This window comes from Dicentrarchus labrax, unplaced genomic scaffold (genome assembly GCF_905237075.1).
Source record: "Dicentrarchus labrax unplaced genomic scaffold, dlabrax2021, whole genome shotgun sequence".
Classification (NCBI taxonomy): domain Eukaryota; kingdom Metazoa; phylum Chordata; class Actinopteri; family Moronidae; genus Dicentrarchus; species Dicentrarchus labrax.
Window position 1 is genome coordinate 6,340,979 of NW_026136723.1, and position 121,086 is coordinate 6,462,064.

General features: G+C 40.9%; 3 protein-coding genes and 1 non-coding gene across 4 annotated transcripts; 2 read left to right on the forward strand and 2 right to left on the reverse strand.

The window, feature by feature from the left end:
- Positions 1-363: 363 nt before the first annotated feature.
- Positions 364-71,273, reverse strand: LOC127358087 (ubiquitin-conjugating enzyme E2 E2-like). Its single transcript, XM_051390991.1, has 6 exons — positions 71,107-71,273; positions 65,487-65,684; positions 57,295-57,345; positions 14,964-15,096; positions 6,721-6,868; positions 364-1,117 (listed from the first exon to the last, which is right to left on the reverse strand). The coding sequence occupies exons 2-6, from the start codon at positions 65,675-65,677 to the stop codon at positions 1,020-1,022; spliced, it is 621 nt and encodes a 206-aa protein (XP_051246951.1). The 5' UTR covers positions 65,678-65,684; positions 71,107-71,273; the 3' UTR covers positions 364-1,019.
- Positions 71,274-72,728: 1,455 nt separating this feature from the next.
- Positions 72,729-81,466, forward strand: sf3a3 (splicing factor 3a, subunit 3). Its single transcript, XM_051390410.1, has 17 exons — positions 72,729-72,960; positions 73,078-73,125; positions 74,120-74,172; positions 74,418-74,523; positions 74,618-74,690; positions 75,926-76,017; positions 76,103-76,185; positions 76,303-76,441; positions 76,549-76,617; positions 76,710-76,777; positions 78,033-78,140; positions 78,238-78,307; positions 78,456-78,620; positions 80,266-80,376; positions 80,578-80,668; positions 80,764-80,819; positions 81,186-81,466. The coding sequence occupies exons 1-17, from the start codon at positions 72,865-72,867 to the stop codon at positions 81,261-81,263; spliced, it is 1,506 nt and encodes a 501-aa protein (XP_051246370.1). The 5' UTR covers positions 72,729-72,864; the 3' UTR covers positions 81,264-81,466.
- A 9,391-nt stretch (positions 81,467-90,857) lies between these two features.
- trnav-cac (transfer RNA valine (anticodon CAC)) lies at positions 90,858-90,930 on the forward strand. The gene has a single exon. It is a non-coding gene; the product is annotated as a tRNA-Val (tRNA).
- A 10,081-nt stretch (positions 90,931-101,011) lies between these two features.
- Positions 101,012-112,481, reverse strand: maneal (mannosidase endo-alpha like). Its single transcript, XM_051390534.1, has 5 exons — positions 112,260-112,481; positions 111,361-112,145; positions 110,573-110,682; positions 104,134-104,210; positions 101,012-102,458 (listed from the first exon to the last, which is right to left on the reverse strand). The coding sequence occupies exons 2-5, from the start codon at positions 111,866-111,868 to the stop codon at positions 101,822-101,824; spliced, it is 1,332 nt and encodes a 443-aa protein (XP_051246494.1). The 5' UTR covers positions 111,869-112,145; positions 112,260-112,481; the 3' UTR covers positions 101,012-101,821.
- Positions 112,482-121,086: the final 8,605 nt, after the last annotated feature.

A 121,086-nucleotide genomic window follows, 5' to 3' on the forward strand; every position in this document is an offset into this window, starting at 1 on the left:
TGGAAAGGAGTCACAACGCAACACATTACTAGATAAATGTATTGGAACTGAAAAATCAATTATCACTCATTTATAAAAGGTATATAAGATATTTGTAGTGTATGTCTAACTAGCACTAAATCAAGTTACCAGAAACTGAATATGAACTAAACCTAATAAAAGTCACAATAACATCATCTTTTTTTGTGTGAATTCACATGCAAGCTTTCACTATCTAATCACTCTACTCTCTGTGGTGAGCCTGTGAAGACTCATTTCTAACAGGAAGTGGTCAGAGAGATGAGCCTGCATGTACACACACTGTAATCACACACACACACACACACACAGTCATATTAAAGCACGAGACTGGGACACAGTCTGTCACATTACAGCCAGTGTTTAATTGAGTATTCAATGAGTATGTATTCTCACAAGGCATTTAAATGTACAGCAAACTAACCACTATCGTCATACATGGTGATGGGCTCACTCCATGCCAGAACTCTGCCGGGACAGAAATAATACCATGACTACATGTCCACTGCATGAACACATATCCTGATGCCATGCACTAATATTGACCTCGAGCTGTAAAACCACTGAAAGAAAACAAACAGAATGCACTCACTCAGTGTGATCATTTTTACATGAAACCATCACATGAAAACGGGAATAATACACGCACACTTTTAGATAAAGAAGATGACGAGGGTGGCGACAATGTTATAAACAATGCAATAACAATAAGAACAACATCGACAAGAACAATAACAGTATTAAAGCTTTTCATGACCATATCAACATTCAGTGTATTGGAAAATACAATCCCAATAGACTCTTTGTATAAAAAAGAAGCTTTTCAAGTCAGCATGGAACAAATAACAGTTCATTTCTCTGGGGTGGGGGGGCAGGGTGGATGACAGGAGCGGGTGTGCTTCCATAGATTTCAGAGGAGGGGAGGTGTGTGTGTGTGTGTGTGTGTGTCTGTGTGTGTGTGTGTTGGGTAGGGTGAGGGATCCTGGAGGAGTCGTGCTGGTCTATGTGGCGTAGCGTTTGGTCCACTGTTTGGCTATCCTGTCGTGCTCGGCTCTGTTGGTCAGGTACTGTGTGGCGATGCTTCCAACCAGAGGGTCGGCTGTAACACAAGAGGAAGAAACTCAGTGAGACTCCATACAGCAAACAAAGTATTTATTGATGATTGAGTATTAAAGCTTCTCCTTCTTTAAAGACCCTCTCCAGACATGTATTAATACACATATACAAATAGTCTGCTTGGAACAATAATGTGTGTCTGATGTGTATTTTTCCACAAAAAAGTATAATTTCGACATAAAAAACTTTTAAAAAGTAATCTCCTCCTTCTACCTCATTAAAACTTCCAGAATCTCTGAATATTCAAATGTTGTTCATTTCTAAAGTTTTCCTGCTGGACACAAGATGTCTCCTCCTTCACTGTGAAGTCCATTCTCAGTGGATGTGCACTGGTGGCTTCAAGTTTCTACATCACACTGTACAAGTTGCATACTGGACCAGGACTGACTTCATAACTATTTGTGATGTCACAAATCCTGCTGGTAGGCCCCGCCCTTTATGCTTTCTTGTAGACCAGCAGAAGTTTTGGCCTGATGACCAAAAACATCCACAGTAAATTCAATGCAAATCCAGCCAATAGTTGTAGTGACTGAACCTTGCCATGGGTGTGTTATAATGTAAACAGCTCGTAACAGATTTCCTGAGGGGAAAATGTGATATCAGCAACAGCCTTCAAAAACCCACATCTGTGGGAGTGATATTTTATTTATTAGGACATACAGCATGTTTGCACAAACAACCGCACCGTGCTGTTTGACATCCAATTACCTGACGCAGTGTATCAAACTCTAAAATGGTGTCGAAACCTGCGGTCGACCACCTCGGCTCATCAGCATGCATGGGAATTTTATTACAACCAGTGAAAACCACAGAAAAGCCGTAAGTCAAACAAATGGAGCTCCATCATTCCTGCGGTCTGAATTGAAGCTTGTATCGTATGACGTACAGCGCGGCCGACACTTTTATCGACAGCATGGTGAAATGTGCATGCTGCTGTAAATCAGAGGTGATCATAGTGGGCTCCAGCAGCAGCTGTGCCGTCCGGTCTGTTGATACACCACACACGTCCGGTCAGTCAACATCCACCATTACGAATTCCCACTGGCTCCTCTATTGATTGTGCTGATGCTCAACTCGTTGTGCCGCTGGTCAATTTCTCAGTGAGGTGACAGAGACAGAAACAAATTCCCCGAGCCTCACACACACTCTGCTTGGCTGTGGACTGTCTCCTGCGGGGCTCGGCCTGCTGACGGAGCAGTGTGATGAGCTTGGCTGAGCAAGCAGCACAAACACCCCTCTGCACTAATCCCTGCTAGGGTTTCAATGATGGGGGTTTTTACAGGCTTATACCCATATTTCTGGATGAATGGATCCTTACACATCATGGCATTGTAGCTGAAAGCTGGAAGCATCTGACTTCTTAAGTGACAGCTTGAGCCGGAGACAGAAGTCCTGTTGGAATTGTTTGTTGGTGAAAGCTTGTAAATGATTTAATGCCTGAATCATCAATGACTGCATTATTTATTCTTTCCTTGTTTGTGCTTTAAGGGCCAAAACTAAGATTGTCCTTTGTAGATTTGGGCTCCCGAGGGTTGGTGTTGTGGATGAAGCAGCAGCTACGCTCTGTTCACACATACATATGAACTCAAGGTGTCATTGTATTCAAACAAAGTACTTGGTGGATTGTTGAACAGCATCTGAAACACAAAAACTGACACTCCAACAAGCACGCCTCACACAGGAATTGTCCGGGTGTGTGAAGGTGAGGAAGCATGCAGGGTTTGAACTCTCTCAAGCTCTCTTTTTTTATTCTTCACACAGCTTCTTCCATAGTTCAGCACCCAGTGAGATCAGCACCACGAATGTCTTTGAGGAGAAATCAGCATTCGAATGGTCGTGTCAGCTGTCATTCAGAACAACTACAAAAACTTTCGACCTTGGTCGGATGACACTTTGTACAAGCTAGTCAGTTTCAAGCAAACCCTGGAGATGAAACAGGATGCCATTCTTTGACTTCTAAAAGCATCTGAAACCTTAGAATCAAGGAGGGGTCACGTTTGACAATCTTTGTAACTTTCTGAAAAAGACAATAGCTGAAATTTCCAGTAAATCAGCAAAAGACGATGCAAATGAATGCTTGTTTCCATCCACTACCGTTATGTGGTAATTGGGAGATGGTTCATGAGATTAGCAGTAGGTGTCAAACTGTCAAACTGTGAAAACCAGTGCAGAAAGGGTGGGGAATGGAAATATGACATTTGTATGCAGCGTCTGTAGATATAAAAACGAAACCACAAAAATTCCTATATTCAGGTGATTATACACTAATGAAAACATACCTATGAATATTATATTCCATTTCTACCAATGGATCCTCCTAAATGTTACACACTGGACCTTAACTCTTAAGCATTAACTCTTTTTTGAAAAAGGCAAAACCCACCTCAGAACGTATAAAAACGTTTTGGCTTTTTTTTAATTTAGCCATTTCCATCATTCCAATCATTCCTTTCTAAAACAATACTAAGTTTATGTAAAGACGCCTAATATCTCCAGCCATTTTCCATTTTTTAGAACTACCTCTAACACTTTTCACATGTACAACCAAGTGCAACACCATGAATGCCTGTGAGGAGAGACTGAAAGCATTGTTATTGTTGTCTTCACAAAGACACGCAAAAGAGAGAATTCAGGAAGAGAGATGGTGGAGGCCGTGGGATGCAGCCAGGACGAGGCTGTGATGGAAGGCTTTTGCCTTTAGACGTAGCTGGATGACATGTTGTAAAAAAAAGTTTGTTTGAGGCAAGGCGCCTCCTCCAGATGGCTTCAAGATGACCAGAGTTTAGTAAACTGGGAAAATCCAGAAGATAATGAGGCAAATATTGGAGCTGTTGGACCAACAGTGCAATCAGGAGAACAGATTACACAGTTGTTCAGAGCAATTTTATGATAATCTCAGCCACTTCAGTTGTCATACAAAAGGCAGCTGCACTAGCTGAGGACAGAAACAGTTTTTATCTCACATATTCTGATATCAATCCAGATAGCAAAGCCCTCCTTTAAGGCAGGGAGGGCGAGGCATGTGTTATTACAGGTTTGACAAACTGACACCCCTGAAGCTACTGAGGGAAAAAAAAGCAGACACCTTTATTATAAAAGACTGGCCGGATATCAGCACATATCAGCCGGATAGACGATCTAGCCCAGACAGCAGTAGCAGAAATCACTGAGGAGAAATCCCTCTGGCTTTGTTAAAAAATTTAAGATTACTTTTTGGACATCCCGCAGAGGTTGAGACAGGAAAAGACGGGGAGGAAAAGGGATGACATTCGACAGAGGCCCTGGGCTGGATTTGAGCCCTAGATACGTTCTGACATGGCATGTGGCTTCGCCCCAATGAGCCACCAGGACGCCCCAGGTAGAAATGTGCTTGTGGGGCGTGATACAGGGCTCAATGTGGCATGACAGCAGCGACGGCAGCCCTGGGAGGGTTGATTAACTGTCATTCCATCCTCTTCCCCCGCTTTAATGAGCCACATGCCAATGATCTCCGCCTGCATGGGAAAGAAAATCTTCAGACGGAAGGCGGTGGAGAGGGAAGGAGAGATATTTTTAGGGTATTTCAGATCCTGGGCCCACAGTCAGCACTTGAGGCTGGGTTTAAGAAACTTAAGCAAGTGGTGAGAAGTGTAGCGAGCGGACTGATTTTGATGAGGCAAGAGGCAGAAAGAGGGATGGAGTATGCGTGGGTAACGGGGGGGGGGGTGTGACAGGGTGTTTTTGGTGGGGACGGGGTGTCGATCAAGTCTCTTTTGTATCACACTTTAAAGGAATCATCCATTTCATCTCGTCAACATCTGAAAATGTCGAGGAGGAGGAGGCGGAGGAGGAGAGGAAAAGCTATTCTCATTTTCGCCCAAGGAGGGAGAATCTCCGCTGCTAGGTTTATCAAAGAGCAATCCCCGCAGAGAGGACACAAGCTATCATCAGAGGTGTTCACAATCATCACTATCGCTCCCACCCCACCCCCCTTTTCTTTTCTGTTGCCATCTCATTCCCCACTATTCACATCTGAAATCACCTGTCATTCTTCTGCCCTTTTAAGTCCCCTCCTTCCACCTTTTCTTGCTCTGGCACATTCCTCCCAGTTCTTCCTCTCTGAACCTCACTGCTGTGATATTGGACACATTTTGTTTTTGTAGCTGTTTTTACCACCTCTGCTTGCTCAATTCAATACTTCGCACCAACAGACATTAACTGTATTGGTAGCTGAGGACCAGTCGAACGACTGGTTTAACTGGTCCATAAAAGATAGATTTAATTCCCCTCTCCTCCCATTTCTTTGCCCTGCTAGTAAACTGGGCCATAATGGATCTAATTAGCTTTAAAAATGTTGACGTCTTCTCCTTGAATGGTGTCAGCTGTTTATAGGGGTTGCGTTTAGCCAGCCAGTCCTGGTTAAATATTGATTGAGCTGCAATGAAGGGAGCAGGAATACCCAGGCTCGCTGTTTACGACACAATATTGTGAGAGGGTAAATGCAAATGAGATGAAAATGCTGCCTCTAATGCCCACAATTGGCAAAGTCCTTACATTTTCAACTGTCCTTCATGCCGACTGCTTACAGATGAAATATCCAGAAAACGAACTGCACACAGGGTTGTGAATAAATGTGTGCTCGGGTGCTAATGCATACTGCATGAAAATAGGCAGCAACATGTTCATTAGATCTAATAAATGATAAAAGTGATAAATATATTCATTCAACATTTTCATCTCTTTCTTTAACAATCCTTTATTCATGTTGAATAAAGCCACATCATGGAACATTTAAGGAATGAGACCCTTTAACGTTAACTGATAGATGAAGCGAGCAATAGCGTGCAGCTGAGTCCTAAAACACAGAACAGCTTTTTAGCATTTCCTGCTCTATCGTCTGAAAGTCAATGGGTTTTGACTGGGTTTTTGGTTAGATGCTTGAAATAAGGTCTGTGGTTAACACAAGCTTTTAAAGAGATTTTCATTTTCGTTTTGTTCTACGACATGTAATACGTCAGTATATAGCCCACCTGTGAATTTTGAAGCTTTTACATGTCTTATAAAAGGCAGATGCTAACAAATGGCTAAATGTACTACAGAGGTTGTCGGTGACATTTAAACACAGACTGATCTTCTTGTCTAGTCCACCTTTACAGCCTCGTTGTGCAACATTTACAGTTATCATTTACAATCAAAAAGGCGGTGTTCATTTGTGAGGATTATCTAGCTGAACAAAACGTCTGATTATCATAAACCTTTGTTCATTAGAGAGCTTATTTTCTGCAATAATCCAAAATCCCATAGAAAAATGGGATCGTCATCCCTGCAGCACTCTATGTTACAGATCCTGTTTGGAAAGGCTTCAGATTTTAAGCAGCATTGCTTCCATCACAGCAACCTGCCCGTCTCTCCTCTTAGACTACTGCTGCTGTTGTGCTACAAAGAACACGACTCAAGCCTCTAAGTGACACACTTCTGTGTACATTATCCACACAGAATGGACGTGTCAGTCATCCTGTCACAGCTAGAATATGACAAGGAGTGTGTGTGTGTGTGTGTGTGTGTGTGTGTGTGTGTGTGTGTGTGTGTGTGTGCTGCAGCTCTCACCAGGGTTGCAGTCAGTGAGCAGGGAGCAGATGGACAGTAGGACCTTGGAGATGGTGAGGGCAGGACTCCAGTTGTCCTTCAGGATGTCCAGACAGATCACCCCCTGACTGTTGATGTTACAGTGGTAGATCCTCGTACGGAACGTCACCTGCACACGGACAGTCAGAGGGTTACATCAGCATCGCTTTCTACAAGACAACCAGGATCATTTTGGCTTATGTTGCATGAAGGCAACATGTTGTGCAAACTATCTGAATATAAGATTATTATAATTAACTTTTTATTCTAGCATTACAATATTCATTTATAAAATTAAATCCATGAAGTGTTTCACCCATACAATCTTAGAAAATAGTATAAACTAGAATTTTTCCCTGGCTGACATCTTCTAATATCTTGTCCGTCTGACCAACACTTCAACCTACAATGATATAAAAACACTAAGCAGGCTGCCTGCACAAAGACGATCTTAACAGTAAGCTCTACAAATAATACCACACACATTCTGATTAATTGATTCTGACTGATTGAGCCCAAACAGGCCTATAAAGGAGGTCTGCCAATATAGTAATGCATTAATAAACATCTGCCTTATTTCAATCTAAGGGGCTATTCTACAGTAAATGCACAGGACAATACAGAGGAAGAAGCTCATAGAAAGCGGTTGCTGTATCTGACAGTCCCTGTGGATCCAGTCAACAGTGAAGTGAGGACAGTCCTGTAGAACTCAGCAGAGCCTAACATCAGCACAACAACATCATTAAGGAGTGACCTTTGACCTTCCTTAAAACGAAGGCTGCTGACCGGGACAGGCAGTCCAGGCGCGCCTTTTCTGCTTGCTTTGTGACTGCAGCTTGCCCTCGTTTATATCCTCCCTCTTTTATCCTCTCATTAAGCCTCCATTCCTCCCTTCACATCTCCTTCTTATGAGAAATAAACAACCCTTGTGTTGTTTGTGAGCTCAGCCCTCCCTTCCTCACATTCCATGCTGGCTTCACTGAGACAGAGCCATAAACAGGACGCTTTCCATCACCTGAAAGGATTTCAGGAGATGTGGCAAGAAAAGGCAGAGACGAGGGGATTGATGGTGACTGGTCGAGGGCAGGCCTCGCCTCTGAGTCTTACACCACTGAGATGGCCAGTGGTGGCATGCTAATGCTGGCAGCCCTGCAGCAGCCATGAAAAAAGATCCTTGGCCAGCCTGTGTGGTCTCATTAACAGCCTGTAATCCCATCGTGGCTGATGCTAATAGATTATGATGCTGCCTCCGCATAACAAAAGCTATGGGTCTAATCCTACATCCCCTCTGTATTATGGATTCATCCCTCGGCTTCTAAACACAACCTCTCTCATTTTGTATCCCAACAACTCTGATAAACACGCTTATGGAATCGTTTCGCTATTTTGATAATCGACTCATTGTTTTGAGTCATTTGTTACGAAAATAATGTCCAAATTCTCTGATTCCAGCTTCTCAAATGTGAGTATTTTCAGCTTTCTTCAGTTCTCTCTGACAGTAAACTGAATATCTTTGGGTTGTGGACAAAAGACGACATTTGAAGACGTCACCTTTTGGAAGCTTTGGAAGCAATGACCAACATTTTGCACCATTTTCTGACATTTTATGGACCAAATCAACAGTGACAATAATCATTACAGCCCTAGTGTGTAATTAAAGTAAATGCAGCTTCCAAACACTTCCACACCTCAGTAAAAATATGTAAAGCAAATGTCATGACAGTCCATTTGAACACCTTTTGACGCACTAGAGGTGAGCAGTTCTTCCTCTGAGAAACAGTGTATGCTCAGTAAATGTAATGGCCTGACGGAGGTAGAGGAGTCATGGGGTGGCCAAAGTCATTAGAAATCATCTTTTTGTGAATATCCACTACATGCCATAGCAATCACAAAACATCCACAACAACAGTCCATCAAAGTTTTAGATGGACCGGCAAACATCTCATAACGTAAAAATGACATGCAAGGTGAAATGACTGTTTTGTCTATGGTTGTGAGCGATTTTACAGCTGTTTCTGGTTAAACAAAAGGTCTATCTCTGTAGGGATTCTTTCCAGAATGTTGTCAGACTATTAGAATAACAATTCGAGCCTGTCAATGGTAAAAACAAGCACATTTAGTGGACGTTCTAATGGGCACATTTGTCCCCAAGGAAAAGTTAGTTTTTCAGTGAGTTTCTTATCTAACTTGACGAATTAAGGGTTTATTTTGACCAAACCAGCGTTTGTGATTGTTGGAAAGAGTAACAAAGTTAGTTTTGGTGAGTTTTATTCTGTTTCTGTCCAGTTTAAAGTGTGTTTTATGATTACCTGTGAAGTAGAATTACTTGTTTTGTCTATGGAGTCTGGTAGGCCATAGTGCCTGCTGTTTTGATCTGAGATGCTCAGGCTCTAGTGCAATATATATAACCTTTAAAGCTGCTTTGATCAGTTTTTGTTTACTTAGAAAAAAAAATCCCATTTAACACATTCAGTACTTCAGTTGTTAAAGACTATTGCCTATTTAGACATCCAGTAGACACAGATCAGCACAAACATTCCTTTATTATCTCGCCCAACCCATTCAAGTAAATATTGGAGCCTTTTTATGGTTTCACAGGCCGCAGAAGTTCCCTACACATGTGAAAGGGCCACATTTGGCTTAGCTGTGCTGGAGCATGTTCATCTATCATTACCTCAGTTCTGTTCATAATGTCCACATTTAATAGTCATTTTGGGCATACGGAATGAAAAGCAATTTGAACTGATTCATAGTTTTATGAGAAGGCAGTCATCATGACTGATTTTAAATGAGACAGAATAGAAAGGTTCGGTTTAAATGAGGGAATGGCTGATCTTCCGTGAGTCTAAACTTGACTTTATGGCGCTTTACGGCACGTTAAACAGCCTATTTCACAAGTTTGAAAATGAGTGATATAATGCAGAGGAAGATAAAGTGTGCAGCGGAACTGAGCTCAAAGCCATGAGAAAATTAGAGCTGATAGTGGGGGATAATGTTAGTTAGAGGAGTCTAATCTCTCAGCCTGTCACTGGGTGGCTCTGCTGAACAGGTCCTGGAATGGACTAAATGTTGGAGCAAAATACTAAAGCTGAAGCAATGTCCTTGCCACCCTCGACCTCTATCTGAGAGTATCAGTGTCAGCCTTAACTGGCATTATCATCCTAACATTAGTGAGTGAGCCAGTGTAGCGAGCAGCTGCAGCTGTCGGATTGGTGGCTGTGAGCCGGTGAGCTGCTGGATGGCACAGCTCACAGCCAGGCTGGAAAAACCAGGCAGCAGGAGGCCAAGAGTTTAGACAGAGCTCTGTTTCACCCTCAGCGTGGACTGCCAGGAAGGAGGCAGTTTTAGTGTTTCAGTGTTTCGCACCAGACTGCAGATTAAATACCAAAGGCTGTGACAAAATTCTTCTCCATCCAAACTGTGCAACTGTAGTCCCCTTTTGTACCGAATCTCTGGTTTGCATTCTGTTAATCAAAGCTGGGAATCATTTAAAAGTTGTCGATGCTGGTTCCAATACAATACCTGAATTCCAGTACTGATACCAGTATTTTTCTGCAAACCCATTTTTTCTGTTTAAAGCAGTTACAAGAAACATTGTATTGATTCTGGCGGTAGTTCCTACCGCCTCGTGTTATTGGATTTAAGGGGAATTTGACCCAGTGGCAGGCATTAAAGCTGCAGTAGGTAACTTCTATAAAAATAACTTTTGAATAACTTTGAAACTTTCACTACATCCTGACAGTAGTACATGAGGTTCCTCTGGCTCCTCCTAGTGCTCCTAATGGCATTTGCAAGAATCCACCTGACTGGACGAAAACAACCAATCAGAGCGGAGAAACTGTCTCATGTACTTCTGTCAGGATAAAGTGTAAGTTTCAGAAAATATGACAAAAAGTGCAGCATTAAGAATTACTATATATAAATAGCCAATCTTCTTGCTGATTTGTTTGTTTATGTAGGTCATAACTGAGACAGTTTCATAACCAGTTAAAAACTCCTTGTAATACGTTTCACAAGATAAACCCAACTTCTTAAATGTGTCAGTGTTATCATCAACAGTATCTGAATATGTGAGAAATTACTTGCATCCAGCTGTATAATTTCCTTAAATAACCACTATTCAATTCAATTCAATTCAATTTTATTTGTATAGCGCCAATTCATAACAGAAGTTATCTTAGGACACTTTTCAAATAGAGCAGGTCTAGACCGAACTCTTTATAACATTAATTACAGAGACCTTTTAACAGGAAAAACTGCCTGTTAAAAGGCAGAAACCTAGGACAGATCCTTTGGCTCTAGGTGGGTACTATGGATGCAATGTAATAGGCTGCAAGGGATCCATCCAGCCAGTTATTAAGAAAGCATATATCATGAAGCCATTCACACAATCTACAGCTTGATGTCGTTTTTTTTTTTTTTTTAAAGCAAAGCTGTGAAATATGTGTCAAAGCTTTTTGTGGTTTTATACACAGGCCAATTTTATGCTTTCTATGACATAATTTATTTGACAGATGTAGTGGTAAATGGTAAATGGACCTGTACTTGTATAGCACCTTTCTAGTCTTCCGACCACTCAAAGCGCTTTTCCACTACGTGCCACATTCACCCTTTCACACACATTCACTCAGTGATGGCATTCATAAACACTCACACACCGATGCACGGCATCAGGAGCAATTTGGGGTTCAGTATCTTGCTCAAGGAAACTTTGACATGTGGCACCAGGAGCCGGAGATCGAACCCACAACCTTCCGATTAAGGAACTGCCTCTGAGCCACAGCTGCCCTGTGCTGGGTATATGTTTTAGACTGTACTTTATGTAAGCAAAACTCTTGTATGGCTGCTCTTGTTGAGGTGACACTTAAAACCTAAACAAAAGATTATAATTTTGGTGGCAATTAGGGATGTTCGTAGCCCTCATCTGAAGTGGGGGCAGTTCGTTACATTATTGGCATTTTAATGTCAGTAAATGCGTTGGGGTGAAGTATAGACATATGGACAATATTTTCCTTCCAGACAACGCCGTGAATAAGATGGCGTTGATGTTATCAGACAAAGAGAGGTTACTCTCATTGCTGCTCGACTGTTGTGCAATGACTTGATAACATTCGACTTTTCATTCTATATTTTTTACACTGCTGGCTGGTTTAACTTTGTGATGCGGACTACAAAACGTAGATGACATGGCGTCGGCGATGATGTGAAGTTACAGAGGATAATGTTACAGTTTTCAGGGAGCATGTAAGCAAACTCTATGTTAACTAACTAAACATTGCCTAAACACAAAGTAGCTGTTTAAAAAATGTTTAAATTTAAAATAGTCTAAAATTATGATTTATACAAGGAATATGAATGAGTTGACATGACTAAGGATCAGTCAGCAACCAAAGATTTATAGATAGATTTGATAGCCAGTAAGAAGGTAGTGTAAAAAATGTTTTCTGTCTCTGGTGCTATTCGAGTATCAGTTTTCTGTTTAAATCACTTACTGCAAACAAAACTGCAACACTGGTCCACAGCTAAATATCTCCACAACTACTGGACAGTGTGCCCTGAAATTCGCTGTGGATATTCAGACTCCCTACGCGGTGGTTCCTAAAGACATTTGTGCCACTAATATGACCTTTTCTTGAACACCAACTTCACATCAACATTGCCCTATAATCAGAACTTTGGGCATAGATATCTTATAGCTATTTTCATTCAATTTGCTGTGGATATACTGATATTTGTGGTGACCACCTGACTTTTCTTCAAGCATCAACCTCAGGACAAGCTTTGCATACAAGGTATCTCATAATCTAATAGGCAAATTCTGTGCTATTGCTGCTGTCAACAGTCTCCTCCACAACTCTCCTTCACTTCTCAACCACAATCCAAAGCAAGCCAAATACCTCTCCACACTGAATGGCCCATATTAAAACAGGATAAATATAACACATATCCTAAATTATTTTCCTGTTTACTTTTATATTTTTACAACAAGTGTCTCTAAATAGCTGATAGAAGTTAGCCAGTGAGTGTCTCTAGACATGAAACCCAAACCCAGGGCAAATCAGAGGCACGAGTCAAACCGAGGGGGGGTGGCAACCGCAGTCAGCCAGTCTACTGTGTAAATACTGACACACAGTTGCATCAGCAGAACACACGCAAATACCCACAAACCCACAGCCTCACTGGAGGGAAGCCAAAATGCTAGCAGCATGCATGTCAGAGGGGGACACAATAACAAGAAACAGTTAAAGGATAAGTCTGGTGATATTCTCCATTTTTCTCATTGTCAACAAATCCCATGTGCAGTCCAAAACCAGCAGTGAATGTATCCTACTAACAAGTACTGAGTGTATCAAGGGCTGATATATCTTCTTCCTCTGTGCCATAGAGCTCCATTGTTGTACAGAAACTATTAAAAACACATCAGTAAACCACACTGTTGCGCTGTTACACACACACACACACACAAGTTTATTTTGTGTCAATCCCACATACACTGTCCTGCTGCCCAAGATCCTCACTAGAGCACCAAATGTGGATTAATGCAGCTGAGAATAGTCCCCAACAAATGCACTTTATCCTCTTGTTTAAGTAATATTTTGATAAAAACTACAGTGACCAGCTGTTTTAGGAAATGACTAAGCCTTTTTTATTTTATTTATTAAACTACGTATTTGTGACTCTTTCTCAAAGAGTTACCTCACCCGTAGTAGAGTGCTGATGTATTTTTTGTCTTAGCCTTTTGACCAAAATGTTTTCGTTTTAGTCACTTTTTAGTCAACTGAACTAAAAACATCATGCATTTTTCATTTAATGTCTAATTTTAAGGTTAGTGGTAAATGCCTTGTTTATCTGTTTATAGCAATCTATACAGAATACAAAAGAAACTCTGCAGTAAAAGCTGGCTGTTTGAACAGAGCTGCCCATTTACTGTTCATACTCACTTGACATTATTAAAAGCTACTTTTGCTCTCGGCTGCAGAGCAGTGATACCCTTTTAATGTTGGACTCAGTCCCTTGTTCACTGAAATATAGTTCTCTGTCTGGGTTTAACCTGAGACAAGCAGCTAAAACATTTTATTACACTGAAGTGATGTTCCTTAGCGAACATTTGGGGGAAGATTTAGACAGGAACTTCCGTCTGTGGATGAATTTAAATCCGAAAATGTTTCTTTCTAAGAACTGGTTAGGTTGGCCAACATTACTGGCAGAAACGTTACTAAAATGCTGCTTATTAGTGCAAGCAGCTAAATAAGAGATACCTTTGGCCATGTTTTACAAATCTGGAACATATAATGTGTGATTCCACAGATGCATAGATTGGTGTTAATGCAAGGCTTTGCATGAAAAAAGGACAGCATGATATGGTAAAAACGTCACATTGTGATTATTTTGACAGATATTAGGTAATTATGATTAGTTTGGGAATTATCATATTTGCATCATAAATGTAATTTTCAAGGATAAAGCTGTTAAAATCATGATGATGTGACATTTGTCGGGGTCTGTACCAAACAAATATGTTTTTCTACATCTGTAGAAAATCATTTGTAGACCAGTGCATCTCTGCAGCACTACAGTACTTCATTATAATGCTGTTTGTCACACATTTTACCTTTATCACAAAGTTGCAGCTTCTGCAATTTGCATATTGCATATTTCAGTAATTAGCTAATGTGCCCATTTGTCCGTCTTGACAATAAAAGCAGATTCGTAATTAACGTGCTTTTATACTGCATTTCTTCAAAGTTTTCCTTTTCTAAGCTATTCTTGGTCATCAAAAAGCATTTTTCATCATAGTTTTTGTTAATGAAATTAATACTGCTTTTGTAGGAACCAATGTACTTTAGTCTTAGTCTTAGTCTTACTTTAGTGTTTCAGTAAGTACTGAAAGACAGACTAACATATTGTTGGTTTTGGTCTTTCTATGGGATTTGTTAACCTTAATAAAACATATAGCACACCTGCTTTATCCTTTAATTGTATAGTGTATGTATTTATAAAAAAATATAGGCTCATCATTTGTCTTCAGACCACCTTCAGTTCTCTCTGCTGCTGTCACCCATTATTTTGTCAACACGCTGTAGGTGAACAAGCCTTAAACATGTCATTGTTGTTGGACAACAGCGTGAAAAGCTGACAGCCTGCTGGGACAATGGTGACATTGTTCAAAGCTCTGGGTGAAGGAGCGGGGGGGCTGTGCTGCATGCCTGCAGGGCACCACTCACCTTGGGTGGTTTGAAAGGGTAGTCTGGTGTGAAGGCGATGTCCAGGAAAAACACTCCTCCCTCGTACACGGAGCCTGGAGGGCCCAGGATGGTCGACCTCCACTCATAGATGTTGTCTCCTTTAGGACCAGCGCTGCATTTATGAAAATAAAGAGCAGAAGGAAGAAAAGGGGAGAAATTTAATCTACCAGCAGGCGTTTAGAGAGGAAAAGACGCTCTAATCGTGTAACTCAATTCTCTTTGCAGCAGCAAGGGAGTGAATAAATAAAGTTAGTGATTATTAGCTGTTAAATCAGCCACACAATGCTGCCGATTGAAGTCCTTATGCATTAGAAGATTATGCTACATGGCTACAGTGTATATAACAAAGACTGCATCTGTAAGCCAGGAAAGATGAGTGTGATCAATGTCATGTGTATGACTGATCTGTCTGGGATGTGCAGGCAAGCATGAAACACACACAAGCCAACCCACACACAAACTCTCACAAACAGGAAGGTGTTGAGCAGCAGCAGCGGCTGTTTCCTCACTGTTCATCAGTGCTTCACCGCTGGGCAGCTGGCTGCTGCCGAGCTCCTTTGTTGCCTTGATTTTTGCCACACACACATACACTCATATGTACAAACTCACACGCAAAAACACACACACACACACACACACACACACACACAGCTGTGAGAAGAGAGGCACTAATCCAATTCCATTTTCTATTGGAATTAGGCCAGATGCCCCTGTTGGTTTCTTGTATTACTTTTACTTTCATCATTTACACACACAGAGAGAAAGCCAGGGAGAGAGAGAGAAAGCCACAGAGTGAGAGCGAGCGAGAGCACGTGTAAGGCACATAAATGTAAGATGAGAGTGTGAGTGGAGTTGTTCATGTGAAACAGCAGCCTGTTGTAAAGCATCAGGCCTCTGCAGACCTATTTCTTGTCAGCGTGTGTTTGGACACAGAGAGGAATTATGGGAGCGGGCCGGGGGAAAGGATGCCGACATGTTCTCCCGGATGGATAAAAATAGTCCGGGAGAGCGATAGTGTGCTTGGGCCGACGGGGGACAAGAGGGCCAATAAATCGCTCTGCTCGGCATGAGGAGATGGCCTGATGTGACTTGGTGGAGAAATCTATGTTTGTGTGTCAAATATTATTTTTTCAAATGCCAATGGTACCACAATATGGTGCAGATATTGATCTTTTATTATTATAACAGCTCTGTTCATGCTGGCACTAAACCGGAGTACTAAAAACATTCACGTTTATTAAACAAGCCAAACTTCGATCTAGATCTGGGCTGTGGCTCCTAAGTAGCTATATGAAGTCTTGCAATGAAGCAATGCATTTGGAAAATTTCAATCTGGCTTCTGTCAATTATCACTACACTGAGACTGCTGAAACTGTAGACCATAATAAACTAATTTACATGCTGAAATAGTAGTTGTCAGTGGTTCTGCTCTCAAATGGATGTCTTACACCACAATCTGAAAGTTTTTTTGTCACAAATGTAAACAATTTCTCATCTGTTTATTGGTGTGCCCCAAGGCTCCGTACTTGGTTTTCTACCATTTATAAGCTACTCTTGAATAACAGTAGTAAGCTACCATTTTATGCAGATGATACCCAGCAGTACCTTTCTATCACTCCCGATAATTTAGTTTTGAGACAATGTGCTCTTTCACTGTCTTCAAAGTGCAAATGTAACCACACCCAACAGTGATGTTATAATGTACTGGAGTATACCTGTACATTCCTCCTTTATCAAAGAAATATTGCAAAAAATAAATCCATCTTTTTATCTCATGATAACAAGATTTTCTGGATTTTCACTGTATTTAATTAATCAGCTTCTGCTTGTTCAAACATCTGCTGCCAAACTTCTAACGAACACTAAACGCCCCGCTCACATTACTCCAATTTTAGCTTCATTACACTGGCTCCCAGTTTGTTTTAGAATTGATTTTAAAATGTGTTTAATATAATCAATAAGCCATCACATGGCAAAGCCTCAGAGTAAGTTGCTGAAGTGTACAGACCATTGTATCCTTTACAATGTATCGGGTCTTCGACACCTTCTACTTGTACTGAACTAAAATCAAAAAGGAACAAATCTTTTAAACATCATATTGCGATTGCGGTTTTGCATGATAAATACAATTTTACTACTTTATTGTTTGTTTATGGTTTTATCTTTACTGTGTGCCTAGCCATCAGTATTGATTATTCCCTTTTGTTTGTTAAGCATTTTATAAACTTCTTTCTTTGAACAGTGCTAGGCTATATGAATAAAGAATATTATTATTATTATTATTATAAAAAGAGGTTTCATTAATAATAAGTAAGTGTCTTACAATGGTCTACCAGAGCTTTTAAAGGTTTTTTTATACAGAAAAGAATAAAACACACAGCTTTTATTAAAATGATTACTGCTTTTATGATTTCCTCTATAATGTTTAATGTACCCTATGCGACAACCCACCAAGTCAAGTTGGTTACACAAGCCTGGTTTATTTTAATGAATATCAGCATATAAGAGCAACTGTTGGTAAACTCAATCCACAAACTACCACTGTTTGCCTTGAAAACCCTGTTATTAGTCAAATCCTATTGCGAGGTAGACTTTTAAAATCACCCTCTAGGCCTCTTCAGGTTGGCGAACCACTGATTTTTCTCTCCACTGAGTTCCCACAGTGCAGTCTGCAGCATCTGGAAATGTTTAAAGGTCTGCCAGCACAATCTCTTTTTTTCTGTTCCTGCAGCCTGGTACAATCCACTCTAACAGGACAGATCTGGGATCCAGTAGAAGGATCTATATTTCTACGACCTGCCTAGGCCTGTTAGAAAGATGGGGGACACAGACCTGCAAGATTAACCTCTGTGTATGCTCTCTTATTTATCCAAGGCAATTGGGCTGTCTTTATGTTCAATAGCTGGGGTATTATATTTTATTTAGAACCTGGGATCTGCTTCAAGTATACCAAAACTCGAGCTGAAGGAAAAAGAGTGCTGTTCATAATGAAGGCTGAATGACGATGATGGACCCGGCTATTTCCCACGGTGTCAATTTCCACACTGTAAGCCATTAATAATGAGCCTGGAGCAATAGGAGCACTAAGAGCACACAGCCAGAGGAGCACTATAATTAAGATGAGGCTGTTTCTGTATCCTTTAGCTCCCTTGCAACTGTGAACTCTTTATACTGCCTGGAACTGACCACTGGAAAATAAAATGTAGAGGCCACAACTGACCACATTAATGACAAAAGATAGACTGTCCTTTCTGCATTGATGTTTATTTTAAAAACCCTACTGAGGAAGGTTGAATAAAAAATATGTGAACATTTCCTAAATGGCCAGAAGCATTCTGAGCATGCTCCACTTCATCACACACAAAGAAGGAAACATTAAAATTGTGCTTGCAGTAACAGTCAGATGCATCTCTTTATTGAAATCAGTTTACTATTTTCTGCATGTATAGTTGAATCTTTCACTATATCCTGACAGTAGAACATGAGACAGATAATCTGTGAAACAATCAGGTTCCTCTGGCTCCTCCTAGTGCTCCTAATGGGATTTACAAGAATCCACCGGGCCTGAACAAAAACAACCAATCAGAGCCAAGAAAGATAGTTGATTATTGAGTCTCATTCCCAGGTCATAATATCGAGCTGGGAATGAAACTCAACAATCAACTACCTTCAAGCCTTCAACCCACGGTGTCTTCCATCTTTCTCAGCTCTGATTGGTTGTTTTCATTCAGGCCTGGTGTATTCTTGCAAATGCCAGGATATAGTGAAAATATGAACAATATATCAAAAATGAACTACTGCAGCTTTAATGCCCTGAGAACTCAACTGAGTTATTTTCCACCTGTAAAATGTCCCGCTCCTATTCATAAGGGGTTCCTATTAAAAATGTTGCTGTTAAAAAAGGTGCTCATATATGGTTGGATTGGTACTGTTGGGTCCTGTAATTAATGTTAAAAAGTTCGGTTAGACCTGCTTATTTGAAAAAAGTCCTGAGATAACGGAATTGGCGCTTACAATAAAATTGAATGGAATTGAATTAATTGATTTCAAGGGTGAGTAAATTCGTGCAAATAGTTTGTACCAAGTTCAACTTTGATGCCATTGGTGACACAAATTTTCACCCATGACTATTCGCAAACCATTTTGGCAGTGCTTACTTTCAATGGAACAGAGAGTCCAAATCAGAACACGCTATCGTAGCTTATTAGCTGTGTTGCACCATCCACGTTTATTTAACCTCCTCTGCCAGATTATAGACTGGTCCACAAGAAAGGTATGGATTGTAGACTATAAGGCAGGAGTCAATAGTACAAATACATGTCTTGACTAAATCATCAGAACTTATTGTCCAGTTATTGACTGAACAACTAGCTAACTGGAATTTAGCAAACAAGCTAGCTCGGAGTGCCATGGTGACAGACTATTGCTTTTGTGTTTCCACCTGGCTAGTGTGTTAGCCAGGATGTTCAGGTGAACTTTGCTTTGACACTTTTTTGTTTTTTGACTGGGGTTTTAGACGACATCCTAAAGTGTTTATTTTGCAGTCAAATTTGAATCTGTTCATAATGCAGCTTAGTTTCACACATCTACTGCTGGATAACCACAATCCAGACTACAATAAAATGCTCAAGATGAATGAAATACAGGTACTAAACAGTAGAGTCATGACATGTTTTTGTAGACCAAAAACAGACATTAACTGCAATCAAGAATCTTGGGATTTGATTAAATTAACAAATCTAATTTAGTAGTGAAGGAATGTGACATGTGATATACAGACACATTTAGTTTATTAAATTCTTCACAAATGAACATAATTCAACTGCAAATGTATTGATTAGGGCTGTAACGGTTCTGAAACCGAGACCGAAATCGCGACACAAAGTCCACGGTCTCGTATCGCGGATCCGAGAGACAGAACCGCGACACACTCGCTCCCTGGACTGTTGAGCTCTCGTTAAGACAGTGTAACAGCGGCGGCCCATGGGGTGGTAGCGGTGTACGCCTATATCGTATTTGTATTGACAGTAGGTTATTCTAGGTCATTTTCCACCTGATTTTAGTGTTTATTTACTACTTTAATCTGCTAAATCTACAAACTGTGCTGGCCTTTCGTTGCTGGCATTTGTGTGGTGATGGAACCCTTAAAGCATTATGCAATATAATGTCGGTCTAATTAAAGATAAAATAAACAGTACTAGGATTGGACAGAGATTTATTAATTAATCAGGTTTTGCTCAAAGTATTAAAACGCTGGTTAAAACAAAGATGTTATCATTGGTCAGAAACAAATTCAGGCAAATTTAGACTAATGGACTATCCAGTTTTATATATTCAGACTGAAGGGATGTTATGGCCTTTTGAAATGATTTAATACTGAGAGGAACATATACATAACTGCTTGTGGCTGCACATTTTTATCAGAGAGTTGTTCCAGAAACTCAAGCATACAGTAGATCTTATATACATATTGTGCTACTTTTGAAATTCAATATTATCTTTCTCTCTCTATTGACTGCTGTGCCAGCCAAACGCCTTTATAGCACTGCTTGGAACACCGACCTCACCATCTCAGACGATCTTTCACCCGTTCCTCCCTCACACCTCTTCTGTAGCTCTTCCTGAAAACTATTTTTACTCAGGCAGCGCACACACATATGCACACACTCACTTACTCGTGGAAACATAAAATACAGGAACTTTCACTGGTGGCTACAGAGGTTTGAGACTGCTGCGTTGCTTTGCCCAAGGCCATAGGGAAGAGCGCAGCTAACAGAAAAACTTGGAGAAGCTCTGCAGTCTTGCCTCAGCACAGAAATGCTGAATGGGACAAATGTTTAAACTGAGTGGGTGTTTGTCAGTTGTGGCTGAGACAGTAGCCATAATCTCCTGTGACAGCTTGTTAGGACATCACAGAAAAACAGCAGAATACTAAGTCACCTAGGGTTGTGAATATGTCAGACTGCCTTTTTAAACCTCTATTTAGCAAGGAAACGTCTACTGAGCTCTTTCACAGCAACTCCCTGCTGTTCATTCAGACAGACACAATCACAGCCTTGTACAGCAGCAGCAGCAGCAGCAGCAGCAGCAGGAGCCAGGGGCTCATGTCGCACTCAAGGGCACCTCCACAGTGGTTGTTTCTCATTCACTTTCCTTCACACACACTATTCCAGCCAGTTTGGGGGTTTTATGAAATGTTAACCTCAAGGCTACTGCTGATTCCAGACTATTGACTTAGTGATTATAACACAAAAGCTCAAAAGTATGTTTAAGGCAGTGGTTCTCAAACTTCTTCTGGCATGATCGCCTTCAAGCTGGGAAAAAGTTAACAATCCACCAGCCCACAATTTTTATCAGTCATTTACAATGATAGGGAAGGACGCAACTAACAAGTGAAATAAAGGTCAGCATAGCAGTTTGTTTATTTTCTCTACAAAAATAATCAATTTCATTCAATTTTGTTTGATTCCATATTTTTCCCCATCAAGTGTATTTGCAGGCCATCCAACCACCACATGCTTGGATGACCTGCAAATAGGGGTGGGCGATATATATCGTTTGCGATAATATTGTCATTGTTGTTTTGACGATGTGCAAAGTTCCATTATCCAGTATTTCAATTACTTCGCCAAACATATTGAAACGCACGCGGAAACTCCTCACATCCACTTAATACACGGTGCAGCAACACTCTCTACAGCATGGCAGGATTCAGTCACACGACTAATGGGCCTACGTGATCACATGACGTGATCACATGACCTCTCGCTAGCATCCCCCTTGCAACAGTTTAGCAGCGCGTTGTGATGGTAGAGACAAAATACAAGCACCTCCAGTCCCTGAAGCTACCGGTACTTCAGATGATTTAGTGCCGATACAAATCCTATGAGCTTCAGCGTTCAGAGCGCTAAGCGCTTTCAGCGGTAAAAAGCTGTCAGCGGAGACGGTTTTTTAGCGCAGCGCTCAGAGCGCTTCAAGTTCATCTGTTCAACTTTTAACACCGCTGGGCGCTCGGAAAATGAGTTTTTGAGCGCTCTCAGCTCAAGCGCGTTTGGTGGACACAAACCCTTACTCAGACAATTCCAATCACATTCTAAAGGATATTGACTGATTATCGTTATCGCCAAAATCCCAAAAAGTATCGAGATATTATTACTCAGTCAGTGGAGCTGGCGACCCATGTGCTGAGTTGCTGCAGCGGCCCGGGTTCGGATCCAACCTGCGGCCCTTTGCTGCGTGTCATCCCCTCTCTCTACCCACCTTTCCTTTCAATCTACAGCTGTCACTATCTAATAAAGCCAATAAAAGGCCAAAAAAATAACAAAAAAAAAAAAAAGAAGAAGCAGGGTTGACGGGTGATTAACAGAATATTCATTTGAATCACCCTTACATCAACCACTGTTTGGAGACTCACAACTTCAAAATTTCACAATAAAAACAAAAGGTACAATATACATTCCTGACAATTAGAAGTTAATTACTAAGAAGAAACTTTTCCAATTTAAAATTATATTACAATGCAAAATTACAATCACAACCATACCTTTTTGTTGCAAATTCTGTCTAATCAAGAGTAATTCATTTCTCATACTGCCTGGCTGTGTTTCCTTAAGAGGTCAAAAGAGAATAGGCAACACCTTGAAGCAAAGTAGTGTAGTAGTAGTAGTAGTAGTAGTAGTAGTTTTACTTTCTAGTTCCAACTTGTAAAACAAGCCTTTTGGGAATCATACATTTATGCTCAAAAGGCATGTGAGATGACAGAGGTGAATCCACCTGGCTCTGGTTCACTCCACACTGACATCACGAACGTTGGGCGTTCTCAATGTGTTTATTTATCTAACCTGATCTCACAGAGAAAACCTAGTGCGTGGACCAACACTTTCAATTCAGGTACAATTTCCAACACAGCATGAGCAATGGTCAGCATCAGCTGGTAGTCAAACACAATCACAGTTTGCACATCAACATGACAATTCATTAAAGAGATTTGCAGTTTTTCACTGATTCAGTCTTTCATTATAACATTTAGTTTGTAGTTTAATTAGTATGAAATCTCTTTTCATTTTTGTTGCAAAATTTAAAGAATTACACTGACATTCACACACACAGTCATTGTGCTGTGCAAAAAGAGTGAGAGAAAATGAGGGAGAAAGAATGAAAGCAGCCTGCTCTGTCCTGCTCTGGGACAGACCTCTGGGACAGACTCTACCTCTTTGAAGCCACAATAATAAACACTCTTTTAAAATCTCTGTGCCATGTCAAGACCAGCGGAGCCACATTCCTCTGCCACACACACACCCACCCACACACACACACAGAGTGATGCTTACATGGAGAAGGGGGGCAGCACAAACAAGACAGTTTGCAGTTTAAACAGTGCTCAAACACACAGGAGCTAAAGGAGCAAACTGATCAGCAAGCCCTCCTTCATCATCCCCTATTCCTCTCATCATCAGCCCTGACAGACAGACAGACAACAGGCCCATGGACCAGGACTGAAGAGAATACATAAGGAGATCTCTTTAAGGACACACTGCTTCCTCCTAAATGTCATCTCTAGTCTGCGACTCAACACTTTGGCCGATAATGATTATAAGATGGATACAACCTAGTTTGAATAACTGCAATGTCAATGTTTTTTTTTAGCCAGACTAGCATCATGCATTCCAGGGATGGTGTTGTCGGTCAAACGGCCCCTTCATTTTGGTCCACACTCAAACATGGATTGGTATGACATTTGTGGTTCCTAAACAATGCATCTTAATGACACTGGTGACACGTCTTGACGAATATTCGATGGATAGCCATAAAATATGGCAGAGATGGATTGGTACAAAATTTGGTACAGATGTTCATGGTCCCAAGTGGTTGAATTCTAATGACTTTGGGGATTTAGTGCCACCAACAGCAACATTTCAATCTGTACTTTGGTTAATGACCATATATCTTCAAAACGAATTACCATTCCCATAAGCTTCGGCTTTACTTTGTGTTTTGCGCTAATTAGCAAATGTTAATACGCCAATACACTCGGCTAAGATGGTAAACACGGTAAACATTATACTTGCTAAAACATCAATAAGTTAGTATTGTCATTGTGAGCATGTTAGCATGCTTATGTTAGCATTTAGCGCAAAGGACTGCTGCGCCCTCCTGGTACAGTACTATGTAGACTCCTTGTCCTTTAGCTCCGGAAAAATATAGTACGTGGATTTTTTGTAAGATGCTTGTATTATACAAAAAAACATATTTTTAAAGTCCAGTTGCCATCTTTGTTTGGGGTCAAGGATTTTTTTTTGTGATAGTCTTTGAGGATTATGGAAATGAAAAAGTCTTATAATTAAAAACAATTATTTCCATAAACGGAATAAACTGTGGCAAGAAATTGGTCAAAGTGAAAGCTACCACCTGTTCTAACTATATCCTAAGTCTAACTGGCTCATAAAACAACAGCTTTAGCTGCTTTGCTCCAAAATCAGTTGCACCCTTCAAAGACCTCTAACTACAGAGCCTTGTCAATCTCTAACATGTGCGCACAAGTCATTATCTTGTGCACACAAGATCCATATCTTGTGTGCACAAGATATTAAACTGTGCACCATACATATTATCTCTCTGGACTTTGGGGGCTCTGTACACAACAGTCAAACCCATACTGCAGGAAAGGATACCTAAAAGGCATGCAGACATCTCACATCAAACCAGTGATTCATCATACTGATTACTTGTAATTCTTTGGTATGAAATCAGCTAAAACATCAGCTACAAGCAGCTCCACAAAGCTTACAAACCAGTGAAACCTTTGGTAAAACAGCTGTGGTTTCAACAGTTCAACTTGATTTCAGCAGCCTCATGAATAAGCAGTGGCTGTGTGACCTCTGCGCTCAAAGTGGCATCATTTATCATTTTCCCATGTGGGTGTATCAATGATTGCGTTAGCTAATCAATTCAGCTAATGAGGCTGAGTGACACAGTGGAGCCCAGACTGTCCATCTATGTCAAGTCACATACACCAACAGTTTTAAACCTGGGGGGGTTGTGAGGGATTTGGGGATGGCTGCACAAAGATACATCTGCAAAACCTTTTCCCTTTTCTTATAATGGTTTTATCATCATTCCTGGTGGTGGGTTGTGAGAAGGAACTTCTTCCCTGCCAGCTCCCTTTTCTGTAACCTAATAAAGTGCCCCCTACCTGTTGCTTTTGCTTTTTTATTGTTTTAATTTGGATAAAGTGCCAAAAGGAAAAAGGTTTTTGGCATGACAGGAATTTGACATCCACTATGCCTACTGACTACACACATGTTTTGCCTGATACTGGACATACCAGGGCCGGAATAACCTGCTTGTGGACCCCTGGGCCCTAACTGAGCCCTCCTATACGCAAGTTGCCCCAACCCACATCACCCTGCAATACCCTGCCTTAGGTTGGTATTGTAGGATAAAACTGGTGTGTCAATTTGTTTGTGATCATCCCTTAACATCCAGTTTTCAACTTTTATTTTCCCTCAGGAAGCTTTAATTTGTTACGCTCATTTTATTCCACACTGTCTGACAGTGTAACATCTGTACTGTCTACTTGCTTGTTCCAACTTTTCGCTGAATCTATACGATGATTATTTAAGTATAAAGAAGAAAAGTACAATAGCAAAATAGGACGTCCTTAAGTCAATTTTTCCAGAAAAGGGTACGTACATGGTGCTGTATAAATATTCAGAATAAAATAACACTTTACTAGTAAATATTATAACAAACACATTTGTTTATTTTGGTTAAATGCAATTAAAACAAATAAAGTCCCTATGTTTCTTCAAGGTGTTCCATTGTCAAGTGTTTAAACTAGAACTTCCAAAGAACCTTTGTTCTTCTTGGTGTGAATAATATCTAACAGAGCTCTCAGTATGTTTGCTTACAGTGTCTGTGAGGCCTTTGACACCTCAGCATCGAGTCCACCAACACACTGTTATTATTGTAGAAGCACCTCAGCTGTGTTTCTGCACTCAAGGGCACTGCGCAAATGTCAGTGACTCACCGGGGAGTGTGCAGAGAGGCCACACCACACAAATCTATTACAAACAGGTAAATAAAGGGATATGGCACACAGGCAGAAAGACAGTCAATAGAAGGCCAGAATCACTGACAGAAAGGAGGGAATGTAGACACTGTTCATATGGGTCAGGAGTCGTTTATTTGAAGTGTATATTCCCTTAGTGGGTGTATTTGACCATGTGTGAACAAGTCCATTTGAACTTTAAAGTCGACCGACACAGGTCCTATTCAAAGTGTTTGTTAGCAAAGGCAAATAGATTACCCCTAATGAGGAAATGAAAAGTGGAAATTTGCTGCTCAAACAACCCCCAAACAGTTTTACCCTCTAACAATGATTATATTGTGATAGCATAGCACTCTTTAAAAAGCAGGGCAGAGGTGATTCATAAAGAGATAGATACCCATGTACGGTGAGATTCAAGAAGACAAGCCAGCAGGACGCTGTCAGTCTTAGCTTCTGTTTGCTGCAGTATGAGACAGGACCAAAGAGGAGAGGACTGCAGAGGATGAAACCCGACTGGCAGCATTACCATCTACTTACATTCCAGCCTGGATGGTTAATCCCCCCTCCCTTCCAGATTACAAACTAACTGGATTAAAACCTGACGACGGATGATACAGCACTGCATTGACTCAAATACATCTCCACTACACTCTTCAAGGGCTTTCAATGGCTTCAAAATCACAATCTCTCCCGAAGGTCCATTAGTAGCTGTCCTGGAGCTTTGTATCACAGAATCTTCCTCAGCAGGTGGAGTTTGCTCAGTTGTCATGGAATTGTAGACCCTCAAATTTCTGTGGATTTTAAAAGGACTTCTCGTCCATGTTGGCTTAAAAAATGAATAAGATCCTTGGATACGTTGTGATACAACTGAAAGCTGTAGAACAGTTACTACTGGACTTGTTGGTGAGAGATTGTTTTGTCAGATTCTGTTTCGGACTAAACAATAGCATGAACTTTGAAGGCACAACTTGGCACAGAGCCTTGCAGCAATGCTACCTTAGACCTTGTTTGTTTGCACAAGCAACTTGGTTAGGGTTAGGAAAAGGTTTGGATGGTTTGGATTAAAATGACCTAACAACGTCACCTGACTTCCTACTTTGCTCCCAGTGGACATGAGTTATAATTACTACAGCTGCTAGAGGGCTTTGTCGCTTGAAACATATGTTAAAATGTTGTTTTGGGGCATTTGTTCAAAAGAATGGTTCTGTTGTTTTTCTTGGCACAGTCACGTTGGTGACATACCCTGAAAACAGAGGGTGATGAATGAGGATAATTGCCAGTGTCTTCTTTTGTGTAAAACTGAAAGACATGAATGTCTTTGCCAGGCTTGCCTGGCATTTGTTTGTGAGGTTAACCTATGCTAGGCTTGCACTGTACTCCCCATCTTGCATCAAGCACAACTCATATTACGGTTTTTTGTTTTTCATTTAGATGTGTGTGTTTGGTAACACTTTGTACAACCCATGACTGCACCCCAACCTACATTGGGAAACTGGGTGCAGTACATCTTAAAAGATGCATTTATTTTATTAAAACTACAAAGCACTTACTCAGTTACTCAACGCTCTAAGAATATCTGACAAATGTCATTAAGGAAAACACAGCAGGTTGCAGGTATTGACTGACAACCATCAACTAGTTATAGCAGGTATTATTAAGCCATAAATCTCTAGAGTGGAGGCTGTTCCTTGCGGGTTAGAAGGATTTCAAAGCCTCATTAGCGAACACTAACCAGCATCATCACGTCAGTTCTTTTAATGAAGGGCAGGCTCAAGGTCTCTGGGAATGGTCCATTGTAAAAAGGTTCCAGAAAGAGGTGAAATGCTTAAATCCCCTTGAGATAAAAGCTCTTTTGATTCCTTTGTTGCTTTGGTTAAAAGGACTAAGTGCTGGCTTTGCAGGCCTTTGTCCCTCTTCACTTGGTTGAGCTATATGTTCACAATGCACAAGTTCACTGGGAGACGAGGTGACACGAGCAGGCGACGGAAGGGCTGATTGGAGGAAGGTCGACTCTGGAGTAACAAACACCCTTTAACCTTTGAGTCAGCACTAAACCAATTGCACTTCCCCATTGTCTTGAACATGTTGCCTAGCAACATTACATCCCTGCAGTGACTCGGTGCATGTGCGTGTGTGCATTTTGTGCTGCAAGAGGAATTTCCATGGAAACAAAAACAGCAGTATAGACAGACAAAACAGTGCCGGTCCACTCACCTGAAAACTGTTTGGTCAATGGATAAAGCATAAAGGCCAATAAAAGAACAAACTGTCTCACTCATTCATCATTGCTCATTGATAGTCTCCCAACAGGTCCTCCAGGGACAAATCAACAAACATTAAGCTATTAAATTAGCCAACAAGATCATATGAAAGGAATCAAGGCACAGATTACTTTCTAAATGTTAGTGACAGCTCATGGGCAGCCATCAAATCTAATACACTCCATGCATGCTCATTCTAATGATGCCTCAAATAAGAAGTGAGATTTGCATCAATATAGAGCAGTTGGAAATGAATTAGGCCATTCAGGCTTCGTGCATGATTTGCTTTGATGGCAAGCACTGACAGTGCAGTCATGGGAAAAGCTCATCATCCCCAACTCAGTTACCTCACGTCTTATCTTTATGGAACACACTGACATCTTGATGGGTCTTTCACAGAGGATGTACTTTGGTTAGTGCTTACTTGGTACACACACTTGACTTAGTAAGTAAGTAGGTTTATGTGGCATACTGCCCTCCTAAACTGTCTGGATTGGGTCTGAAACATTACAACATTGGTTGGTAATATTGAGTATTGAAAACTGTCTGAAAGTACTGAAAGCTAGCATCAAATGTCCAGACCAAGTGGTAACCTCCGGGGCTAAAAAATGAAGCCAATGCGAAAGTGCTAAAAACTGCAGTTCCTCAAACGGCCACTTGATGCTTGCTTCAAAAACGAGTCAGTCTCCATAAGGCCCCATATTAAAATCCCCTACAGTAGATATAAACATATACAGAGGTGAAATTTTTATACAACTCAAGCTTAATGATTTGCTAAATTAAGCATATGGTCGCTTTGTGTGACAGGTGGGTGCCGTCACAGGTGGCTGTTTTCATACATACATTCATTCATTCAGCCTGCCTCAGTGCTACCTCTTTGCCCACTAATGATTTAGCTGACTAGATGGCGACGGCCAGAGCTGACCACACTGAGCTTCACAACGGCGCTTCAGAAACCTATGGGTGAGCTCACGGAGGCTACGTCCATGTTTAATACTAATCTATGGTCCAGACTTGAAATCTTGCTTCCCTATTCTTTGATCAGTTTTCTTGGACAAAGTTCTTATTCTGTTGTTAATATCTAGACCTCATTTAACATTTGGGAAGTTTTCATTAAGGTATTGGATACGGTATTGTTTTGTATAGGTGCCAAAACGCTATTCACTGTACTGTATTGGCAGTATAATTGTTTAGTCAATGACAGAAACCTTATTTTCATTAGTAAAGGGAAAACAAAGAGCAGCCACACTGCTGACTCTGAGGAAGGAGGGGGATTCTTCAGCTCTGTGTGTACATTTTCTAGTCGTTTTGTTCGCTCGGGTATTTGCTTTAGCTCCAACCCCTCCCTTTCTGCTCTCAGCCTATATGTGTCTGTTGCTTTGCTGTACCACACTCTTCTGCAAACACACAGATGGGTTTTCTCTATTTCTCTTCCAATAAATCAGCTGGAATAGGAGAGGGAAAGAATTTAGTCTTGCTTTTCGATAAATAAGTAATAATAAGTATATTGTACAATCAGTTTTTCTATTTTCAATCTTGAAATTGTTACTGTGGAATAAAAACACATCATTCATTACTAGTAGCTGTGTACACTGACAGTTGACAATATACCATCGAAAGAAACTTTATTAAACATTTCTTACAAATAAGGACTCGACCAATCAGAGATTTTGTACAGAAGCTGTCAAAAACTCATTAGATTTTGTTGCTTACATCTATCCATCAGTCAGATCTGGGATCTCAAATTTTGGGGTTCTGACAGAAACTGTCTGAACGTGGGGTTGAATGCCTTGTCTAATTCTTAGTCTTGTTTTTTTGCTTTATTTTTTTCACTGATTTCTATTTAGGTAAAATTCTCATACTACTGCATTGTGTTAAAAAAATAATGTCTTGAAATGGGTTTTTTTAATTTTGTTAAATAGAAAAATTGGGTTTGTAGAAAAGTATTTCTTAAGGTATAAAAGGTATAAAAAGGAATTATTTTGGAATCTGGTTGGCTATCATTTCAAATAATTAGATACTAATGGTAATACAAGACCTGAGTTTCGGTACCAATAACAGATTTTTTTTTTCTTTTCTGAGCTTGAAAGTTTATTCTTGACCTTGGAAACAGTCATTTGCCAAAAACCAAGGTCCACTTCGGAAGCTTTTAAACACATTAAAAGCTTGCGAACGCACTCATCGGGTGGTAACCTACTTTAAGGAACATAAACATGTTTTTCTATAAAAATGTCTCAGATGTTAAAACTGCAGTAGATAACTTTTATAAAAAATAACCTTTGTCATATTTGCTGAAGCTTTCACTGTATCCTGACAGTAGTATATGAGACAGATAATGTGTGAAACAATCAGGTTCCTCTGGCTCCTCCTAGTGCTCCTAATGGTATTTGCAAGAATCCACCGGGCCTGAACGATAACAACCAAAGCGTTGATATCTTTCTTGGCTCTGAGTTGTTGTTTTTGTTCAGGCCCAGTAGATTCTTGCAAATACCATTAGGAGCACTAGGAAGAGCCAGATAATTATCTGTCATGTACTACTTTCAGAATATATTGAATGTTTCAGCAAATATGACAAAAAATATTTTAATAAAAAATTACCTACTGCAGCTTTAATTTACTTTAAAGAGTCTAAAAATTTTTTCAGAATCTTTATTTAAATCAGGAATTATATGATCAAAAACAAAGTCAACAAAATGACTAATCTGGTTCAAAGCCAACTTTTAGTACTTTGTGCTATAGACACATTCCAAAAAAATTGTATCTTGTTATAGAAAACATAAACTTAATCTGTGTAAAAAAAAAAAAAAAAAATATCAGAAATCCTTTCATAATCCCTTGGTTTTGTCTTAAAAATGACATCACTGTGTTGACTTAATGAATGACTTCCTGATGCTTTTTCAGTAACTACTTGGCATATGTCTCCCTTGCAGCCTATTACGCTGCATCCACAGTGATAATTTAAGCAAATGATAAGGTTGGATGTGAGTCATTTCTCCCTCATCTTTTCACACATTCAGACACTAAAGGGAGGCAAATGTGTTTATGATAACCTTTACCGTTGCAGACGCCATTAATGGTTCCCATTACAGTGCAGAAATGGTAATTCATTAACCCTCCTCCACTAGCTGCGAGGGACTACAGCCAATAAAAGAAGCACTGAGAGAAATGAGAAAATAAAGGTGAAAAAAAAAGAAGGTGATGTTTTGCTTGGTGAACACCCAAAACTAAAGGGGGAAAAAAAAAATCACACAAAAGACAGATGAATGTAAAAAATAAGATTTAAATCAGTATATCCGGAATATGGGCATGAATCACCTAATTAACTCAAGTGCTAAATCACATACTGAGTATTTTCCTTATAAAAGGATGCAAGAGAGAAATTACATTCTCATAATTCATGACCTAAAAAAACCCTGAACCCTGTTGCCCTAAAACCTTTTGTTCTCAAAGAGCAAATGTTAAGATTTAACTGGATTACAATCTATTTTCATTCCAACTAATAACCTTTAGTTCAGAGTGAATCCTGTGTTTTGAACCAGCTGTCTGTCAGTTGACTCTGAATGCTGAAGCGGAGATCAATAGGACTGAATCCTTTTCTCTGAGTGTCGAGTCATCTCTGTCATAGTGCACACCAATCTTATCGAGTCACTGCGCTGAGAGATGAAAAGACTGGAGGAAATCTGAAACGGTTTTAAAGGTTTTCACATGTATGCTTGGCCTTGGACTGAAAAAGCAGCAGATAAATGGTGCAGATGCAAAAAGAGCTTTCACACCGCTTTCAAAGGAAAGGAAAATCTTACTATGTAGACACTAGCATTTCTCAAAGTAGAACATCTGTCCTAATTGGCCCAAATTCTCAGAGTGATGCATATTTGGTCCTTCTTTTAGTCTTTGGAGAAAAACGTTTAATACATTTTCCTAACTGAATAAGCTAATATTTAGGAGAGCTCCAGGTGTATCCTGAGCAGTTGCCAGGAGATGGAGGTTAGGCAGTGACAAATGTGCACTTTCCATGAGAGGAAAGATGTTTTGGGAACACTTCATAACAATGAGCTTATTTAGGGCTTTTTTAAAAATCTGATCATTTTTGTGATCTGTGCGGGATGCAGCCGCTCTGTCAACAAGGAGAACATGTGATATCTCTGCAGAAACCCACATCCTGCCAAGATTACGCTTCTTGGCAACAAATGCAGCTTTACAATACTATCTGGCAATGGTAAAGCACATTTTGATAGTCCTTACAGCACTTCAGATAATGTGCTGATTCATTCATTTCCCTAGTGAGCGTGCAGTGGAAAAACAAGCCGCAAATTCAAATTACACATGGTGGGGCTGTAATATTTTAGAGATGTGTTCACTTTGTTATGAGGCTATGGGGAACTTCACATGCCTGGGTGACATTACAGAAACCTTCTTACCTCACTTGTATAGCTGAATGAGTGCAGTTAGGGCACCCCCGTAGCTGAGGGGCTGAGACACTGACCGTAAACTGCAGTGTCCCTGTTTCGAGTCTCCCTTGTTTCCGGTCATCTCTCTACTGTCTGTAATAAAAGCTTAAAAAATGCCCAAAATAAGCATTGAGTAGTTAGGAATAAGGTGGACAGTGGAATAAAAAATTGCTCTGCTCATTACTGTATGGGAAACACTGCACAATATATGGAAGATGCCCCACTGCCTCAATGATAATGACAATAATTATATATATTATGTAACAATATTATCATTATGAGACTAACCCTAACCTTATATATTAGTTTTGGCATTCTTGCATAACCTGGACTTATTTAGGATCATCAAAAGGGGTGCTATTTTCTACATTTGAACAATTTCCACTAATAGTCCAAACATCTCTCTCTCCCCTCCTTTTCAGTCATGGCTCTTCTCTTGACTAATAATAAAAAAAAACTTGCATTTCAAGTCTCCAGAAAAGCCTCAGCTTGATCACATTCTCTTCCAGACCAGCACATCCTGCATCCTATACCTTGACTCAGCTATAAGACTGATCAACTGCTCTCTCATAAACATAGGAAACTTTGCCTGTGTCGTACAGGATCCTGAACAACTTACACTAAGTTTCCTTATTCAGGAGAGTCAGACAGCAGTGTAGAGGGTTAGAGAACTGGACAAAATCTCACTTTTCATGGACTTGCAGCAGTGCCCTTTCTGACTTTTGAATTCTGATGATACAGTGATACTGTAGCACTGTTTACCCTGTGCAAACTTTTACTGAGTCTGGTTCTAATGAAAACTTCCAAAGTAACAAGTTATGAAAGTCAGCCCAGAGAGAATTCCGGGTCACTCCTTGTGGCCTCAGTTGTGGTCCTCAGAATCTGATCTGTGCCAGTGTGATGTTCCTTTCCCAGAAAAACACTCTTTTATCTAAAAATCCTCTTTCATCTTTTGTAAAATGTCTTAAGTCAAAGTTCTTTCATCCTTTTCATAAAAAAAAAACTGGGGGCATAAAATTCCACACCAGCAAGCGGATGGAGATTTACTGGTGGTGTGTGTGGCTGTGTGTGTGTGTGTGTGCAGTCGGTACTGTCTCATCTTGTTGAAAGGTAACTAAATCCAGCAGCAGCATCACAACAGAGAGCTCTGCGGAGAGGTGAAGCTTCTGTTTTAGAATTAATTCAGCGCAGCCTCCAGTGCCACCTCCACCTTTAAGGCTCCGAGCAATAATAACACTGAAAGTGCCGAGACGGTTCTCCAGGTGAGGACGCTTGTACATTAAATGATACTGGAGAAGTCGAATAGTGACAGGAAACCCACCCAACACAAATGCAGCTTGTTCTTTATCTTCAGACAAAACGACATCTGACACTGTGCTGTCAGACGGATTGGATCATGACTGCCACAGCCACTTCTGTCCAAAGTATGTCCCAATCCAAGCCATGGCTGTGAGCTTGATCACACAGATAGGACCAAAACAAAACTATTTTCTTAAAAAATACAACAATAAATAACGATGTTCTGTTAAATGTTACGCCATTAACTAGATTTCTGCCCCATAAAGCACAAGCTCTACTAGTATCTGGTGTGTTAGTCCAGAGATTTAGTAGTGCACTTCCATAAGGTTAGATGGCTTAAAGATTGTGGCCTTTAGACAACCTCCAAAAATTCCCATACTTCCTATAATGCAACTGGATAGTGCCCATCCCTCCCCTTCCCTGGTAAATGGCCACGTCTTTCAAACTTCATGCCTCAAGTTGGTAACGCAGGCTGTCTGTAAAAAATGTGTAGCCTCAAGCCCAATCTAAGATAAAACTCATGGCATCACCATGACATCATCAGGATTATTTTCTCAGAAAGCTCCCTCCAGAGCCCTAGGGAGACAGCGGTTTTCACAGGCTGACTGCTACTCCTTGTGACAAACTGACTGATTTTCAAAAGACAAATTGCCAGAGTGCCCCTTAAAAATGTCCACATGTTCTCAGACCCTCACACACACAAACAGTGGGACAGATTGAAACCAAGAACAGGGTGGGCTTTGTAATCTCATTAGGTCGGTCTCAACATGAGCCTGATTCTATACTGAGTTCTTGAACCTGGAATTCCCCCTTGAATTCCCCCATAAAGTAATGCTAAAGTTAGAGAACCCACAATGCTGTACAACACTGTTAAATAGCTATTCTCTCTGAAGACAATGTGATACAGCTAAAAGCACCAGAACAAGCTAGTAAGGTGTATTTGAGTAGAGACTGTTCAGTCAAATTCAAAACTGTGATCTTTATAGTACGAACAATTGTCTTGTGGATTTTATACAATTTCTACTGCAGATGAACCTGACATATATGAAACTTTGGGATCTTGACTAGAATTTCAGGCACGACGGTGCATTAGGGCCACTGTAGGTAGCAAAAAAGGATAATGGAGCCGGTAGAGGGGGGTAATATTATGAGATCACACATTAATAAGAAAATAATTGGAAAATTAGGGTTTTTGTCATCGAGGAACAAAGTCAGTCAAAGTTGAGGGTGGTAAGAAAAAGTCTGTTGACCATAAATGTCACACAACATTTAGTATGACATCATTATTTAGACTGAGTATTCATTTAATAATGTTTAAAACTACACCTATGCCTACGCCATACAAAGGTCTGTGGGTTTGGCTGCATAACATGTAATTGTAATAAAACACCACCCAGTGAGCCAACCATGGTTCATACTGTTCTTGAGTTTGGCAGTTCATGTGAAGGTCTCGCAAGGTTGCTGAAAATGACAGGTGGTGACATAATCTACCTGTGACAACATATCAAAGTGATTGACAACTAGCGTGCGCAGGGTAGACAGCAAGCCAGTCAAAATCTTGACACTGTGGGTGCTTTCACATCTAACTTGTTTGGTGTGGTTTAAATTTGCCAGTTTGGTTCGATTCACTTAGGGATGATGTGAAAGCTGTCAATCAAACTCTGCTATGGACCAAACTGCCCTAACCACAGGAATCTGTGATAATGGGTATCTAAGTTTAGCATGAATTCAAAACTACTATTAAATTTACTGGATCCACGGGCTGAACACAGCAGGAATCGATCGCCTGAAGCACTCTTAAAAAAAGATTTTTATAATTGTGGAGGACTCCGAATTTTCTTAGTCGAATTGGATTTCGCTGTTTAATACTGAAGACTCCACTATTGGTTACTTTTTTTAAATACAGACTATCTGGCAATCAAAAGTAGCAGAACATTCCGCTGCTAAATGAATAGTGCTGCTGCTGTATAAAAATCTCTTCAAACACAATAAACTCTCTATCAGTTCAAAGGTCGGCCACTTCTCTGTGTCTTTATGGAAAGTCTGTTACTTAGCTAACTGCATAGTCAGAGATAGAACAGTTTGTCAAAAAGATCAAATCTCTTAAGGACCACTCTGTCAATCCAAGAATATTCAGGATTCCCACTCTTCTTAACAAATCATTTTCCAGGACCTCTCCAGGACATTTTCCAGGAGCTTTTCCTGACAGTATAGGACAACACCTGCTTACAAACAGTCAAATAAACTGCAGTTTTGGGCAAATTGCTCACAGCACGAGAAAAACCCAATGTCAGAAAGATCGCTGCAAGTCAGTTCCACTTCGAATCTGGTAGAAGTATCCTATCAACAGTCGAGTTTCAATCTTAATACGCCACCATACCAGGTTTGCATAGGTGATCTGAGTGAGGGGCTAAAATACAAAAAAATCCAGGACAAATTATATTATTTCCAGGATATTTGCTCATTTAAATCAATTTCCAGGTGTTTTCATTACAGGAAAACTAGTCTCTAAATTTCCATTGCGTGGGAACCCTGAATTCTACAGCGTGCCATCTCACTCATACCGAAAACAATGAGTTCAACATAACATTACATCAATTCTATCAAAATTCTCCATTGCTGACATCTATAATCTCCACCCATTTCCTCCAAGCATTACTTTTCCTGTCTTTAATGTTGTATTGGAAAAGACAAATCCGTTCAGTAAACTTGAAACTGCTGTAGCGAGTTACTGTTCCGTAGCGAAACCGACCGGGAGGTCTAGATACGGAGCAGGCTTGCCCTACTCTGATGTAGTTATTGGTTCGCCCGCATTGTACATTTTATTAAACGGAAATTGACCTCTACAACTGTGTACAAATATGTGACTGCAGCTCTTCTCGCTAAATATCTTCCGGCAGAAGCAAAATAAATCTCACGCACTTCCTCAGGGAAACACTGACTTCTGATGCCTTGTAAGCACCACTTCAGTAAAGTGCAGCTATTATTATCAATACAAGACAAAGTCAAATATCGTTTCCATAATATATCAGTCTCTTCAACTGGCCTCTCTACAAGACCTGGCTCTGCCATTACATAGTCCTCAAGGGGCACACACACACACACACCCCCCCCCACACACACACACCAAGGTCACAGAGACCTGCCGACTCAGCTCCCTATTGTGAGTGAATGTCTTGTTAGCTGTTTTCTCAATATCGTATGCAGAGCTGATGGCAGGCCACTCTCACAGAAATGAACACATTCTCTGTGGGGACAAAATGAAATGACGGAGGAAAATTGCCAAGTTACTGTGAAAAAAAAAACATGTTGAGGAGTCTGGGCGAGCAAACACAGCACTGTCAAAACTGCGGGACTATTAGTATTATAAAACAAAGCACACTGAGCTGATTGTGAGAAGAGAGGCTGTATCAAAAGGAAACACAGGGTGACCTCGCAGGCTAACCAAATAAAACAATCTCTCAGTGCCCTCCCCATAGTCATCATGGCAGCATTGATTAGGTTGCACTCTGAACATCGATTTTACGTCACTCCTCTATTGAGATGGGCTCCCATAGACTGCAATCAGTCACAGCCAGAAACATTCAGTCTATCTATAATTCACTCTGTCCTTTGTCCTCCTGGTCTCTCTATCACAACCCTGCACAGATACATTTACTCTGTGCTGAACATAAAAAGAACATGTCTTTGGGAGATTTTTCCGCTGGCAAATTTCCTACAAAGATACAAAAATCAGTGTGTGAAGCCATTTTTTGGCAATTTGTCACATTGCTGGCTTCGTCTCTCTGTAAAGGTAATAGCTTTTGGGCTTTCAAACATAGGTCTCCCTTATGTAAATGTTCCCTAATGGCTCTCTCCAAACAAGACAGGGCTGCCACATAAAAAGCCACAATGCTAGCACAATATTTAGCAGGAAAAAGGGAGCAGTGGTGCTTTTCTAATAGGCTGCTTATTGGATGGATTATCTTATTTCTTATTATTGATGACAATAAACCTTTTTCACAGCAGCCATTTTGACATGAGATAGTAGGGTAGAGAAAAGGTATTACCAAGATACTAATTAAAGCTGCAGTACAATTATTGTCACATTTGCTAAAACTTTCTTGGTAGCCCATATTATAATAACTGCTGCCTCATTCACACTAGTTTGTGGTTCATTTAAGTGATTTCATTTACTTCGTAGGTAAGAAATGAGAATGAAGTGACAATGGTATTACAATGATTTTAAGTGGGTGGAACAAAATGCAAATAAAAAATGCATCACCTGTCTTAAAAATCGCCACACATTTACAAATAAAGTGCATGTGCAATTAACTCATACACAAATGACAAATATAATATACAGTATATAAATACCTGCAAATGAAATCAATATGAAGCAGGCAAGTGTTACAGTGTTTCGAGTCTTAAGGCATTATCAAGTCTGCAGCATCACAAGGTCTTATTAAACAGCCTATATAAGTAAATGTCAAATATTAAAGAAGGCTTTCCATTACTTTGTAGATATGTTTATTAGGTTGCTTATACAGAGTTCTATCAAATGTTTTATCACAGCATATCCATGGCATCACCATCTCATTTTGTATTTTATAAGAACACCATCTTCGATTTAAGTGTCTTGGATGCAAGACTGTGGTGTCCTGCCCCCGCCCCCCTCAGTGCCAGCTGCTGGGGATTCGTCACCTGAATGAAATCAAAGCCCTGTTAGGGAGCTCAGTGTGTGTGGTGGCCGCTGAGGCCGGGGCTCGGCCTGGCTGTCTGTGCAAAGCTCCCTGCCAAAACAGTAATGGAATCTCACCGTAGCCTTGCTCTGCATTGGAACAATTTGTCCTTGTGCCAAGATTTCACTGTTTACCCACACATGAACCCTCGGGCAGTAGCTAACCCCCTCACCCCTGCAGGAAGAGGGTTACATGTCCGCACAGTGCAGTGGAGACTCGGGAGAGGAACGAAGGATCCATCCAGCAATGATTTACGCTGATCCATTAGCTCACCTTAAAACAGCATTAATGCCGTTTTTCCCAGATGAACTGCCATGAATATAAAAGGGGAGACATCCCCCATTAAGAGCTGAGACTTGAAGGTGATAGCTGTTGAAAGCAGACCACAAAAGGGCACATTAAGAATTCAACAGCTAGCGCAGCCACATCAGCTGGAAAACCAACTGAGGCATGCATGGAGACAATTAACCAGAGATTTACTGTGTTGGAGGACGATCGGGCAAGGTATGGGGAATCTGCCTCCTCCCCCTGTGGTCCCCTATATGAAATTCACTCTTTGATTAATGGTAGCTCGGGGCGCTGCCAGTGCAGTGACTGGTATCAAAATGGGAATGCCAGTAGTGTGAATGGCTCCCACAGGCTCCATAGTGCTGCATCTGGCGTGCAGGTGACCTACAGTCGGCGTGCCGCAGTACAACTACCTTGAAACCCCAACTATCTTTGCGCTGAGCGCTTAATTAATCTTATCAAGGGCAGACGTGAGCATGGTGAGGACATGAGTGAATGAAAATACTCTTTGCTGGTTGGTGATAGCTACAGATACCTTTCAGATAGGCAGCTGACAGGGATCAGAGCTGCCTGAGAGCCAAAGACACGGGATGATTTGGAACAATCTCTAAGTGATAAAAAATACATCATTCCCACGCCTGCAGTGGCGTTGTCTGCCGACTGAAACACATTATGGGCTGATTTTAAGGCGGCTGTGAAGTGTATGCTACAGTGGAGCTTGTGGGTGTAGCCTGGCTCCCACTGCACTATTGATTCAGCAGCACTGCAGTTTAGAGAAGCATTGGCTGGGTATGAGAAATTGAAAATAAACAGAGAGGACCAAGTGGGAGCTGTGGGAGCTCCATGGGAGCAGCCCAAAAGACACTGAACCAGTTAAAGAACACAGATTCATGGTTACAGTCCAAAAACTTCCCACTGCTTAAGATTTTAGAGAAACATGTCGTCTAATTTCAAAAGCCACAAATTCTCACTTTTAAGGGTTTCGGTCCTTTTGATCTAAACTTTACACTGCTGTTTTCATTACATTTTGGCAAATCTGTCAGACTCTTTCCACTCAGTTTAGCTCATTTTAAAACCAGAGAACTATTTCTGAAAGGGTCTCCAGATTGATCTGTCAGAAAATTGACAAAAGTCTGAAATATTTCTTTGATTTTACATGTCAAAGATAATTTACTAGTCATTCAGAGTACTTTTCAGGCTATAAAAACAGCTGTATAATGTCTTCTATGGCTCAGTGGGAGCTTTGACAAGTCCAGGAAAATTAATCAGACATCACATAAGTCATTTTGGCCAGGAACTGGAGACTACAAATCTTCAAAAAGCCTGCTTTACAAACTGGGGACATGGAGTTGGCTCGGACAATTTATATGCTCAAATTGCCCTAATGTCAGTGTGTTTGGTTACCAATAAATTCAATGGCATTCAATTCAACTCAAAGAACTTTTCTTATTCTCAGCAGGGCAATTACAAAGCAACAGAGACACACACACACACACACACACACACACACACACACACACACATGCATTTCTCAATTAAAACACATAGAATTGAATAGCATAACAAATAGTTAGAATGTTAAAAAAAGAGAAAACTATAAAGTGCACAATGACAAAGTGCTTAAAGTGCAACATGCTGGAAACATCAGTCACCAGTGGGGAGTGGGGATGGGAACATTCCCCCGAGGGGGACATAACCACAACCACAGCTCAGCTGTCACTCTGTCAGAGATACAGCAGTGCCGTCATACGCGTGCACAGTATATACGAGAATGCAAATGAGCTGGATGCAGTGAGAGCAATGGAGACTGACTAGAGAAGAGCCTGCACAGGATCGCGTGGTCTCAGTAGAATTAAACCGATCCCTAACTTATTTAATTAAAAAGAATTCCAATATCAACTTTGCAAAGTGTGACAAACAGGAAGTGGAACTTGTGGATGTGACAGCCATGGATAGGCAAGGATTTGGATTTAACTTATAATGTAGACTTTATTCATTCATATACACTTATAAGTCTTCTCCACTGAAAGACTTCAAGTGTAGCCATGATCACATGTTCTGCATGTTTCCACTGTTCTGCTTTCCCTCTGGGGGCGTCTTCCTGAACCTAATACTATGACGTGTCTAGATAAGCACCGCAAAGATGTTTGCTTCAACACATAGGTGATATTCTGATTCAGAATACTAAATGTGTTTCGCATTTGTGTAACCTGTATAGTGCCCTGGAGGCAGTCACTTTCTCTTTGCTTCATTCCTCCTAGTGCAGATGGTGCTCTTCTGTTAATTTAACAACACCAACGTTTAAAAGTACAGGAAGCTCCAGGTCACAGGACCATTCATTTCATGTAGTATAAAAGGCCTACTTGCTCCACCACCCAATAAATAAAGAAAATGTACAAGCCAAAATGTCTGCTGTGAAAAAGGCCTTTTGCCAAGCAAGGAGGGTCTGCCAAAAGTTGCGTACAGAAATAAGGAAATCATCTATTGAAGTAGTTTACAGTAATCTGACTTTGTAACCAAAGAACTGCATCTCAGACAACGTATGGCCGTCTACAAGTATGCAAACAGAAACACATGACTAAGACAGACAGTGAAACAAGGTTCTGGAAAACAAAATGCCAATGGAACCTGAAAAGAGAGAACACAGAGTCAACAACACTGTATCTGCCAGGCTTTCCTGAGGCCTCGCATTTCTGTGCCAGGATCAGCCTCGGGGACGCATGATGACTGGTGTCAGTGGAGCGCAGCTCACCTTATCTTCCCTCTCTCACAACTGGTTGGTTGAGTTAAGCTGTAACAACACAGACAGATAAAGAGACGCCCAGGACCGTGTCAGCTGTCTGCTTTATCTGTGTGATGACAGGGGACCCTGGCTACTAACCAGCCACACACACACACACACACAGACTCAACCGCTCCTCTACAGATCGGAGGAGCTGATGTTCAATTACTCACATTAACTCGCTTTTCTCAATTATGTTCGCAGCACGGTGGCTCAGGTGGGGATGGGACGGGCGAAGAGGCTCTGGAGCCTGCGAGAAATCTCAATTTTTCCACTGTGTTTACACAGAGCAGTTGTCTGAGCTGTGCTCTGCAGCAGCTTCCTGCTTCATGTTTATACAGTATAGCACACATTCACACTTCTTCTGGTGGTACCTGAGCAACTGGGGGCCATACATACAACGTCACCACTTACCATACCGTTTATGTCTCATAATCTGATCTGTTTATCTGTTTCAATTCATTGGTTCCTTTCTCACTGTCCTAAAAGTTCCCATGAAACAGTTTCACCCAACTCAGTGAATACATTTATATTGTGTTTTGTGCAGTATTACGGCTGTGGCGCAGAGGCAGAGCGGGTCGTCCCCTAATCGGAAGGTTGTTGGTATGACCCCCGGCTCCTCCTACTGTCGAAGTATCCTTGAGCAAGATACTGAACCCCAAATTGCTCCCAATGCTGTGCACTGGTGTGTGAATGTGTGTAAAAGCGCTTTGAGTGGTCGAAAGACTAGAAAGGTGCTATACAAGCACAGGTCCATTTACCATTTTAATCAGTGAGGCCTGGCCCTCAGAAACACTCTGCTCTGATGGCGTCATAAGCGAAACTAGTATGCATTAAAAAAAAGTATCGTTAACCAGTAAATGACAACCCTTAAAATACCATAAAGAATATCTTTACTTGTTTGCCCCTTTGTTGGGCCAGATACTGCTGTATAGGTGACGTACAGTGCAAGACAGTAACATTGATAACAGATCGTCTGCAAACCATTGCTCTATGTGGAACAGTGTTTACTCTGACAGAGGAGGTTTAATAAAACCCTTTTGATCAGACGAAAATGTCTAAACATGATGATTACTACGTGAGATCTGAAGTTAAAATTAGCATCTTATTGTGATATCCAAATAGATACATGGACTTTATCTGCAGTGGAATTATTCTGAATACAAGGCTGCCTTTCTACATGCTGCACAGCAACACTTTCCCTGTCTGAAGTCTTTGTCTTTTACAGCCTTCATTACCATGAACACACACACACTGTACTTTATTTTGACTCCACATACACCGTCCTGCTGCCCCAAATACTCACTACATCACCAAATGTGGATTCATCTGGGTCTGAAAATAGATTTGTAGTGTGTGGTTGCCCATGATGCTGTCAGCGCTCAACCACTGTGGTTTTCTATAGGCTGACGCTTTACATCTGGATTGTATTTGTGCCATATATAATTATTTTCAATATGAACATTTCCACCTGTGGAAACTTCCAAAAGTCTTACTCACTCAGAGGTTTAGTATTGCAATTGTTGAAACGGCACCATCCTGAGACACCACTCAAACTTTCACTAGTGAGACTGTAAAAGACTTTGTAAAAATGTTTTTTGTCATATTTGCTGAAACTTTCACAATATCCTGACAGTAGTACATGAGAAATTTATTAAAAAAAAAAAAAAAGAAAGAAAAAGATGGGTGATTGTTAAGTCTCATCCCCAGGGTGTCAAATATGGACAGTTTGGGACCCTTAGACTGAACAATAAAAAAATATCTTCAAGCTTCCAGCCCTAAGCATCTTTCTGTCATTCTTGGCTCTGATTGGTTGTTTTCATTCAGGCCCGGTGGATTCTTGTAAATACCATCAGGAGCACTAGGAGGAGCCAGAGGAACCTGATTATTTCACAGATTATCTGTCTCATGTTCTACTGTCAGGATATAGTGAAAGTTTCAGCAAATATGACAAAAACTTATTTTTATAAGAGTTACCTTAAAAATGAGAATTAACATCAAGGTAACATTACTTATCAACTAAATGAAGGACTGTGTCCTTCCGACTGCAGGTATGTAGGGTGAAACAATCATGTCAGAGGAGGTTGACATGTCTGCAAGATACCCATTCATAAAAGGCCAAGTATGGCTGGACGTATCAGTCTAGTTCTAATGGGTAATGCTCAGGAAGTCAAAGTGTGTTCCTGTGTATGAATGAAGTTTCCTCTTTAAGCGCACAAGAGGAAGTGGTACATTTATTTATGAGTGCAATTGGGTTTCTGTTTGAATAGTGTCTGTGTGGATAGAAGGAATATGTAACTGCCTGATGCGTTTCTCTAAGAGACTGAGCGGCGCTGGAGGAGGATACTGCGGTCCTTCCTCTACAGAACAGGACAGCATATCTAATGAGAGGCTAATCATTCATCCAACACAGAGACATGATGTGCATAGCTGATACACACACTCTGATGCTGACCTCATTCACACACACACACCACTGCAGAGACAGGCTTAGTCAGCTGTAGCAAACTGCAGACAAGAGAAGGGAGGAAATGAATGGGAATGGAGGATGAGAAACAGGCGAAGAGAAAGCGGTGTGGAATCGGTTACAGTGTCAATGTCTGGGCCTCTTCAAACATGGACACTTCTTATCATTGTTTTTAGATGAAATGTCTTGTCAAAAGAGGAGAGCGGGATTTTACAAGCGGGTCACAGACTGAGTTTTAGATACAGGCTACAAAAAGAATGGGTGTTTGCTGCTACAGCACACTTTGATGACCTTACTTGGAAGAATACCCCCAATCCTACTGCACACAAAAAGTACAAGGGCCCCCTTCTTTGTGTTTGATCACCGACCAAAAAAACACTTGGAACCAGCTGCTTAGGTTACATGTGGGTCCTCTACACAAACCCCATCATCCCCTGCTGTATGTATGAGTGCAGTGACTATATGGAATGTGTTTGTGGTAAAAACTGCAGGATAAAAACACCTCTTCAAAAACAGATGGGATTTTTTTGTATCAGAATAAGAGACCTGCACACCATTAAAGCTATCAGATGGCTCTCAATAGCCAGGGACTGAAATAAAGAGCACCTCCACTAACAGAAGAGATGACATTTAATGAAATGTAATATTAGACTTGTTAAGCTTTAGGGAAAACGAGCAGTTCTGCTACATCACACAGCAAAGGCTGTGTATTTAATGAGTGAGGCCACCATCATCCACACTGATAACAAGATACATCAGGGTTTCAGCTCAGCAGGTGACTCATCAAACACACTTCACAGTAATTATTTAGAGCAAAGTGTCAGTGTCGGGGAGAAGAGGACAGAAAGAAATCTTGGGAAAAATGTAAAACAAACAGCTCAATTAGTCACAATCAGCTGCTCATGTGTAGGAAAAAAAGCTCACCGCTGCACTGCAGGTCAGACACCAAGTCAGTCTGATAATCACCAGTGGGACAAGTCTTACGCCTTGATTCCACGGCTCTGTGACACTGACCCCACCAGGAGCATTTATAATACAGAGCGTTTTGCCCACCTGATTTGTTTGATTGTTGATTTGGTCATTTTCCCTCAATTTATGCACTTCTACCATGGGTAAGTGGGCTACGTAGTTAAAGTGTTTCCTGTTTGTCAGCGGGAGTCTGCACAGGGTGTTTTATTTTGAAAACTGACCAGATTCTCTATGCCGTTTGTGTCCAAAGTAAAAAAGCCTTGTTTCTGGGAAGTGAGTCTTTATCTATTTCTTTTAAAATCTTATCAAGCCTGTTTTGCATTAGAAAAGTACTTTCATTTTTTCAAGAAAATCAATCTAACTGTGTCTTATTAAGATATTACAGCTAATATTGAGCTAGATTTAAGTTACAACAATGGTTTGAATAATATCCCAGCAGAGGAACTAAAACTAGAACTACTTGTTTTCCTTATTTTAAGAGTAAGACCACTTTACCTTCTCAGTTCAAGAGAAAGCGGTCTGGTCCCAGTGTTGGAAATGAAACAGCTGTTTAGTTTTTCATCGTTTTAATAAAAAATGATAAAAATAAAAATGATTTTACCCCACTGGCATTTATTTGCTCAACACAAGCAAATGTGATTATAACTAAGAATATTTGGCTTGTTTTCACAAGGGCTGTTTTTGCAGTGTATCCTATGTCAAAAATAGACTAGTCGTGTATTCTCCACAGGGTAGAGCGGAGAGCTGTCTAGAACAGCAACGATCAGCTCCAACACCTGTGGAATCAAGCCGTTAAGGCGGGGACACACGTTGCGACTGCTGAGCTAATTCTGAATACGATTTTGGTTGAGTATGTTCCATTCTAGATCAGGTGACAGTTGGCAGATACAATCATACAGATTCTAATCTCTAAGTATTCAGATCAGGTGGCAGCCAGTTGTTCATGAAGATTTTTTAAAACATGTTTTGACTGACATGGGCGACCGACAGTGCCACTTGTGTGTCGCCCGAGGGAGACGTACCGCTGATGAACAGCCTGAGCTGAAGTCACCTCCAGTTCCCTCTGTAGGCTCTACAGTCCTACATGCCTCTCCTTCCAGGATTTCATCATTCTTTCTTGGCCTTCGCAGGCTGCTGGTCACGTCCATGTTTGTTTCAGTACGAGAACAGGCAACAGTTGGTGCTCTCGGTTGGATCTGCAGGGTTGTCCAGAAGTCCAGTGTTCACTGACCAGTGGTGTATTTACGCAGTCGAAAGGTTTATGCTACTTCCCAATTGTCAAAGACTAAAAGGATCTGTGGAGGTTGGTGGAAACAATCTTTTATGTGTGGTTTGTCCATTCTTTGTAAGTTTCAGCTAGTCTTCAGGTTTGTCCCAAGCTTTACCCAGTAGAGTCTGCATAAAGTTGAAGTTAGTTTAAAGGTTCCTTAACCAATGTCCTGTTCATGTGTAAAACAAAACCAAGCATCATGTCTCCTGGGATAGAAGATCAATCTCTAGTTTTATGTTGATTTTCTTATTGTACAGAAAAGTATGGAAAACAAGGGCAGCACCTTGGTAGTAATTTCTAATTTGGTTACAAAGGTAGTGCAGATGAGGGGTGTGGGGGCTCACTGCACAGATAAATGACCATCCCACATTCAGCTGCATGCAACTTTGACCTCACAAACTTCAAAAAAATGTGCAGAAAAGGAGCATGGGGGAAATCAATTTGACATAGTATATTTTCAGTGTGATTCAGTGTAAAAGTAAACCCAATATTCATACAAATGTACAATAAAGGAGTATGATTACCTTCTTTCTGGTATAAAGCAAGTAAGAGCTGCAGAAAGTGTGAAAAGTGTTTCACAATCAGCCAGTATGGAGAGGAGGGCTGGCTAAAGAGACGGCGAATAATTAGTATTTCCATAGTGGCGTCTCCCTGCAGGGGCCTGCAGGAATCTTTAAAGGCCTCCCCTGCTTCTCGGTCAATCTCAACACAATTTACCATTCTATTCAGTTTTCTTCCTCAAAACAATCTATGAGCTTAAAAGACAATGATTTTCCAAAACAGTTTTTCTTGTTCCCCGGGGATTCTTCCAATGTAGCAGGCACCACCGCACAGAGCTCGAGTGATCTGACAGATCACAATATCTACAGCTAGTTCTTTTACAGGAGCACAAAGTGGCCCTAAGCAGCCCCTTACTGCAGTAAATGTTCCATTAGACATACAACCACATAATCCCTGATAGAATCATAGCAATGGATGGTACACTTGTGTGTGCTTGTGTACAGACCTGCCGTCTGTATCTGTGTAAATCGAGATTCTCAAAGCCTATGTGATCTATAAAACCATGTAGTGGTTGAGTCTAACCTGTGGTTAGATGCTATCCTGTTAGCTCTTTAATGAGATTATCACACAAAGCAGAGTGGGATTGACTTTTACTTAAATCCATGTGAGTTCCAGTTTTCAAATTCAACACTTTATCTAACACAAACATTTTCAAGGCAGAATGAAAATAGATTTAATTTAGGTTCATTTTGTGTCTTAACTGGACCAAAACAGGGGCCAGTGCCCTAATTCAGCACCACCCTACCCATGACATACTGCTAACCCTAATGTTTTTATCCATTCTAATATGGACATTTTCAGTGCAGTTTTCTCGCTATGTGTTTACACAGGGACGCAGTTACGTGAGCATTAGCCTACTTTTTTAAATACCCCTAAGCGTTCCCTACTCTACCTCTGATTGGCTCTGACCCTGACAATTTTTTTCTAACCATCTCACTCTTTATGCCTGAACCTAACCACCTGAACCAATGAAGGCAACAAACTCAAGCCAGTCAGGGTACAGATGCAGGGGTGTGTCTTTGCGGAATGCTGGAGAGAAAAAACATCAAGAGTTACGCAGGTTTAAGGGTGCGTACCTAGACTCAGCAGGAGGTGCCGGTATGTAGTAAAAAGTAAGGGGACTCGTGAACAAAGTGGCAGTACTCAGTACCTGTGAGTTCAGGCACTGGCCTCGTGCCTAAATGAAATTTAAATGATATCTTCACTGTGTTTTAAAAGCCAATATGATTGGATGGTGGTACCTAACCAGTGGTGTCTGTGCATACCCACTATATCACATATACTGTATATATGCCTTTATTAGATGGCTGATAGTAGAGGAAGGACAGGAAATGGGAGATGGTAAATGCAGTCTTTTATTGATCGGTAATTGATATAGTCAGTGAGCACTGGGCTAATTTCTTTATGCAACTAAATAAGCAAGCTAGTCTGTGTTACAATATATGAACAAAGGTATGTAGACAACCAAAACTTACATGACTTTCCCAAACTCCTGTCCAGATTCTTCTTGCCATATAGTTTACGTTGTGGAAGCCCATCAGCTAGTTACCAAGGCAAATTCTTTGTATGTGAAAACCTACTTGGCAATAAACCTGATTCTGTTAAGAATGAGCAATAAAATGACCAAATGATCACAGAATTCGTCGAGTCCAACATTTTGTCTTTGGCAGGCTGAAAGCTATAGAGTGACACACACTCTAAGTCAACTGTGTCTTCAAAAGTAAACAGCGCTAACAGCATGGCTGCTCTCTAATATTACACACGCGAGGGAGGATGACGAGCAGGTTGAGTGTCCTTGACGGTAACAGTGAATACGTCTCCAGATCTGTAACCTTGAGCTGAAATGAAGAAGACACCTCTGGTGAGACAGCACCGTTGTGGAAATATTTCGGCTATTCTAAGTCAGACGTGTGCATTACAAACAAAGATGGCAACACAGTAGAGTAATACAGCGACCTTGTTTTATCATTCGTTGTCATCATGAAACAGTCAATGCTTGTGGTATTTCTCAGTTGTAAAGCCTCAGCCTCAAGCACAGCATGCAAAGCCACCACATGCTGCAAAGAAGTTAAAACACACTGCATTTTTAAAATAGCTGTTAGATAGCAGGAGTAATAACTGTATTCATATTTTAGTTGTGGTGTTGATCACATTTAGACTGCGTCGTCCCTCCTCTCAGTGTCTGCTTGTGTACAAACTAATGCAGCTTTTAGTCTGAGCAGTGAGTTGCTGGCTGAACAGCTGGTGTGCCCACTAGCCGGCTGTTTCACTGCAGGATGCTTCCTGATAACAAACTGGACCTCCTCCCATTTATCTGTAGGAGAACACAGCTACAGTATAGCTGGCTAGGATGCTGCAGGGCTGGACTGCAGACCTGAACTACAAGCCAGACCACTTCACACAAGCCACACCTCACCCAAACATACCAGAGGAAAGGGACTGGACCACAGAGGCGCTTTCTGATATTGTGTGCCTTATAAATAAAGAGTCAGGCTATACTTTTTTACTCTCAGAAATATGTCAGTCTTCTCAGAGTCTAGTAATAGTGGATCTAAGATACCTTGCATGATACACTGGGGATTCCACACAAACACAGGATGTTCTGCAAGACACACAGGTGGAACTTCGGCCCTGAGGTTAAAAATCGAGCTGCAAACTTTTAGCATCCAGAGATCAAAAACACCACAAAGGATTTACACTGTGGTGGCAGACCGTGTTTGGTTTGAGTGGAGAGCAAATTGAGATGCAGAGCTGCAGAAGCATGTAATGAAACTGAACACTGCCTTTTGCCTCAGCTGTGCTGTGGACACGCACAGGGCTGCGGATGCAGCATCGACTCCAGTGGCAGCTGCCGAGCTGTTTGTACGGCCTGTGTGTGTACACGGCACCAGTGATTGTACCGCTGTGCGTGTCAGACAAGCTGAACATGATGGTGTGTCTGCCATTATGAAGCAGATGCGCTATAATGATGCAATTTCATGAATCTTCTTAACATTTCTAAATTGGATGTTGGTGTATAGTCTCCACTTACAGGTAAAAACAGTCTTACCTTGCACATAGAAGAATGATTTTAAACAGCCCCACAAATGTAGCTACACTGATTTTCAAAGTGGAAAAGAAAGAGAAGTGGTACTGGATCGGTTTTTGGTTTTGACAGATTCCTCCTGATGTGGAGCATTAAGTATGTATTCTCATACTTAAACGTCCATTCTCAGCCCATTTAAACAACTTGAGTCATAAGTGATTTCTAAGTAGCTGGTTTAAGTCTTGTCTCAATAGTGGCTAACAATGCCATGAAACGCCTGCTTTAATCTTGAAAGCTGATTGGTAGAAGACTCCTGCAGTCTGTGGGTGAATTGTGTTTCTGCTGATTCTGACATGTACACTTTGTTGGCTTTTGGATTGATCATCTCTGTAGTAAAGCTTCAATTTCTATTAGTTGATTCTGGTTGGAAAGGAGCTGACAGGCAGCACAGCTCAGGAGTCAAGAACATACTCCTCTATTTTTTCCTCTGTCCATCACTGAGAGACTAGCTGAGGGCAAAGTGAGGGTAATGTATGTATGTATGTATGTATTTATATTGTCCATTTTACTGACATCTTTAGGTTTTGTCTTGTGGCAGCATTAGACACACAAGTAGACGAGAAATCTTTGATGAAACTGATATAGGACTCCTGTTTATGACTTTGAGGCAGTACGGTTCTCAGAACTGTAACAGCTGCAGAGTTATGAGAGAGAAAAATAAGAGTCACCGCAGGGAATACCTCACCAACACCAAAAAAACATCTTTTCTGCCTCTAACTAAAACAGAAGTTGTCTGTTTAAGTCTTAATCCTGAAAAAAGCAGCTCAGCAGAATCCTTCACTCAGACTCAAATTACTTGCCACTGGCCAAACCAGGAGAACATCTCCAATATTGTAACATGTGCTGCAAAGACCAACAGTCTTTCCATCCTGACTGACATTTAATGTTTGTATTAACATCACTGATGTCACTGGTCAGTCATGGAAAAATAATGCAGCGCAGTGTTTCTTGCACACAAAACCGGAATTACCTGTAAGGGGGTCCCGGGGTAAAATTTTGCTGGTGGGCCCTTATTGACATACCCCACTGCCACCATCACCATCACCACCACCTGTGCATTAGTTCCCCATTCAGAACAGTACTCAATGTAGCTTATACAGTACGAGGCACTTGAGCGCAGAGATCAAGAAACCAACAAGTTCTCCTCGACAGGAACACTTCATAACATTTGTGCTTGGCTGGAATTACTCCCTGCGTACAAAGCATGGATTCCCTGGAAAATAGTTCAGCAGAGGTGGTAAGCCACCCAGACTGACACATCTAGGCTCTCTTATCAGTTTAGATAGTAGGCCACATAGTAGAGTCACATTCATTCAATATATATATTTTTAGGTGAGATGGCCGGCCTCTGCTTTAAACCACTAAAAGGCAGAATTGATGCTAATAAAGCAAAGCAAGGGTTGCTTCACAGATAAGTTTAAATGTTGTAATTTTGATGTTGTTCCAAAGTGAGAATTTACTGCTTTCCCTTGTCACAAATGACAGTTCTAACTAACTAGTGGCAGCAACAAGTACAGTTAGCATATGCAACAGCACACCGGTAAGTGACTTCCTGTGTTACAAGAGAAAAGGTCTGTGTTGTAACAATCCTCTGAGACTTTGGTCCTGGTGACAAGGTGCAGCTACGGAGCGGATTTGGACGTTGTTTTTGTTTTTCTGCGACTAATGAAAAGTGGGTTGACTAAGAAAACAGTTAAGTAGACTGTTAGGGGACAGCCCTGCTTATCAGAGGGTTTTTCAACTTATTTCTTGAGTGTATGACTCATGACCAGATCAAATGTGTGGAGGAATATAAATCAGGGTTTTAAACTGGCTTTGTTGATCTGTCAGGGTATAACCTGCTCCAAACTCAAGATGTCTGACATTACTGGACTGAGATCAGTTATTTAGTAAAAGCTGAATGCATCAGTCTATAGCCCCATGGTGTAATGCTGACAAGTGTACTCCATTGTTTTCAGCTCTGGATAATAGTATGAAATATGGCAAACATTAGTCCACACTTAACAACAACAATACTCTTGCTCAGGTCTAATCACTTGTTGAGGGACAAGTTTTGTCATTAATGTCATTTTATGAAATTAACAAAAAGGGGTTCATTTGCATCAACCTAACATGACAAATAATTCATGATGTTTTTTTTGCCTGTTTTGACAGCTGGATGCAGATCGCCGTAGTAACACTGAGCTCAGTGTCTGTCATCCTCCTTTGAGAAAGCGAACCAGCGCCTCGCAGGCAGACAATGAAAGCCGAGTTGCGTTTGAGTCAATCATATCTACACCCTGATAGTCATGGATGGATTTACATTTCTCTCATTCAGCCCCATTCTGCAGCCGTACTTTCTTCTGCCTTATTGCTTTCATTTCACTGATAGATCTTTACTGATATTCACTGGGAAGTTATTCCTCTGGAACACACAAAGTCTTGGTGGGATTAAGAGAGAGAGAGAGAGAGAGAGAGAGAGAGAGAGAGAGAGAGAGAGAGAGAGAGAGAGAATTAATGATAGAGAGAGAGCGAGAGAGCGTGGCCAATTCCCCCTTGGAATCCACACATTGTTTCCCTTCAGCCGATGGGGGATTCTTATCAAAACGCTGCCAGGACTATCATGAAAGGATATGGTAATTATGGAAAAAACACACACACACACACACACACACACACACACACACACACACACACACACACACACACACACACACACACACACACACACACACACACACACACACACACAGTGTGTGTGCCAGGAAGGCCGACCAAGCACCGGGCTAATATAATGTGTCTGGTGTGGGGGCTATTTACATACCCTTCCAGAGCGCTTGTCACATTCAATTAATTACTCCCTGGCAGGGTGACAAAGATGATTAAAAAGAATGATGAAAAATATTTCCTCGCATGGCTCAAAAAAAATCCACTAAGTCCTTTTAAAATGAAGCCAAATGATCTCTAAAACAAGGCATGCCGTCTTAGTAAAAGTTAAAGGTGTTTTTTTTCATTCCCAAGAGGGATTACAGTGCCATTCCTTCTATTGAGGAAGGGAATGCAGAAAATGAGCCAGAGAGGATGTTTGTAGGAGCGGCTGTGATCATGAGCTGTGCTTTATTCAGGCGGGGGGGAAAAAAAGAGAGCTGAAGCCTGTGGGGTAATGAGCGTCCGTTCATAACCCCTTGCATCTGATGTCTTTCAGCGAACGCAGCCTATTTAACACTGTCAGATCAATTAGCAGGTGAAGAAAGGGCTGGGGAGACGTGGAGCCTTTTGTTCAAACAGACACTGTGTGCGAGGAGGTACAGTGCGGTTTAAGGGAGTTTATCACGGCAGAAGGTTTTAATGTTCACAATGAGCGACTGTGCTTCGCTTATTGCACAAAAGAGCAGGCTGAATTGGGATTGTTGTGGTAAAACGTGTAGCCTGAATCAAACACCCGGGGATGTGACAGCCTTGTGGGGGAATTGGGAGCTGTTAGAGTGAGGCAAATACCCCAAGGGGCATATGAATACAGAAATCTACATTTCAAGTAGCGCCGCGCCTCCGCCGGCTCATATCTCCGCCTGAAGCTGAAATGCGCTCGAGCAGCCTGAGCCTAATTTTTCACTTATGGCTGAGGACTCCTGACTGCAGCAGCGCTCAATCCATTCGTCACGAGGGCTCCTTTCAGCGTGGACATCCTTCAAGGATGCCTCCCTTTACACAAAAATGTCATTTGCTGTACAAACGTCTGCCCATGAAATTTCTTTTCCCCCCTCTGCTGTTTGGCCCTTTGTCAGGAAACATAATGGTTTGCTTCAGCCAGATTAGCCTTGTCTTTGAGATTGGAGAGCTGACAAACAGACTACGACGTGCTGAGGAGGACTGTGACAGATAGTACCTTCATGTGAACAGGTTATTTTCTGTCATTCCTCCCAGACGAGCAGCGGGGTTGAGGAATTGTTCTATTGTGACAGGTGAGAGGCTCAACCTCCATTTATGTAGCTGTCTGCCGATACAAAGGGGAAATGGATTTTTTATCACCTCTCAAAATGTTACATCTTTCTGACGAGTTAACATAGTGAGCCATGTGACATTTGTCAAAAATTACAATGGAAGAGAGGAGATTCTTCAGAGTTTATAATCTATGCAAACAATGGGTGCAGCTGTTCTCTTGAGAGGTTTCTTCACAAAAAAAAAGCTTCAAATTGTTGCAATCATCCATTTCACACCATCCAGGTGAAATTATGGTTAATAAAGTTAGATCACATTGGTAAAGAGGCAAGGCTGAACTGATATGTGATTGTATATTGATGGCTGGTGTTAATTACATATCTGCCAGTAGACCTGACCCAATTTAAATCTCAAAATGAGGTCAGTTTTGGGCCAGGTGTCACTTAAATCTAGAAATTATCTTTCACAATACTAATTCTGGCAACTCAAAGGGTATGTGGCAACACAAGTAAGGATCCAATACCAGTGGGGGGTTTTTTCACAAATTTAAAATGATTAACTATATACCTCATTGTATGGAATCCACTGGGATCAGTTGTATGTAAGGTAAAATGAAGCCAGAGATGGCTGTGGCACTGAAGGACCAGTCTCTACCAGTCTGACTAAAATCTGTATTCAAGGAAGCTCCATCAGATTGTATTTCTCCTGCTGATAGCTCTCCATGTCCACAGTGAAACCAGAAAGCTCACAGTTAAACTGGTGGCCTTTATTGATCATCACAGAGTGATAGACATGTAAAAGCTTTTAAAAAGACAGACAGTGCTTCAGGGTTGGTATTTCCTATCCTATTTTTAAATGGTCGGGTCCATCTTAGGTTTGGGTGGGATTGCCCGTCCCAGTCTGCCAGATCGGTATCGGCCCAGATACTGACTTTGGAAGTGCATCGAGTATTGTCCAGACAATGATGATCTATATTAAACAGCGTTCCGTACTACTCTGTTCATTTGTTGCCGTGAGTTCATTTTAATGCATTAAACCACTTCTGCTACTCATCAGTTTCTGGACACATTTCACAACAGATGCATTTTATGTAGTGGTAGGCCTTTACTGTGAAATAGGAAGCCATTCCGGGTTAGCTAACATTATCAAAATCCGACAAGATGATACAATAGTTAGAACTTCTTTGCAACTATGCATGGACAAATATTGGAACAAAACCGAGGACTCAAGTTACGTCTTATCAACAATGACTTTTTAGCGACAGGAGTAAGTAAATCTAGAGATGGCCTAATCCGATTCACTTGGCTGGTTTCAGCGTTGATCATGCCCTAAACTGAGCAGATCGGGTAACAGCCAGATGTGACTGATCCACATTAAATAAGAAGCATTCATTCAGTGCAACTGAATGGCAGGTATCATATGGACACTCACTAGAGTTTAGGTACAATATTGGGAAAAAAGCACTGGAAGGGTGGATACAGAGTAATAAGTACTATGTAATGTTCGTTCAGCAAGTTGGCTTTGGTTTTGTGAGAAAAAAAGACAAAAGACAGATCCATGCGCAGGTGAAGTGATTAGATGAAGAGCTGTGTGATGAATCTAAATGACGCCTTCTGCCTCAGCTGTTCTGTGACACAGGGGATGAGTACACCAAAGAGTCTGATTATTGTTTGTCACCGCAGCTCAGAGCAGTTTGTAAGGTCACCAGTAATCCTACAGCACAAGTGCATGTTATACATATTAGACAACTTAACGTGATGGTGTGCCTGCCCTTAGGTCAGCATATGGTAGAAATGGAACTGGGGTTGATTTATTATAACAACAATATCTTCTAAACTGCCTAGAACTGTATAAGTAAAATCTGCACACGCCTAAAGGGTGTGTGAATGCCTCCACTCACAGTCGAGAAGTTTAGTTACAGGCTCCTGGTAACTTATTGATCTCAATGTGTTTTACACAGCGAGGTTTATAGATTTTAAATTTGGGGAAAAGAGCCCTGAGTTGAGGTATCAATTCTGCTACTGGAAGAGAAGACAGTGGATCAGTGCATCTCTACTTTTTGGGCTGGGTAAAAATATCTGCAGAGACTAAATCCAGCTGTGGCCAACATTTCCCACAAGCCTGGGATGCATGCATCAGTGAGTTTCCCCTGCGTCCTCAGCCCTACAGGAAATGCCTGGACTTCAGTGACTTGTTGCCTGCACTGCTCACAGTTAGTAGGATTCCCACTCATTTCAAGAATTCAACAGTCAACTTTCAAACAAAATATGCACCTAGGTTTAACTAGGCAAGCTGAGAGACTGAATTGAATTGAAGAGAACTGAACACAATTAAAACATTTCCAGGACAACATTGATTATTTTCAGGATATTTGTTGATTTTAATCAATTTCCGGGTGTTTCCATGACAGGAAAACTAGTCTCTATATGTCCAGGTTTTTCAGGAGGCACGGGAGTAAGAGGATGCATCTCAACCTTCCCCTATCCTGCTACGACTACTCCCATAAGTCACCAGTTTGAGAAGAATACAAAACGCTGACTCAGTGAAAACCCCACACAATGAAAGCTCTTACTCAGATCTTGATTGGCAGCAGCGTACAGCACCTCCGTCTTTCACCACGCTCCGACTCGGGAGGAAAATAAACCATGCAAACCAGTCGAGCCACAGCGGAGTGCCTTTCCCACCCTTAGGGAGTGTGAGCAAGCACAACACTGTTGCTACAGTGACCCTAATGGTAAACACTGCCAATCAGGTCAAACGCACAGACATTTATTTATTTCATTTTTTTTAAACCCGAGTCAGATTCACGCCTCGGACTTGCTTACAAGGTCCATTCATTAAGCTTCAGCCTGAGCAAACAGCGGTGCAAATATGGCACAATAATCTACCATTGCTATTCATGTGACTCAGTGAGCCGGTACAATCCATTCACACAGCTCACACAGGCTCACACAGGCTCACACACACACACACACACACACACACACACACACACACACACACTCACACTCACACACACACTCACACACACACACACACACACACACACACACACACACACACACACACACACACACACACACTCACACTCACACACACACTCACACACACACTCACACACACACACAAAAGTGCCTCAGGTGTCAGAGCAAATAGCCCCTTCTAAAAACACACAATCGACAGGCTCCTACCTGCAATTTGGTGGCGGGTCCAAGGTTATCTCTGCTAGCTCCTTCTGGATTCTGCAACAAGAGGAAGATCTGTGTTATAATCACACTCTCAAACACACACACACACACACACACACACACACACACACAAAACACAGACAGTTATATAAATCCTGCCTGTAAAATCAATCTGTAAAGTGTACACACTGAATACCTCATTGATTTTCTAATGAGCTCCTGAGCGCTGGGAATGGATGCAGGAATAAGTCCCTTCACGCAAGATCAACACAGGGATGCACAGCTGAATATTCGCCATTTTTTAAAAACATGAGCATGAATTGATATCGATGTCAAGAGGGCATGTCGGATAGAGGCATCATATCTGATATATATCTGGGTTAATTAATTTTGCTGCTGATCATGGTCCTGTCTCAGCCCTCTGCCTTTCAGGAAGCTGCTGGGAGCATTTCCACACCGGGCACATAAAAAAAGGGGTGTAATGAATAGAATAGACTGTAGAGAGGTCAAATTTCTCCCTGGTTAAGTATTCATTACGCAACTATGCCAGTGATTTGCCTACAAGGACCCAGTATCCAGGTGTTGTACTTTACAATCGCTCAGTCAGCTATAACTGCCGCTATTATTCTCTCCACGCTGAGTGCCACCTCTGTCTCACTTAGACTTTTGCTTTTGGTGCTCATGATGGAGCAACTCAGTTTCAACCCAGCTTTTTCACCACGGTATTGATGACACCCATGCTTTTTCCACAGCATGTCGTACGAAGACTGTAAGTGAAAGTGCCTCCACAACCTCAAATATGTGCTTTTTCAAGAAAGGTATTCTCTTTTTGTTGCAGTTTGATTGAAAACAAAAAGCTGTAAATATGTGTGAATACATCTGCATCTTCTATTCCAAGAATTTCCCTCTTTAGTATGTAGCAGAGGTGTGGATTCGAGTCCCGTGACTTGGACTTAAGCCAGACTCAAGTCACAGATTTGATTACTTTTGCCTTGGAAAAAATCTAAAATTACTTGCCACTCAACTTTCTTAAAGTTAGGTTAGAAATTGAAACATATTGCAGATACATATTGTATCACCAACGTTTTGCCAATACACAGCACTAAACACCAATAACGTGTGATTGCACTTGGACTTCAGTTTTTTAAATAGAAAATACTTATACCTTTCCCCAAGCCGAAAGATTAAAAAGTATTTTACTTTAAAAGTGTGCCAAGAATCTGTTCATTTCCTGAATCAACTAAACTTAAAGCTATTTATTCCCATCAAGATGACACTTAATTCTCCAAGTCCAATCAAGTTGCAGGAGAGAACCATGACGAATAACTGAACACCAGTTGGAAAAAATTATACCAAAGATTTTTTCATTTGTTCTGTTGTTAAAATGTTAAAATGTTAAAATTACATTCTGTGAAGAGTGCATTATGACTTGTTTAGGACTCGAAACTCAAAGTTTAGGACTTGAGTGGGAACTTGCCTGTCTTGACTTGAGACTTGAGTGCAAAGACTTGAGACATCCTTTTGACTTGTAAACCAATGACATGGTCCCCCCTCTGGTATTTATTATGAAGCTATTAGGAGGTCAGAGGGGTATCAGCTCACCATTATCCTTTTTTACTAAAAAAGATGACCATTTCATGGAGATTTATGAAAGTGAAATGTATTTAATGTAACAGAGGCTTATAGTTCTTGATAACTGCATTTTCAGCATGAAAAGGGTTCTACAGGTCAGGATCTCCTTGACAATTAAATCCTTACATTACAATGCCTTTCTCAGTGTACTACACTTGCGTTCTCACAGACTTGTGTAGCGTCAACAATGGCAGCCCACGAGTCCCAATCGATGCTTAGCCAACAATGTTCCAAATTCCTGGATGTGTTCTTGGTTGTTATCAGAGATGCTTTGGGAGCTACCTTGTGTGAACTTGGAGTAGACAACTATTCCAGCATTCCCCGCTATAGCTCGTTCATGGATTCCTCATATTAATCATGCAGTGTGTTCACTCAGCTGTTTGTAAGCCGGGACATTAAAATGATTTGCTATTGCAAGAGAGAGGAAGAAGAAAGACAAGCAGATGATGTTGACATTATATATTGTTTCAGCATCGACATGGCAGTGAATGGATGTGCAACAATTACACTGCAAAGCAATGTGAGGCTCAATCACATTACACTACAGCTCTTCTAATGCTTGAAGTGCCCTTTGTCAAATGTGTTAGAAATGCTACTTTAGTATATGTATCTACAGAACACAAGAGTTGTAGAGGATAATGGATAATGACAGGTTTACTGACATGCTGGCTGCACATTTGTCTTTGAGGAAAACTGTAACTTATTTCTGTCAAGAAATCACATGACATCTTTTATGCTTCTTACTTTCTTTTGTCTTTTTTGAAACCTGAATCATGGGGCACGTACTGTATAACGGCACGTTATCCCCATCTCTCTCCCTGACTTTCTTGCCTTTGTCGCTACTGTCTATTAACTGAAGGACAAAAAATGTTGAAAAGGAATAAAAAGCTCACATGGTTGGCAGTAAAAGGCCACCACTGGGTGGGTGGGAGGTTGGTAGTGGCATAACGGTCCACTGGGTATACTGTGTTTGAAATATATGTTGTTTTGTTTACAAACTGCTACTCCCTTGTGTGAGGTGTTCTGGGTAGTGTAAAACAAATCAGGAAGGGAAGAACACAAGACCAGCTAAAGGAATGCAGGTACAAAGATATCCATTACAACACTTCATCATAAAAGAGCTCCTGGAATGGGCTGCTCATCATAGGTTGATGATACATAACAGCGGAAGAGTATCCAAGGGGGGATTTTGCTTTAAACTCTCCTCTGTGGGGAAATGACTGCACACGACTCACTTGGGGAAGGAGGGAAAAAAAGACATATATTTGCCAAAGAGATTGTAATACAATCTCCACGGTTATGGAGTCATTCTCAGCTTGAGTGCGTGCTGTGTAATTTTATCTGCAGTATTTCCTGAGGTGGCACATTTTGATGGCTAAAGCTGGGGGACCTGTACGGGAGAGTGGTGCAGTGAACAAGGCCGGGGGAATCTGAAGGGAAAGGCACTGATTGTCCTGCGAGCTCCTCGTGCTCGCGCATTCCGTCTTTAACCAAACACTTGCTCTTCCTCTGATGTTCCACAGCTCACTGCAGTTGATAATCCCCTGAGACACTGCGAGCACCAAACTATTGCATTCTGCATGCCTCGACTAATGCAAATAAGTCAATATCATCGGAGCATAGTTTTTTATGATGAAAAACACCAGCTCTGGCTTGTGTGTGGGGCGGCCGGTGATTTATTACAGGAACTAGCACTGAAAAGCAACTAAATAACCTGCGCCTGTCAGACTTCCTATAAAGCGGTAACCCTCGAGGTCCTTATTTTTTATGTGGTAGCTATCTCTGGTGATAAGAAGTCATCGCTGTGTTTATTTCTAACAGTCTGCTGTGGCTGAAGTCAGAAGCATACATTTTATCACTTCCTTTGTGCCACAGGATTTCTTTCCCACAACATACCTGGTGTACAATATTTACACGAGCAAATGCAGAGGCTATCATTAAAGTAGTCCTATAGATCCAAGAGAGTTCAGGGTTTCAATGTCGCCTCCAAATGTCTCCAAGGCAAAAACAATTTTGCATTTCGGCAATGAGGTGGCGGTGACGCTGCATTGTAATCAGCACAGAGCACCGGGAAAGGCAGTGCCAAAAATGTAGAAGAGGAAGAAATGCCTCCTCTCCCCAAGGAGAGGAAGAGGGAATGAGGGAGAGAGAGAGGTGACGTGATCCAGGACCAGATTATCATAGTTTATAAAAATGCAGTGGAGTGATGATGTAGCCATTTCATACACTAGACTAGTGGTGGTGGTCACTGTACAGTTGATCAATTGCTTTGTATTGTAAATATTGATCAAATATGTCACTCGGTCAGGGGTCATCAGTTCACTCAATGATAGAAAAGGGGTGCCTTAAGGAAAAAGGTTGGGAACCACTGCAGTAGACGTCCGTAATGGAGGAGCTAGCGACTGAACCCGCGTCAGACCGTTCATATGATTCAGCTGTCAGTGTCAAGAGCTAAAGCAAGGTGTGGAGAAGGCTATGCAAGGCTATTCTCTGCTGTGTAGTCCAAACACTTAACCAATAAAATGAGAATTGTAGAATAACACTGGGCATAGAAAGTTTCACATCTACACTCTAAATACTCTCTATCTGCTAGAGTTAGAGCTTTAACCAAATCACACATCCTGCTGTACTAATTGCCCACAGTGTCACTGTACACCAGCAGTAATAGCAGTTAGTTTCCATATGAACTCTCTCCAGGGGTCCGTCTGAACCTGACGTCTCTTACTTGGATTCAGTGGGACACTGAAAAACCTTCCTCTGAAACACCTCAATGTTCTTTTGTCACAAGAAATCTTATGATGGACTAATACATGTGATAATACACGGACAAAAACGAAGCCAATCCTCCTTCCCACCACAATTTGCCACTTGTGTACGACACATATAGTCGTAGTAGTAGTATATCCAAATCGCAGAAGATACCATGTCTTGATAAAGGTAAAAAGTGTGACAAATTTTCTCATTTAATTATTAGTTAAGTTAATTATTAAGTGTTGAAGGCAGGGTACACATGCACATGTGTGCATGTGACCAGGATAATACCACCTCCGGCTCATTTTGAGCCAAGAGTTATGGCACAGAAAGACAGTAGTTACCAGACTTGGCTGTATGCTGCCAATGTTTTGTGCCATTGAAACAATACTGTCTGATTTGTATTTTTCCCTCAGATGGTAGCATGCTTTTCTCCCACATATGACCTTTTCAGGTGCTGTGAGTGAAATCTGCATTTTGTCCCCTCCCTCCTCCCCACGTCACCACACTGACATTCTGCTGCCCTTGAGGACCGCCTCTTTGCGGAGTTCTCTCTGCTGATTGGATAAAGTGGGAACAGGATAGCAGAAAGTGTATTCTCTGTTTACAACAGTAAGGAGAATCTGGGAGAGCCCTGTTACTTAATAAACACTTTACAACTTCACACTTATTTTTATTTTTGACCATTTCTCAAACTTTCCAAAACCAGCAATCCGTCATTCACACCCACTTCACAGCGTGATTGGCTGGGTGTGTGGAGGTGAGAACGGAGCCTGGGTTTCTCTTTCTAGATCTTTTTTTCCACTCTTTAAAGCAATATCACGCCTCCCCCTCTCAATAGCCTTTTTCCACAAATAGCTCCCAGTAAATTACTGGGATAACCTTTCAGGTACAGCTAGTGATTTTCACTATTCATACATGCAGCTTCATTCAGGAACATTTCAGTCTCGCGCCTTTTCACACATGTCATGGCAAAGCTGGAATAGATGGGGCAAGGGACAGTCCAGCAGATGGTGGTTCTTCTGCCTCATTATGCCTCACTCGCATAGAAATTGCAGAGATGAGAACATGACAAAGTGGAAAACAGCTGGCTGGCTAGCATTTGTTACTTTCTTTCACATTAACTATGATGAAAAATATGCATTACTGATTTAAATGAATGGCAACTAACGTAAAATAGATAGAAGCATATTATGCATTATGCCATCGCCCCGGCTTGTCCCCTACTAAGTAGCTCCACAGCCAGGCATTCTCTCTGAAATGTTACTAGGTCTTAGGCGGGAAATCGGAGGAATAGATTTCCCTGAATATTGATATTTATTTGCAGTCACACCAGAGTTATTACAGTTTGGTTTCATTTTTAATTTGTTTTAAAATTTAGTTTTCAATTCAGATTATTTGCAGTTAGTTCCCAGAGTGGGTTTGCTTGTTTCAGTTTAGTTTTTATTGTTTAAAAATGTTCAGTGTTAGTGTAGTTATTATTATATGTGGGTATTTGACTGGGGCAAGATTTAACAAGCTGAGAAGGTTGGTATGCACCAGTGCCTCCTAATGTTTGTTGTGTTGACGAATTTGACCAAATTGACAAAGACTAAAACTAAAGACATTTCTTATATATCTGTGTTTTACTTTAGCTAGTTGTAAGTACACAGTATCATTTCACCAAGTCTGCATTGCATTCTGCAGAACTTACATACGGCACTTGTATGGTTTGAATTCAAGACAAGTTGAATTATGTGCTTTTATTTTGGCGACATTGCTCCCAGCACTTCTAGCAGCAGGCTTGTTGTTCATTGGCACTGCAGCTGCCAATAAGTGGCACAGTGCAGAGAACAACAATGTCTCTCTCAACAGCTCTGGTATCAGCATCAACACACCATCTGAACTGGCTGTGCGGCTTGGCAAGCTCATTCCCCCATCAGATAGCGACTGCTGTTGTTCCGTGCCATCACCCCCATGATATCCAATGCCAGCCTGCCATGAACTGCTTATAAACTGAATCAGTGCTGTGTTACATTGGGGGCACTGAGGAAAAACACCAGGGGTTAATTTAAAGTGAAAGCGACCATTTGCGACCTTCTTCCGTGCCCAACATTTTCCAGCTGCATTTAAGTTCTGATGAGCCAGTGGGGGGATCAAGTCAATATCCTTGAGGTAAAAACCCAACAGAGCATATTTAAACCTTCACTATGAATAGCTTGGAGTTCATGTGCTGCTGTGGTAGTACTAAGATTTGACAATAAGACTCTTAGGAAAATACCTCCCATGCACATGAAGTGATTCTTTTATGTTGAGTAGAGTGTTTGAGAGAATTAAATACTAGTATAATAATAATAATAGTAAGTGTCGGCCACAAAAGAAAAAATCAAACCTCATTAGCACACTAACTAATGACTGTTTTCATTATTGATAGATTCCTCCATCATTTTTTAATTCACTGAACTAATCATTTAACAGGGCCCAAGGTGACATTCTCACATGTCTCGTTTTTCAGTCCAAAGCACAACAAGCAGTCAATTTACACTGATATAAAACAGTAAAAGGCAGCAAATTCTCACATTTGAGATGCTGGGACCAGAGAATGTTTGGTATTTTGGCTTGATAAATAAATTACACCATAGGGTTTTCAAAGTCTGAAACTATGGGCCTCCTCTCAGACGGAGCTTGGAGGTGCCCCCTCACTCCCCCTTAATTTACTTGCCAAGTTTCCCTCAATTCCTGAATGCCTATGGGATCGTTATTTTGTTATCTGATCCCAAAGCCACTCAACAATTGAGCTCAGATAACCTAATATTGCTGTTTGAAATAACTTGAGACTACACCAAATAATAAAAGGTCTGTCCTGAGGCATTTATCAGATTCTGACTCTGGGAGAAACAGTAAAACTACTGTATCAAACACATTTAAGCTATTCTATGTGATGTCCTTTTTATAAGTAATGTCATTTTCTTTCACTTCCAATTACTGAGCCTTCCCTGAAACTCCCCGGAGAGGCCCACGTCCTACTTTAAAAACACAATTTACACAAATCAAAATTGATCAGTTGATCAGCTAACAATAAATCAACTAATAGTTTCTATGCAAGGCTATTCTCTGCTGTGTAGTCCAAACACTTAACCAATAAAATGAGAATTGTAGAATAACACTGGGCATAGAAAGTTTCACATCTACACTCTAAATACTCTCTATCTGCTAGAGTTAGAGCGTTAACCAAATCACACATCCTGCTGTACTAATTGCCCACAGTGTCACTGTACACCAGCAGTAATAGCAGTTAGTTTCCATATGAACTCTCTCCAGGGGTCCGTCTGAACCTGACGTCTCTTACTTGGATTCAGTGGGACACTGAAAAACCTTCCTCTGAAACACCTCAATGTTCTTTTGTCACAAGAAATCTTATGATGGACTAATACATGTGATAATACACGGACAAAAACGAAGCCAATCCTCCTTCCCACCACAATTTGCCACTTGTGTACGACACATATAGTCGTAGTAGTAGTATATCCAAATCGCAGAAGATACCATGTCTTGATAGAGGTAAAATGTGTGACAAACAGCATTATAATGAAGTACAGTAGTGCTGCACTGATGCACTGGTCTACAAATGTTGAATTACATTACATCAGCACTGAGCCTTGCACAATGAAATGACACCCTGCGCTGCTTTGATTGACAGGTGATCTCTGAAAAAAACGGAAAAACAACGATGGAGAAATAAATCAGCAACATAAGTAAGTGACAGGTGACCACTTGACCAACACAACCAGCGGTGGACACAAAGTAAAAGAGAGTGGGAGCAGCAGATCTACCTCTTAGCGCTGGTGGAGAGCTTGGCGGCGGTCTTGCTGGAGATTTTGGCCTCCTTCTTCTTGGGCTGGGTCTGGTCCCGCTGCTCGGGGCCCGGCTGCTCTGGTGGAGCCGCCTCCCTCTGCTCGGCATCCGAGCTACCCCCACTGGTGTTGGGGCTGTCGTCCGGCCTCGGCTGCACCTCACTGGACATGCTGACACTGCGCGCACGCACGCACGCACGCACACGCACACACACACACACACACACACACACAGAGTATTATGCATACATACTGAACACACAAAGACACCATACATCTTGACTGCCTGGTCCTTGATCAGTGGGTCTAATCAACCCCTGATACCAGAGCTGCTGCTTTTGAATTGTAATTGTGGAATACATTTGTTATCATACCCTGGTCCTGTACAGTGTACCAAAAGAGAATGATGTGATTTTAACTGTGGCTACAACTAATGATTATCTCCATTATAGGATCATTTGTTAATTTAAAACTGTTAATTCACTTCTTTTTATTTTGTGGCTTTTTATGCCTTTATTTGATAGGACAGGTGAAGATAGATAGGAAAGGAGGGACAGAGAGAGAGAGGGGCTGACGTGCAGCAAAGGGACACAGGTTGGAATCAAACCCAGGCCGCTGCGGTGAGGATTCACCCATGCGGGCCGGGTGAGCCACCCTGTGCTTTTGTATAAAACAACAGTTCCTTTAAAATTGAGCATATCAACCTGCTGATAAAGACTCTGTGATGTGGCTGAAATGCTAATAAGCTTTTATGAGTTTGAAGTGTTTGACCAAGGACAAGAATGAGCAAGAAATGTTTATGAATCTTTATTTAAAACACAGAAAGGTAGAAAATTCTCACACTTGTGAAGCTGAAACCAGGGAATAATGGGTATTTCTGCCTAATAAAGGACTTAATAAAACAAAGAGCATCCCGGACCAGTGCCTGAGTGGTTGACACACCAGCCATGATCCACAATGTCTCTGCTTCCACTCCGGTTGGGGACACTGTTATCATTTCCCATCTCTCTCCATACATTTCCTGTCATCTCTCTACTGCCTGCTCTCTAATAAATGCCCCCCCCCAAAGTAAATTTTTTTTTTTCAATTGTCAGAATTAATGTTGAGGGATTTTCTGTCCATCAACTTCTCATTTCCATAATTTCAACAATATTCCAGCTGGCTTTCATGTAGTTTTCAGTTTTAATATTTATACTTTTTATCAGCATTATTTATTTTATTCTATCTTATTTTATCATAACATTTTTACTGTTTTATTACAAATCTATATTATATTTATTTTGTGTAGTATTCCATAACTTTATTTTGTATTACTTTTATTGCTATCTCTTAACGACTCATCTTTTATTGGTCTTATTCAATCAACGTTTTCTTTTGCTGTTCTAGCACGCATCGGTCTCAATCTGTTTTATCAATCGCTTGATTTACTAACCGAACATTCATTTTAACGTCAGTCTAACACTCAGGGTTTCTGGCAAATTCAGGCACATAGTGCAGTTGTCTAGTTAGAATATTACCAACTATATTTCATCAGACTTGCATGCCTGTAATATCACACCCCTACCTACTAATAATTTCATCAGTCTTTAGACAGAGATAGATACAAAGCGCAGTCATTCAATTTAAAGCTGTAACTAATGATTATTTTCATTATGAATTAAACTGCTTTATTATTTTATTGATCTACTGCTTCAATCTTTGGACATCAGTAAACAGTGAAAAGTAGAAAACTCTTACATTTTATGAAGCTGGAACCACAAACGTGTTAAAGGCACAGAGGTACACTGATACTGTGTTTATGGGAATGCCCAGGGCTGCAGTCATTCTGGAAGAGGGTTGTTGAATGTATAATAACCCATGTAATTAGTAAAGAAGTTGACTCTGCAGGCCGGGAGGGTAACTGCGCTGTTCTGGAAGAACACAGACATACATTGTAGAGGAATGTGAACAAAGGAACTCACAGTTTGTGTTGTTAAAGGGAAAGTCTATGGAGCCCTATCAGTGAATTCTTGGAAAGAAACACTGTCCAATCAACTGGAAATGATGGGCGATGCTGTTTATTTTTTACACAGTTTTTTCCCTTTAGGGAGGGTGATTGTATTAATGTACAAGTTCAATCATTTAAAGCTTAACTAAAGGTATTAACATGTGGCTGTTTCATTGACTGACTAACTTTTGTGGTCCTTTGATTGGATGATTCACTCAGCCTCTACACGTTCATTAACCTGATAAAGGTCAGCGTCTGTAGTCTGCAGCATTTATTTCACTTTTATTCAAAAGTAGCACTCATTTTAACAAAAGACCAACTTTACCCTGATTACAGCCCAATTCTGAACCGGCCCCCACACCCTCCCACTGTGTGGCAGAGTGTAACTGTGTGGACTCTTACTCACGGCTGTGGAGGGTCTCTTGAAAATACATTCATACATTATACCGCCAGGTTTTGGAACGCCCTCGCCATTGTCTGATGGAAACATTTGTCTGCATCCAAATCAACACATTTTTGTAAACAGCACTATTTACATTTGATAACAATAAACCAGTAGCCTTGTGTTTCTTTTTCAGGTTCTTAGAGGCTTGTTTTAGGTGCACTCTGCCATCATGGTCCACTTCCTTAATGATAAACATGTTACTCCAAATATTTCAGAAAGGACGTTGTAATTAAATCAATATTTAGCCAATAGATAAACTTATATAGAGCATAAAGATGTAGGCGTATGGGCATTGACATGGCACACTCATTACATTCATGGCGCTTGTGAAAGGAAAAATAATTTATTGAAAATATAAAAACTCCAACACACTTCTTGTTTGCAATTCTTAATCTGATTATGTTTTAGTTTAGTTCCCCCCAGTCCCTGAAATTGCTCAACACAGGCAATCAAGTCAAATCAAATAATAAAATATGATAATAATAACTCAAAAAAATGAATAGGTGAACAGAAGCAAGTTTGTTCCAAAACACAACCTCTAATTCCGTCAAATGTGCACGAAGATAGTCTTATCAAATGGGTGTTTGAGGTAAGCCATCTTATTATTTATGCAATGGCACTCACATTTGCAGGCATGTGGGCGTTTCCTCTGATCCAGGCACAAAAAGAGGTGTTGCACATGAAAGCACAGTGATTTGTAAACCTGCATCAGTGCAGACTTATTGTTGAAGAGCTTTAAAACCTACTTTCCCTTCAGGCGAACTGCTTCGGAATGACACTAAAGGGGGATTTATAGTTGTACGGAGGTTCTATAGCATAGCCTACGCAAGTGACCTACGCCACTGGAGAAGGGCTAAAGAGCCGCTGGTTGACTACCCCTGGACTACAGCGTAGGCAACCCTCCACGCAAACATGCAGACAGAGTGAGAGTGGGTAGCGGGAGGGTGTAGGGGCTGGATTGGAATTGGGCCTACAGGTCTATTCTTATTGAAAACCTGTCAATTAGTCAATCAACACAACAGCAAGTGGAAACAACACAAGACATTTGAAAATGTCACTGTGCGTTTCACAGCAGCCATTTTGAGATGAAAGAGTAGGGTAAACACAAGTGTTACCAAAGATACTAAATAGGGCTCTGTTCCATTCACGTCAAACAGAGTCATAGTACTGCTGCTATTGTGTGTGTTGGCTCTCTAGAAAAGGCTCTGCTCCACTAAATGGAATGGAACCTTAATTAGTATCATAACCTACTATTTCATGTTAAAATGGCTACTGTGAAAAAGGTCAATTTGCAGACATTTTACAGGCCAACTGATTCATCAATGAACCAAGAAAAGAATGTGTTGAATAAATAAAGAGCTAGATCAAATGAGCCAAGCTTAATTGCAGACCTACTGGGGTCATTCCTCCTCTAGAAGGGTTACTGTGACCCTACAGAGACACACTCGGAGCCACAGAGGGTGAAAAGTTAAATACAGACCTCAGATCTCTCACCACTCATCCTCAGAATCAGCCAAGTCCAACGCCTGCTGGTCACAAGCCTCGACTCTCAATAATAAAAGACACCTGCAAGGTCATGTTCGCTAAATCCAATTCCTCCATCACTGTGTGTGTGTGTGTGTGTGTGTGTGTGTGTGTGTGTGTGAGGAGAGAGAGAGAGAGAGAGCAATGTGTGATCCTCAAGGTGAACGCCTCTATTTACATTCCCTGGTCCAGTATGAAAAATGTATGATACAGATGAATGAGCGTGAGGGCATTTCCACTGCACGCTGCAGAGCTGAAAGGAATATCAGATTGGACAGAAGTAAGGACAGATTGTTCAATAAACATGACAGCGGCTTTGACAGGCTGACTCGGCTTCTGACATTTGACAAACAGCCACTGCACACAGCCTATCTGATGCAATTAACTGCATTTGGTGGTGAGCTGATATGGGAGATAATTGGAAGATTATATGGGTTAGAATGCTACAGGGGCATCATTTCAAAGATTTCAAACACACTCATGCTCTGAAGAATGGAATCCTCTCGGGGGTACGATGTTATTATCATGTGGGAAATGATGTGTGTTTCCAGTTGTCAGGTGAGGGCAAACAAGTAAAAGTTGCAGACAGAGCAGTAAATCTAGTGCTCTTTCCAAATGAGACTGGGCAGACGTTTTTTTTTGGTTTTTTTTGGTTTTTGCCCTTCAGGTGTGAAACTGTCAAAACACCTCAACCATAACTATCAGCTCGGGTTAAGCTTTCCAGGCTGTATGTTACCGAGCAGGCCCATGCAGAAAATCACCCCCCTCCACAGAGAACCACAGTCCCTTACCAACAAGTCAGACTCACTTCAAACATTTGGCAGCTAGCTAAACGCAGCCTCGCTTTTCGGCTAACACGTCGTAAAATTGGATTTTACCTTACCTTTTTCTGAATTTAAGTACGGTGTGGTAAACTAAACAGCTCTTTAAAAATACAAGTTTAACTTTTAACTACATTTGGTTCGCACTGTCCATTAAAACTCACGTATTCCAGTGGAAAAGGCTGAGGGGCTGACGTTAAGTTAGCCTAACCTGGCGAGCTTTTACAGAAGTTTAAATTTACTGAAGTGCTGTTTGGTGCAGTGGGTGTACACCGGATGAAACAGTGGCTGTTAACGATAATACAACGTCTTTAACAGCAGCCCCGTAAAGTGTATACACACTGTTAGAGAGAAGGAGGTTTAAAATGATTGATATTTTGCACGGAGTTCGGGGGAGACGTTCTCTCTTTCAGCAATACGCAGAAGAGAAGAGGCACGTATCGGGCTTATGTTAAGGAGCCCCCCCTCCTCCTCCTCCTCCTCCTCCTCCTCCCCGGCACTCACCGCCCCGGTCCCCGGGCTTTACTGGCTATCTCCGGGGAGTCAACACCAAGACAGCCTCGGTATGAGACATCTTGATGTAGATAGAGCCAAGATGAAGCTCGGCAGCACACTTATCCGACATGTTAGCCTATCCAGTACCGGAGCTCGCACTGACCGCTGCCAAATCTGCTCCAGCACAAAAGACAGAATGGATGCCCCCGCCCCCCCTCCCTTCTTCCCCAACCACCACCACCGCCCCCTCCCTCTACAAGATAACGTAATAAACCTTTATTCCATTTATAGAGTTGATTTTTTTAGGGAAGAATGCGGTCGACTCACCTTTATAAGCAGGCTGGGCGCACGGCGGCAGGAGAAATGTGTTATAATGTCCACTGTATAATCCGTAACACTGGTTGTCCGCTGCTTTCCGTCCGTTGCTTTGACTGACTGCTGCTGGAGAATGTGCCGAACCGCGACCGTCAACGCAGCTGTGACTACACGCTTCACTTCCGGTGTCAGATGGCAAAATAAAAGCCTGAATGAGCGTGCCCTCACTTTTGTTGGTTTTTCACAACATAAGTGAGGCGACGCATTGGAAATAAAGTCAGACTGCATTTAATAACTACAGAAAAAGAAAAACAGACCAATACTGTTACAATGCGCGAAGTTTATTGTTATTACACATATATATAATTCACGTAGTAACTTTTCCTATTATAACAACATTCTATTTGTGTTGTTATACCGTGACATTGTTTAATTTACTTAATGTAATATATCAAACAATTACATTTTAGTAGTATAATAAGTTATCACACAATACCATGGAACATTTAAAGTTATAATAAGATAAATAATATGTTGTTATAAAAAGAAACGTTTGTTGTTATAATGTTATAAGTAAGTATGTCGTAATAACGTGGAAACTGGTGTGGGAGTAACAGGCGGCCATAGTGACTGAATTACAGTGCTATGTTTTTATCTAAAAATTTATTTCTTCCCCCCTCTTGAAATCTTAAATAACATGCTGTTTATTAATATAATATATTACAAAACATTTGCCACCAAAACGTAAAATTATGGTTACCGGTATAGCTATTAGCTATTACAATTTACTATTTTGACATTATAGAAACACTGAGAAAAACATCCATTTACACTGCTCTCCGTCTCCCGCTGCTTTTCATCAGCCTGTAATTAACTATAACAATAATTTGCACTCCACAGTTGCAAACCTTGCTTTGCCTATTTGATGCTCACGAAATTACCAATACTATAATAACCATTATCATACACCCTTGTAGCCAACTGTTTTCATCAAACGTCTAATAAATCTTTTATGTTCAGGCAGAGTGCTCAGTTCCGATTCCTTCTTTTGTCTGCCGCAGCTTGACAAACCAGCCCGCCTCCGTGCGCGCTCCCACGCGAGTCCGCGCAAACTGTGTGCTCTGTGAAGCGTTATGGCAGGCTTTGATGGTAGTGTAGACTACAAAGGAAGTGCAAAAGAGAGGGATACAGTGAGGGCTGCCAATCCACCTGGATGGAAAAAGTGTGCAATAGAACAGAAGCAATGTCCTCCCTGCTGAACGGTGCAGGTACTCGGATGCACAGAGCCCCGTTACAGCGGTGGAGTTGTTAATGATGGCGGTGCTGTAGCGGCCTGACAGTGTAGGATGCAACCACATTACTCCGTTCATTTTAAACATTGGGTTAGTTAATGCAGCTGAAACCAACAGGAGCTTTAAAACACCTCAGATAGACCCCTGTACATTTTAAGTGACTTTATATAAATAACTAAATGAAGCCTCTATTTACCACACATTGTGTAATTCTTTGACTATATGTATCCAATTGCTCGTGTAAACTAATGAATTTACATTTCAGAAATACTATTGTGCATGGTTTGTGTCGACCACTCCTGCGGAACCTTTTAACTGCTCGATGTTTCTCTACGTCGGGTACAGTGACGGACGGTCGCTGCTCAACATGCGCCATTGAAAACAAACGTACCCGACACGGCGGGGGCCGCTGGACTTTACGCTGAGCAGTTAGAAACCCTGTCCTGTCTTTAGTGAACAAACGACACCGTTCTACAGCATGGAGACGATTCTAGAGCAGCAGCGTCGCTACCACGAGGAGAAAGAGAGGCTAATGGACGCGAAAACAAAGGAAATGTTGCACAAGAAGTCCACGGTAAGCCGTCCGCTCTGTGCTAGCATTAGCATGGTTGCTAACCCACACTGCAAACATGGGAAACGTTCGTTATTTTGTGTTTTTTCTAAAATGTGTCTCGTTTTGTTTTCCGGACAGCTGCGGGAACAGATCAACTCTGACCACCGAACAAGAGCGATGTTGGATGTAAGCGAGACTTTTGGGTTGTACACTGGTAGCACCGGTAGGCTAACGGTAGTATGGGCTAGAAGGTGCATAACGTTAGGGAACTTTTCTTTGAGCTACAGTTAACATGTTGGTTAATTGATATCATTTAATATTAAGTAAACATTTCTGCTGTTATTTACTGTATCCAACTCGAGATAAAAACTAGTATCTAACTTACACGTCTCCGTCAGTAACTGTCGAGGAGGGCGTCACAAAGAAATGGCGCTCTAAAATCAATATATTAAAAGTAGCTTTCATTAGAAATCGATAAATGTGCTTGCATTTCCTTTACTTCTGTATGTATACCTGTTGGTAGGGTCCGCTGGAACAATCGGCATACAAGTGATCAGGGCCTTCACTAAAGAGCGCTCCAAACAACTCATCATATTAGAAGATATTGATTTACTTGCATGATTCCTTTTAATTTTGACATTTTTGTGTTCTCGCCACATGGATGAATACAGTTACTGTAAGCTGCTTTGCATAAAAGCATCAGCTAAATATATGTAATGTTAAAATACCTTATGTGCTGCAGTTGGTAACCTTTTATAAATATATATATCCTGACAGTAGAACATGAGACAGATAATCTGTGAAACAATCAGGTTCCTCTGGCTCCTCCTAGTGCTCCTAATGGTAGAAGCTTGAAGATAGTTGATTGTTGAGTCTTGTTTCCAGGGTCCCAAACTGTCAGTAATTGACACCCTGTGAGTGAGTCTCAACAATTACCCACTTTTCTCGCCTCTGATTGGTTGTTTTCGTTCAGACCCGGTTTAACAATGCCCCGACAATTCAGAGGTAAACAAAACCGCAATAAACTGTTAGATTTTGGAGGACAGTAGATGGAAAGTCATTTTGGTGAGAGATTTTCTCAGTGTAAACGAGAGTGCAGGTCTGAGTTCAGTAAGTTGGTTACGCTGCAGTGTTTAATGTTCAACGTGGAAACAAAAAGTAACTGTTTATGTTTTGACAGAGGTATATGGAAGTGAGCGCAAATCTCAGAGACTCCTATGAAGACAAAGATGGGTAAGCCTCTGCAAAGTGACTAACCTGCTCCAGTTTAAGTGTCTGTATCTACCTTAACTCCTATCCTGGAAGTTTTCACTGCTTTCCGAATGATTTCCTCTTAATTTCTTTGTATCAACTTGGAACATTACACATGATAACCTGAATTTAAGTTAAAGTAACCGTGTGTTTTTTGTGTTTATTGTGGATTACTGCATGCACTCAAGCGGTTTCCTTGAACCAGAAAATCTTTTTCTTAATGACAGGATGCGAAAGGATGAACTTGCTGCCATCTCAGGACCAAATGAGTTTGCAGAGTTCTACAACCGACTGAAACAGATAAAGGAGTTTCACAGGAAGCACCCAAATGAGGTAGTTAACTACTCATTTTTAAATGCTCAAATCAGACTATTTAAGCCTTTTGAAACGGAATAATAACAATTGTGCTATCATGTGTTTTGTGTAGATTTCCATTCCCATGTCTGTAGAGTTTGAGGAGCTGATGAAGGCCAGAGACAACCCCAGCGAGGAGGCTCAGAGTAAGTCTAAATTTCATCTTAATAGGCTCTGTCTCACAGCAGGAGGTTAACCTAGCCAGACTTATCCCTGTCATGGCTGTCTTCACCAAACCTCACACTGGTACCTCCTGATAACTGGGCTTAACAAAGGCTGTAAAAACCCACACTGACCGCGTCGAGCAGTGAAAGTATTGAGAACACAGCCGTCTACACTAAAGTAATTACAACCAGGATAACTTGGAAGAAATTCAGTGCAGTTAATTAGCTGCAATACATTTTCTGATAACTGGTTAAACACCCAACTTGCCTGCTATTTTAAATAAACTCTTTTAAATAGCCTGTGTGGAAGTCTAGGGTGACAGTATATTATACAATCAATTAAATCAAAATGAAAATTGCAAAATAATATGTGACAAAACTAAAAACTATAATTTTGTTAACATAATTATCCTAGGTCTCTTTTGCAAAATGATTTTCATTTCAATTTCATCAGAAATGAGTTCAAATCAGGACAAAATGTAATTTTTAAGTTAAGGTGGCACACTCACTACCTATCTTGGTCACAACTCGTAATAACCAAATTTAAGGTATCAATATCGAATATGTTTGTCATGTGGATATGTCAGCAAATATCTGCTGATATATCATAAACGGATATTATTTAGTTCTTAAACATCAGTGTTGATGTTTCGCTCAAAAATCATATTACTAAATTATTAATATAATGTTGACTTTAAACCCCATATCACTGTTCACTGGGAGCAGCAGAAACAAGTTGTGAACACAACATTAATGTATCATCTTTTAAGTGGACATGGTGATCTTGTTAGCAAACAGTTGATTATTTACACATCCAGCCGTTACAGAGCAACATGATCCTTCATTTGGAGTCTGTTTGTGTCCACCTGCTTAATCTAAGTTCAATATTCACTCTCTCAGGTATTTTTGGTCTCCACCAACTCCTAAAATCTATCTCTTTAGCTGCTAAATGTTCCACTATATCCACCAGCTAGTCTCTAAACTGTGTCAGCCTGCTGTTTGGTGCTGAGCAGAAAACAGCTGCCTGCTTGCTTGGCTAAAAATGACACAGAGTGGTGGGAGTGAACCAAAACAGTAAAGTTGTGGGCTGAACTGATAAACAATGAGCTGAAACTCACTATAAAGCTGAGAGGAGCTGCAGATTCAGATGATAATTCTCTTTAGATTCATCACTACGAACAATGGACGACTGAGTGAAATCTGTGTGTGTTCCACAGACCTGGTGGAGTTCACTGATGAGGAAGGATACGGCCGCTACCTCGACCTCCACGACTGCTACCTGAAGTACATCAACCTGAAGGGAGCTGAGGTGATCCTTTAAAGTCTGCATAACTCATGCTGCACCTCCAAACTGAAGTGTGTTTTTAACTATAGTCCATACTCTTCCCCTACAGAAACTGGAGTATATCTCTTACCTGTCTACATTCGACCAGCTGTTTGACATCCCCAAGGACAGGAAGAACGCTGAATACAAAAAGTAGATCCTTCAAGCCCATTCTTGTCTTCAGTAATGTATAAATAATACCTAGAAATGTGTCAACGTGCATGTACTCTGCTGTCGGACTGACACGCGATGCGGTGGCTGTCTGTGCAGGTATTTAGAGATGCTGCTGGAGTACCTGCAGGACTACACAGACCGGGTCAAACCTCTGCTGGACCAGAACGAGCTCTACGGCAAAGTGCTGTTAGACTTTGAGAAAAAATGGGAGATGGGGACATTTCCAGGCTGGCCTGTAAGTTCTTCTGACAGCTTCTTTATATGTGATGATGGCTGGTGTTATTGGTTGTACATCTCATCTGACCTGTTTATTTGGTGTTTTTCTTTGTTTTTGAATTGTAGAAAGAGACAAGTAGTGCTTTGACACATGCCGGAGCTCATCTGGACCTGTCTGCTTTCTCTTCCTGGGAGGTAAAATACTTGAAGATTTGGCATTCAATATTAATACTAAGGTTGCTCCTTCATACCTGTTCTGATGTGTTTTTTCTTATTCCTCTCCACAGGAGTTGGCTTCTTTGGGTCTGGACAGATTGAAGTCTGCCCTCATGGCGTTGGGACTGAAGTGTGGAGGGTAAGCATGTTTGCATGCAGAAAAAGTAACATTATAAAAATGAATTTGAAATGTCTGAAGAACCAAGTACCAAACCCTCGGGTTATGAGAAGTGGGGAAAGTGCTATTTAACAGTAGGAACCTTTCCAGGAACCTGGGAACCTTTTGGAGGTACTTACTTTACTCTCTTCTTAGTTTTCTTTGGCTGGAAGTCCAGTTTTAGTTCTCAGGCAGTAGTCCCTGTCCCCCAAGAAGTCTCTGCTCCTCAGGCAGTAAGTTCTGATCACACAGAGTTTACAGCACTCTCTAGAGCAATTCAGGGTTTTTTTTGTTCATTATGCTAATTTATTAAAAGTCAAATTTGCTTTAGGGTTTTACTGATTAAAAACACTGGACAGCATATGTTGATTCTGTTTCTGGTGTAGTTGCTAAGTATTCATATTGTTGCTGGCTAAAGAGCATGATGTTTTTTCTCAAGCTGTCCCTTGAGCTCACTTTGCCATTAGCTGTTCAGTCTGCTCCGAGCTCTTTTGGCCAGCTTCAGACTGTTGAGGGCTGAGATGTATCAGAATTTCTCTCTTTAAATCATTTTGTTTTGCTCTGACATGTCTTATTTCCAACCGCTGTGCACGTGGATAAACAAAATAAACACATTTGGTTACTATGACAACCAGCAACTGTGAGCTGTTGATGGCAGATTTACCAGCGTGTACAATGTTTGCCTATTTCCTCCGTTTTGATATGTTTGAAAACCTAATATAAAATGTAGTTAAGAGAGAGCATACCGGTAGTTTTTCGTCAAATAACATCAGAATCGGCCAGCAGCAGTCCAGCCTGTTTGTTAAATCCAATCCAGAAAATGTAGGCCACATCTTTAAAAGTGATTGATGTTTTGACTTTATTTAAGGTTATTATACCAAATGTAATGTAAAACTATGGTATTCTGAAAATTATAAAGTTGAATGTAATTACATTGAATAATTGTATGGCTCAGCTCTTAGTGCTGAGCTGAGCCGAGCCAAATGATCTGGATCACTGAAAAGAGCTAGAATTCCCATCACTCCTAAGTTTGGGGAATGCTGGTCTAGAGGCTAATGTTAAAACACATGTTATTAGACTGCCTCAGTATGTGTACAGTATTCATTCAGACTGCAAGCAAGGGCATGGGATGGTAGTAAATATTAATATTTATTGATACATACTAATATCAGAGCTGTACTACACACGTTTAGACCAAGTAGAGAACAAACTGACTGTGTGTCTGTATGTGGGACAGGACTCTGGAGGAGAGAGCGCAGAGACTTTTCAGCACTAAAGGCAAATCCCTGGAATCACTGGACCCTTCACTGTTTGCCAAGAATCCCAAAGCCAAAGGCCCTAAAAAGTAAGTGGGTGTAAAAAAAAAAAAATTCACGCTGACAGTGTCTTATGATAGTGTTCACCACATAATTCATAACAATTTCCATCCATCACTTCTGCAGAGACACCGAGCGTAACAAGGAAATTGCCTTCCTGGAGGCTCAAGTCTATGAATATGTGGAGGTCCTCGGGGTGAGTCAGTCTATCATCAGGTTAACTCTGCTGTTGAATTCATAAATTGAAGGGTCAGAGGCAACACTTTGAGAAAAGTGCAGCCTAGCTTACAGCGGTCAGATGTGACGGTTTTAATGACGGCTGTTGATCTTGTCTGCGGTTACAGGAGCAGAGGCAGCTGACTCACGAGAACGTCCAGAGGAAACAGGCCCGGACCGGAGAGGAGCGCGAGGAAGAGGAGGAGGAGCAGCTCAGTGAGAGCGAGAGCGAAGACGAAGACAACGAGATTATCTACAACCCCAAGAACCTGCCACTGGGCTGGGACGGCAAGGTGAGGAAACACTCCTGTAAGATTATCAGTAGTCCTGTGCAATGTAAGGCAACATTCACAACCACTCAGGGCTCCAGAGTGCGACCAAAAATTCGCAAGCGCATCATCTCTCTGTTCTCCTGTGACTGAACTCACACACTCATGGTAGGATCATATCGTGTTCTAAACCAATGAGAGACAGAGCTCGGGCGTGTGTTAAAAATAGCGCGCGACCTGAGCGCGAGAGTAGCTGACTAACTGAAACGGAAAAATAAAATAAACGCGACAAAACGAGGGAAAATGAAGAGAGGCAGAAATATTGAAAGTTTTTTCATTAAGAAAACCAAGACTACAACCAGCCCCAGAGGAGGAGACAACCGAGTCTGGGATAGAGCCCGGCTCCGAGACCCAAATTAGAAAGGCCAAAATATATTCCTTCAGACAGGACTGGCTGAAACAATTTCCCTGGCTGAGGTACAACAAAGGACGTAACGCAATGCACTGCGTGTACTGTCAGCAGTGCGGCCAGAATATGGCTGGAAATAGTGCATTCGTGAGCGGGTCAACAACGTTTCGTATCGAAACTTTAAAAAAACATAACATGTCTAAAAAGTAAAGTAGCACTTTTTATTTTGAAATGTTTTATTTTACATGAAATGTTTGTTTGAAATGTTCAATTTCAGCTCAGTGAAGCAATTTAAACACTTTATTTTTCTTTTTATATATAAAAAATATAAAGGCGACTCAATGAAAAATTTGGGTGCACCTACATTTTGTGCTGGTGCACAAAAAAAAAAAAAAATTAGGCGCACCAGTGCAACCAATGCAAAAAGTTAGTCTGGAGCCCTGCCACTCTTAAGAAGCATGAAGCCATCTGACTGCTGTTGGTGCGAGTGGAGGAAGTTAAGTCAACAAAATCCAATTGACCCTTCCTAAGTCCCACCCAGCTAGCTAGCTAATCTATATCAGTTGTTAACTAGTTAGCTAATGTTTAAAAAATGCTTGCTAACAAGCTAGCTAATTTAGTTTGCTAACTTAAGATGTGACTACACATGTAGCTTTTATTTTCTAACCATCTTCAAAATATTGGAGCGCAGAGGAAAAAGGGGGCGGGACTTAGCAACACTGAAACCACATTGAAGAACTGCTCTATTTTGTGGCAGATGGTTAGCAGTGCTCAGATGATGATGATGATGATGATGAAGACCACCAAGCAGTGTTCATTCAACAGTTAAATAATAGAAAATAGTGTCTTTAGTGATGATTTTGATATTAATACAAAACATACATGCATATTAATGAAATTGAATGGGACAATAAAACATTTTTTAATGAAGTGCAGAAAGTTTCTAAAAATGAGGCTATTAGTTGCATTGTGGGGAGTGTAGGATCCAGTTTTATTTGAAGACTAAATGTCATGATGTGTCTGAGTCTGCTGGTTTAATTTTGGCATTTCAATCTGTCTGATGGATACTTGGTCCAGTGGTTTGAGTTTATATATTTGAAACCCTGTTTTATCTTTCTGTACTGACATTTTCTGAGTTAGATTTGCCTTAAGTCTGACACTGGCACTTCCACTGTTCTGTTTGTATGTGCTGCACATTTTTTTTTATTTACTTGTCTGAACTGGGTTGTGCGTTTGCTGACTGCTGTTTATTCCCTCCAGCCAATTCCATACTGGCTCTATAAGCTGCACGGGCTGAACATCAACTACAACTGTGAGATCTGTGGAAACTACACTTACAGGGGACCCAAAGCCTTCCAGAGGCACTTTGCGGTATGCTGTTGTTTTATTTAAGGACTTACTATTACAGAGAGGTTGTTATTGCATTCAGTAAACATCCTCGGGTATTCTTACAGAGTTTCCACTGTCATCTTATCAAAGTAAAAAAAACCAAAAAAACATCGACACAGTACACTGCTTAAGGCGTTAAGTGTGCTTCTGCAGCTGAAGAGTATTTTGTCTGTGTTTTTGTAGGAATGGAGGCACGCTCACGGTATGCGCTGTCTTGGAATCCCCAACACCGCTCACTTCGCCAACGTCACACAGATCGAGGACGCCGTCTCTTGTAAGAGTCTTTGTTTTGAGCTTGTTGTGCACATCTGGATTTTGGAGAATTTTAGAAGCTGGTTTCAATAAAAGTGTTTTGTTTGTTTATTCCAGTGTGGGCAAAGCTGAAGTCCCAGAAGGCATTAGAGCGGTGGCAGCCAGACACGGAGGTGAGTCCACATGGATGGAATAATGCTTTTTAGTTATAATGAACTAGGGCTGTGTGTTGACTGGAATCTATCACAATACAGGGGTTACGGTTCAATATATTGTCATACTGTAAACAAGGTCATATATTGCAATCTTCTTTTATTTTAGCACCACACACACCACCGCATGCCTTTTGAAAGTTAACTTTTTTTATGCAAACAGAACAATGGATTATATATTTGTATTTATCGCATTCCCTGCAACATCCAACATCATAGCCTGTTTACAGTCTAGCGGTTGGTGCTTCAAACATGAGAATCAATACAATATTTTTCTTACACCCCTATAATGTACATGCCTCACTCCATTACTTGTGTGTTTTCCAGGAAGAGTATGAGGACTCGAGTGGAAACGTGGTCAACAAGAAGACCTATGAGGATTTGAAGAGACAAGGCCTTCTGTAGACTGAGCAGAATGTGAAGAGTCACCCAGAAGAAACGAGCGTCCTTTAAGATGAGCTATATTTTTTATCACCCGTGTTTCTTTTTATTTGTATGTAGTAATGTTGTTTTACAGGCTGGGTCCCGCCCTCCATTCCTCCCTTTGATAACTTTGTAATGTGGCAACCATTGATTATTATAATAAACGGAGTACTTCTGTCACTGTGCTGTTTGTGTTGATCTCCTGTTTGTTCTGCTCTGCTGGTGAGTCTCTTCTGCAAGGATTTCTATCAGTGCTGGGACTTAACAGCAGCTGTGTGTGTCTGTGCTTTGATTTATTGTTGCAGTTGACTCGTAAGCATATTTTAACTCTTGTTTATGTAGGCCAGTTTACTACTGTGATTTTATAGCGGCGTTAAACACTTGAGTAATAAAAATGTGGCTTTCCTTTAATGAGAGAACCTGTTGCTGTCAAAGAGCCTTGTTTGTTAAATGATGACTACATATAGAGCAAGAGACATAACATTTGACAAAGGTCACATATTTTGACAGGCAATAAAATCACAGTATTAATCTTAATTTTATTCTTTTTTTATTCTGCAGAAAACAGGAAAATCTCCCCATCTTTTTAATGGAATCCATTGCGAGAAGTTTATAGCACCATATTGTTTATGGTAGGATGTTATGAGAAGGTGCTGAATAATTGATTCAGATGAGATAAAATAAATGGAATTGTTCCTGAGGGGAACCTTGTCACAGACATCCAAGAACGTAAAGCCGGTGTGTGAAAATGGCAAAAGATTAAGACTTTAAATACATGGAAGCATTTTGTGCCATTTCCAGGTTACAAACAGTGCTGTCCGCTCATTAAGACTCGACAGTAATTGATTAATTTGAGCATATACCAAACATGAGAGTGTAATCTTTTCCACAGCAGCATGTGTGCTGCATGTTTATTAGGCCTTTAAAACCGCTCATAAATAGTTTATGTTGCATTTTAAACACGCGTAAGTCTCAGGACAAACAGCAGTGCAATCTGAGATGGACAAATAGGGGGGGCCGGGGACCGTTCTAACGCTAAAATTCCAATTCAAATAAAACTTAGATGTCCAAATAGGCTCTGTTAATTATGTTTTAATAGTGTTTAAGTGTAATGGCTGCAACTAAAATGATCATGAATAGCAATAATCTGCTAAAGCTATGTTCACACTGCAAGCCTCAGCGCTCAATTCTGATTTATTGCTCTGATCTGATATTTTTTTGTTTGACTATTCACATTATTTTTTTAAAAAGCGGCCCCGTATCAGGTGAACAGGTCATGGTTCTGAAGTGACCCACATGACGAAATTCAATCTTGAGTAACATAAAAGTCACATGAATTCTGATGACTGTTCACACTGAGGTCACTTTGCAAGAATCAGACCTGACCACATATGAAAGTGGCCCACATCAGAATCAAAAATATCAGATGGGATTTGGACTGTTCATGCCGTCATGAAGAAATCAGATTCAGGTCACTTTGGCCTGCAGTCTGAACACGGCCAAAAAAACAACAAAAAAACACAACTGCTGCCTCTGAGTCAAAGCTCTCTACACAAGGGGGTGTCTTGACATAAAATGATGCACATTAAGGAGAGGGGTGGTTGGGGAGTGGGGTGGATTGGAGTAGCAAGAGCATGGGCAGTTCATAGCATGTTTAAGTAAGAATACTTAATATTCAGCCATGTGCATGTATGCATAGGATGACTGTCTTAAAACAAGTGTGAAATCATCCTTTTGAAAAGATCAAGTGACTGACAAATGTTAAAGCACCCAGACAAACCATCTGGAATGAAGATTTCAGATACTGTTATTAGCACAAAATATGTCAAACACCTTCATATTTCATGAAATAGCAAACTCATCATCAAGCTGTTAATCACAATACAGTGAGCTCGCAGATGAAGTAACAAGCTCATTACCTGCTCCCACAGCCCCCAGGCTGCTCTCATACATTTTTAATTTGTTTACAGGTGGAAAAAAAACAGCTGAAGGAAAATCTAAGAGGCAACTTGATTGTGCGATTTAGCCCATTTCTGATTAGTCTGGAGTGGCACAACTGATTGGTTTCATTTCTACTTTTGAAGCAAAAAGAATTGGGCTTCTTATCCTTAGAAGAGGACTAATTTTTCTGCTTATATTCAACATAATGATAATAAAACTGTGTTAGTTGTAAGCAGTCACTGCATAAATTAAATTTGATGACATAATTTTAATGCTACAAAAGAATTGATTTATTAAAGATGAATTATTCCTCCGCTCTGCTCAGATCATTCAGTTCATATCTCAATCTGAACAACAAGACTAAGAGTCTAAAGCCTGCTAGCAGTTCTGTGATGCTGTACTTAGACACAGCAGTGCTTTAAGCTAACCTTTTTTAGCTGAGGCTAATTGGAACAAGTATTTGGTAATAAACAAAAGTATAGGGATAACAAATAATAAAAAAAAATAAGCATAAGTGCTGCAGGGATGATGTATTTTTGTAGGCCAATGCAGAAGTTAGCACCCTGGTCCCTTCAACAAAAAGCCAATGGGATTTTTTCCATTGGCTTTTGGATTATTGCAGAAGATAAACTCTGTGGTGAACAAATGTTTATGATCAACAAGATAATCCTCACAAATAAAAAACACTTTTATGAATTTTAGGTGTAAATGTGATTGCCAGAAGTAAAAAGCTAACATTAGGCTATAAACAAACTACACCACAGTAGCATGACTTCATCATCACCACCACTAATTAGTAATTCAATCTTGTATTTAAAATCTACAAGTTGTAAAGTTTGAGTTAGAATAGTTTGCAAGAGCGCGAGTACAAACACAACGAGGCTGTAAAGGCGGACGAGTGAGTAGGTCGGTCTCTGTGTTGGGCGTGCTGACGTTTAATGTTGCCAACATTATGTAGTCTCATTTAGCCACGTGTTAGCAACCACCTTTTTTAAGACGGGTAAAAGCTTAAATTCCCGGGTGGGGTACTTACTGATGTATTTTATGTTACATATGTAGAACTGCTGTAAGCTTGTGTTAACCAGCCAGACCACCAAGTCGCTGGATCAAAGTTATTTAAAGTCATCCAGAATGTTTCATGAGAATATATTCAACAGTTGTTGAGATATTTTAGTTTGGACCATAGTGGGGCAAAAGAACATTGCCATCCCTACAACAGTGCCACTCATGGCTAAGAACTCCAACAACAACAACAACTGGAACGTCTCTGCCAAGGGTATCGGATTTTATAGACTTTAATCAGACTTTTCTTGCTGTACCAACTGAAAAATACATTATGAGAATTGCCTGTGCAGATGAATTAGTCACATAGTGCCTGGTTTACACTCGTCTCTGAGGGAATCCACACTGGCAGGGAACCAATCTGTACGAGTAATAGGTCCTGTTTTCACATAAGGGGGAAAAAAATGAAATGAAAGGGGAAAGATTTTTTTTTATTCAGCATTTTGAGAATAAAGTAAAACTCTCAGTATTAGTGACAGGCATAAGAAACGATAAATCAGAAGTGGAGGATTGTTCGCCTTTTTCTGCATTTCGAGGAAAGGTCTAAAAGTTCATAAACACTGTGATAGTTAGTATGAGATCATGCAAAAAAATGACCTTATTTTCAAAATGCAAAATAAAAATAAACCTTCCTCTCCTCATTTTTTCCATTATGCCTGGTCCTAATATTCTTCCATACATCTGACTTTGCACTTTTACACTTCTGAACTGCCATGGACTAAAAAGTGTTATTGTTTGTGACCTGGCTAAGGGTCAACAGTAAATCCATCATAACTGATGACAAGTTTAAAAAGGAGGACATTTATTGTGTCCAGTATAAAGTGAAATATGTCTACAGCGCAGATGGAAGTATGCTATACTGACTCTATTTTTCACCCAGCAGACCCTCAGGAAAGCGTCATATTGCAGACATGTTTGTTCATGTTCACTTCTAAGACTCACTGGCATAGTGTGCAATAAACGGACTAAAATGACTGGTGTCTACTTGTGTTACTGTTACACTACGTTTTAGCATTTACCATTATCCTGTAATTGCGTAATTGTGTGGTGCAAAGTGGCCGCTTGTTAAGTCTGAGAAAATAAGTCAGATGATGTCACAATGATGATCGTGTTCATCACACTGACTTCATCATCGTTACCTCAGCTCGGACTGCAAATTTGAAATAAGAAAGCCTGCGTCAGAAACTGGAGGCGTGGAGAAGGTTTGCCCCCTGGAGTATTTCTTGGCAGGGAGCAGTGACTTCTTACAGACTCTGCTGGTTGCCAGCTTATGCTAAGCTAATTGTCTCCTGGTTCCAGCTTCATATTAAACAAACAGATATAAGAGTGTTATTCTTATCTAAGTCTTGGGTATATTTCCTAAAATATTAGGATATTCAGATCTGATTATTCAAATATAAAAGGAAAGGAAAACAGGATTCAAGTGCAAAGTATGAAAATTGTTAATGTACATTTTTTAGATGTTTCATATCGTGTGTATGTGTGTTGGATTTAGTGGTATCTAGCGGTGTAGTTGCAGACTACAACCCCCTTGCCTCACCCCCTCCCATTGCAATCATGTAGGAGAAACTACGGTGGCCATGAAACTGAAAAGGCCCTATCTAGAGCCAGTGTTTGGTTTGGTTTCCGGGTGCCGAAACATGAGAAGGCCTTCAGACAGCAGTAAGATAAGGAGCTCTGCAGCTCACATGGAAAACCCTGACGACCTGTCCTACTAACAAACTGGATGGTACCAACTTTATCAATTCAAATTGCTAATTGAAAACAACAAGCTGAAAAACAAGTTGAGGCTTGACTCCTAAATGTTACACACTGGACCTTTAAATCTCTTAAATTCCTTTAAGGATATAGTAGAATATATGGTGCATAGAGTAGAAATGTATGTAACGGTTAGGGTCATGTATGTGCATGTCTGGGCTCATGAAACTAGTAACTGGTCTCGACTTGTAGAACTTGTACAGTATGTTAACCAGCCTTCAATCATATCTGTCTGCGCCATCATTCAGATACCATCTAAAGATAGGCACCCTCGACACAAGTCTGATTTCTATTCTACACTCCCAACCTGCATATTCTCTCAAAGTATCTCAACACGCCCACTCACAAGTGTAAACCACAGATCACGGTTGGAGACAAGCTTTTGATAACATCTGCACATCCAAAACTGAACCTAGCCAACAACAGACTGAAACTTGTGGTTTCATGTTCTAGTTAGGCAAGGCTTGTGTTCAACACCTCTGTCATCAGTGTGTAGTAATAAGATCATCCCCCGGCCCGATGCCATACTATCATTATAGTGATGGTTATATGAGAGCTGTTATCAGCTTTACTGTAAACAGCCGTTTTCTTACACGCAGGTTTTGGTTCTTTATACTCTAATGTTTGTTTATTTATTCTTTAGCAATAGAGCAGCTGATATATTTAAAACCTACTTTTTCATGAAGAGTTGGCCAACTTTTACCACTTCTTTAAAGCTTTAAATTCTTATAATCATATGATATGATCAAAGTTATGTTATTTTTAAGGCGGACAAAGTGGTGGAAGAAGTACTCACATCTTCTACTTAAGTAAAAGTAGCAATACCAGTATAAAAGTCCCACATTCATAATTTTACTTATGTAAAAGTACAGAAATATTAGCATCAAACTTTACCAAACATACTCATTATGTTGAATTGCCCTTTCGCAATAATCTGTATTATTTTATTACAGTGTTTATAATTATGAATGCACTAATCTTGTTAATATTGCAGCTGGTAAAGGTTGAGCTAATCTGAGTGATGGGTAGCTCGTGACTCTTGCCGGTGCTGTTTGATGAGCATAGTGTCTGTGCATAAACCTGTACTGGGTGCAACAATGAAGACAGGAGGGTCTGTCCTTCCTTTCACCCAGCATGCAAGGGTTCATCACAGACAGGCTGGAGGATTTGCAGTGTTTCCAAGGGGCTTGTGAAGTCCAGCAGATGGGGCTCTTGAGTGTTAGGCTCTGCAGGCTCATATTCTTATTTTGAAAAACAAAATGTAAAAAAGGGAAGATCTTAACAAATGAGAAGTCATTCATTGCATAAACACTGAAAATGTCTTATATTATTAGTTAGAATATGTAAATGGGGTCCTTAAAATATTAAAACATGATAATGTACCACAGTACACCATCACCACGCACTATGACCTCAATAATATAGTGTAGACTAGAGCGTAGAGCTGTGTGTGTGCATGTGAAGCCCACAGGTACAGGTGTTTCCGACCCTCTGGGTGGTTAGATTGTAACATTAAAAACACCACACATCTTTTTTTTAATTACATCTTTTGTGATTTGAAAATTGTGTTCTATGACATCACGATGTCGGTTTGAATTGGAAGAATAGCCCTACTTTTTGTATGACATTTCCACCCTGCCATGAAACAAATACTGGGGAAATACAGAATACAGTATTAGCATTTAAAAACCTCTGCAAGTTCACGCCTGTGGTCTCCTACAGTCATAGTTGACATCCTTTCAACAGTTTCATTACTAAATGCAATCCTCAGTTCTTTGTGAGAAGACAACTGACAAGACTCCACTCCGGCAAAGCTGCAGACCCCGACGGTGTATTTCCCAGGGTGCTTAAAGCCTGTGCCCCCCAGCTGTGTGGAGTACTCAGTCATGTCTTCAGCCTGAGCCTGCACCTCCAGAGGGTCCCTGTGCTGTAGAAGACGTCCTGCCTTGTTCCTGTGCCAAAGACGCCGCGTCCCAGCGGCCCTCAGGACTACAGACCGGTGGCTCTGACGTCCCACATCATGAAGACCCTGGAGAGGCTCGTCCTGGAGCAGCTAAGGCCTATGGTCAGGCCCTTCACTGATCCGCTACAGTTCGCCTACCAGCCCCGCCTGGGAGTTGAGGACAGCATCATCTACCTGCTGAACAGAGTCGACACTCATCTGGACAAGCCGGCGAGCAATGTGAGAGTCATGTTCTTTGACTTCTCCAGTGCTTTCAATACCATCCGTCCGGCTCTACTGGGTGAGAAGATGGCTGCGATGCAGGTGGAGGCCCCCATCGTGTCCTGGATTGTTGATTACCTGACGGGAAGACCACAGTACGTACACCTACAGAACTGTGTGTCTGACAGGGTGGTCAGCAACACTGGGGCCCCACAGGGGACTCTCTCCCTTCCTCTTCACCCTCTTCACCTCAGACTTCAACTATTGCAGTCCTGCCACCTTCAGAAGTTTTCTGATGACTCAGCAATAGTTGGTTGTATTGAAAAGGGTGATGAGAGTGAATACAGGACTGTGGTGGGCAACTTTGTCACTTGGAGTGAGCTGAACCATCTGCAGCTCAATGTGACAAAAATGAAGGAGCTCATAGTGGATCTGAGGAGGGTGAAAACATCAGTGACCCCTGTTTCCATCCAGGGGGTCCCTGTGGACACTGTTGAGGAATATAAGTACCTGGGGGTGTACTTTAATAATAAGTTGGACTGGACCAGAAACACAGAGGCGGTCTTTTTCCTAAGGAGGCTGAGGTCCTTTAACATCTGCCGGACGATGCTGAGGATGTTCTATGAGTCTGTTGTGGCCAGTACGATCTTCTTCGCTGTCACATGCTGGGGCAGTGGGCTGAAGGTCGCAGGCACCAACAGACTAAACAGACTGATCAGGAGGGCCGGTGATGTCTTGTGGGGGAGGAGCTGGACACCCTGATGACCGTGGCAGAGAGGAGGATGCTGTCCAGTCTTCAGTCCATCTTGGACAATGTCTCACACCCTCTCTGACACACTGGCCCAGCAGAGGAGCACCTTCAGCAGAAGACTCCTCTCACCCAGACGCACCACAGAGCACCACAGGAAATAATTCCTGCCATTAAACTATACAACGCCTCCCTCAGAGAGTCAGACACCGCGCCCCCCCGCCCCCCCTGTAATCTGACTCAAACATGGACAATCATTTTTGCACTTTTTGCACATAAAACTGTACATTTTATCTTTTATATATATAGAGTTATATATATATATTTATATATATGTTCTTAATATATGTTGTTTGTATATCTGGAGTTGTAACGAAAATAATTTCCCCCTGTGATTATTAAAGTATTTCTGACTCTGATTCTGATTCTGATTTACAACTCATCACAGCCTGCAGATGGCGCTGTTTCTCTAGTAGAAACACTCAGGATAGATTGTAGTGCTTAGCACTACGAACTCTGAAGTTTACAGCATACTGCCATGTGCTGTGAAATATATTGACCAGAGGCCCCTAAAAAAACAAAAAAATTCTCATATTTGAGTCAGAATATTTTGCTACAGCATGTGTTCATAATATAAAACAGTATTACAGATAAAAAATGGATGAAGCTGAAAGTACCTTGGTGACGGCAGCTTAGAGTCTATGAGCTGAAGCTGGTTATGGTCAGGGTCACTGGATGTGAGCCCAAATACCTCCAGCTCAGTCTGCATCCAGATTTAGTGTATTTGGGGGCAGTTCCACTGATCATAGCCTGGGACAGAGGCTGCTGGCTATCTGACTGGAAGTGCTGGACATGGCAGAGCTATAAAACACGGACACAATCAAATACTTCTGGCAGCAAGTAAAAAGGCTGTCAAGAGGAAATAGGTAAAAAGCAGAAATAATATTATGTGCATATAATGGTTGTATTGAAGGTAAAAGCTTCCCACGTTGAGTTTTAAATAATTAAAGCTAGTGTTGCTTATTATATATATAATATAAGAAAACTCCTGGAAGTGTTTAAAGTGTGCACAATTCTGTATGAATCTACTTGCAGTAATACTGATATGTAAAATGATGAATGTGAAATGCATGCCTTTCCAAAAAACAAACAAACAAACAAACAAACAAACAAACAAAAAACACAATAAAACACTTCAGTACACACACATAATAAGAGAAAATGAGAGAGAGCTCTCAAAAGTAAAAACGGGGCCTTCTTTCTTTTACACAAAAGGGCAAAACAGCGCCAACAAAATCCCATTTGTGGCCAAAATTATATTGCAGCCGTAGAGATAAGAAGTACCGTAGAGAATGAATGGAAGAAGTTAAGGAGTTAAACTACGCTAATTCTTGGTCCTCGCGCGGAATAAACTGTTCGAGACCAGGCGGAGACAGAGTTTTAATTTCAAGTGGACACTAAGAAAGCACACATATACTCATGCACTGAAGTGTACAATTTTTAGATACTCCTATTTGACTTGACTATTTCTATTTCATGAAAAAAAAACCCCAAAAAAACAGTTAAAACATAACTGCAGAAGAAACATATTTTGCACCATCATTAATGTTGTTAGTAACACCTGTGCTTTTCCTACTTACTTACATTCAAAATGTCTGCTGTGAAATATAGTTGAAAATAAAGAATTTGAATACTTCTTACACCATCTCTTCTTACACCGTCTTCATATTGAAGTAGTCCTGGGAGTGGTTTTTGAGCTAGACTTGGTCCGATGCATGTTAACTTAAAGTGGTTTTCTTCAACTAGTCATCTTATTGTGAGTAGAATTGAAAACCTCTCATAGTTCACGCAACATTGCTGGGATGAAAACATAATGGGTCACGTGGTACTCCCTTACATGTCAGTTTCCGTAGTGTAGTGGTTATCACGTTCGCCTCACACGCGAAAGGTCCCCGGTTCGAAACCGGGCGGAAACAACTTTATGTTTTTTTTGCTTTACACTCTTTTATTTTGCACTGACATATTTTAACTAGCATTCAGCTGCGACATCACTATCGCCCCCTCTGTATTATGTAGATCTGTGTGATGCACTGAATTCTCTCTGCTGGGGTTTTATGAGTGCAGGATTTCATAATAAATTAACAAATCTGTTCTGACAAATATATTGATACAATACATTAAATACATTGGTCTTTTTTATATGTTTTAAATGAAATTGATATCTAGGGCTTTGTGCAAGTGTATACACACACAGAGGTTGGAATATATGGCTATGTTTCCACGAAGATTCACCTGATTAAGTACATGGAGCAGATGTTTAATTGGTGTTGGAAAGTCCTTACCTGATGTCTTCTTGCCTGAAACATATGGTACAATATAAAAAGCTTGTGTTATACTTTTCCTTTTCCTCGTGTGAACACAGTTGCCAGATTTAATTAGAACATTGTTAGCATGTTTAGAGTCTAAATATGTAATACCTCATATATCTTATTTCAGTAGAACCTTGGTTCTCATTTTTACTATACAGGAAGAACATAGCCACATACAGTAGCCTACTTGTCTAATCACCTTATATTGTATTAGTTTTCTGTTGTTGTATGTTATGGGATGGACACTCAGGAATGATGGTTTATTAAAGAAGCTAAACAAGCATACTGTATGCATGAATGTTCTCAGTAAGTATCAGCAAGGGTGATCTTGTGTCAAGTTTATGGCTTACCAAATGAAAGGGTTGAATGTTCTCAACAATAATCTGACATTTGATGTTCTTTGTGTCCATAATAATGTTCTGCCCTGAAGGTGGAGCAAGAGGAAAGGAGAGGGGGGCATCAAAAATGCCATCCTCTAGGAACCGTCAACATCCACATAAACTTTAAATGAGCAGGTCAATATTAATTGAGATATCTTACTCTGTAGTGTAATCAATGACAGAGATAATCACACCTTCAACATCCTTTACTCATTTGTGCCCAAAGACTAGCCTGTACTTAGTATGATAGGGAAAAATGCCATATTTCTTCTGATTGGTCTAAAGTCTTAAATCTGGTATGGACATAATTTGGGCAAGTATCTAACAGTACAACTTGAAAATTTTAGATGACATAAAAAATCCTAGTTTTAACAACAGCCAAAGTCAGTTATTTTTTTAATGTAGAATAACACAAAGTTTTCCATATAAAATATTTTTACCAGCTGCAGTCTTAGGGAAGTTACTCATCTTACTCTTCTCGTTACTCTCCTACAGTTGGGATGACATTGACCTACTTACTTAATGAGAAGAGCAATCACGTTGATCATTATTTTGCTTTACCCTAACCCTAACCTTAACCCTATCATACTTTCTAATAGTTTTAATAACATAATCTTAACTCACGGTCCACATTCTAGCTTTTTCTAAAGCTTTCAGTCACATCTCCCAGTTTCTGTCAGCCAGTGCAGTTTGTTTAGTTGTCATAAGATAGCATAGCTATAGATTGTAGTTGATCCATTCAATCCATTACCCATAATGGGGCAAGATTTCTTTTGTTTAAGCAGTCTCCGTGACGTCACCTATATGTTTCTGCAGAGCCATTGTGAAGTGTGGTAACTCTGACTGTCAACACAAATGGGCATAGACGTGGGCCGTGGATGGAGCTTAGGTGGGCTGAATGAAGCCTGGTTCCTGAAACCAGCCACCAGTGACGGCACCCACCTGTCACTGAAAGCAGCCATGCTAAGGGCATGGCTGCATAACTTGCATAACTTGAAGCCTTAAAGGTCCAGTCTGTAAGATTTAGTAGCATCTAGTGGTGTAGTCGCACCTTAGTTGCCTCACCCTCCCTTTCCAAGCGTGAGAAAGAAACTACAGTGGCCGTGAAATGGACATAAAATGCAAACGGCACTATCTACAGCCAGTGTTTCGTTTGTTCGTTCTGGGCTACTGTAGATACACGGTGGTTCAACATGGCCGACTCCATGGAAGGTGACTTGCTGAGTATGTAGATATAAAAAGCTCATTCTAAGGTAACAGTAAACACAACGATTCTTATTTTCACTAATAAAAACATACCTATGAGTATTTTCAATAGTTTATTTCTGTCAATAGATTCTCCTAAATGTCACACACTGGACTTTTAATATAACTTAAAGTGGTGAGTTACATAGCCTACAGTTATAAAACACATTATAAAAGATCACCCCCATATGGTTGTCATGCACCGGAAAATTAGCTATAGAGACCAAAACATTTTTGTACCAGGCTGTAAACATGTTGATTTCTCCTGTAAAGTTAATATGGGGCATTCCGCAGATTGACTTACCTCAAGTGGCTGTTTGTGGAACTGCAGCGAGGAAGGTTGCTGCTTTCACATAACTGCATAAACACGAGTCTACAGCTAACACAAAGTACAGCTGAGGATGATGAGAATGCCATTAGTTTTTCAAGTACTAGACAAAATTTTGATCTGATGATGGCGCTAGATGAAAAATCTAGATATGGGATCACTAAAGGATTCATTCTCTGGGCACCAAAATTTTGTGGCAATCCATTAAATATTTGCTGAGATATTTCAGTCTAGTCCAAAAGGGTTGACAAAGCGACCAACAGTGCCATCCCTAGAGCCACACTGCTGCCAGGACTGTATTCGCTGTTGAGGCACAAACATTTAGCATCAGTAGTACTTGTGGTGATGGTCGTAGTATTTTATTGTCGTGGGTTTCAGGGAGATATTTTAATCTCTTGCAAGGGTCTAAATTCTGTTAAGAGGCTTTTCCAAGGAAACATTCTGAGAGAAACACTTTATACTTGCTTTTCAAATCCCAGACTGTAGTTTAGCAATGAGTAGCTGCTCCGGGGCCTGACATTTGTAAGTGTGCCTGCCAGCAGCCAGGTTCTGACATGTCATTTTCATTGGCACAGGCTTTATGTGGGCACAGCCATCAAAGCGTGGCATTAGAGTGTCCTGAGGGATCAGCTTTGCTCCAGTGATTTCTCATTCACATGAGGGCTGAAGCCAGGCTTCATGGACACTGGTTCACTACGTCTGATGTGTGTTCCACTTCCAACTGCCTGGCATGGAGGCACTTACTCATGCTTCACTGGTAAATTACACAGGAGCGTGTCGCCCCTCATCGTCTACCTAAAGTCAGGTCTGCACATTGAAAGCTGCTCCAGAGGTTTATGAATTTAATAGATTCTGATTGGAACTGCTTGAAATGTCTAGGTGTTAGTGGGGTGTTACCACTGAGCGTGCTTGGGGCAGCTTACATGAACCTAGCCTTCTCTCTTAGTTCAATTAATTGAACCATTTGCATTAAATGCCCAAAGATCTCTGTCCTTTTATTTCATGCTAATGCAGGACTGGGAACATAATCCAAATCAACTGTTGGAAACAACCCGAAAACACAAGGTTTTATTAGTGGACAAAGCAATCTGAATAGAAGTTGATTCAGGCAGGTGTTTATACTTCATATGAACCACCATTACTAAATTACAAAAACCAGTATAGTCATTTTTAACACTACAAATGTATGGGGTCACGTGATGACGCCGAGCAAGATGGCTGCTTAGGCTGGAGGCTGCGGCACCTCTAGTTTATATTTTGTGTGAATATATAGGCATTCGCAATTTATTACATTGTTTTTTTTTCTCACAAGTTGCCAATTATAAGCTTCTCCCACTACCGATAAGCCAAATCCCCGGAAAAACAGAAATGCGTCTCAACAACAGCAAAGCGCCAGGGCTACAGCTACCTCAAAAGCTACCCACGCCTCTCCTGTATCGCCAGCGCGGGAAGTTGCGGATGAGTCCATCTCCACTGCTAAAATACAGGGGCTTCTTCAGAAACTATCAGACGAACAAGCCAAAGCCTCTTTGCAGACATCCGCAAGGACGTCTCAGAAACGAGAAGAGCTGTCGAGGCGATTTAGGGTAAGCTAGCCGACATGCTAACCAGGATGACTAGCGCGGAGGCTCGTCTTGATATGCTAGAGGAGGTGGAGAGGCAGCGCTGCGACTTGCCCCCGGCTGCGACTTGCCCCCGGCTTCAGCTTGCCCCCGGCTTCGGCTTCTGAGGTTGAAAAACTGAACGCCAAACTAACTGAGTACGAGGACCGGGAAAGGCGAGTAAATCTACGCATTTATGGTTTCCCGGAACATGTTGAAGATAAAGATGCCATATCGTTTTTGAGGGCTACTCTCCCCGAAATCCTTCAGACTGACTTCCAAGAGGGCCTAGATTTTGAGCGGGCTCATCGGTCGCTACTACCAGCTAAGCCCGGAGCACCCCCAAGGCCCTTCATCGAGCGGTTCTCGAGGTTTTAACAGAAGGAGAGGGTGAGACAACTTGCTAGAGAAATCGGGGACGTCCGCTGGCAGAACCATAAGATAAGCTTCTATCAAGACTTCTCCAAGGCCAACGACACTCCTTCCTGGAGTGTACACGTCTGCTTCACTCAGCCAAGATCCTGTTTGGCATCAGCTATCCTGCTGTGCTCTCATTCACAACGCCAAGCGGGATAAAGCATTGTTTTGAAGATCCTAAGAAGGCCTTGAAATACATCAAAAACCTTTGATTGTCCCCGGCTGTGCGGTGATGAGCCCCCCCCCATTTTTGCACCTTGAAGAGTGACTCGGGAAAGACAATGTAATCTATGTTTCGATCTCCATCTCCCCCTCTGATAGACATTTAGATGAACGTTTCGGGTTTATAACACTGGTTAGTTGGAGATGTTTTCCTTTCTTTTTTTGCCCCATGTCATGCACCACTATCTGTAACCTACCTCATGGCATAGGTCCACCACTTTATCCTCATGACTGTTATTGTACTTATTGTTGTTTTTATAGGTGCACTCTTTATTATAATTTGTAGACCATGGGTGCATTATTAACAGGTAGGCATTATCATTTGCCCAGGTTGCAGGTCATGTATGTCTGTGCTGTGTGTGTGTGTGGGATGGGGGGCGTCTCCAGGGGTGCCGTGGACTGCTAAAGGTGTATCACACTGTTATAAAGCAGATGTTTTAATGTTGAAGAAAATGTTCACACTGCTGCTGTTTCGCTTTTTGATAATTGGTGGTGCCGCTGCCACACTTGGGTGGCCAGAAACTCTTAGTTCCTTGAGTTAGTTATCCAGTTGTGGATTTATCAGGAAAGTTTGACAGTACTCTGCTTCCTCACCTTCCTTTGTCCTTTTTGGTGTTTTTGATGTTTTTTGTCTTCTCTTGATTTGGGGTGTTTTTCTTTTATGGATCCAGACTTCTCTCTTACTGTTGTGGGGACAACTCCATTTTTTTATTTCATTATTTTTTCTAGCATATGACAGCTCTCAATCTCATTTCAGTCAACGCCAGGGGTCTTAACAATCCACACAAAAGAACCACTGTACTAGAATTTCTCCGTAAGAAAAATATAGATTTTGCTATGATTCAGGAATCACATTTATGGTGCAAAGATGTGGGTCGATTAGCCAGTAAGTTTTATCACCCTATTGCAACTTCATCTGCAGCTACAAAATGTAAAGGGGTAATGGTATTGTGTAAATGCAAACTAAAACTTGATGTGATTGACTCTTGGATGATGCAGGTCGGATAGCCATTGCCAAGATTTGCATGGATGGGAAAAACATTACACTTATTTCAGCTTGAGCCCCTAATGCATTTGATGGCACTTTTTACAACTACTAACTAAATTCTTGCTTGATCTCGCAGGGTTTCATTTAGTTCTAGGGGCAGATTTCAATGCAGTGTGGGACAGCGGCATGGACAGTTTGAAAACGTTTTTTGTGAATTTTTGGAATTTAATGTCGGCTCTGTTTCCGATCCGAGGATACTTTGGGAGGCGGTGAAAGGCTTTATAAGGAGTAACACCACTTTATATGCTTCAACACGAAACAAGGAACGTGCAGCCAAATTGGAAGCATTAGAATTAAAATATTCGATTGTTGATGCTTCCGTGCAACATAATTTTGACGACTACACAGCCCTACAGAAGGAACTGATTAAAAAAGAGATTAACTCTCTTCTGAGGCGCCGTTTAGAATTCCTCATGCACAAAACAAGACAAACTTACCATTTTAACTCCTCAAAACCCAGTCATCTACTAGCAATGAAACTTCAGATGGATGAGCACTTTGCTGATATTTTTTGCATTAAAGACAAAGACGGCACTATACAATGTGACCCAAAAAAAGTAAATGCCTCTTTTGCCTCCTTTTATCAGGAGTTATATAATTCGGAAAGTAATTTTGACAAACATGTCTGCAATAATTTCTTAAATTACGTTAAACTATCCCGCCTTAGTAATGATGACCCCATAAAGCTAGATGGCCATGTCACATTGCAGGAGTGTGAGGCGGCTGTTAGGGAGGTAGATCACCAGGGACAGAATTCCACCTGAATTTTACCTCACCTTTTGGCCCCTGATCGGCCCGCTGTTATTGGACATGATCCAATATTCAATCAGAGTGGGATCATTTTTAAGGGATGTTGGCTGGTGGCTTCAAGGCCATATGACAGAATTGGTTCATAGTGACCAGACAGGGTTTATAAAGTCTAGACTTGCTACAGATAATGTTAGAAGACTATTACACGTTATAGATGGTGCTCAAGGCTTAAGTTCCCCTGCTGCTGTCCTTTCACTAGATGCAATAAAGGCCTTTGACCGCCTGGAGTGGCCATTGTTAGAGTTCATGGGGTTCGGCTTGCCGTTCATTAATATGATTAAGGTGCTGTATAATAACCCAAAAGCTGTAGTGCTTACAGGCAAAACTAGCTCTTCTCCCTTTGTTGTCTTGAGAGGATCAAGACAAGGCTGCCCTCTTAGCCCTCTGTTACTCGCCCTTTCTCTTGAACCACTGGCACAAGCCATCCGCGGCTCACCCACAATCTCTCCAATTTCCATTAGAGGAACACACCATCACGTCTCACTGTATGCTGATGATGTTTTATTGTATATAAACAACCCAGTGCAATGTATCCCACATGTTTTGTCAACCTTTGAACATTACGGCAAGCTTTCTGGTTTAAAAATAAATTGGTAGATATCAGCTTTGCTACCTTTAAATCAGGCCATGTGTAATGCTCCCATCCCTGCATCTATTTCAGTCACTAAAAACTTCACTTATCTTGGGATAGATATCTCTTCCTCCATACAGACAATGATTAAAAACAATTTTTGCAACACACTTAGCAAGGTTGTGGCGGATCTGGACAGGTGGTCTAACATGCCAAATTCACTTCGTGTCAGGGTAGCCATAATTAAAATTAATCTTCTTCCCAGAGTCAATTTTGTTAGCTCGATGCTCCCCCTTCCCCCGCCCCCTCAATATTAGAGCTAATTACAGTCAGCAATAACAAAATTTCTGTGGTGTGGCAAACAATCTTGCATTAAGCTCACCACTATGCAGCGAGAAAGGCAAGCCAGTGGCCTGTCTCTCCCAAACTTCAAGTTCTATTAGTGGGCCTTCACACTTAGACCTCTCCTATCTTGGTTTCAATCTGATGCTCAAGTGTCTTGGTGAGCTTTGGAGGAGCAGATAATAGCTCCATACTCTTTTACTAACATTCTGCATTCTAAAATCTCACCCAATCACTGCCGTTTGAGATTTGGTCCTATGATTTCATATTTGCTATTGATATGGAGGAGGGTGGAGAAATTGGCTGGTTGCTCTTCTGTTTGGGACCCAATGAGAGATTGTTGATGGGCAATCGTCCTATTCGATTTCCTGATAGGGAAAAAAAAAACATTTGCACACTCGGTGATATTTATGGGGAGGGGGGGTTACTTACTTTTCAGAACATATGTATTAAGCATGGTATACTACGTACCTCCTTTTTCTTTTATTTGCAGCTGAGATCGACTTTAAAAAGCAATGGTGCCCCTTTACAGGGCCCTCTCACACCACATCCACTTCATAAATTGTTTCACTCTGCTGGGAGTACAAGGGGTTTTGTATCAAGACTCTACTGATTCTTACTGCGGCGCGCTTACAGACCTCCGGACACAGTGTGGAGGAGAGATGTTCCAGATTTGGAACCTACATTTGACTGGGCTAAAGTGTGGATCAGTGTGGGCTTAGCATCCAGAAACCCTGATCATCAGCAAATACATTATAATCATATACACAGGGTATATTTAACTCCTAGGAATCTTCATTTGATGAAGGTTATTAATGATCCTACGTGTACTTTCTGTTCCTCCAAAGTGATTGGCAGTTCTTTTCACATGTTTTGGGAGTGTACCCCAGTGGCCGAATTTTGGAAGATGGTTTCCTTTAACCTCTCTAGGTTGTTTAAGATTAGATTGCCCTGTTCGCCTGCTACACTCATTTTGAATGATTTATCAAGGCTGGGTTTGACACTGGATAAGAGAAGAGAATTGTTGGCTGGACTTACGGCTGCAAAAAGCTAGTTGCCACACGTTGGAAACCTCCACATTCACTCTCTTTTCGAGCTTGGGTTTTAACATATTTGGATATTGTTTATTTAGAGTTGTCGACAGCTAGAGTCCACGGAGCAAAAGAGTCAGCAATAGAGGCTTGGCATTCACTTTTATCTATCCTCCGTGGGTTTCAGGTGTAATATGTAACTGAGATTTGGAGTTCTGGATCCAGGGGGTGGGTGGGTTATATCTGGGGTTTATTTATTTTTATTTTTATTATTTTATCTTAGTTGTTTAATCATATGTGTCTGTATATATGCATATGTATAGGTATGTATGTGAATATATATTTTATGCACTATTTTTGTAAAGTATATACCTATATGTATTTTTTGTTTAAAATAAAATACAAATTTTATCACAAAAAAACCCACTACAAATGTATTATATCGTATAGAGGAATGGAGCCTTGCTCTAAATCAATTTCCTGTGCCAACCAATATACAGTAACATATACTATATATAAATATATATGATATTTGTCCTATTATAATGAATAATAATGAGGCCTTTAAAGTCTTAATCTTTCCTTGTGGTGCTACCAGGTGGGAAAGACTCGTGATGTCGCAGGACATTAGCAACCTTGTATAGAGCATGGCGAATTAAACACAGTGGTTAAGGACTGGTTTGAGGTGACAAAGTAAAGGCAAATTTATCTATTTTTCATTGAATTTTCTGTTTTCATTGCCAACCATTTGACATTTGCTTTCCATACTCATCTTTGCCAAGAGGTGACCTAAGGGATGTTACTGAACATTTACTAATTGGTATGAACAAACAAAAGTTCCATGTGTCAGTTTATTTTCATTGTGAATTAGGAAATAGTTGGCCGGCCACCAGACACCCTATTAGGCCTTACGTTGAGTACCACTGGTCTAACCCCTTTGTCTCAGTTCAGTTACAGGAAGCACATTAGACATGCCCCTAACTGAGTCACAGTCCCTGGATTCCTTGCTGTGACACCACCTGACCCATCATCAGTCTCCATTTGGCCCTCTTTCCATCCGCTCACGCTTGATCCCCATTTCATCAGATTGTTTACAACATGTTGCCCTGTTGGACTTCGTTGTAGCGATGTCACTGTGTTCCCAGATCTCAGCTTTGGTGAGCTCAATGTTACCATAACCAATAGCAATGATGGCCAAAACTATGAAAACAAGAGCCAGGTTGTAATGAACCAGAGTGATCCTTTGAGCCAGAGGGATGCTTTTTCTCTGCTTCCCGAATTCTTCGGTTAACTATCAAAACTCTGTTCAATAAAGTACTTGAGAGTGTGTGTTACTTTTGTTTTTAAGTCCTGAATGGCTTACAATTGCACAGTGTGAACTAAAATGAACCAGATACAAAAACAGAACCTAACCCACTGTGATTTGAAATTTCAACGCACCCATAATTTAGACCAGCTGGAGCAGCTCTCAGCAGCTTCTGCCTCTGACTCATCCTTCATATTCTGTATTCACACACTGATTGTCTGACTGACGTTTCACCATCTATAAACAAATGCAGCTTTGAAACAAGACTCTGTCTGAAGGCACTGACTGAAGTATCACATTCCTACCACCCCACCACCCTCTTTGATCATATAACCTTTCTTGGGAAGTTAGTTTTCTTGTGCAGTGACACCACCGATTCACCAACAGTAAACAGACACACATTTTACTTTGTCTTCAAAGAATTACAGGAAAGAACAGTCTTTCATCATAAGAAAATAAGAAAAAAAACCCTACAGAGCAGAGTTACTGCACAGAGCTGCGCTTTCTTGATGTCACAAACAGATACTGAACAGAGTTGTTGTCAGGGAACGATGATTAGCTGTCCATCACTGTGACCTTGTAGCTTCAACATATCAGTGACGTTATTTACCTGTACAAAAAATGTTAGTGATTAAAAACAGTAAGGGTAGAGTTAAACATTTAGGGAAAATATCATCAGAATGCTTGGAGGAAAACAGGTAGGTGGACAAACAAATATTGTATTTTTGAGATGTTCCGATACCATTTTGTCCTTCACGATTCTGATACCTGAACTTTGTGTATCAGCAGATACCGAGTATCAATCAAAAACATGTGCATTAAGATTTTTAACAAGCATATACTAGTAGTAGTATCATACTAGAAGTCTGTATAAGTGCTATCATTGTTGTATGACTTGACTCAGGTCAAACCCTTTGTCAGAGTCAGAATGAGAGTAGGGAGGGTCATGACTTTGCTATCCTGGGAAAAATACGATGAACGGACACTGCTGGAAGTAACAGGGAACTGTTTGGGGCTAATAAATTACGTGGTATCGGATCAGTGCACAGACACACATACTTGTACCCAAAACTGCATTTTAGGCAGTATCAGAGGAATTTTCAATACTGGTATTGGTTTAGAACAACTCTATCGTCTTTTAATAGAGCTGACTGACTGTCATTTCTGGTCATGCTCAGGGCATCTTCCAGGGAATTTTCACATCAGCCACTTGTCCTTCTCCTTGTTAAAGTTCTCAGCCCACTGGCGTGTAAGCTCTAAGTAGTGCTCCGGCTGGTTGGGTTGGTAGTCTAGGTACAAACGCGTCACAGTTTTCTTGGGTACTGCCTTCTCTATCTGCGTGCCTTCGTGCCATTGGTTAAAGGAAGTAATGGTAACAATTTCTGGTCTGACAGACAAAGCTGCTTGCAAGGATGTCTCGTAGTAACGTCCATTAACTCGGTTCCTGGTGTTGTGGTTGTTCCATGGGCGAACCGCTGTGTCCACATACCCTGGACCGACGCTGGGAATAAAAAGCAAATTGTTTGCATCGCAGAAGGTCTTAATGGCTTTCCAGTTCTGGTGGGATGAGCCAAAGGAGAAGCCATTGGAGGCAAAGTAAGTGTACATGCCATCAAAGCCGCTCGCTTGGATGTCATGTTTGTGGCGCTCCTCAACAATGAGGGCGACAAAGATGCCATCATAAGGTGTGCCTCTGATGCTGTGAGAGCCTTTAGTTGTCAGAAGCTCTGCCCAAGACTCTGGTGGCGTTAGGTAGGAGTCATAGACGTAAAACAGAGGCAGGACTCGTCCTGTGCTGGACCTGAATCTGTAGAAGGCGCCATGCTTTCCATACCTGAGAAAAATAGAAGAGATGGAATAAAGCTGAGAATTTCAAGCTGTTACAGCATCAAAAAGCATTTTTAAAGGTACTATATTTAGTACTTCAAAATTGAATTTGAAATGTTCTAAATCCTACACATAGGAGCTTTCATGTTATTAGGGGAGAGACCAAATAACTTAGTAAGCAGGAAACAGAAATTTTCTTTCCCTGAGCCATGTGTACACCTTAGTATAGATATCTAAAAACAAATAATTAGCTAGTTTATCACATCTCAGGATATACTTCCCTATTTTCAGATAGAAGTAGAAACATGGTTATCAATTCAGGAATAGATGGACAATATGTGACACTGTCAGATTGTGTTGAATATACATATATGAAATGTGTCTCTGGTGACATCTTTCTAGCTCTGCTTTGGTCTTCTACTCCTGGACAAAATACCTGGCTTTTTATTTGCTAAATGTTCCAGCAAACTTTGTCTATACTGTTTGGTGCTATGCAGATAATGTACAGGGGGTTTTCTTAAAACAGCTGCCTGTTTGACAAGGTTAATGAGCATGGTGGGACTGAACCATAACAGTACATTTGTGGGCAATAAAACCAAACCAATCAGCTTAAAGCTGATAAAATATTGTGTCACGCGGAGTACCTCCGTGCAGAGTCAGGTGATAATTGTGGGTTTGCCACTATGAGCATGATCATTCAAATCATTGTTGATTTAAAAATATTGATTATTGCAACTTTAAGGTCTGTGGGAGTCTTGCTAAAAGGAGGTATTAACTGCATAAAAAGGCTGCATCACAACAAGTTAAGCTAGCGAGCTACAAGCTAGTGACGGAAAGCCTCAACGTAAAGTTGAATTGCCACCTACATTAGTATAACCCTGAGACAGTGTGTGAGCCAGGCTAGAAGCTTAGGCTACAAATCTTGTTGTCAGTCTTGTTTGTTTGATTGTGACTGCCACATATAGCACCTTTACTGCAGCTCAGATTTCACAGGTTGAGTTAGTGTCAGACATTCAGAAAATATTTATGTTTTACTCAAATCGACATCTTCTTTTTCTGTCTCTCCAATGTTTGTTTCATTTTATACAGATGGTCAGCACAGTGGGTTTCTGAAAACATTGGCAGCAATATAAAGTCCAGAAATCCGATTCAGCTCAAGGCACTCAAGCCTGGGCTTTGATTTTACTCCAGTCTTGTATCATTAGAAACATGGCATCACTGAAACTCTTGTTCCTAGGCACAGGGTGAGATCATGGGGTTTATTTTTATTTTTTATCAGACTACCACTGAATATCTTATTAGATGAAACATAGTCTGATTAGCCTCACAGCCTTTCCCAGAGTCTCCCTATTAAAGCTGACATATTTTATATGTTGCTTGAGTTATGGCTGAATATTATTACATTTTATGAGGTAGGCAAAGAGTCAGGTGCCCTTTGACACACATTTAGACTGAGCTCAGAGAACAAGCTACTTGCTGATTCATTACAGCAGGATCACAGCGAGACATCTATATTTAACAACCAGCTTCCTCATCTTCCCTTATCAGACTTCACATTCCACAGATCGCTAGACTTCTAACGTCAGCAGCCACTGATATGGAGAGCGGAGCTCGACCCTTTGGTCTAGCAAAGGAAACAAATCCAGCACAGAGGAGGGAGGACGAATAGAAAAACAACTTACTTGTCAATAATGTATTTGATGTTGTCATGCATGCTCTGGTCCGTCCGTCCTTTGTATGGCTGTATGTGAAAGGCCACCTGTGCAAAACACATTTGAACATGACAAAGTGATTACAAAAGCACAACTTAAATACACAAAAACCTGAAAAATAAGGGGTTAAACTGAACACTCAGTTGTTCATTCAGTGTATTATTTGTTTTGATGGACAGCCAGTATGAACGCAACACTTCATTAGTAGTCTGTGGACCTCGCTAATTATTTGGCCGCACTGTCTGTGCGACACGGTGTGGATTGAAGTGGCATTTGGTGCCTACTCTGGAGGTACATGCTCCTCAGTGGTTGCATGTTTTTGCGTGAATCGAATATCAAACTGCTCAACAATGTGACAACATCATGTTCATTTTAAGAACTAATCCCAGCAAGTCAATCAGAGGAAAACACTGAAGATCCCCTACAGATATGTATTAAGACATACGTATATACAAATAGTCTGCTTGGAAGAATAATGTGTGTCCAGATATTTTTTTTTCTGCAAAAAAAATGTACACATTAAAATCCTGCATACTGGACAAGGCTTGACATCAAAACTATTTGTGATGTCACAAATCACGCCCCTTACAATCAGATGTTCAATGAGCACAGAGAAACTTTTCACTTTCAGATGAATGTAAAAATATACTTCTAGTATCAAACTCTGCACATACAGCATTCAAACAGCACACTGTAGGAACTAGAAGAAAGAGAGCTGTCTTTGCAATGTTTCTATGCAGCTGCTCTATTGTTAGTAAGCCATAAATGATGTGTATTTATAACATGTTTGCACGGTTGAGACCTGGAGCCTGTACAACATGAGATTAGTGGGTTTAGCCAGATATCTTTGGGCTTAATTAGTCTGGTTCACTTTTAACTAGATCGCCATGGTAACCTATGCAGTTTAACTACAGAGGATCAAAACCTGCCAACAGCCTGCCAATCAGCTCATTGATGTGAGTAGAATCATTTTGCAGTTCCAGTCCTTCCAGATCCACTCTTAAAACAGAGCTTTTAAGAAAAGGAGGGATAGCTTACTACAATAAATACGTAATCACCATTACAGCTGCATTTGAATAGTTTTTGACAGCTATGATGCTGTTACACTCTTATTCCTTCACTTCAGCTCAGGATAATATGATAGAAAAATGATCCACAGCGTTCCCATGATTATAAATGCAACATTTTGGTCCCAAAGACCTCATCATAAATTAATGGATTGTCTTCGCCTCCATGCTCTCCTGTCTGCTTTGGCAGTCTGACATCTAACTTATATATATACTCACATATTCCTGATCGTTTGTTCATCATTTGACAAAATACAAAATAGCCTTTCTTTTAATATTTGGAAATGATACATAGTTTCTAAAGCTTCTTATTCTATTCTAGATGTGAGTGTATTGTATACATTTTATTAAATATTGCTTTTTGCTGTCGCTATAACCAAATTTTCCTGTGATGATATCTGTTTCACTATTTAAAGGACCAGTGTGTATAATTTAGTGGCATCTATATTTGAACTAACTATTCAAACATGATTCAAGATTCTATTACTGTGTTGCCAATTTCTCGCCTCAAATCTTTACAGAAACACATTTTAGTGTACTGTTTGTCTGTAATACAACAACATTTGTGACCAGGGAGGCCGCCATTTTTTCCTGCTTGAGAACAGAGCCAAAACAAAAAAAAAGCAGAACAACTCGCAGTACGTCACCTGACAGCTCCACACTCTCCATCATCCAAATATTGTGATCACTTCTGGCTCCAAAAAACCAAGATGGCAACAGCCATGATGCCAAATTCAAGGCTTCAAAACAGTTGTCCACAAACAAGTGGGTGATGTCATGGTGGGTTTACATTTGGACACGACAAAATAAACAACACATTTTCCAAGAATGTTCTTCTAAGGACCATGTGATCCCCATGCTTGCATTGGTATCCTCATGCGACAGCTGGTAACATGAGATGCAAATAAACACTCCTGTACAGCACCTCTAGTGGTCAAAAACCCCACACGGTCCCTTTAAGTTGGCAAAAAGTCAGAACATTTTGCAAGTAGGCTATTATTTTAAAACCTGGAATTTGGTGTGTTTGCCTGAAATGTGGTATAGAAATAATCTCCCATTGTAGAGGCACCTTGGTCCAAGAGCCATCAGTCATCAAAGAAAAAAACAAGTGTCCTTTTCCTCTGGTGTAAAGACAGAAGGAGACAATAGCAGACAGAACCCAAGTTTAGCCCACAGGATGCTGAGGATTTCTTGAAAATGGAGCTGAGCGGGAGGAGGAGGAGGAGGAGGAGGAGGAGGAGGAGGAGGAGGAGGAGGAGGAGAGAACAAGTGAAGCAGATGCTCACCATCCCCACAGGCTTGTCCTGTATTGTCATCTCATCTGTGAACACACTCAGGTGACACAGGATGACATCTATTTCACTGACCCAAGTGTCTCCGAAATCCTTTTAAGCTACTTCTGTGTATTAATTAAAACTTTTTTCATATGCAGCTGTAGATTTTTTTATAGGAGGAACTAAATTAAAACATGTCAGTCACCGAAACAACTATGAGCTATTTCACAGAGAACATTGTGTTATGTTCTCCGACAGGAGAGTGATGGATGTCCGCTGTCATCCAGGAAAAACTATGGTACGCTTGTTTGCTTCAGTCACAAAGGGAGAAAAGGTCTACTGCAGCTAAGCGGCAAACAGTAAAGCATTGACAGAGCTGTCGAGCCACAAACACTGAGCGCTCGACGCCCACTCCATCTTTCAAAAGAGGCTGCAAGGTCTTCCTAAACAGTTTCCATGGTAACGTGGCAGTGTTTGGCGCCCGGGCTCGGGCTTGTCAGCCGTCTCGACTGGTTGGAAATCATGAAAGGCCAGCGAGGTAAGACGCTGCTCAATCTGTTCCTGTTTGGCTCAATAAACCGCGGATGGATGCGGATGAAAAGTGCTTTGTTTGCTCAGATCCTCTCGTTCTGTGTGACGCATATTTACATTCTGAGCCTCAGGTGTATAGGCACTGCCGCAACAAACAAGCCCCCCTGAACAACATTTACCAGTGTTTGGCTACTCTTCATATGAGGACGAACACTGACTGAAGCAATGTTATATCACCATGTTGGCATATGCTATGTTCATTCAGCTAATTATGTAAAATGAGGTGATAAATTCAAGTGCAGATGCAATTAGCATAATGAGAGAAAAGTTCTGCAAGGCAACTTTGCTTCTTGAGGTCTCAAAATGGCAGAAGGTGTACCCAGAACAAACAGTGGTTAACTCATCCATATTTACCTTTCATTTAACCCATGATGATTTATATCAGAGACCCACAGGAACAACACCGCACAGTGTCTAATCAGCTTTTCTCTGGACAGTGTAAAGAAATAAGGAAAAAAAAGATGGGAACATTTTCTCATTATAACTAGAAAGTGTGTGTTATCACAATGGGACAATTTTGTCATCATAATTTGTAATTACAGCTACATCTTTAAAGAGTTATCTGCCTGTCAGCCTCCCACACACTAAAGATCAACCACAGTGGGGGTGTCAGGAGGAGTGGCGCAAGTTGGTTTTAAGATTGTACTAGGTGTGTGGAGTCAGAAACTGGTAATTAAGTTTGATATGACGGATAGTGGCATCTCTAAATGGATTATGAATTTATATTTTCAAACCAGGGGAGGATGTTTAATTCCTAAAGAACAGCATTTATCTGCTCTATTGATAGAATTGTACTCCTCAATGTATGAATGTGTTAAAGCTCAAAAACGTTTTTGTGTTTAATTACTCTTTAAAGCACCAGTGTGTAGGAGTTAATGGCATCTAGTGGTGAATTTGCAGATTGCAACCAAGTGAAAACCCCTTGCCTCACCCTTCCCTTCCAAGTGTGTAGGAGGAACTTGAAAAACTAGAGCCAGTGTTTGCTCTGTAGAAGACCCACTCCCTCTGTAGATAAAAACAGCTCATTCTAAGGTAACAAAAACACAATAATTCATATTTTCAGGTGATTATACACTAATGAAAACATATCTATCTATATTATATTTCTGCCAGTAGATCCTCCTAAAGGTTACACACTGGACCTTTAAAGCTGCATTACTCCATTTCTTTGGCCACGTTTCACGCACTAACATGTTAGCATACAAAACTCTACAAACTCTTACAAAGAGAAACATTATCGTTCATCTGCAGTCAAGTTTGAGGCCACCTGATGAAGTCCAATACTCAATCTTTTAGCAGTGTTTTGGTCTCCACTCCAGCTCATTAGCTGCTCCACTATGTTCACCAGTTAGTTAGATAGCTAACCTAATGCCATTTAGTGCTGGGCAAGTAGTGTAATAGATTATCAAAAGTTTTTGCTTAAAACAGCCGCCTGCTGAGCGCAGTGAGACTGAACCAAAACAGTAAAGTCGCGGCCCAGAAAACCAAAACAATGGATTCTATATAAGCAAGAGCATATGTAATTGTGTGTTGATGACTATACAAGTAAGAAAGGCTTTATCAGTCCATTTAAATATTCAGATCTCATCTATGTTCTGACACAACTGTTATTAAAATAATACCTTTAGTATTAAAATAAGAACCCTTCCTTGTTATAGTGTGAGATTTGTTGTCACAGTGAGAGAATTTGTCATTAGAACATGATACTTTTCTGCTCTACTGAAGCTTTCATTTCTCTCTTCTTGTGTGACATTTCACTGAGCAAACAGGGTCAATCTATGCTTAATTAGTGAGGACGGAGCACTGGAGGGGGATTATAGATCAGCATGCGCCCTCCTGTCTGTCATATGTGATGGTCCCCACTGATATCTGTGACACCAGTGGCCTGCTTCATCCTGTGGCAAAAGCACTCTATCAAATGACATGCAAGGCACACATATATGACATTTGCTGAGGAAATGCACACACGCACGCACACACACACACACACACACACACACACACACACACACACACACACACACACACTCAACACATGACTGCTCACAAACACAGACTTCAGCCTGTATTTTGTCAGTGGCAGCGCTGGTGCACTGAAACACTGGAGCATTAGCCCTCAGGTCAGCTGTGAGATACACACTGTTGTGTAAGTCTGACTGAGACACACAGAGAGACCCAGTTCTCAGTCTAAGACTTCCATATAAGGAGCACGAAAGTAGACTGAGGGAAGCTCTTCTGTCCTCTTAATGCTGAATCTACAGTCTGTGCTCAGCTTGTTTTGCCAGTGCTGTCTCAAGCACTTTCAGCATCGTATGTCTTTGTGCTATCTGAGTGCTAAAGTACATATGATTTTGTTCGATGGACAGTTGCATTGAAATAGAAAATCTACCCCAAAGCACAAATTCTTAAAAAAAAAGCCAGAAAGGCATTTGAAAGCAGAACATTTTCATCTCATATTGCTCAGTTTTGAGGTCAAAGGGGTTGAAAATGACGATCCCACAGGGACCCAGTGGGAAGGTAGGTACCAATTTCTAAACTGTCAGGAGCCTCAGTGGACCAGAATGCAATGCAGCTGTAAGACATGCCGCATTTTGAATAAAAGGCACGACAAGCATTTAAGAGCAAAATGTTAGTCAAATTGTCAATACTAATACTCTAAAAATACTACTAAAAATATACACTGCTGACCAGTAACACATGTCTGACTTTGGAGAGAACAAAGAGCCAGAGACAAAGCAGAGTCATCTCATATTAGCTGTATTGCACCATTAACTTTTACTTAACCTTGCTCTGCTGGAGTATAAACTGCTCCACAAAGCACACATGGTTGGCAGACGGTGATGAAACAGAAGTCAATGAATGGGAAAATTATATCTTTTAAAGGACCAGTGTGTATGATTTAGTGGCCTTAGGCAGTGTAGATGCAGATTATAACCCCCTTGGCTCACCCTCTCCTTCCTAGCATGTAGGAGAAACTACAGTGGTCATGAAACGTGTGAGAAATGTCAAAGGCCCTATCTAGAGCCAGTGTTTAGTTTGTCCATTCTGGGCTACAGTAGAAACATGGCTGTTCAATAATGATTTTTTTGATTAATTAATTAATTTTTTGTTATTATGTTGGCCTTTTATTGCCTTTATTTGACAGTGACAGCTGGAGATAGACAGGAAAGGGGGGTAGAGAGAGGGGATGACACACAGCAAAGGGCCACAGGTTGGATTCGAACCCTGGGCTGCTGCAGGACTTGGTCCATGCTCTACCAAGTGAGCTTGGTCAGAACTGAAATGCAGCTTCCTGTTTTTCACACTATATAAATCCAAATAAATCCAACAGGAACATTTTGAAATGCAGTGTGAAAGCAAAGCTGGGAATACAAGATAAGAGATTGTTCTCAGCTTCAACATTTAACTGTCACTAGCAAGTCATTCATTCAGTAAATCATCAGAAAGGAAAAACATACCGGTTGTCTCACCAGTTACCTTGATGCTGTGCCTGTGGGCTGCGTCCATGACAGCAGGAACCAGGTCCTCGGTGGGCTCCCCGTGGTCGTCTGCCACCCCGGGAGGATACCAGGACAGCACCAGCACCCCTGCAACAGCACAGCACGGAGAGGAAGTCTGGTCTGAGTGCAGTCAGGCAGGAAGGTTGAATGTGATGAATGATGTTAGAGGTGAGAAGGGTCTTTTGTTGGATGATTGAGGTACATGCAGGAAATGTCAGCTTGGATGCAGTGTTAAAAAGTAAATGATGACCTTCTGTCAGTGGTCCTTATTAATATTTCAAACACTTATGAATTAAAATCCTGAAAGTCACCTGAAAATTGTATTTTCCGAAACTCACTCTTTTTTCCAAAGATAATTATGAGAAGAATTATAATTTTGGAAGTCAGTCCTGTTCCAGTATGCAACTTGTACAGTGTGATGTAGAAACTTGAAGCCACCAGTGCACATCCACTGAGAATGGACTTCACAGTGAAGGAGGAGACATCTTGTGTCCAGCAGGAAAACTTTAGAAATGAACAACATTTGTATATTCAGAGATTCTGGAAGTTTTAATGAGGTAGAAGGAGGAGATTACTTTTTAAGGATTTTTATGTGGAATTTATTTTTGGAAATTGTAGATTGATTATTTGTAATGAATGATTTATAATGTGTACAGACTTTACTTTTTAGGTCTGGGGTGGGGGCCCTGGGAGGACTGGCAACGGCCCTGGAGGAGAGTCAACACTAAACCACAACAATGGAACATGCAAAGCCAGAACTATTACCTGCTGCAGCCGCTTCTATCTGGGCCATGTGTGACTCCAGCACCTGTGGGTCCCTGGAACTGTAGGGTCCCAGATCAGGGTAAAAACTTGAAGCGATATCTTCTGGAGGTGTGTGCCTTCCTTGGGCATGGCTGGCTGCGATCTTGGGGTCCCAGTGCGGCACCAGTACATGATCCCAGTGAATGTACTTGTTGTCCATGCTGGGGGAGCCGTACCACAGGTAGTAGAAGATGTGAACATCATAGAAGATGCTGTAATCTCGGTCTGATTTGGTGAAGACCACCTTAGTGTCGCTGCTGCCCATGTGGAACTGGCCCGGAGACACCACCACGTCTTTTTTCACATCCAGCCGCCTCCTGTCGGATCTCTCCCCGATGAAGTCCATGCCGGGGGCCAGGTCCGAGAAGCCGTCGCTGGGTTTCAGCGTCCTGAGCCCCATCATGGCCCCGAAGATGAAGAGCGTGAAGAGGAAGAGCGCCACAAGAGCTTTCCTGCGGAGCCGAGTCATGGTCGCTGTCCGCGGTGCTGAACCAGCGGGGGCAGGAGGGGGGACTAAACGCGGGTTCCTGTTAGTGCCAGCAGCACATGAACGCACTCATCGTCTTTCTGCGCAGGTGAAAGGAAAGATGCGTTCAGTCAGTCAGTCAGTGGCACACAATGGAGCGCCAAACATTTCACTTCCATCACCGCGACCTGAGGGAATCCTGCACCGTAATGCTTCAGCAAACCGCCTCCACACAGCCATGATGACCACCTCGGGTTTTATCGTCCCTCCATCCTGTCATCTTCCAGAGAAAAGTGGCAATCACTCAACAGTTCCCTCATATCTCTACAGGAAACACAGTCCGGTCACAGCCGAGCCTTCTGCAAAGCTCTAATAATAACGCGAGTGTGGTTACCTTTTATTCCATCCAGTGGTTTGCTCGCACTGTCAGCCTCTCATTTCTTCCTGTGTCATCCCATCCTTATGACAAGAGATCACACCCGTTTCCTGGAGAGCGGTTTCTGTTCAGTCACTATGAAGCAGGCCTACATTAGATAAACTCTGCTTTAATGACTGTTCGTGCAAGACGAGAGAATGGAAGAATTGTTTCTGTGGTGCGAGCAGGAGGGAGGCGGGATTAAAGATGTGTGTAGGATGTATGAGGGGTGATTCATGCCACAAGAGGAGCAGGAGGCGGAGCTTGAGAGTGTAGCTGTTGGGATGATCGCTTACATGTGAAGAGACAGTCAGAAATGGGAAAGAGGGAAATACTGAAACAGCAAAATACAGTAACAGCAAAAAAGTGGTGATAGGTTGTCGTAGGTAGTAAGTATGAACCTGTCCTGACGTCCCCCATTGGTTTGTGGGGTACTGTTTTGAAGCCTCAAGATTGGAATTATGGTCGTCACCATGACAGTTTGTCAGAGCCAGCTGAAGTGACGTACTGTGAGTTGAGCTGCTCTCATTGGCTGCACAGTTTGAACTGGTCCATAGCAGAAACAATGGCGGCTCGCCTGGTCACACACGATCTCGTATTCCAGATAAACACTAGAATATGTTTCTGAAAGGTTTTTAGTTGAGAAATAGGAAACGCAGGAACAGAATCTGGATTCATATCTGATCAGCACTGCCTAGTTTGACAGTTTGATCTGAGTTTGGTGAGTTGAGCTGGACAGACTCACTGAGAATGACCTGTCAATCATAAGGTAGCCACGCCCTAAAGCATACCCTGCTTTATGGTCTATTTTACTCTAAATGGGAACATCATTCACTAAATGAACATCATGCTGTATGGAAGAGTAAGAAGAGTAGTATCTGCAAGCCAAATTGCCCATTTTTTCCCTAGGATGGTGAAGCCATGACCCACGCTACTCTGCTTCTAATTGGTTAGTACTCGCTGCCTTTACTGATTAGATCGGTTAACTTTAGGCATGACGACGAATGAGCCAATCGGAGGCAGAGAAGGGCGGGTCATGCCGAGGTAAATATTGCTAAAGACAAATTCACTTTTACAAGTTTACTTTAAATGATTTGCTTTTAGGATTTGTAATGAACCGGTAAGATGAAGCGAGCTATCCAAACAAAAATTTCATTTGACAATTTCCAACGTCCTCGCAAATCAACATCAGCCAGCAGCTCAGCTAATGTTAGCGAAGGTACACCGGCACAGTTAAGACCAACGTCGGCGCCCGCTCTGCCCCCCACCCCCGTCGGAGAGGAGGCTGTCAGTGAAGGAGATGCTGCCTCTTCGCCCACAGCCAAAGATGCCGGTACTTCAAGTATTTTATTTAAATAAATGTTCAAAAAATAACTGAAACACCATGTTTGCCTTTATTTTACATTCATGCAGGCTGCCTGTGTGACCAGTAATACCTATGTATCTAATATAAATATAATATATAATATAATATCTATCTATCTATCTATCTATCTATCTATCTATCTATCTATCTATCTATCTATACCTACAAACTGCTCCTGATCAAGTCATGTTAATTTTATAATAGTGGCACTATTTCTAAAACAGGGCGTTTTTCTGGGCTGCGTTAAAAAAGGGCAAAATTGAGAGTATACCCACTTCTCCAAGGACCACTACGCCACCGGATATAACTACCCTACATAATGATTGATGTTAGCTAGTAGTTAGTATTTTTAGTAACCCTGGCTATGGTTGTGTAGATTTGGTAGTAATTTTATTAGAATTAAAAGTCCAGTGTATTCATAGATATGTTTTCATTAGTGTATAATCACCTGAACATAAGAATTGTTTTCTTTCTGTTACCTCATTCTGGAACCATTTTATTTTATTTCCATGGAGGCTGCAGGGATGGACCTTTATGCTTCTATCTTGGAATTTCCCCATTGTGGGACAAATAGAGGAATATCTATCTATCTATCTATCTATCTATCTATCTATCTATCTATCTATCTATCTATCTATCTATCTATCTATCTATCTATCTATCTATCTATCAACAGTAGCATAGAACCAACAAAAACTAAACATTGGTTCTATATATGATTTTTGGGTTTTTTTTTGCGAGTTTTGTGGCCACTGTAGTTTCTCCTACATGCTTGGAATGGGAGAGTGAGGCGAAGGGGATGCAATCAGCATTGCTAGATGTCACTAAATTCTACTCTCTAGACCTTTCAGATGTGACTATATGTCACTTTTATCTTAAGCTTCACGATTTGGTATCTAGCGTTTTGCTTATATTGGCTTAAAAAAAACCTTAAAACTTGACTATATGTCACTGTTGTCTTTCAACCATCTTCAAAATGTGGTTGTCTTGCCAACATAAACCAGCCTAGCACATAGCATATCTATATAAGTATAGGAAAGGAGAAAATTGATGGACGTTCTGACTGAGGCTTGCTCAGCTGTTGTTGGAGCACAGAGCAAAAAGAGGTGGGACTTAGGAAGGGTCAACTGTCAGCTCCACCTATTTTACATCTCCAATAATTTCACAGTGAAAACATTTCAGAATTAAACTCTTACTAGGATCTCTATGACTCTATGGCTTTATGTCAATAAGACATGAGTCTACAACTCGCCAGTGAATAAAACCTGTGACTGCAGCTTTTTTTTTAATCTTACCCTTCACTGTGGCACTCATCACCCCTCATACGGGCTTGTTGTTTTTTTGTTGAAAAGGCAATGTCTGTAGTCTTCCAGATGCTCCTGTAAATTTGAGTTAACTGCAAAAATTTCCTGTAAGCTGAAGGACTCTATTTTCTTCTTTTAGACCCAAGCTCTTTTATTAATTCATAATAAGGGTAATTAATTATAGGGATTGCACACAACACAAAACTGCACACACATTATGTACCTTTCTGTCGTTTAACAAAGAAACACATGTACTATCAAAAGAATAGGCCCATTGTGTCAACAGTCACTATTAATAGTAACTGGAGCTCAATTTTACCTTTAAAGCTGCAGTAGGTAGCTTTAATAAAAAGACATTTGCAAGAGTCCATAAGCAGAAACAACCAATCAGAGATGATAAATATATAAAGATGCTTTCGTTTGGAGGGTTGGAGAAAGATAGTGGATTGTTGTGATTGTTGAGTCTCATTCCCAGGGTCCCAAGCCATCTATATTTGATGCCTTTAGAATGAGACTCAACAATAACCCATCTTTCTCAGCTCTGATTGGTTGTTTTTGTTCAGTGGATTCTTGTAAATACCATTAGGAGTACTAGGAGGAGCCAGAGGAACCTGATTGTTTCACACATTATCTGTCTCATGTTCTACTGTCAGGATATAGTAAAAGTTTCAGCAAATATGACAAAAATATTTGTTCTAAAAATGACCTACTCCAACTTTAATTCTGACATTAGGAATCATCCTCAACAGTCAGCATGGCTTTGGGGTGTTTTTTTTTTTTTTTTATCACATCTTCTATACTATAAAGCTGCTAGTGAAAGTTAATGGTTAAAGAAGGCAGTTCAATTTAAACTAATCTTTATTTAATGATGTAGATGCAGTTAATACAGATTTCAGTGGAACAGAAGTAGGGGCCCTTGAGCAAATGTTCTAGCTTTAGTGTAAAATACATTATGACCACAAACCTTTTCAGCTCAGATGGCTCCTGTGAGAGCTGAATCCATAATGTGACTTTCTGTTCTGCATAACCATTAACATCATCAATAAATGAATAGTAGCTTGTTTTATGTGAAAGTGCTGTTTGTGTGGTGACCTACCATCTAAGATCACAGCAAACATCTTCTTTTGGATTATGCATGAATCACTATAATATCATTGTTTTGTTATTGTTTCTATTACAGTCTGGGCTGTCTCAGAGAATAAATGCTTGAGGTGACATCTAGTGGGAAAGATAAAATAGTGCATTTATTACCTGCAAGCCTTAGGCTGCCTTTCATCTTCCAACTGTCTTTAATAGAAGATTACCATCCCTGGATGGACTGCATGTCCTTATGTCACCCATAGATGGTGTCTTGATATTTGAAATGGAATAAATTACACAGGAGAGAGGGGCCCCATCTGGCTTTGACATGGATGTTTTTGCATGAAGTAATTTCACTTGAAAATAGCAGATAATTTTCACTTTCAAATTCAGTTTTCAACCGGTAACATCCAAAGGTCATTTTTTTGTGAGCAACTGTTTTTCGTGCCATTCACATAGACCAGTACAAGCCTATGTTTAAAATGCAACTAAATATAAAATATAATAAAGTGAGAAAAAAAGGAAAAAAACCAAGACAAAACATTCAACTGAATCACCCATCATCCATCACTCTTGCTGCTTTGGACGTTTAAGTTGCCAATTAAGCACACTTTATCCTATAGGTAGATATAGGATTAATAAGTTATAGCTGTCTTCATCATTAAGAGCACTTATAGACACAGTGGACATTTATAAAACTAATATATTGTGAAAAGAGGAGGACCTGCTCCCAGACGACCTGAGAGATCTGGTTTGTTATAACGTAGCAGAAGATCAGAAATTAAATTTAAATTGTGGCCCTAAAGCATACATTTTTTTATAAACATGCACTTTATAAACTTCAGTATGTTCTAAATCAAGTCTTTGACAGACTGGAGAGATGTGATCCACTTTTTGGTGTTGTTGAGGATATAAGCAGCAGCGTTCTGAGCCAGCTGCAGCTGTCTGATCAACTTTTGAGAAAGACCTGTAAAGACATGAGTTGACTGAAGAAGTTTTTCTAAATAAGACATAAGTCCTTTAATTCTTAATATAGTCTTCAGGTAATAGTATAGGCTGACTTTGTGTTCAACTAAATGTGGCAATTTAAAGTCCGAGTCCATCATCATATGACGATTTCTGCCTTGGTTTGTGGTTTTTACCAACTTAAATTGAGCACTTACTTTAAATTGTTCTTCCTTGGCTCCAAAAACAATTACTTCAGTTTTATGTTGCATATGAGATTAGAGGTTAGTCGTCTGTTGTTTGCCTCTTCCTTGTTCTATACACAGATACAGTTAATTGTATCGTTCTAACCAGGCAGCAAAACAGCAGCATCAAACTTTCATTCATGTCCTTTTATGCATGGGAATATAATGTAACCAGATGCATATGTTAACCATATAAATCACATTAAACAACAAGAATGGATTCTATTGTCTTTTTTCTTCGCAATGCCTATAAAAAGGTATAAAATCAGTGTTGTAAAACAATAAAACATGAAAACTAGGGTTAGGGATAAATCTTTGTAAGTACTGTATAAGGCAACAGGTGAGGTCAGTGGTTAGAGAAGCTAAATTATTGTCAGGAAGCTGGCAATATTCTATATTTTTCTTATTAAGAAAACACACACACACACACACACACACACACACACACACACACACACACATATATACACTAAGACAACAATGCATTGAGTGCGTATCACAGCCTGATATATCCTCTTCCTCTGTGCCATAGAGCTCCATTGTTGTCCCAAAACTATTAAAAACACATCAGTAAATCACACTTGCCCTGGTTGACATGTTCCTTCAACACATACTCAATCCTACATACACTGTCCTGCTGCCCCAAATAATCACTGGAGCACCAAATGTGGATTAATGCAACTGAGAATAGTCCCATATGAATGCACTATTTCCTCCTGTTTGAGTAATTTTAAAGCCAGTGATAGGGCAGGGAAGTCAGGGAGTATTGAGAGATGCACTATAACATCGTCTTCTCGTGGGATTTGTTGACAATAAGGAAAATGTAGAATAACACCAGCCGTATCCTTTAAAGTCACTACTTTTACATTGGCGCCATCTGGTGGTAGATAGCAGGTACAGATCATGGGACAGAAAGCAACACTTTCACTCTTCAGGCAAAAGTGGCCACAATTAAACTTTTCATTACTCAAATGTTTTTTTTTCTTCATGACAGTGTGAACAGCACAAATCACATGGATCTTTTTCAGTTCTGATTCGGGCCACTTTCATATGTGATCCAAGTCAGATACAGGTCAGATTATTTTGTCAGTGTTAACAGACATGTTGGGATCCATGTGACTTTGATGTCACCCTGTATCGTGACTCAGTGACTATAAAGCTGGAAGATAGCTGTGACGGAGGTAGTCAGTGGAGGGAGAGTGAGGTGGCCTGGTGCCCCCATGTTTGAAAAAACACTGCAAAAGTATCCTCTTGAATGCTGGATAAAACAGGATACAGTGCCCTCTAGGGTGCTAAGCCTAATTGTGACTAAGCTTACCAAAAATGCATCACAATTTTCTGTGCACTGGTGCCCGTTTTATTTTTTCCACCACTGGTTTTAGACCTCAGAAGTATCTGGGGTCCAAATTGTAACCGTTCTGTTTGCTTCTACTCTGCATCCATACACCAAAATTTGTCTCTCTTCCTCGTCATTATTATCTGCTCATCGATTTACTGGCTTCCAGTGCACATCAGCTTGTAAATGAAACCGTACATGTTGTATTTAGCGGCCTCTATGTTTACTTCATGTGACGTTGTGCACATAAAAATCACACTGTAGCTTTAGAAATCTACAATATCCACCATATTGGAATTGGAAACAAATCAGTTTTCTGTCTCACAAATCATCAACAAAAACAAGGATCCTCAAAGATCCTGTCATATTCCTTTAAACGCCAGCTTCCTTTGATAAAGAAGGCTTCAGCACGTCATTGTTGCGTGCTTGGCCCTGAGGTGGCCCACATGCAGCAGCCTTCAGAGGCTTGTTGTGGGAGGGATAGCTGTCACAACATGGCAGTGCATTATGGATTTGGTATTGATTGGGTTTATTGATTGATCTCCCTTTGGAGGAGAGGTGAAAGGTGAGCTGACAGGCCTCCCATGGGGCCGCTGCTTATTTCCACCCTCTGCAATACAAAGGGCCCCGGCAGTCAATCCCCCCCCAAGTGTGTTTAAAACCATTACACACACACACTACATAGATACTGTACACATTCTAGCATTTAAGAACTTACTCTCTTAGTGATATAATAGTTTGTATGTGTGTGTGTGTGTGTGTGTGTGTTGATGCAGTGATGGTTGTTGAACCAGCGCGTGCCAAGGCTTTGTTCCCACAAGCCCCTCTGGGTGACCTGGGGAGTCACCTTGGGGTGGCCTGTTATGTTGCGCAGCAGCCGGTGGGCCTTTCCATTTCCATGGTGATGTTCAGAGGGCCTCTGGCTGTACTATTAAATGCATGAATGGAGGTAGTTATTTGGTTTTCATCAGGCAACACCTCACACACACACACACACACACACACACACACACACACACACACACACACACACACACACACACACACACACACGTAAAATGTGGAGACGTTAAGCTGCACAGAAAAACTGCTGGCTTTTGCTCATTATCTCTGCACATATACAGTGCCTGCATATGTGTGTGTGTGTTGTGTGTGTGTGTGTGTGTGTGTGTGTGTGTGTGTGTCATTGCAGGAAGTTCCATGACTCAGCAGTGATGAGAACAGGTTACAGCAGCTTGAAAGCAACTAATTACCTATTAATGAGCAGGAGTGAATGGCTCCAAAAGGCCACCGTATGTCTTTCTTACAAACTGTAACAGGTGGATGTGAATCATCTCAGCAGAGACAATGCGAGAAATGTGATTCATCCTGTAAGATTAAGGAAGAGGGAGATAGCATCTGGTGTCTAAATTTCACCTGTTAGTTTGTGTAATAATCATGGACAACATAAAAGCAACGGCTGTCCACATTAATGCACACATACTGTTCATACAGACACCGTTCAGGACCCGTGTCTCCTCTAAGATGACAGCTCGGTGACCAACGGTACGTCTGTTACTTTTTTATTTACAGTGGCAGAAAACTGTGATAAGCGGAAGAACATTTTAATCACTACAACAACAGTAACTTGAAGTTATTAATCCTTCATGTAGCAGTGAAAACATAGCAAATGCTGGTTTAATTCCAAGGTTTCTGGTGTGGGAGCCAGCTCTTATTCTGTCCGTTAATTTGAAAAGGTGAAAACTAAACCACCAAATTTTAACATGAGCCTTTAAGTTAAACGTTATTATGAAATATTTTACTTTCAATTTTAAGATGTACATGATATTTTAAGTAGCTCTAGTATTGGGGTATGTAATAGGTTCACCCACATTTGAATTAAATGAATTGATAAATTAATGGATTAATTAAAGGATGATAACAGATTAAGGGGTTTTAATGGATTATCTGCATGGTTTAAAGGGTTTTCAACGGGTAAAAACACTTGTCATATATTAAGATATTTTCGCTAAATTATCTGCACAGTTAAAGGGATTTTTAAAACTGACTAGATACCAAAAAGCCATCCCTAACTTTTCACCTTAAAGATGTAAATTATGGATGACTTTAATGCCATTTGGTCAGTTTTAAAAACCCCTTTAACTGTGCAGATCATTTACTGAAAATATCTTACTATGTTACATATTACGGCCTTTTCATCCCCCCCTTAAAATTGTGTTAATAATAGCATACTTACCTTATCATTCTCAAAATGTATATACGGCATACAGTACCAGGTGACCTAGTATGTAATCATTATTAAATGAATAGGATGTGATATAAAAAGCAGAGACTTTGCCATTGCTGGGGTTGGACTATACTGCTAATACTAATTATCTTTATATAACTGATTTAACAAAGTGCTCGAAATGAACTTCATATGAGATTCATACCACTCTCAGTGCTTCAGTATTGTAAAATCTTCCTTTTTCAAACAGTTGGTTCCTCTGAGTTATTTTATTTCCCATCGCACCATCAAATGCTCCCATTA

What these genes read in the sequence shown, in the direction of transcription:
- LOC127358087 (XM_051390991.1), bottom strand. Translation starts at nt 65,677, where the DNA reads ATGTCCAGTGAGGTGCAGCCGAGGCCGGACGACAGCCCCAACACCAGT. An exon ending in CTCTCCACCAGCGCTAAGAG is followed by an intron (nt 57,346 to 65,486) that starts GTAGATCTGCTG and finishes CTCTTGTTGCAG; the next exon opens with AATCCAGAAGGAGCTAGCAG. An exon ending in GCTCACTGACTGCAACCCTG is followed by an intron (nt 1,118 to 6,720) that starts GTGAGAGCTGCA and finishes CTTGTGTTACAG; the next exon opens with CCGACCCTCTGGTTGGAAGC.
- sf3a3 (XM_051390410.1), top strand. Translation starts at nt 72,865, where the DNA reads ATGGAGACGATTCTAGAGCAGCAGCGTCGCTACCACGAGGAGAAAGAG. An exon ending in AAGAACGCTGAATACAAAAA is followed by an intron (nt 76,186 to 76,302) that starts GTAGATCCTTCA and finishes CTGTCTGTGCAG; the next exon opens with GTATTTAGAGATGCTGCTGG. An exon ending in CTGCTTTCTCTTCCTGGGAG is followed by an intron (nt 76,618 to 76,709) that starts GTAAAATACTTG and finishes TCCTCTCCACAG; the next exon opens with GAGTTGGCTTCTTTGGGTCT.
- maneal (XM_051390534.1), bottom strand. Translation starts at nt 111,868, where the DNA reads ATGACTCGGCTCCGCAGGAAAGCTCTTGTGGCGCTCTTCCTCTTCACG. An exon ending in GATAGAAGCGGCTGCAGCAG is followed by an intron (nt 110,683 to 111,360) that starts GTAATAGTTCTG and finishes GTGCTGTTGCAG; the next exon opens with GGGTGCTGGTGCTGTCCTGG. An exon ending in CCCACAGGCACAGCATCAAG is followed by an intron (nt 104,211 to 110,572) that starts GTAACTGGTGAG and finishes TGTTTTGCACAG; the next exon opens with GTGGCCTTTCACATACAGCC.